Genomic DNA, 144,179 nt, shown 5'->3' with positions numbered 1-144,179 from the left:
AACAATTGTGCTTAAAACCTTTGTTTACAAGATAGATGTGTTTGCTGCACTTCTGAAACGATTTGGTAAAAATTTAATGCACCAATTTAAATTTTATTTCACTGCTTTTTATGGCCCTGGAAGTAGTAAAATGGGAAGTTCGAAAACAAGCGTCAATGGGATCCTTTCCAGACGGACCTTAAAATTCAAATTTGCTGACAGGTTCGTCTGGGTCCACCCAGGTTAAGTGAAGAGCTTTTGTATGCAGAATTGGGTACAAATCCCTAGTCTGTGTCCAGCTCTTCAAACAAATACTATTATTTATTATAGAAATGATGCATCTGCTCAAACAAATATCATTATTGATTACAGAAATTATGCATCTGCTCAAACAAATATGGACTATAGAAATAATAGTCCTTGTCCTGAAAGGAGAAGGAGGCTGATAAGTCATGCTGTGTTCCCTAATATTGGCACATCTGTGAGGTTTCCTCCACCTCAGCCAAAGCCGGATAAACAGAAATTCCATCAATTATCAATCATATTATTTTGTTTAGGGTAAAGCTACAACCATTCTCCCCAATTGTGCATGGTTTGTTGAAATAAAATTAGGTGAGTCCTTGATATGGTTAAAGAAAAATCATGTAAAATGTTAATACATGATGTGGTCTTCACATTTGCATTGTAAATGGTTAGCACAATTAGCCTAGCCTGGAACCCAACCCAAATTTAACCCCACCCATGAAATTTGAGATCAGGAAATTCGGTCTATGACTGTATGAAAACTGGGCGTACCAATAAAATCAGACAGGCTTTATAAGATGATGGGAAAGTTGACACTCATTTTCAGAGCGCTTCATTCAAGTGTTTATTGTTGCTGGGTTGCCAAAACAATCTGCCAGCACTTCCTTTTTGGAATATTGCTTGATGCTAACTAACTAGCTAGCTAACTGAAATGGCAGCAATCGTTCAGGTCTCAGCTCACCAAAATATGACTAGCCCTATTCGGACGGGATTAGTTTTACGTGGAGACGTGAGGTAAATTAATGATTACCGTTGGTTTTAGTCCCATCCGAATGCACCATGTCAGTAATTATTACGGACAATGTCAGTAGAAATGAAGGCGCAACTTTTACCTCCTGTAAAACGGTCCAGAAAAAAATACCTTGGGTAATATTAATCCTGTGCGAATACAACCCTTTGTAAAAATATATGTAGATATTCTGTCATATACTGTTTAAAAATATTTTACACACTTTTTTTTTAACATGGAGGCACTTGAAGAAGCCCTCAGTGTATTTTTTTTTTAGATAATCGATTCTGTCCTTTAGTTTCCCCCATCTTAACCAATGTCAGCTAGCATTGCTTGAACAGCTATTAATCCAAGGACCAGACTCTCCACTGCACCATTCAATCTTTCCAAATCTCATTTCAAAACTCATTTCAACTCCATTCCTGAACTTTGCGGCCCCCTGGGGCATCTACCCTTAAGTTTCTGTGCACCGCATGTTTCCTTCCTCGTCTGCTTGATTTGTCCATGCTGTTCACCAGCTGTGTGATGTCCACCATTCTTTGCAAGTGTGCTGGGTTCTCCTTTGGCTGTAGCTGGGGTATATCTAGTGGTCTCTTGTACTCAATGTGCCTTCAACTGACTTCATCTCAAACTTATTTCTTCTCTCAAGCCTTTCAGTGAAATTTCCTATTTCCCTCTACATACACAAACCTGAAGAGCTTTCCCCTCACCTCTGTCCTGTCCATATTCATGTTTGTTCCCTGTCTCGTCACCCAAGCAAAGTCAAAGTCCAAAGCCATGTGGTCTGCCACCCTTGTTATTGCTGTGTAGCTAGTTGGATGTGGGGATAGTGTAGTGGTTAAGGAGCTGGGCTAGCATGCAGTAGCCTGAAAAGATGTGGGTTTAATTCCCGGATTCCACCGTTGTGTAATTGAGCAAGTTGACACTTAGCCCCAAGTTGCTCCAGGGACAATATATTTGGCATATATCACTTTGGCTTAAAAATGTCTAATAAATGTAACTCAATAACTCAGTAGAATGCAACTACCTGGCTGTACGTGTCACTGATGCTGCTGCTATGGGTTGCCAGCCCTACACAGCCACTGTATGTCTATTTCTTCCTGCCATCACATGTTTTTTGCCTTGTTTCCCTGCTCTATTGCAACCACTAGGTGCTGTGGAGAGGTAAGTCTTTCTACTCAGGCTCAGGCTCTAAAAACATCCTCTATTGTGGATATTTAGTATAAGTATAAGTAGTGTATATATACTCTTTTGATCCTGTGAGGGAAATTTGGTCTCCCAACAGATTATCCCAATCCATGAATTAGTGAAACACACTCAGCACACAGTGAAGTGAAACACACACTAATCCCGACGCAGTGAGCTGCCTGCAACAACAGCGGCACTCGCAGTGAGCATGCCTACTGGTCGGGGTTCGAACCGGCAACCCTCTGGTTACAAGTCAGAAGCACTAACCGGTAGGCCACGGCTGCCGTGCCAATTGTAATTATTTAATAGATATTTAATTGTAGACCAGAACCATTTTAAGAATATATGTAGCCATACATCTGTAACATTAACTTGATATTGGTGATACCACCTTACCAATTGTATTCTTGTATTCTGTATTGTAATTCTTTAAACAAGAACGGAAGTGGAGCGCATACACACGGCTCGCACGCATAGACAGTAAAAGAAAAAAAAGCTTGCTCGTCTGGTGTAGCCAATGGAAGCATATCTTTGCGAAGGTTCTGTGGCCATTCCGTGTTTGTCCGTGTTTTACGGTTAGTGCATAATTGTTCAAGGACTGAAAAACAATTGCTTCAGGTCACGGGTCAATTCTAGTCAGAATATGAGTCTGATACTGCTCCATTGGGACTTAATTATGGGGCGTGTTTCAACCGATACAGGGCCTATGCACTCAATTGGATAGACCTAACCAATCAGAGCAACGAAATAGCTTACCGTGAGATGTAGGAAGAACACACAAACCATCCTTCTTCTCCACAAATGCCTTAACATTGTTTTCTGGTCTTTTGTAAAAGTTATTGTGCCGTCAATGTCAGCTACAACATTCGTTAGCGAAATCTAAGAGATACGTAGTAGGGTAGGCTATTAGAAAAAAACTCATAGACTATCCCCTCCGTTTTTAAAAATAATTCTGTTGAACACTGATATGCTACAAACATGTTATAAACAGCTGGGAAAGGCTGTCGCAAATCCCTCGAACAGGTGGTCAATCAGAGATTTCGAATGAACGAGTTAACAACATGTCACAATCGAACATGCTGATTTCCCTTGATGAAAGTGAAACCATGAGTTTTTCCACATCTCAACTTTGGCCAAAGTTTTCAGAAATAATTGTTTTCAGTGATAAAACCTCATTGAAATAATATGCATTTTTCATATGGGGTCTTAGAAGCCATCTCTCTCCTTCTAGCCACAGCGTTTTTGTTGCAAACATAATCAACCTAAGCATGCTCAGATGACGTGATAGACGAGGAGCTGTTGCTCACCTGTCCATCATCGTAAAGCCCGATTTGATTGGTCCGCCAGATTTGGGGCGAGCATAGTTGCTCCACAACGGAGCAATGCCAGACCGAACTTCCCGAAATGTTGTGGGCGGGACTAAGTTCGGCTGGCACCCAGGCTAGGTCACGCAGGCTAGGCTTTTTCTCCTCCGTACTGCCTGGTGTAGCAATAGCGCTGAAAATCTTGTGGCATGCATGCAATGAGCTGTACATTACGTGGCAAAAAAAACCCTTTTTGTCAGATCATGGAGAGATTTCAGATGCAATAACTGAAAAAGGCGTCTTCATAAGTTAGGGTGGTGTTGGTGACTGCTGCTCAAATGTTAAAACCAAATTGTCAACTGAAATCAGAACTTAAACAGCTTTTGAATTCTTAATGGTGGATAATGCTAAAAATTGTAACCTAAATTATTCATTGCACAAAAATATTGTGATTAGATTAGATTCTCCATGCAAACTTTGAAATGAACAAACTGAACAAAAAAGTATTAAAGAATCAGATGAAAATAGCTTAGCCTAATATATTAGGGCGTATACTGTAGGCCTACATAGCCTACTATTGATCATTTAAATGTAAAAATCACATATTATTTTGGAGGATTGACCTCGCAAAACGGGGTGAGTCTGTTTGTTTCAAATGAGTGGCCCTCCATATGATTTCGGGTCCTCGTTCCCAAAAAGGTTGGATACCCCTGTTCTAGATACTTGTTAGGCTTGGCAGATGGATATGTATTAATGAGATTATACAGGAGTCATAAGGAGAATAGTGTGTCACTCTTGATTGTTTTCATGGCGTTTGAAGCCTGGGGTTAGAAGCAGGTGTGCGACCAAAAACGATGAGTTAATGGAGAGTAGACTAGACACACTAGACATCCCTGGGTTGGAGAAAGAATCTGGGTGATTTGATCGATTAGATGATAACTCATATAACTCTACTGTTACGACATCAACATTCCATTCATTCAAAACAGAAGAGAACAGAATGACAGTCGGCAATTTTTCGACAATGACATTTTGCAATCAAGGGGTGAACGTGCACTTTTCTAAGGGGCTGGCTGATTGATCAAAGACTTCAGTGGTGCTCTCTATGTCTTCATCAGGATACTTGCGTAACATTGTAAAATTTTTGAACATTTGAATGGAGCACATGGGGTATCGGGAATGCACATATTAACAACAAGCAGAGACTCTGACTCAACTTGGCTGCAGAGTGATGATATTCATTTCTTGGCAACGCTGAATTCCGTTTTTTACAGGAATGGAGAATTAATCAAACAGAAAGGAAATAAACAACAGAAATCACAATCTGGTATTTTTAACACAATTAATTGGTAGTAGAACTGTTTTGAAAAAAAAAAAATTTACCAACCCCACTCTAACTCATGACATATTGCTAAAATATATGACTTCTGCATTATAGGATATTAATATAAAGGGCTCTAATTTCTTTGGCATGGTATGCACAACGCAATGAGTTAATTCCATGCTAATTTAATCAACTGGCTAAAACATTTTGCTCCTACGCAACACCATGTTACACACGAGCACCAGAGGGTCTGTGCACAGATGTGGAGGTTCTCAGTGCATTAATTAATTTAAAGTGACATCCTTTCCATGAAACTTCTACGAATCATTCTCAAGATGTTCACTAAAACGCTCCAAATTACTCAACTGATTTCTGCTTCATTGTGCCGTGCAATGTGTCAATAAATGAGCAAATATTGCTATCAAGGCCTGTTCTCACCATGTTATTTCCGCAGTCCGGTAGCTGCAGGCACCTTCCTTCATGGGTGTTTCATTGAATTAGGCCCACAACACCTCCAGAAGGCTCAACAGTGGTATCTGGCATCCCAAATATGCTATCTGATCCTGCCTTCACAAAAATGCCTTAATAATAACCTGTACTGAACACCTGTATTGGATATAGACATATAAATACACAAAGTTAAAATCACAATGACTCACCAGCCACCATTTAGACAGTAATTCTGTTGTGATCATTGTGCCTTACAAACAGTGTTGGGCAAGTTACTTCAAAAGCGTAATGCATTATTTATTACTTGTTACTGTCATCTCAAAGTAATTTGTTACATTACAATATTACTGTCTTTGAATTGTAAGGCATTACACTACGTTTACATTACTTTCACCAAAATAACAGGAAATATGGATTTGGTGTTCTCAATAGATCTTCATGTGTTCAATGCAGCTCATTACATGGCAGGAGGTGATGTGGTATGGCAGTGCAGTTATGGCTCATGGGACAATGTAGGCCCCAAAGGCCAAAGGTCACTCACAACTTAATATAGTAAAATATAGCCATAGTGAAATTGTATGTTGACTTTAAATGGTTCTCATCATTGCTGGTTGCCTTTCCTTCCACTTACAGCGGTGTAGACTAAATGCAAATAGTTTGAGAATAATGGCTACGCTCTTTATCTGTAAAAGCAACATTTTAGTTATTCTCACTCCTTGAAATAAGAAGTATAGCCTAACCATGCTAGATCTGTTGCATGAATGGCAGAGATAACTCAAATTCCCTTTCTACAGTCATCTAAACAAGGCAATCAAATTCCAGGACCAGCATAGATTACTTTTTTTAATTCTTGGATAATCTTCTCTGGTGCCAATTGAGCATTTCTCAATTTTGGATTAAAAAGCAAAGTAACTTCAGTTACTGAGAATTGTACCGAGTAAAATATTACTGAAATTGTATTGGTAATGCCTTACATTACTAACCTGGCAATAGCCAAATGAATTTCGCTCCGCCTAGCTCCACTCATCCATCTGGAACCGATCCATTGAAGTGTTGCTTCAGAAGGCTGGGCCTAATCAAAAAATGCTTGCATATGATTGAATAAGCCACTTGTCCGTCATCTATTGACGTGCTACTTCAACCACTCACATCGAAGCCAACCCGTGACGCTAATAACAGACTCACAGTCGCTTCTACGCTATGTCACATCTATGAAACTCCCGCCCTGCGTCCTGATTGGCTAAACCATAAAGTTGGTTGGAGAAATCACTCTCAACAGAAGAGGTCCCAGATGGATGTGAGTGAAGCTAGGCGGAGCTAAGCAGAACGAAATTCATCTGGCTAGGGTCAGGTTATTACATTACTGCATTACAGCAAAAAGCAATGCATTACTGTAATTACATTACTTTTTTAATGCATTACTCCCAACACTGCTTACAAAGTTCAATAATGAGTGAGCAAATATAACATTTGAGTAAAAGCACATTGCCATTTCGAAAAACATGTTAAAAGATAGTTCATTTGCAGCTGAAGTTCACAGATTTTTATTTTATTGGGTATTTGAGGCTGTGGCCCACGTGATAATCACACAGACTACGGTCTACATTAAGGTCCCCTCGACACCACAGATTAATCAGACCCAGTGCGCTCCAAACTGATTCATTACATAAATGTGTGTCCATACGTCCCACTGTGGATCACATCACGGTTGCCCACACCCTTCAAGCGTGACGCGTCAGACCAGCATTCAACCCGGTCTCTGTAAACTAACCACAGAACATGCTTTCAAGATTTTATTCCCTCCCCACTTCAATAAAAGCCTCCAGTTTAACTATGAGCCATCGATATGGTGCCGGCTCAGGGCAGAAAGACTTCTGATCCCATTGTGCCCGTCTGTGTTGCGATGAGTGGTGGTGCGATGGTGAGGTTTAGACCTAACTGGATGATGGAATTTGTGGCTGCTGGGTTGGCACAGGGTGACAGGGCCTGTGGGACCGACAAACCGCCATCCAACTCAACAGCTCCTGTGAGGCGTGCAAAAGGCAGGACCAGGGGGACTCAGACCAAATGCACGCACTGAGTCAGGCAGCTTTGTCACTTCGCTCTGCTTTTCTTTTTTTTTTTGCCAAGCAGAGAAGTAGCATTTAGCATCACCAACCGCCCCCCCCCCCCCCGCCACCTCAAAACACCCACCATCCCTGTTCCCTTCCTCTGTAAAACACACACACACACACACACACACACACACACAAACAGCTTAGAGCCACGAGCTCTTCAGAGACATTTAAAGTAGTGTAATTGAAAACACTAGTCTGTGTGAACGGATGTGGGCATGGCTCCAAAACGTATTCCTGAAATTCCTGGGCTGGAGACGGATCCAGATGGATCTGAAGTGAAACCAGATGGCTGCAGAGAGAGAGGGAGAGAGGGGACACTTATGCGGGACCTGACAGGCTAGGTACAGCTTGTTCACATACTCAGTCACAGGTCAAAGGTGTACATGTGTCTATATGAGTGTGTGTGTCAGAGAGGGGGGGGGGGGGGGGGGGCGGGCAGTAGACTGACCTTGCCTCTTGAGAAATGATCCTCATTATTTTCACTCTGTGACTGCATGATGACTAAGGTTGTGGTTTGTCAGCACTCAGTAGATGGGACAATTTTTCTCTCTGATTACACTGCCTGATAGCAGAGTCTTGTTCACCATGAAATCCTCCTGGAAATTTATCTAAAACGTTGAACTTCTTTGTTTCCAAATGCAGGACTCTTAATAAAATTCAATAGCTCATCGTTAATTATGATCGAGTTAAGATGAACTGGGAAACTCAATACTCTAGAGCTTGTTGAAGAGTTTTTCAGTTTAAAATATAGTACATTTCTGTGAAATCCCATTTGAGTTTGATAAACACAAATGTCGAGGTCTTAGAGTATTTATTTCACTTTGCTCATCTTAACTTATTTATGATATTTTTTTTTTGAAGCTCTGTTGCTTCTGTGCACTCTGTGAAGTTCCACAGACATCAGAGCCACAGCCTCGTCTCTTCCCGTGATGTCTAACTACATTAAATGCTTCCCCAAGAGACAGGTTTCCTGGGGGGATTTGTTTGCACGTAATAGTTTAATACACTTCAAACACAACGCAATCTGTTTCCCAAGGCCAAGCGGCTCACGCGACACAGCAAAGCTCATTTTTACCATTCGGCTCCTAATGCAGTTCAACATAAAATCCAAGATGTTTCCAATAAGGTCGAGCTGTTGGGATAAACGTGTATAGCACGCAGCAGTGGGAGGCATGCCGAAAAACACTCCTCACATTGCTAAGGGACCCTGGAGTCATTAAGACCTACAGTGACCCAAGTGCAAAGGGATTGAGGACAGGGCTTAGAAAGCAACAAGGAGACAACCACAGTCAGTCTGGGAAACTGAATAGGCAGCAAACCGTGGTCAAATCCATTCCTGAAGACGCGCTATTCTTAGCCCACACCCCTCATTTATGCACGCAAATGTTTACTCATGTGTTTGGCCTTCAGATTGGGATAATCAATTCCGCTTTAACTCTATAATGGGATAATTGAAATTCCGAGTTAAGTGGGATTCAAATAAACTAGCAAACCAACTGTCCAGTGAAGTTTTTTTTTTATCATGCCACCAAGTCTCTTGTAAGAGTTTTTAGTTTTTTTTCCCTTTTGCTATGCTCTGTTTAACAGGTGCATGATTACAAAATAGGATTCTGAGTAAGAGCCCTGCTGAACCTGCTGAAATTTGTCAAGGGAGATTGTGACTCTGCTCAGTGTATAGTCTAAAAACTCTGAACATTTCCTCAAGTGCTCCAAGCAACATTTCAATCAGAAATGCCGCACCACGCGGGACGACACTCATCTGGTTCTCAGATGTGCCTCGCCTCACGCCTGTCCAAAACTCAGCCGGTGACAACCAGCACGCATGCAAATCTGCCTTTGTCAGGATTTTTCTTGAACTCTCTACAGCAGTTCACCAAGCCAAGAAGATGGGGGGAGGAGGCTACACAGGGCATTTGCTTTATTATTATTACTTTTATATATTTGTGTGTATGTATTTATTTATTTATTTATTCTGGCATTTCAACTTAATTATAAAATTCCAAAGTGTGCATACATTTCTCAGTGGAAAATAAACACATCATAAACAGTGCATGACATAAGAAACAGCTGCTTAATGTCTGGTAGATTCATATGCGGAGCCACAACTTATCCCTAACCCTACAGTATATCTCACTTAGAAACTCCACGCAGATTTTATTTTCCATCTTAGTTTCCATTAGTTGCTAAAGTCGTAAGAAAGAAGTTATTTAATCGGTTGCCATTGACAGTTCACTTCTATTTAGCATTATGTCTATCTTCAGTGTATTTTTAATCACTAAAACATATCATTTGAGTTTTTTTAATTCACTGCAGAAAATATCGGTTCACTCAGGAATACAACGGCCTAATCAGCTGGTGGAGCTGTCATCACATGCATAAAGGCATGGAAGCAAACAAAGGCGTTTGTCTCCATGTACTGCTCAAAGAGACAGTCTGTGCGCACACAACAGAATTATTTTGGCACAAATGCTAAACAGACAGCTAGGGGACCGGGAACAGAAACCCACTCAATTTGATGCAAAGTGCAGCCTATTGGATCATAATAATATACTGTATCTATGAGCCTTTACATCAGCAGAATTTTAGTGTGTTTTTTGTTTTAAGAAATGTTAACATTGACATACATGTTCATTGAATGCCAGTGCTTTTACTGTGGGAACCATGCACACATTCAGATTTGTTTTGTGTTGTCTGTAGCATGGTAGTGTGCAATGGTATAAAATAGTTATATTTGTCATGGAGTGTGATAGACTATGTGGGTTAATATGGTCATAAACAAAACCATGAATCTTAAGTGCATGTAAAAGCCTGCATAACATGTGTGGCATTGCTGAATCATTCACTTTGAGCCCGCAGTTCTTAATTTAAGAGGAATGAATGTCGTGTCGCTCTGAGATTTCTAATAATATCATCTATGGGATATAGAAAACAACTTCCATTGCTTTTAACACATCTCTGTGTCCAGATAAGGACAACACATTCATTTTAAGAGTGTGGAATGTTATGGCGTGCTTAAGAATTCTCACATGTAGTCACATACAAATACAAACACACACACACACACACACACGCTCATCGGTTTGCTCTGATTTTGGCCCCCTTGTTTGTATTGCATGATTGATGACTGAATTATCCATGGCAAATCTCATTCTTAGGTTGCTTTGTCATGGAGCAAGAGGTTAACCAGTCTACAGAGGCTGGAATGCTTAAGTGACGCATATGCAAGTCCTACGTTTATGTGAAAGCATCTGGTCATCATGATGTCTGTTACACAGACAATCCAGCATGTTTTCATTGTATCCCCTGGGTGCGTGACAATCAGATGTATAAACTTGTGGAGTTGGGCTGTCCAGCGTAGAGCCTTGTTGCAGAATGCACAGCCCTTCCAACCTTTTTTTTATATGCGTAATGTCACATCTAAGGTACACGGCAATCTGTTCCCAAACAGCCTCATTGTGGGCAGCCGTGGCCTACTGGTTAGCGCTTCAGACTTGTAACCGGAGGGTTGCCGGTTTGAACTCCGACCAGTAGGCACGGCTGAAGTGCCCTTGAGCAAGGCACCTAACCCCTCACTGCTCCCCGAGCGCCGCTGTTGTTGCAGGCAGCTCACTGCGGCGGGATTAGTGTGTGCTTCACCTCACTGTGTGTTCACTGTGTGCTGAGTGTGTTTCACTAATTCACGGATTGGGATAAATGCAGAGACCAAATTTCCCTCACGGGATCAAAAGAGTATATATACTTATATACTTATACTCATGCATCAGGATGTTGCCGTGGTAACACAGAGTATGTTGCAGATGGACACTGAAAAGGTTGCACGTTTCTGTTAAAGCATGGTCACCAGACAGGAAACAACAGCATGTAATAACATATACACAGTGGTTAAAGCATGGTCACCAGACAGCAAACAACAGCATGTAATAACATATACACAGTGGTTAAAGCATGGTCACCAGACAGCAAACAACAGTATGTAATAACATATACACAGTGGTTAAAGTGGGATTTGGCAGGTGGGGGAACCCTAAAATTCAGTGGCGGTGCAACGGGGAAAAATGACTCACCATTGGAAAACATATTGAGTATCGTGGTGTAGCAATACTTTTTGGACAAGAATTGCTAACTTCTTGGTCACCTCTGTACATGCGGAAAATTAACTCACCATTTATTTTAACAATATCATCGCGCTATATTGTTGGTATGAAAGAATATATTAAGAATATATTCTTTTATTTATCTGAGCTGCCCCCCACTTTAACCCCTGCATACAGCAGTATGTATACAGTGTATATAAAGCAAAGTTAAAATGGTGTTCAATCAAGGTTTATTTCGGTCTGCTTATTCTGCAACACCAGTCCCATCAAACACTCCTACATGTTAAAGGTAGCCAGAAGTAGGTACCATCTACTGTCTGGATTAACAGGACAAACTTGCACCATCTTCCAGATTATATCAGAAATTAGTTTCCAATTCAAGTCCAGTAAATCAGGGCAGATCCCTGCTGATCTAAGTATAAACCAGTAGTGGTTTCTCGAAGCCTCAATCCCCAAACTGTTTTGAATTATGACCAACTTGTTGTCATACATATCAATTGAACATCTACAATTCCATAGTTTATACAATACATTGCATGACAGTATTTGTGGTATGTGGCACCTTATGTCCTTCTTTAGCATTAAACCAAATCTTGAGCATTTCCAGCTGTACATGGTATCAAGCTATGCATGAAATACATCACTATTTTTTTCTGTATTTCCCGAAACTGTAACATATTAACTGTAGTGTGGTATGACTGTCTGTACGTTTCCTAACTGTAGATTGGGAGTGGTCCCTCTTTCTGGAATTTGTGTCATAGTTTTACATCAAACATATGGCTATTCAATGACTTCCTGACGCTGAATCACTTCAGTGACTCTTCTCGCTGGGGGCTGTAATTTGCATCATATTCTAAAGTCGCATGAACCAGCCTGACCATGAGTCAGACGGCCACCAATGGCAGTTCACAACAGTTCAATGTCTTCTTGGGCAGGTGATAAATGAAAATATTTGATTTCTAATATTTATACACAAGTAATACATTTCCATTTAAAAATATGTATAAATAAATATTTTGTTGATATTAATTGTGTTAAGTCATGTATGATTCTGTAGTATTCAAATTGACTTGAAAGCAACACTACTGTACATCCACGACTGCACTCGGATGGTGGTCGCTTGATGGTCTTTTGGGCTCCACCCTCGACTTCAAGGCAGTGCTGCCACCATCGGTTTCAAGGCACCTAATCCTAATCTTAACCCTAACCCTAACCCTTCCCTAACCATAGCGCCGGTGGGGGCCCAAAAGACCATATAACCACTCTTTCATTGACTTGCATCATATTTGATATAGTGCCTCTTGAGGTTCAAAGTGGTATTACGCTACAGGAGAGTATGAAGTTGACTGGTTAGCATGCTAACTTTAGTTGCTATCTGGGCAACACAGTGCATGTGATTTGCCTGCATTTCTGACATCATGCCAAAACAGTATTTCTTCATATACTGCTGCTATTTATAGGTAATTTTTGAATGTTGTAAACTAAAAATCCCACACATAGCGTAGTAGTAGATAGGAGAAGGACACCTTATTCTGAGACAGTGATATGACAAGTCAGAAAATATGAATAAAAAAGTAGAGGAGCTGAGTTGTTATACCCGCTCATTCAAAAGTGTAGGGGCACTCAGAAATGTCATTGTTTTCAACGGAAACATACTTGAAATGAGTTTGAACAGGAAATATAGCCAAAGGAATAGGTTGTGTAGTCAATGACAAGGTAAGAAATACTAACATTTCATTGATATAATAATGGTGTTCTTTTTCTTTTGTTAAAGAGTCCTCAATTGCTTTTCTTTGGAAAATAAGAACATTTCCGAGTGAGTCAAGTTACAGTATGAGCAGTAATTAAGTGGAAGTGTGGCCCCACTTGTTCTCCTTAAAAGGGCCTTTATGAAGACCTTTGTAATTTTAGTAAATTTAATCAGCATCGTAATCATAATCAAATTCAATCAATGTAGAATAAAAACAACATGACACATTGCTATCTAGAGTTAAAGCGCTTTTGAGAGACTTCATAGAGACATAGACTTCACAGAATAAAAGTTAAATTGTATTTCTCTTTAAGATGGTATAAGAGGTTAGACTTAATCCTTTCAATGCTGTGAAGTTTTTTCAGACCACAATTCTAATTTCCGCATTTTCCTATTCAAAGCTGTATTTGTGAAAGATTGTGCTTCTACAACCATTATCTCAGGTACACCTTGAGTAGAAACACACAGCAACGTCAGTACCTATCGGATAAAAGATCAAAAGATCAAGGGTTGCGGTTACTTAGATGTAACACCAGGAAAAAAAAACTCATGTGGTTTTTCATAACGAAACAATGAGCTGGCAATATTTATGGGGGCAATTTTAAAAAGTTATAAAAGGCTTTTATTTGTTCAACTGATTACTCAGTGTAAGAAAAGGCTGCCCTTTGGCTCTCAGTTACGATCCCTGCGTGGCTGCAGTGTGGGATTTGATCCATCTCATGGCTGTCTCAGAATTTCCTTTGAGTTTGAGATACAGAGAATACAGAGCTCATACAAACTGGTTGGGATGGGTTTCATGAATAGCAGGCATGGAGGCATCAAGGGAAAGATATCACTAACGTGACTCATGTCTACCTCCCGCAGTAAAGCAGGGCTCTGCTCTGTCTCTCGACACTCTTCAAGTCAGCATTTTCTATTGTTTCTGAATTATTTGAGACAATTTGTTGAGATATAATGAATGCCAGTGCCATTGGAATAGTGTGTGTGTGTGTGTGTGTGTGTTTGTGTGTGTGTGTGTGTGTGTGTGTGTGTGTGTGTGTGTGTGTGTGTGTGTGTGTGTGTGTGTGTGTGTGTGTGTGTGTGTGTTTGACACACAAACACAGACGTGGGGATTTCCTCCGGTACTGCCTACCTTTCCATTTGCTTGCTGTGTTATCTTAAGGGAGAGAACCCTCAGGTAGCCAACACTATGACATGACACCAGTAGCAGCACAGGAAGCAGGCAACTCAGGAAGTTTTCATGTCTCCAATCACATAACTCTGCTCCGAAGTGTGTGTGTGTGTGTCTGTGTGTGTGTGTGTGTATGTGTGTGTGTGTGTGTGTGTGTGTGTGTGTGTGTCTGTGTGTGTGTGTGTATGTGTGTGTGTGTGTGTGTGTGTGTGTGTGTGTGTGTGTGTGTGTGTGTGTGTGTGTGTGTACAGAAGTGGGAGTTTCCTCTGCTTCTGCCTACAATTTGTATTTTTCTCCTATCTTTGTGGAAGAAATTCCACAGGTAAGCCAGTAATATGATGGCAGTAGGAACACAGAAAAGCTATCATACCTCCTCAGTTGGTACCATGCTATTCATTGCTGCTCCCTGGTCTTGGGGAGCCAGCCATATTCTGCATAAAAGCTTTAAAATAACTTTGTAAGGTTTTTGGCCTAAATTTGAGACTATCCATTAGGGTAGTCATTCAAATTAATTCAAATGTAAATTATGAAGATGCCTTTCACATGTTTTACACTATCATAGATCGATTCCATCATCCACAATTACAGTGTCAAGAAGTTTTCTTCAGCCTTGTGTTCTGACCTCCATGTGACTTATGTAAGAATTTGTTAGACTGATACCAGAGGAGGGGTAGGATTTCAGGGTTGTAACACTTGTTGTAACAGCAGAGCCATACAGTCCATCATACATACACTTGTAGATGCTGAGCAGTTGACTGTTTAGATTCACATTTATTAAAACTTAATCCAGTTAATATAGAATGTATGTTCCCTCGGGGAACTAACTCATCATATTGCTAGTAGCACCATGTCATCATATTATATTATCACAATATTTTTGTTCCAGAAGCATTACTGAGCGCCTGTATTACGTTACGTGATCCTCACAAGTGCCTGTCTTCCTGGCCTCTGCCTCGCCTTTGGATTATTTTGGAATGATGATACTGAAAGCTACTTGGCAGAGATTGGGGTGCCCTTTTGTCACTGCGTGTCTGTCGCTGTGGGAGCTCACCTCGGTTGACCCGGAATGCGGAGAGTTTTCAGCAGGAGCCGGGTGTGAAGCCTCGCTGCTTGTCGCACCACAGCTGGGTCAGGGTGTGGGCATCGCCTTGGCATCGGTCAGCGCTGGCGTGTCCACATCACGGCCTATAGGCGGAAGTGTCATCCCAGGTTAGTGCCACCACTGTGAGGATAGAATGGAAAATCAGGCCGGCTCAGAGCTTAAGTGACACCCTAAGTGTTAACAAGCGGTAATGTGATAGAGCGCCTCACCATCAAAAATACGCACCCGGAATCAAATGGCTTTTCACTGCTATGACCAATATTTATTTTATATTGAGTCTACAACAAATGAAACACTGTTTTATAAATCCAAATGAACGGTCTTCACATTAGAGCTTCAAAACATCACAAATAAAAATTACTCAAATTTGCCAGGAGTCAAGTAAACTAGTAAACCTAAAAAGGTCAATAAGGCTTACTGTCTAAGTCTGTCGTGCAGTGCACCCTTGATCTGATTCATGTTTGTTCATTTGGCTTTTTCACCAAGCTTCTGGCCAAAAATACAGTTATATGCTTGAGTGGACCATAACATGGCTCGACTACATCAATCCTATGCTTTGGAGGGAAATATATAAAATACACGGCTGCAAAAACTACATTCCAGATTCATGTCTTGCTATATTAACCCTACCAAGTCAACATTAAGGATTTAAAGCTGTTGGCATACCCTTGGTTTTGGGACTTGTTCTTGGCCAGGGTTCCAAAGATGGCTGCAAAGGTTCAACTCAAGCATTAGAAATAAGGGTATCATTTTTAATGGTTGTATTTCTAAAGGTTTGGACGGTAATTTAATCTTCCAGAGCAGGTAACCTGAATTTTCAACCTTTTCTGAAAAAATGAAAGTATGCAAATGAGAACTAGAGCCCATGCTATGAATGTATATGGTTCTTTATAATTGCTGCCTTACCAGTTCAGGTGTTTTCCCACGCGGTTTATAGATTCTTTCACTGGGCGATCCTTAGAGCATCATTTACCTGTGGTTGGACATTCCTCAAAGTCCCTCTTGTGGACAGCATAATAACTACAAGTACCTCATGTATTCTTACCTGCTTTTGCACACTGGCAATAGCAAAAAAATAATAATTATCACCTGCTCGTCCCTCAAAGGGATCTGATATGTTGATTCACACATTTCACAAATTCTCCAGCTTAATGCCATTTGTGACAAGAATTTGCGGTGAACAGGGGTCACATGTTGTCCTTGCCCACTGATAACAGCTCTAGTGACCACCTATAACCTCTGCTCACATCCACAGTTATGGAGAGCTACATATATTTACTGCATAGAAGGGCCCTGCCTCCATCCCTGCCATACTCTATGCTCTGACCCTTTCTTCCTCTGCTCGGAGTCTCTCTGCTGAGTAACTCTGCAAGCGCTTACGCCACAGGCAATGACTGCTGTGTTCTGCATGTAAAGCAAAGCGTCCATGTCAGTTTGTGATGAGCTGCGTTTTTAATTATTTTCAAATGGCCCAGGAAGATAGTTCGCTTCATGCAGAGCTCCATCTCTCTGTCTGATAGGCACACTGATTTCTATACAGCTATATTGCACTGCCACGTTTCCCTTGAGTTAAACAGGGGCGAGTGTGATTATTAATTTGGCATAGATGGTTGCTGGTAAACCAGAGTGGATGATTTAACCACATGTATCATATACGTCCACTAAATCTGAGCATTACAACTAATGAATTTGAAGCATTTAAGTTCTATGCCATTACTACTACAGTGGCCTGTATTAGTCATGACTAATGTAATAACCCTAAAACAATAAACAATCTCGAGTTATTCTTTTGAGAACAAAAAACTGCTTTTGACATTGAGTGATTAACCACAGAGGACATGATTGAGACTCTCCCCATGCGATAGGCCCCTGACAGCTATGCAAAGGACTGCATGCAAAGTATCTGGGTAATCTGAGAATCAGTTAAACTGACTCAATGCAAACGATGCCAAGCTGCCACGTGTGTGGCTGTGCCAGTGTGTGAGTGAGCACTCATCTTCTGTAGTGGGGTTTGCCCGCTCTTTGAACCCAGCCCCATCTCCCATTGCCTTACTCTTGCACCACACACACACACACACACACACACACACTCAACTGGCCGTTTTTTTGTTGTTGCTTGTTGGCAGAAAATGGGCTCAATTACCCCCTTCACACTGACAAAAGGATAAAAGGATGCATAATCCCTCATCTGCAGAAACAGATGTATTCTCCCTAGATGTAACGTTCCCTCATCATGTGTGTGTGTGTGTGTGTGTGTGTGTGTGTGTGTGTGTGTGTGTGTGTGTGTGTGTGTGTGTGTGTGTGTGTGTCGGGTGATGGAGTAGCTCAAAGGAGAGCACTGTTTTTTGGCTGATATGCTGTAGCACTAAGGAGTCAAATACAATTAAACTTATGGGCCATCTGCAACCACAGAAACCACTGCTGGGGTTATGCAACACTTTTCCTTTAATCCATCGCATCTCCAGTTACAGATCTCTGCATTCAAAAGAACAACAACAACAAAAAAACAGTCACACTTCTGTTCTGTGCATCTTATCAACCTGATATACAGTACTGCTGTAATGATACTATTTCCCACATCCTCTGTGTGCCTTAATTCAGTGTTTATTGTAGGGTCAACTATCGTATCAAAATCTGATATAGCAAGCAAATCTGACATAAAAGAACAGTATAAGACATAAATGCAATACAGAGGTGATGACAAGATGCTACTGTGTTATAACAGCCATAACACAGGATTACACTCGGGCGGTGGTAGTGTAGTGGGTAAGGGGCTGGGCTAGTGAGCAGTAGCCTGAAAGTTGTGGGTCCAATTCCCAGCTTCTACCGTTGTGCCCTTGAGCAAAGCACTTCACCCCAAGTTGCTCTGTGGACATTGTAATCCCTTGTAATATATGTGTCACTTTGGACAACAGCTAAGCTTTGGATAGTATCTGCTAAATTAATAAATGTAAATGACTAAGAAGTGGGTCTCTCCATGGTCATCACCTGCTCATCGAGTCCAATGCCACCTATTTGGATGTTACTCCACACAGCCAAAAAACTGACTGTGTGAACAAAAGTCGTTTCTGTAACCCACACTTGAGGGTGTAGCAGAACAACCCTATCCATTGTCTCTTAATGTAGAACCCTTTGTCAGATAAGCACAGAGAAAGAAAAAAAAATGCATTTACGGCTTTACCAGCATGGTGACTTGGCCACCCAAACTTCCACAAACTCTAAAGCTTTTCTGTGATAGGAAGGTGACTCAGCTTTCTTTTTCAAAGAGGGGCAGCCTGGGAAAGGCTTGAGTGAGTGCACACTGAGCTGACATGTTTAAACTACCCTGGTGAGAACCGAGCTGCCAAGGGGGAAGGGGGGGGGGGGGATTTGATTGTCTGCCTGGCTCGTAAGAGCAACTTGGGGTGAAACCAATCAGAGTTATAGCACCATCATTGCTAAAGCAATCATGACAAAATCGAGCTTTAAAAGCTTTTTGAAACATTTCACTTTTAACTCACTGAGGGTGGGAGGTTGTTGATGGAAGCACACAGATCTCTGCAAGAGATTTTTTTCTGTTTTGTTCTCAAAGAGGGGTGCTAAATTTATTGCCTCACAGACAGAAAAAAACATGCATTTGCCAGTTTCATTTTTATAAAGTGGGGGTAATGCAATTAACACATTGAGGACTAGACTTAGAGGAGCCATTCAAGCGTCTCTACATTTACTTCCTATAGCTATGTTTGAAAGGTACCAGGGGAACAACATAGACCATTACTGTGAATGTACACAAATGGGAAAAAATACTGATGATTTGTATCCAAAGGAGGTCTCAACATGATGACATGCATGGATCAGCGCATACAGTCAGGGTTGGGGTCTTGCTCGTGTCAAGATTTATTTGCCTACACTGACAGGCAGACTAATCATTATCCCTTACTGATCTTAGTGTTCTACATCCAGACACTGCCTGTCTCTATCTTGTGGAACAATGATAAAATGAATGGAATGGCAATGCCAGACTTTTGGCCTTATATACCAACTGAAAAATTAACAACTCAGCAACAACAGTGGTGTATAAAACAGGTTCAAATTGATCCCAGCAAACATTACACTTGTGGTTTCCTAGCTTTTAAGTCAAATTATACCCCATGGAAACCATCTTACCTTATTGAACCATGAATGCTGTTAGCAAAATTTTAGTACCATGGTTATTGAGTGTTTCTCTTAATTTTCAATCATTAATGACGGCACAAAACAAATAGTCATTAGACAGTAATGGTGTATTCTATCCTTTACTACCTGAACTGTGAACAGTAGCCTACAAAAAATTGATAACTGCAGAAGTTGAATGATGGTCTATGGACTCAAGACGCAGTGAACTGAGAACATACACAAGAAGGAACTTATATAGGAGTTTGGGGAAAAGATGGGAATTAGGGCCGCTTGAAGTAGCCCCAAAAACACAAAAAGGTGTTCAGAGGAACCGTTAGCTTTCCCTACAATGATCTTGGCAGAACATTTTTCACTGAAGAAAAATCTTAGAAGAAAAAAAATAGAAAAAATAATCCCCTTTCAGAGACGGTCTCCATTAGTCAGATGGTTTGCAACTTCATTCGCTAAGTTTTAATATTTATGATTTATGATAATATCATTATCAATAATAGTAGGCCTATTATTTTACTTTACATGTAGTATTTATGGCGAGTCATCCGTCAGTAAAATGTTGAATACGCTCCCACGTGATGTACACATCTCAAAAGTCAGGTAGGCTATATGAGCGTGACGTATTACGTGCTTGGAAGTTGATAAAGGCGAGGTTTTGAATGGATGAACAGAACACGTTACAGATGTCTAAACGTGACTACTCCAGTACTGCTCGCTCCTCGCGCAGTAGCCACTCTAGCAGGCGCGCGTACGTGCATCTCTTGGGGAACAGAGCGGAGACGCACAGAATAAAGTCAACAGTGTTTGGCGTTACACAACATGATTTATGTCAAAGGCACTGAAGTTTATCTCCATGTTATAGACTTGATGCATGTAACACCAACAATGCTTTTGTTATGAAGCATGGTTCAGCAAAATGCCATTGCGATAAAACCCAAGAGATTTGAATACCTTCAGATGTTATTTGGAAGACATTTGAGACAATCCACAAAGCGCACAGTACATTTGACTAACAACGCTAGTTTGCGCATGACGAGGCTACCTGATGTGTAGTAAGAAGCCCCGAAATACAAAACGCGGATTACTAGTTTAAACAAAAGGGTTAAGAAAATCCTTTCACGCATTTGCCAACGTCAACAAAGACCAGATGTAGTCTGTTCATCTCAACATGCAGGTATGTTGTTTCAAGCGCAGACTGCAGTTCTCTTTAATGTGGTGACCCACACAAAAAAGAAAATAACTCATTGAAGGCTCATTAGCAAGAATGACACGTTTATATTCACAGATAAAAAAATGTCACCATGTCTTTCAATAAACGTCATATCAAAACATATACTCATAGACATTCCAGATGATGTTTTAGGAGATGACGAGCACACATCAGGTCACTGTTACAACTATTAATCTTACGTGTTCTGCTGAACGAGAAAACCCCACCAGGATGTGTATGGGACACTATCCACTTAATACTATTTTAATTACCAAAGAGTACAAGACAATCATTTCCACCGATGGATCAAGTCACAATAAGTTGGTAAAAAATGAATAGCCTACATCTAACCTGGTTAATCGTTATAACGGTATACCACGTTATAAGTGGTTCAGATTTGTTGTAGTGACTAAAATGCATGAACTGTTGCAGAGTGAATTGTATGTTCAACCCCCGAATGCAATAAAATCACATGGATCAAAGGTGATCGAGAGTGCGTATGAAAAACAAAGTTTTTAAAAAGGTTTTTTATGGAGTGGAAAATGGTCAATTAAAGGCTGCCGGTCACACTGTCATGCTGTGTTGTGATTGGGCTGGGAGGCGGCTCGGATAGTGATGATCATCCCTATATAAACTGCGACCTGCGCTCCTGTCATGCACGCCAGAAGAAATCAGTGGGCTGATCGCCCGGCGGGGACCGAACTACATCCCTTGATGATACTTGTAAAACGACGTTTCATCAATATTGTAAGCTCTCGTCAACAGCACGCTTCGACCAAACTCCAGCCCGAATCCATCACATTTTCTCAGAGTCTAAACCACCGAAAGATTCCTTTTTTATTTACAGAGCACCGGTAATTTTTGTGAGCAATGCCTCTGAGGTCCGGACTTTTTCTGCTTGTAGTGCTGATTGCATCTGCATATGAACTGGATCAGAATGAATCCTATTCGCCCAGGAGAACGCGTTTCTCCTCCAACAGCCCTTGTAAGTAGCCTACATATTTATCAAGACTATGCTTTTCTGTGATAAAGCTTATTACTGTATTAATTTTATCAGAAGAGATGTAAACGTAAGCCATGCAAATAATTTCAGACCAAACATAGAGACCGAATAGACGTGCAATTTAGCCGGCGTTTTTTGGACAGTTACTGGCGCACACTGCCTGCGTTCCCTTACACCACGTAGCCTATTTAACTTACCGCTTTCTGGCTAGTTTGTTAGTAATATTATTAGCTTTTTATTATTGCCCATTGACATACACCTCGCCTACACGATACCCTCAAAGACATACGTTGTTACAGTCTTGATTGCATACAGTCATGTACAGAACGTGTACTCACTCAGTTGGTGACTGCGCGACTGCAAATTAGTCAAGATGTTTAACACAAAGCCTACCCTTTTTGCAGCTAAGAATGCCATCATATGCATTATGCATTAAATCATATTACAACATATTTAAACCTGCTGTTATGCTTATTCTTAATCCTTACCATTCTGATTTAGTGTAAGGTGACAGAGTCAAAGCAACCACGAGTATCCGCACTCATTGCCGCAGAAAAAGTGTTCAAGCGCGAGTTTCTAATGGATGGCTGGCTGGTTGGTTGGCAGTGCCGGAAAGGCGAAATCGACTTCGAGCTGGTGTGCTGAACCGCTATTGCCAAATATTATACTTCTGTCTCGTTCGATCTCGTTGATCCATAGTGGTAATGGTTAGCCTATGACAAGGGAGAGATGATTTCTAGGCTAGGCTATGCAAAAGTACCGGTAATGTCACCAGTTCCTTTCAGTTGTCCTATGCCTGGGAGACATGCAGCCTAACTCAAACTTGCATTTACAGTAAGGAAAAGTGAATTTACTAATTGCCTGATGTGATGAGAAATATGACATTGAGTATATATCTCTCATAACATCTTATAGGCCTACAAGATTGTTGATCGTGGGTGAGAGGATGTCATTCACACATCTTAAGGTTCATTCATCCATTCGTGGGGGAGGGGGCACTGAAGAACTGGGTGGTGTATGAACATAGGCGACTGAACAGTTTAAAGACATCTATATATGACACCAGACAATACGTCACAGTATGTCAAGAAATTAGTTTGCTGTAACAGAAATCTGTGGAGAATATTATGCTTTCACCAGTGGGTGCGCTTGAGTGTGAGAATGACACTATCAATTCCATTCCAACAGTCAAATATCAGCGCACACATGCAGGACAAAAAAAATAGTTGGAAAAAAATATTCCCCAATGCAGAAGAATGCACTGCGTGCCTGCAATTACACATCCCTCACAAGACAAGTGAAATACGCCTCTCTCTCTCTCGCTCTCTCTCTCTCTTTAATAGCCTTCTGCACGCCCAATTCTGCCCTGTGTGGACAGTAGACGTTAAACCTTTGTCAAGCGCCACACGGTATTTGCATAACTTCCTGTTGTGCTTAGTTGCCGGGGAAACATGTACTGACTCAGTGCTTTAGTAACAAAGCGGTAGAAGCCAGCACTACACTGGATCCAGGAGACTATAAAACTGAAAAATCGGTGAATAGCCATTCTCCAACTCCTCATCCAATCTGATTGTAGACACTGTAGGTGTATTGGCATTTTGCCAAAGCTGCCTGGAGCAATACGATTTTGCATGGATTTGTGTCTGCAGGAAAGACAGGAGCAACTTTAATGGATTGAGAAATGAGAATCAAAAAGTTTTACAACATACCATCCATTACCTATCAATTCAAATTAACTTAACCATTCCTTTGATATTAAATGCCTTGACCTTTAATAGTAGCCTATACAAGCACAAACTTTTCTCATCCAAGGACTCTAATCAGTGTTGCCATGATAGCCATTGCTAATGGGAAGGGCTGAGGGCATTAAGTCTCATTTAATCTGTGCAGTAAGATATTGGCTGGCAACACAAGGCTGTGGAGTCGAGTGGAGCTGGCTACTAAGTCAGACTTTCCCTAAATCCACCAGTGTGAGGAAAGAAGAGATATACTAACGTAAATGTACTGTCCATCAAGAACACTGCGGCCGCATTGTGATGATTTCAAATCATTCCCAATCCAAAAACATCAGACGTCAAGGGCGCAAAGAAAACACAGAGCTGCGCCTGGGCCGAAGGAAATTACACTAAAGCAAATTACATTAAAAAAATAACCTTCTTGGCAGAAGTAATACAACAAAGGCTTACTGTTGGTACAAAACGGCTGTCTCTTAGCCAGATGTGACTTTGGCCATATAGGGACAACTTTGAAATGAGAGCACCAGATTGGGGGGCAGCATTGATTGTGCTGAAGGGCCTCTCAGTGGTAGCCTACTTAGAACCAGTGAAGGACAGCCCTTCTGTGGTGCTCAGATGGGTGCAGATGAAGGGCCTTCATTCAGAAGGTTTCACTAAGCAACCTGGAAAAACTAGATTCTCAGAGAGATACAAGGTTGTCATGTAAAAGTCTTGGCTAGTTTGCAGAATAAAACCACATGCTCATTGTCAAAGACTATCAAAAGAGCATATGTGACTATACCTAAACCTGACTGTCAAGCAGAGCTTTTTTTTTTTTCTTTCTTTGATGGTTTGAATGCCTTCTCCGTATACTCAGTGAGCTCAATAGTCATGATCACTGGCCATTAAATGCAGATAATATGACTTTGTACTTTATGTACTTAACTTATTAATATGTACTTTAACCATAGCTAATGGCTCACCTGTAGTGTTGTGACCATTGGGCTCACTGTTTACCATTGCACAAATTCCAGTTAATCTAAACATGCAATCATGATGAAACCTCCCGGTCAGCAGTGAATGTCTCTCCATGTTTAGTGAGTTGGCAGCTAAATAACCATCATTATGATACCACATTGTGATGTAATCCTATTTTATGTACAATTTACCCACCTTGTACTTGGACCCGTCAGTCAATTAGCACAGCTGAGGGATAGCTATGTTTGTGAGGCTTTATATCAGGGGTGTCAAACATAAGGCCCGGGGGCCAGATCAGGCCCGCCAGCAGGTTTCATACCCAGATGTTTTGGGTAGGAAGGGAAAATTAGAAAAAAAGATATTCACATCCAGTTGTCTTCAACAATGTGTTACAAGCAATAACTCTATGATATGATCAATTGATTAAACCTAGCAATCTACAAACCATCCTCAGGAAGGAAGAAGCAGAAAAACTAACATGGGTAAGGGTATTTCAAGAGAGAAAGAGCAGTATATGACAGCAGTACATTATTGTGTACTTGTTTCCTCATAAGTGATATAATTAAACAACACTCTGATACCCATGTAGAAAAGTGATAATGACCATGACAATGACGGCCCCCTACAAGATCTCATTCCAACAAATCCGGCCCACTACCTAATATGAATTTGACACCCCGGCCTTATATACTTGTACGGCACCTATATAATATTTTCTAATAACAACTTTGTGCCAAAACCATCTATGGCATGCCAAGCTGAGGCTCGTAAGCACATGTCCACATAGCACCGTAACACCCATTTATACAAAAGTATAGGCCAAGTTTTTGGTTTCATTACACATAACAGCTTGAGTGGCTTACCCAGGTCAAATGAAGCCTATTCCAGTTTCACGGTGTTAAACAAAGATATGCTTGTCAGGTGGTGATGAAGCCTTAGACACTAAGACATTCATTTGTCGCTTTACCACTCTCCAAAAACTTTTTTTGGATGTCTGAGAAAGGACAAGTCCGTATCTGTGTGGTCTAAATCAGCTACGACATTTCTCTCTGTGGGAGATTGCTGGTGCTGATAGCCAATTCATGCAGATGACTTACTGATCGTATCAGGTGTGGCATGGGATCACAGGGTAATGAGGGACTCGGCCCCGGCCTGACACACTTTCATAATGAATGTCAGCCTGACTGTACAGGTTTCTGTTTAAGAGAGACAGACAGGCATTGATAATTAGATACGGTGCGTGACCCTGGCAGCCATGTCTGACACCCCACTACACCTGAGTGCAAACTATTTGAACAGAGAGAGAAAGCCATGAGTGGAAGCTGTGGCTTATATTTAAAATCTATAATAGACATATTTTACAGGGTCGTATCCACTTCGCATTACCTCTAGTTTGCTCAAAATGAACACTTTTACTACTTTGTCCTGGATCGTTTCTTCTGAATGTCATGGCTTACAGTATTTTACATGACCATGGCACTTGACTCGTGACAATGGCCACCATTGGAGGACCGATCAATAGTAAATTGGATTTCAGTTTGCTCATTCGGTGGTCTTTCCCCATCCCTGGTATTGTGATGAGCCCCAGCTTTCCTCATCACGCAGTATAGGTCACATATATCAGTCCTCCTCTATGCTGACTGTCGGGAAAATGCAAGTATTAAATTTGCTTGACAAATTACGAATTACGTCAGCTGCGCACTTGTTTTGAACTCGTCTCCGTTTGTAAAGTCTCGTCTCATTGCACAATGGAGGTATTCACAGGGTATCACTGAAGGGGTTTTCTGGTTATTTCAGATCGCTGGATCTTGCCAGATCTGTTGGCGCTGGAGCTTGACAAATTTTTGAAGAAGAAAAAAAAATAGACCCAGTCAGAACAATAGTTCTGTGGTTATGTCTCTCACACTACTCCCATATAAACTCTCGCTCTCTCTTCCTCCCTCCCTCCCTCCCTCCCTCTCTCTCTCTCTCTCTCTCTCTCTCTCTCTCTCTCTGAGGAGTAAGGCTCAGACCAGACCTGACGCTGGGAACGAGCATGTACTGCTAAGTGTTTATAGTCTCTGGTGGTGTGGGGCGCTGCTGGTGGTTTTGGCGTGCTCACTCGTCTCGTTGAGCGGGGCGTTATTGTCTTGTCACATGTGAGAATAATGGAAACAGTGAATCTTGTGCCAAACACAGCAGTCAGCAGAACCCAGTCCTGTGTGGCACACATCATCCACCTACACACACACACCCACACACACACACACACATCATCCACCCACACACACCCACCACACACACACATCATCCACCTACACACACACACACACACACACATCATCCACAGCCACACACACACACACACTCACACACACATCATCCACACCCACACCCACACACACACACACATCATCCACACCCACACACACACACACACACTACCCCCATCGTTCTCTCTCACTGTATGCTCCTAACACACACACACACACACACACACCCTACCCCGCCATCGTTCTCTCTCACTGTATGCTCCTAACACACACACACACACACACACACCCCCACTGCCCCACTCTGCAGGGCATCTACAGGGCAGACATCTCCTAGCCTGCCACTGGAGGCCCAGGAGACCTGCCGCTATTTTTGGTTCAATGGGTCACAAACTCAGTTCCAAGAACCAGAAACACTGGAATACCCATAAAACCAGTGGCCAATGAGGAAAATGTACAGCAATTATCTAAAACTGTGCCCAAGTCTTTAAATGTTGAAGGTGTTCAGTGGCCAGTCAAGGTAGCTGTTATTTGTTTTTTGTTTTTTTTAAATCTTGTCTTGGAATGAAGTGACTTGGAATTTCCTATTAGGTCATTTAGCTTTACGTATTATTTGATTTAATTACTTGACACATACTTTTTCCCAACCCTTGCCACAGAACAAACGTGTACATGTATTTAGGTGTAACCTTGTGCTATATGCATAAATGAATGCATATATTTGTGTACATTAAGTTTGTGTCCTTATTTTATTTTTATTTTTTTCTGGCATGTTGGATGGGAGTGGTTTGTGTGGCATTAATGTTCCCCCCCCCTCCCCCTGCAGCAGACGTAGCTCGCTGTCTGAACAGCGCCCTTCAGGTGGGCTGTGGCGCCTTCGCCTGTCTGGAGAACTCCACGTGTGACACAGATGGCATGCATGACATCTGCAAGTCCTTCCTCTACAGCGCGGCCAAATTTGACACTCAGGTAGGTGTGTGGACATAGGAAGGCAACATGGCCATTTAAATATTGGCCTGGCTCCAACTCAGTGGTGCTACCAGTGGGGGTAAAACGAGTGAAAAGGCATGCTATATTTGGATCGCCTTTACTTTGCCCTTTATTATTGCTAAACCATATGGCTAGAGGCACCATTAGTTGGACATTATCTACTCCAATGGTTCAATGATATGGGCTGTCAACAGCTAGCCAAGTTTAAGGACATGCATTTGTCAGATTTCATATAGTTCGTATAGCTATGATTGCAGGCTTATGACAGATTTCTTTCAGAGTGATAACATGACTTTTATCAACTTCCGTGCAGGGCAAGGCCTTTGTGAAAGAGAGCCTAAAGTGTATCGCAAATGGAATTACGTCGAAGGTCTTCCTGACAGTGCGGCGGTGCTCAACGTTTCAGCGCATGATCTCGGAGGTGCAGGAGGAGTGCTACAGTAAGCTGGATATCTGCACTGTGGCGCGCTCCAACCCTGACGCCATCGCTGAGGTGGCCCAGCTCCCCAGCCACTTCCCCAACAGGTAAAGAGCTGACCATGATGATGATGATGATGATGATGGTGATGATGATGATGGTAACTGGATGATGAAATTTTGAAGACAGTGTTGTCTGTGCTTCAACGTGGAGTCAGTAATTCAGATCCACTATTTTTTTTAATTCATTGAATTGCTCCTCATGGCTCTCTAGTTGTCAGTTTAGTGCATGGGCTCAAAAAAAACCACAAAAAAAACCCTCTGGATCAGAGTAATAATTTGGTCCTTGTCCCTGTTCCGTCAGGTTCTATGGAAAACTTCTGCAAAGCCTGATGGAGTGCGATGAGGAGACGGTGGACCTGTTGCGGGCCAGCCTGGTGACCCGCTTGGGCCCGGAGATCGCCATGCTCTTCCAGCTGCTCCAGAGCAAACCGTGCCCGTCCGTCTCGTCAGACCCAGCTGTGCCTACGGGCATGGAGGCTCGGGGCGGCTGGAGGTGGGCAGTGGGCCCCCCCATTTACAAGAGCCAGCCCAGCCTGCGCAACAGGGACTCTGCTAGCCTGTTTGGGAAGAAACACAGCAACGGTGACAGTTCTTAATCTCTCTCTCTGCTACATGACAAAAATAAATAAATCAACCATCAAAATTTAACACAAAACACACAGCCATGTAGATACACACACACACACACACACACACACACACACACACACACACACACACACAAACACACACACACGAGCACACACACACGAGCACATACTTAATGCAGATAACACATCACAGTAAAACACAAACAAACAGTGGTCTCCTTCCCTAGGTGTCCAGTCCAATTGCTCCCTTCCATGTTGGGGGAAAAAACTACACCTTTGGGGGGGAGGGGGGGCAGATTCTGGGTCAGGTATATTTAGGTATAAATCATTACTTGATTGATTGATTGATTGATTGATAATTAAGATGATGGTGAAAGAAGAACGTTTGAATTCCTGTCTGTTTAGGAGAGTGGGCACCCAAATGGCAGCAATTCTTTGGGATTCCATAGGTATGCAAAGTTTCTGTTTTCATAAGCTGGTAGAGAAAAAAATGTCTGTCTTGCAGTCTTAAAGAGACAGTGAATAAATAACTAGGTAACTATCAAAGTCTCTCAACATGTCCGTGCCAATTAGTGCACTGCAGTGACATGTCTAGACTGGGGCAGGTGCTTTGGACCCTGTTGGGTGCTGTTTAACACTCTGATTTTACATCCTTTTAGAATCACAGAGATTAGTTTACTGTTATTCTTTAGTGTTAGTTCAAACTTTGTAACATATTATCATCATGTCTTTGAAACTTTGAGTCCTTCCACCTCTCAATCACCAAGCACAAAAAGAAATATCTTAAGCGTCAGACCAGGATTCATATCTTTAGGTCATGGTCACCATACAGTGCACAAATCTACAGATGTGAGCAATCAAATGTGTAATTATGTTACTTGCAATGAGACACATATAAAATTAACTTAAAATATAAAGTAATCCTATAGCATACAACTGGCATATAATATTTTTTTGTTTTTGTTTTGAAATTACAGCTAAAATACGTATGTAATGGATCTACTGGTGATGTGAAATTGTTGGCATGTGCTGTAATAATACAGAGTGTAATATTTATTTATGAGCTAATATCTTTAATACATGAGCTAATATCTTTAATACTTCAGGCTATTCAATTAGGGATCACCTTTTTGTGTGAAAGCTCTCTTTAAAAAAAAAAAAACTTGATCAGTTAAGTATCCTAACAACTTGTATGCAGGAATCTGTTAGAAAAACCAAAACAGGAAAGACTAAAAAGAAGGAAAGAGCAGAAGAGAAACCTGATGACGACTCCAATGCCATAACCATGTTTGAAACGTTTTTTATGCCGCATTTCATCAAACACCAGTGTGTGATGAGGAACTCATGGGTGCCTAGCTCTAGTCATATAGCATAGCATCTAGTAAGGCTAGGAAAGCTACATGTCCCCTCATTGGACTGATGAACAACATGCTCCCTGGTGAATATGACAGAGTGGGTTCAAGCAGTATATAGTTTATCAATATAAATATAAATATACACACACATACATATAAATATATATATATTACTATTTAAAAAGAAAAGCCTTGTTAATTTGTTATTAATATTTATTTTCCTACTATATTATTTAAAAATTTATTTTATTATGTCGCTGGGTTTTTATTGGGTTCGTCTGCTAGAGTTAGTTTACAGATATACATTATTAAGTGCAGTTTAGTTGTTGGATTCCCATGTGTTTTTGTTTTGTTTTTTGGTTGTTTTTTGTTTTGTTTTTTAAGATGGTGGCCATCATAGTCAAATGACACAAGCTACCATTCGTTCTACCCTCCACTGAGCTAGGCTAGGAGCATTGGAGCAACTCATGTCATGACTCTGTGCTGGTCATAGGGAACACGTTGGTCATTCTGGTCAAATGAACTTTGTAAGTGGAACATGGGGGGGGGGGGGGGGGGGGTTTGTTAGCATTGCCAATTGTGTATCTGTGCAGGGTCAAAAGGCTGTTGTTTAGATTATTTTATCAGCTATTATAATCTGCCTGCATTTGAGGGAAAGTGTGTCCATTTTCCAAACACAGCTGGACATGTTATTTTGGACATACATAGGACATGCGTATGATTTCAGCCATGATTCTGTACATGAACAGAAACTTAAACAGTTAAACTGGAAAAGTGAACTGCAAAGTGTTTGCTGGATCCACTCTTGACACTATGCAATATACAATGTTTGTGAAAAGCCTATTTTTTCTCTGAAAGTTTATCCTTAGTGAAATAGAGTGATTACTCCTTCAAGTGCTTCATGGGAAGTGTCGGAATAAACAGAGGCTTGAGGGCAATGCATTTTTACAGTGCTTGTGCTTGGCTGAGGTTGACCTTCATAAAGCGAGAATTACTCAAGGCTGAGAGCTGGAGGGTGGATGACTGTTTTACCATACCAAATGATGTGTAAAGCTGAAATAACTCTCACAACTATGCAATAATCTCTCTATAGGGAGGCTTAACACTAAAATCCACAGAACCACAGTGCAGAACTGGGTAACATGAGGCTGTAGGACCGTAGCTGAGGTCTCCTTTGCAGTCTTGCACACTTTTGTATGCAGGTACTGTGAAGCTGTACCATGTTGAAGTGATATTTTAGTTACTGGATTAACTGTGGCTGATATCTTTCTCCCCCCCAGATTTATTTTCTTGTTCATTTCAAATGCTTTAGTTAGCCGTGCATATTCGTATTTCTTCTATAAGAAGGTGAGTGTGCTACTAACCAGTGCCAATGCAGAGGACTGTGACTGCATGTTGCATGCATCCAGATTCTTGTCTTTATATGCACTTTGCATCACTTAGAACCACTAATGAAGGGCATTCTGCATTCATGCATCTAAAACCTGTGCTGGTATTTCAGTTTCTCAGCTTGTCTAACATCAAACAGAGGTACAGAGGGGGGGGAAAGAGTACAAGAGAACATTGACATTTTTACCAATATACTATGTGCACAGTAAGACCTGATGTGATTCTGGCATTCTGAAAGGTCTGGCTTTGTCTTAGGTATACTCCTATTGTTTGGGTTTAAATGTGTCGTGTGTCTGTCTCCTAGATACCAGGGAACTTCCTGTATCAAATGGTTTGCTGCTAATTCACTTGTGCGTGTCTCAGTTCGTCAGTCCATCAGCCATTCAGGTCCACTGCAAAACGAAGCAAATGTCACTAAAAAGATACTTAAATGCTTCTTATCTGTCTTAAGAGGTCACTGTCAATGCTACCATATTCATCTCAAAATACTGGATATCCTAGTCTAGTCAGTCCCATGGAGAGAATCAAGCACAAATGACAACAACACAGTGTATGAATTTTGTGAGTTGATCCCCACCCCTTCTTGCATCGCATAAATTCCTTAGCTACTTAGGTGTGTGTGTGTGTGTGTGTGAGTGTGTGTGTCAATAGCCTCCTATGATTATCAAGTCTCTCATTTGCTTACACATCAAAGATCTAATAGATTTAGTGAACTTAAAAGAGAATGTATCTTAAATCAAATGTCTGTATAAGTGGGAAAGAGTGCCCTTGCCAATATGGTGTAACACTATATGACAGGACAGGACCCTGGTCATTATAGCACTGATGCGATTGTGTCAATAAACAGAACTAATATATGTGAGTCACAAAGGCTGTATGAATGAAATTAGATGCTAAAATATTATTGAAGAAAAACAGACCCCAAAACAAAACTCAGTCCCATTGAAGACAAGCATTCTTTTTGTATGTATTCCCAGAATGTTAAATATTTCTTGAAGAACACAGCTGCCAATATAGGCTGTAGTTTTGTTTCTATTTTCTTCTGTAGAAGCCCTAGCTTGGTGTTCTTGATACTTTGAACTTTGAACTCTGGGGTTTGGGCTCCTGGAGCCACTGAGCTGAATGGTACTCTACTCTTGCATCTTAAGACTTGAACTCAAAATCTCTTCCCCCCATATGTTATAGTCTTTTATGTTATTTGTTTTTGTTTCGTTGTTTTGTTTGTTTTCTGTATATGTCAGTCAAACAATGTTTTGTTTGACTCCAGGTTCCCTGTCAGGTTTATTTTCCTATTTGATCAGTCACTTCAAAATTGAAATCAGTGGTGAATACATTCGCAAGGCATTCGTAGAGATTATTTGTCCTAAAGTTCCTAATGTTACGCATGATTGAATCTTGTGATTTATTTGCACTTTATTGTATACCCATATACATATATACCCATATATATGTATGGGTCTTTTTTCTCCGTGCTGAAAAGTTAATGAAAGATACAAATGCATCAACTGTGTCTTTTTGCTGTTAAAAAATAAACTATGAACATATCTGGCATATGGTATCAAACCTGCGTTGTCTGCTCTGTTACTAAAATGTAGCACAATACACCCTATATAGCGTCTATGGCAACAGGTGTGAATTTGTGTTGGCCCTTGAAAAAATTAGTCTATGGATTATTTCACACAACACAAACAATCTACAGCAGCAGGGGCTATTATGACAGAATTAGCAGAAGAAAAACTCTTAATGGAGAACTCTAAGGGGCTGTTCACATGGACACACTTTTTTCACCTGCAGGCGCTCAAATTCAATTGTTTCCCTATGGAAGGATGCCACTGACCGTTGCAACATGCCTCACGTTTAGATGAGCAAGGTGCAAGCAGAGAAAAGTGAAGCTTCTAAAAAAAATGCAAGGTGCTCAAAGTTAACAAGTCAACAATGGATCGTTGCTTAGCTGCCTGCCTTAGCTAAGTCAGGGAGCTAGGTTTTTAGCTACATATATGTATCAACAACATGTACGATAGGAACTGAGTTCAAGCACCAGGTTTGGTTTCCAGTATAAAGGGGGCTAGTGTGAATGCCGCCTAAGTCTGTCTCATTACCTGCCTGCCAATTAAAGCCCGGTTCTACATCGTATGTTGGGTACGACCAATCAGCAGAGGTCCCATGAAGTGAGCGGGTAGGACTGGGGCACTCATTCCTTAAGATATGAACTTTCTTAAACTCACGCCGCAGTTGAGCTGAAACTGCAAAGTGACTGAGCTTTCAGAGCGTTCTTGTTCCGTTCCAAGGCCCCAGGAAAAAGAAGGGGGGAGGGGGAGTGGGTGGGTTGGTGTGGGTGTTGTGTGCGAAGCAGAGCGGCGAAACGGCTGCGCTATCTCTGTCAGTAGGGAGAGAGATAATTTCATGGCAATTTGGAAGTCCTGAAGGGCTTTTCTCATTGGTTGCACACTCACGCACTCACAGGAATAGGTGATGCAGCAACGACTCAGACGCGATTCCGGCATGTTCCACTTCTTTACAGAGAAGCGTCCTCCTCTCACTGAAGTTCCCCCAGCGTGGCCCAGAGGACTCAGATGACAGCAAGCCCATGGATTACATCCCTTGGAGCTCTCGCTCGATGCTCGCTAAAAGACCCATCTGTTTTATATATAGTTACTGAAAGAAAATCACTCTGTTCTGTTTACAAAACCTTCAGTCGATCATAAATGTACTGTAGTGTAATAGTGTAGTGAAAGGCCCCTTTTAATGCCAACACATATTCAAAGTGTAAAAGGCCATTTCATCACTAGAAACCCTTTTGCAATTACATTTATGTATCTCAAAACTGTTTTGGAAAGCAATAAAACTGTCTTTCTTTGGGCTTTAAGTATAGGAGGACTTGTGGATATCATAGCCTAAAAAATAGTAAAAAAACAAAAAGCTCACACGTATCACTCTATTACTGTCCTTGAATTTAAAGGCTAATCCATGCAAGAAACTGAACATATTAATTTGAACTTAAGTTAGACTTGGGCTGAGACTATAGGAGGGCTATTTCTCAGAAACTGAAATAAAAAACAAATGATCATATTGATGGCAAAAAAGTGAGAAAAAGGAGAGATCTCATTTTGAATTTCGGAAGGAGTGAATCAGATCTTAAACAGGACAGTGCAAACTGAGTCTAACTGAACGTAACCAGCATAGAGCGAGAGAAGCAGGAGGCCCTGAAGCATAATTGTGCGCCTTCCTAGTATCTCCTTTATTTTCATTTCACTGAGACACTGGTCTGGCACCTGTTGTGCCTGGCCTGTTGTTTCCTGACTGCCAATGCAGTTCATAATCAGTTTGTAAAGGTAAGGCAAAGTAGGAAGTGGGTAGGAGTTAGGTTGGACCAATAATATCAAAATGAATGCAAAGTCTACACCAATTAAGATGCTAGAGTTGGAAACATTTCCAACAGTAACTGTGAGAGGCCAGGCTGTCTTGGAATTGGTGAGTCTGGAAACCAGGCTAAAATTGTACATGGGTGGATAAAAAAAAAATCAGCATCCTTAGTTTCAGAATCAGATGCCTCACAGGTACTCACTCAACTGGCAGCTTTCCTTTTTACATACCAGTGTTTGGATGATAGAGGAGAACCTTTAAGAGGTGCAGAACAAATAAAAAGATGCTTAAGGAGGGCTTGGCACCATCTCTCAAGCATAGCAGAGGAACTGTGATGGTCTGGGGGTGCTGCTAAAACATGTACGTGATGCAGAGAGTGAGGATATATCAGCATGCCATACCCTGTAGACAGGGTTTGACTGGAGCCAATTTCATCCTACAACAAGACAGCAACCCAAAGCACTGCTCCAAATTATGCAAGAACTATTTAGGGAACAAGCAGTCAAGCTGTACTGCTGCAGAATCTGCCAGTGTGATGGAGCATTCCTTGATTAAAGCATATTGTCAAGCACAAAATTGCTATTTCAAGCAAAAGAAAACATTATTTCTAAGTTTGTTTGACGTCTTGGCCTTTTTTCCTATTAATTTCACACACACTTATGCACGCTGTACATAAAAAATGTGCTATAAAAGACTTACTAAAGACTTACTTATGATAAAAATGTGATGTTTCTGGAAAACGTTTCATTTTCTGAGCGATTCCAAACTTTTACACAGTGATGTGCTGCCAGTGTTTACTACATTGTTAATCTTCGAATGTCCTCCTAACTAAACCAAAACATCAATACAATAACAACAACAGTAAGAAAACCTAGTCTCTTTATACTCCCAGAGACATCTTAAGTATGGCTTCTGTACAGACAGCTCAAACAAGCTGCAGTTATTCCTCCTATGGCTCTTGTCTGTGTCAAATCAGGACATGACTGATAACAAACTGGAACAGACCAGATTACTGCTAATATTAATTTACTGGGAAGAATATCTTAAGGACATACAGCGAAAATGTGCTAGATTTCATCATGACCAGTGACTCGCTGAAAGCACAGAATATATTGTAATCACATTCCCAAAGCAGTGTAGATACTTTCTTACAGGGGCGGAGTGGCAATCGGGACGATCGGGAGTTTTCCCGGTGGGCCGGCCAATGAGTCTGCGCGGTGCGGGCCGGCCCATAGAGCTTTAATCGCGGCCGTGAGTCGTACGCGGCCATCGACCTGATAGATGCATTAAGAATTTTCCGCGAAAATCTCCGAGATCTACACTTGAACGTTTGGGAAGTCCAACCAATATTTATACCACTCGCTCACTGTCTATATGTCATTCATGGTTACCCTGCACACTCATCTCTCCCATGCTGATTTTTGTGTAGGCTAGCCTTATTTTTTTTATCTTAATTAATTTTTGTCTTATTCAGGCTTTACAAAACTTTCATCACAAACAAAAAAATGACAATTTAATTTGTTTGTTTGTACTTAAATTAAAGTAAGCCTAGGCTAGAATGGAGCAAAGCCTCCTGGGAATGGGGAATGTGTTTCTGGTTTATCCAGAGCCCGTCTACAGAGAGCCTGGCCACTCCGTATTAAGTCCCATTGTACCGAATTTTGGTTGCAGTTCCACCAGATTTCCACTGGGGGCGATCGCCATGAGTGCAGAATGAATGGGAGTCAATGGAGCTAGACGGCTAAATTTGTCTCTTTAACCTGATTGTCGTTGACAAATCTCAGATTTGATTGTAGTTTGTATAACTTCAACATGGGTTATAGGTCAAAAGTTGAATGAACGAGTACTTATGTACTTTTGTTTTCTTACAGGTTGGGTCGTTGTTGCCCATAACACGCTAGCATTGTGCTAATGAGTGACATCATTGACACGTTTGAAAGGCTTTTTAGAACAATTAAGTGACTTTTAAAAATATAATACTCAACCAAGTGTATTTTCCATGCCTCCCCTTTCGAATACAATATTCAAATGACTTGAAAAAAAATTATATCCCGAGAAAAGTGGATTTTGAGGGGTACAGCTCCATAGACCTCCATGCATTCTGCACTCGTGGACGAGCGCCCTCATGTGGAACCACAGAAGGAACTGCAACCAGTTCAGAAACCGGAAGTTTTCCGAGAGTGGCAGTTCTCCCCTTATTAGACATTCTCTGGTTTATCCATAGACAGTAAAAGAAATGGACGAACAGACTCCGTCGTTTTCAATGGGAGGGCACTGAGTCAAATAGAACGATTTTTCAGTTGGTCCCCCCAGTACTGCGCAGACTCACACTTAACTTCATGACGTTATCCATCGAACTGAATCTTGTAACTCATATGATAGATACACAGAAATTCTTCTCACACTTCCTTCGCCTTCAAAGTCATCAAAGTTAAACATTTATTTATGTATTATTATTAATATCATCCTCACCAAGTCGTGTTAATGTTGAAGCTACCATACATGATCATCTTCAAAAACAGTCAACAAAACAAAAAAGTTATAGCCTTGAAGCTAATCTTCTTTCCACTTTTCCGACATACGGTCAATCCATCGAACACCTCTGAAATGATTAGTGCCGTTTTTAAAAAATTAGGTTTACTTTTTTATTATTATTAGGTTGCCTCTGTGTAATGCTTTACCTTAACATACGGTCGTGTATGCTAGGTTTTGCTTATGAGTTACCGTCATAGACAGTAAGGTGGACTGAGCTTCTTATCCAAACAATACGGTTATCTCCCTACGGCGCGAAAGAGAGATTAGCCTACGTCAAAGCTAGCTTCCCTCCAACCGAACAAGCTAACCATTCTTCTTACGGGTAACCAACGTTACGGACGAGGTAGTGGAGTCTGTTTTGCCTTTGTAGTGTTTATGTGGATTACACAGAAGCTACAATATCGGCACAGGATATATGTTATATGAAGTTATGGTACTTCAAAAAAATCCTAGAATGAATGGGTTTCTATGGGAGTTAGCAGAGAGGTGGTCCCTCCAGCTTACGTCGATTATTCTACTTCCGGGAATTCGCCTGCCCCCTTGGGTTTATCCAATGAACCGATTGCAGGTCAAGTCTATTTACAGAAATGTAGGGGGATAAATGAGCGGCCCCTCGTCTAATGGCATGACCCTAAACGATCAAGTTCGAGGAAAACTACAGAAGTTTTGACAGTCGACGGATTTGCGTGGTTGCTTGCTGTTTTACATATGGATGGAAGGCAGAGAGAAAGGTTAGCGGAGCTAAAGCATTGACGTTATTGAAACTAGCACAAGCTAGTCTTATGTTGATATGTAGCCTAGGCCTAGCCTAATGACTAATTAGTGGGCCACTCAGTAGTGATGGCGAACTGAAGCTTTCTGAACCAGTGAAGCTTTTAATCCAATTGTATCGAAAAAAGGTTCAGTACTCGAAGCTTCAGAACTCTATGAGGACCTCTGCTGGTGAAAGTTAAGGATAGCATTGTGTCACGAAGTGTTTCAGACATTAGCCATGAATGTCTTTGAGTCGAAGATGAATAAATGTTGAGCATGAATTAATGGATAAATAAATAATGTCATAAATAGGCCTAACTAAGCCTATTTTGTACCCTGTATAAATACAAATGTAATTGCCTTCTCTACAAAAACAATAAAGATAGTATTTTGGCTGTGAACATTTCTTGTATTTGTAAACAAATACATCAATTTAGAAGGGAGATGAATAAAGAATGGGCATGCACATTGCACACACATTTCTGTGATTATATTGAGTACGTAGCCTAGACCAATTGTAATCTGGGTTGTGTTAAAACTGCGATTCAGGACTGCACACGCCTGGACTCGAACCCGCGAAACAGACGCACCTTAGAACGGGAGTCGAGCGTGCTAACAATGGAGCTAAAAGCCCACGCTATAAGCTTTCGTGTCAGCAGCACTATTGACTCTGTTGGCTCTCCTTTTTCAACAACCCACAACGGCGCGCCCCGTGTCGCGCAACTTTAATGCTTTGAATTAAATTTCGAAGCAGTCACGTGGGTGTGTGGGAAACGAAGCTTCGGACGTCACTGATCACGTGATTATCACAAACCGAATCAAGCTCCGATACAAAGCTCCACTCCAAATTGGTTCATGTCTTTGATACACGCTTCGAAGCAGGGGGTTCACAGGTAACATCACTACCACTCAGGCTGATAAATGGTTTGTGGAACTCGTTGGAACTGTCTATATGTAAGCCTATATAGGCCTACTTTAATCATTCTTGTACAAACCTATTCAAAGTGCCTGTTTTTTTCAATTATTTAATTACCTGTGTTATTAGGTTGACATTGTCTGTAGGCTAGGCCTTTTTTAAATTTATTCAGGCAACTATTGGAGTGCTATTATACCCCGATATGTCCTTGCATGATGCTTAAAATGTCCATCCACCCACAAAGCTGTTTTTATACTGCACTGTTGCATAGTTCCTTACACATTTATTGAAAGTGCCTGGTTTGTGGTTGATTGGCTTGTTGTATTGCATTAGCACTATATATTTTGTTTGTGCTATTGATGTGTGTGCATGTTTGGGGGGGGGGGTGGTGGCGTCAGAATTTTCCCGGTGGATTTTAGTGCCCCACTCCGCCCCTGCTTTCTCAAATCAGTGTTTTGACGAAGTGACAAAACGTATTAGGCTGAATATGAATCACATTGGATCACTGTGCTAATATTTGTATGTGATCTGCATAAATCATGAAAAAAAATATTGGTTTTTACATTCATTTATGAATTTAATTATGAATAGAATATACATGTTGGGCCTTCCATATTAGTAGTGGTTGTAGTAGTAGCAGTAGTAGTAGCCTAGTGATTGTTGTAGTAGTAGTAGTAGTAGTAGTAGTGGTTGTAGTAGTAGTTGTAGTGGTTGTAGTTAAGAAGTGGTGCAAATTGAGCTGTCTATTCAGACAATATCTGTAAGTTTTCTGGACTAATTATGAAGACACACAATGACAAGAGAGAAGGGGACAAACATCGGGGGACATGGAACATTATTTGCATTACATTTTCTTCAGACGTTAGTATTAACTTAGGTTATCCACACATTCAAACATTAATGTCCATAAGTAGAGTTATGAGTAAAAGAGTGGAATGGCACAGGAAAAAAGTATTGAACACGCTAAGAAAAAGCAGTACACAAAGGCAAGGAATGGCAAGGAACTGGAATTTATAAGTAGTTAGAAAGTAATTATCCCTCCTATCTATGCAAATGAATATAAGCTGGGTTAGTACATACTGGTGGGCTATAAAAAGGTTTTTTGTTACCAAGGTGTCACACAAGAGACATTTCATGATGGGTAAAAGCAAAAAGCTTTCCCAAGACCTTTGCAACCTTATTGTTGCAAAACATATCAATGGAACTGGTTACGGATACATTTCAAAACTTCAAAAATTTCTCCACTGTAAGTATAAATGTAGCTATATAAGACAGAAGAAATATAAGACAGAAGTATATCAGTGACACCTACTTCTCATGTTTCTTCAGGACTGCTCCACATCAACATCCTTGTGGTTAAGTATATTACAAGGATACAAGGATACCAGGAAGTTTATTGTCACATGCATGTAGTTACTGGATGTAAGAAATGCAGTGAAATTATGTCTGGTGTCAGCCTATTTGTGCATGGGGGGGGGGGTAAAAAGTGCAGTAGAAGAGGGGTTTAGTAAATTAAGTGGCAAGGGCTGCATAAGAAAGGTGGGGTAGGATTGGGATTGGGGGGGCACCAACAAGGAGCACCCAAGAGCAACAGGGGCAAGGAAAAACTCCCTTACTAAGGAAGAAACCTTGGGCAGATCCACGGCTCAAGGGGCTAACCCAACTGCCAGGGGTCTTGGTGTGTGTATTGGGGGGATGACAAGCATACCTGTCAACACTCCCGTTTTTCCCGGGTTTCTCCCGTATTTCAAGGTCATCTTCCAGCACCCTCCCGTTTTGTTATTTCTCCCGGAAAACTCCCGTAATTTGCATGGCCATCAAACTTCATTTTAAAATCATTGATCCATTCAGGTTGCCAAATTGTGTATGAAATACACCCTACACATACACGATCACTTTCAGGTTCAATTTCAACCGTTTTGTCATAGGCTAAAACCTGGCAACCCAAAACCCAAATAAGGAAGCGGGGTGCCGACTGCGCAGCCTGAGTCTCGTCGTAAGCAAGCGGGCTAGTTGAATGGCCTCCAGACAGGGGCGTCATGCAAGCCAAAATTCAGAGGGGGCACATTCAAGCATTTTTTTTTCGGGGGGGGGGGGGTCATGTTAGAGGGGGGCCGGAGATGTCTCCCCCTGGAAATTTTTAAATTCTGGCTGCTAAACATACCATTTCAATGCAGTTTGGAAGGGACAGAAATACCTTAACAGAGCAAGCAGCAACCCTCATCTATCTGAGGACTAAGCTAAAGTATCTATTTTGTAAGTTAAAGCAACACCAAAGAGTTTTTTGTACCTTAAAATAATGTTTCCAAAATCGTTTCAGTGGTTCATCAACTTGTAACAGGGTGAACGGCACTTCTGCATTCGCTTCACAGCCCTCTATCGGCTATAACCGCACTATGTAACTTTGCCAGATCGGGTAGCGGATCTGTAGTTCGATGGAATGAGACATAAGAAACTACAAATTTGACTTGCATCTGATGTCGCAATACATCATACTTTCATAAATCGTGCAACATATTCTACCTTGTCTATGGACATCGTTATTTGCGACAGAGGGAAAGTTCTTTGGTGTTGCTTTAATGTAAAACAGATAGGTTGGTGAAAGAACTGTAAGCTCAAATTCAGCTCATTAAAGTGTAAGCTCATTAAAGCATGTTTAGACAAACAAATTTACACTTAGGCGTAGGCTACTACACATGATTTTAAAAACAGTACCATTGCAGTTGTTATGATTTGATTGATATGTGACCTAAGAACAATCTTACATTAAAAAAGTTGCTGAGGTCTGACTTTGTGGTGCTCAGAAATTGAATTAGTTTAATCTTAATTCATGTGATGAAGGACTTTGAACGAAGTTTGACAGGTTTCAGTGCTGTTCATTTAAACACTAAATATTTGAATATTTTACTACTAGTAATATATTTTTCATTACCATTATGGCAAGCAATAGGCTAGGCCTACCTCATTTGTAAGTTGCTACCTGCAAATCATGAGCAAGTGACCTGATAACCTAAGTTATGAGCACGAGAGAGACTATTATACTTTCTTGCCCTCTACATCACGGTCATAGCGATCCTATTTATATAAAACAACTTTAGGCCTCCTTTTAAAAGGGTAGGCCTATCCCTTTTCACTACATGGATTAGCTGCCACATACCTGAAGAGAACAAGTGGAGATTGAGAAACATCCAACGCAATGACTTGGTAGGCCTAATGTTATTAGGTTGGATTTTGTAGCCTAGTCACTGCAAATGTAACACCCTCGTTTCTATTAAACTGGAAACAATTGAACCAGGAGACTTTGCCAAATATTTGTAATATGTGTAAGAGTAGCCTAGGCTACGTTACACTGACATGTAGGCTAACGTTAACGTAATGCTCTGAATTCGCGGCCAACATCAAATCCATAGTTCTAACTATTTGATCGCCAAGTCAAAATGTCCTGATCAACCACAAATAATTTCACTACTTTTTATTGCTTAGCTAGACTACTTACCACTTCAACACCATTGACTGTATCTGTTTAAACTGTAACCGTAACAGTTCAACTGTTCAAACTGTAGCGTTAACTTTAACAGTTCAACACAAGCAAAACATTGCGAGCTCAATGCGCGTGTGAGTTGTTACGGGAACATACATAGACACCAATTTTAGGAAAAGGGCTAATGTTGACCGGTCTTCAGCTATTTTGGTACGGTTTATTACACATCCAGAATAATGCAGTTGAGTCGTTATAGGCTCTGGCTTATTATGGAGCATAATAGGAACAAAGTTATGATCAAAAAAATTATCAGGGAGGAAAAATCCGAGGGGGCACGTGCCCAGAACTAGCTGTTGTGAAATTGTTGAGAATTTAATTGATTAACACATCACATGAACTGTTATTGAGTGTTGTTGATACACTGAATTTGTGCCCTTGGAACTTAATCTGACAGCAAACAGCTTTGGAGTTTTGGAAGTAGGCTGCAGTCAGGCAGCTAACTGACATGCGTAAGGTAATGGTAAGGTAAAAGCAACGAGCAAAATGCAATGTTGAAACACGTGTATGAAACGTATTAAATATGCAAACACAGATCCGGTATAAACACTGACACCCCTCCCCCCCCCCCCCCCGGAAAAATCTCCCGTTTTTGGAAAGCTAAATGTTGACAGGTATAATGACAAGGGAGATGGGATAGTGTGCTGTGTATGTGGGGAGAGGGCAATGTGCAATGTGTGTTGGAGAAGCTTCTTCATGAGACAATGTACTGTGTATTGGGGGGGGTGCAGTGTGCTGTAAGTATGTTGGGGATGTGTGTTGGAGAAGTTTCCTGATGAAATAATGTGCTGTGTATGTAGGGGGGGTGGGGGGGGGGGGGGGGGGGGCAGTGTACTGCAAGTATGGTGAAGGGACTTACTATTGCAAGCAGAGTACTGTATGTATGATGTATGTGAGTGATGACAGTGAAGATGTGTGTGTGGGCGGGAGGGGAGTGGATCAGTGACTGTGTGTGTGTGTGTAGTGTGTTTGGGTAGGTGGGGGCAGTGTGCTGTAAGTATGTAGAGGATGTGTGTTGGAGAAGATCCTGAAGACAATGTGCTGTGTATGTGGGGGGGGGGGGGGGGGGGGGGCAGTGTGCAGCAAGTATGTAGAGGAGGCTTACTGTAGCAAGCAGTGTGCTGTATGTGAGGTGATGACAGTGATGATGTAAGTGTGTGTGTTTTGTGTGTGTGTGTGTTGGGGATGGGGGTGGAGGGTGGGGGGGCAGAAAGGCTAGGCAATCAAGGACATGGGTAGATAGATGGAGGAGAAATCAAAAATAATAAATAAAAAGTTCTATGGAGATGTGCAAAAGTTGGAGAAAGTCAGATGTGTGTGTGTGTGTGTTTTGACGTGTGATGAAATAAGAGAATAAATAAAAGGTCTGTAGCATAGGAGAGGGATGTAAGAGGGATGTAATGGGGGGGGGGTCATAAGTGCTGAGGAGTGAATGAGTGCAAAGTCAGTATAGTGTGAGTTCAGGGTTGGGAAATGTTTGAGAGTGCTGAGGAGTGAATGTGTGCAAAGTCAGTATAGTGTGAGTTCAGAGTTCAGATGGCCTGGGGATAAAAACTTCTCCTGAGTCTCTCAGTTCTGGCTTTGTGACTAGGCGTCTTCTTGATTTCAGCGGTAGGAATAATCCATTGTTAGGATGAGAAGAGTCCTTCAGAGTCTTTTGGGCTCTTAGGAGTACTCTTCTGGAATAGATATCTTGTAAAGCAGGGAGTTGAGTTCTTATAGTACGTTCAGCTGAGCGCACTACTCTCTGCAGAGTACTACAATCTCTAACTGTGGAGTTCCCATACCAGGTGATGATGCTACCAGTTAGAACACTCTCAACCGCTGTAGTGTAGAAGGCCTTCATGATGGATGTAGAAACTTTAAATTTCCTTAGCTGACGAAGGAAGTAGAGTCGTTGTCTGGACTTCTTCAGAACATATTGAGTGTTAACAGTCCATGTTAAGTCTTCAGTAATGTGGACAACAAGGTATTTAAAACTTGTGACTCTCTCTACAGGTTGCCCGCTGATCATTAGTGGGGTGTAACTGTAGTTCTGCTGCTGCCTTCTGTAATCCACTACCATTTCCTTGGTTTCATTGACATTAAGTGTCAAGCTGTTAGATTGACACCATTGTGCCACCTCATCAACCTGATCCAAGTAGAGCTGTTCATTGTTGTTACTAATCAGGCCCAAGATCACTGTGTCATCTGCAAACTTGATAATGGAGGTATGACTACTGTTGGCTTTGCAGTCATGTGTGTACAGCAGTGGACTCAAAACACGATATTAGGAGTTGAGTTTTCTTAACAATGCAGCAAATAAATGAAATGCTGCATTACATTTTGTATTTAGTTATACCAGAGGCTTTCAACTATAGCAGCTTACAGCTCAGGTAAGCATTATTTCAGTATACAAGCTCACTTAAAATCTTACCCATGACCTTGGTGCCAAGGTGAAGGGACATTATCAACGCTGTTGAAAAGTTGAGTCGTGAGACACCTAGAATTTGTATCCTCCTATGGTCATGTTCATCCAGTGGGCACCTCCACAAACCAAATATCCATCTCTCACATCGAGATATTGCATTTTTATGCTTGTAGTACATTCAGCAGGTTGAGGGTAGAAAAGTACCTCAGTAAGCTGCACTTTCAACCAGTGAGGATCCTGGATGCCCTGGCTGATGCGTTAGGTTTGTCCTCCACGTTAAACCAGTGATAGTCCGCCGTTGGCAGGGGGACAGGGCCAGGGTGTTTCCAAGCAATTACTTACGTTAACTGTATTCACTGCCAACGTTACCATTTGGCCGTGGGTTGACCAATGTTTGTACAAACTTTGAATTTAAACGATTTCTTCACAATAATGAGTTGAAAATGCATCGTTTTGTCATGTAAGGACCCTATTCATATTGCACAGACATTTTAATGACATTTTGAGTCTGTTAAGAGGCAAAAAGGCATGTTTAGATGATTCCCCCAGTTCAGTAGCACTAATAGTCTTCATTTCATTGCTTGAGTCATTACATACAAAATTGGTGAACTATATCAAATTCTGTCACAATGCTGTAGAATTGCAAAGAGCATATACAGTAAAACTGTGAAACGTACATATTCAGTGTCTTGTACTTACTTACTCTCCTAACTACAGCAATTTCTAACTTTACTGTAGTTTTCAAATGGCTGTACAAGTGCTGTATAGTGCTGTCTTGAGCATGTTCAGGTAGTGTCACCGAGTTCTGACCTTTTTTTGCATGGAAAAACACTGAGAGAATAAACTGCCATAATGAAAACATGACAAAGCCATTTGACTATCTTGTTCATAAACGATGGTGTCAAGACTTCTCATTTTGATGACACTGGCCATTTCATTGACATAAATACTTGCTTTTGAGGAATGGACTATCCATTTTGAGCAAGTGACCTGCTTTTGCAGGTTATCCACTAGGTTTTGCAGTTTGCACTAATTGTTTTGAGAAATGCACTAACTGCTGTGCAAATGTTAATAGTGATGTGAGAAAAAGACAATTTGATTGCCGTAAATGACACATGCTTTGAAGTGAAAGACCTGTTGCAGGAATTGAACAGTAAATTAGTTATTATATTTAGTAGTATAAAAAGTGAAGAAATGTTATTTATTTTAAAATACAATAATGCTTTGTAAAATAGTGGAATTTATTTTATTTTTAAAATATATATATATAATATTTGTATTCAAAAATATTAATTATAAAATATATACTTGTCATTTAAATGATATATTTGACACCTGCAGAAATTATGAAAATGCAATAACCATTTATTTTGCACAAACAAATCAGTTCTCAAATGTGTGTATAGTGCTCTTGAGTGTTCGTAGATTCTGTTCTTACCTAAGAACAAGAACACATTGGTGAATGCCAGAACCTTCGCAAAAACTGCGTAGGTGCATAAGTGGATTTTAAGAGCAAATTTCTTTGTAATAACAGTTGGTGAATGAGGCCCATTGTTCTCCTATTTGATGCCCGTTATAAGGAAAAGACTTGCGTTTTAATGTTCCAAAATGGCATCAAATTTGGCTGACCATGGATCTCAAATAAAGCATGTTAAGGACAAGCCCATATATTGTTTCCATTAATATAATTAATTTAAGATAATTAATAAATAAGAGTATAAAAAAGATAATTAATTAAAAATATAATTAATAAATAAGAGCATGAGTGAGGTATGTTATAATATTAGACTTTTTCAAGGATGCAAAATATTGTCCAGTTATCGTTATCAACAAAATTCAACAATCACAAATCAAAAAATGTTTTTTTGGTCTATATCGCTACATCCCTACCTCATAGTCTATCATCATAACTAACATGGCCACTAAAATGACCTCCCTTTGACCCCAACAGACTTGCTGACCCTGCCAGACACCAGTTGTGTGGAATTCGAGTTCACAGAGCCGTGTAATAGACCTCGTTTCAAGTTGGAGTGTAAACCAACTTTTGAGGCCTAGAGTTACAGTGAAGAGTTCACCAACACAACACATTTCATGGAGAAGGATCTTGGATGAGTGGGTCATACGACCTCACTTCAGTGGTTAGTCACTCTGAAAGACAGCATTAGCATTGTCAGGAAACCCATAATAACATTAGATGATTCATTCCAGATTGTAGCTGGTTAATAGTCTCCAGAGCAACAGCAAAATCAGGCAGAACACAGGGCTAGTTGTAGATTTTAAAGAGTTAAATTACAAAAAAAAAACTTTAAACGTTCATTTTAATACTGTAAGTTAAAGACCCCCTTTTGATCTGAAGAGAGTAACAATTATTTCAGGGTTAATTGATGACTGCTGATTTTACTGTGCAGAAACTGATTCATAAATATTGAATAGAAAATATAATTCACTTACAGAGTAATACTGTACATCCATTTCAGTACAGTTATCTGTTTGTTTTATACAGTTAATAAAGCGTTGATGTTTTAAGGAAAGGCAAAGCAACACAGAGATATCCCACATCCGGATAATCCATAAGTGTTGACAAGCCAGTGACCGTGTTTTTCCATGATAAGATTTTCTTCTCATTTATGACACTGCCTCACATCTTAGATAAACATGTGGGTTTCCTTGAAAGGCCATACGGCGATAGGCAATGAACTGCACAGTGACAAGTTAAAAGTAAAGCTGAGGCAAGCATGACCAAAGCAAACACAGAAGGGATAGTGTGACCAGCGCTTCATGAGCCAGACACATTTCACAACAATCTACTCATTATCATGAGGCTATTTGTGGCTAAGATGTCCAAACAAAAAAAAAACACTTCAGCTGAGGCCTCCCAAATCCTTCCCGACAGCTACCTTACCATTACTGAATTACTGAGAGGCTACCTCATCTAAATTACAGGGTGAAAGCGCACACACACACACACACACACACACACACACACACACACACACACACACAAAGCCTTTGCTCTGTCTATACTGGCGCTGTTCCACAAACGATCCCATCTAACACCGGAAGGACAGCGTGTACATTATTTCAGCTTCTCTCTATGTTGTGAAATGATGTAACTGACCAGGCCCAGATGCACACGACAAAAAGCCAAGAATGCTGACAAAAGTTCACAGCCTCTTGACTCAGGAAAGATGACTTTATGGACATGTTGTCTTTTTGCTTTCTCCTCAGAGTGCAGAAGTGACTTTCCCAAGGCTTCGCTGAGGCTCTCCCCACTACAGCATGGAAACAGGCAGTGGTGATACCGACACTCTGCTAGAGATGGCTCTGCTCGATGCTGTTTTAAGCCCCCACCGTCGACTTCAAGGCAGCGCTGCACCTAACCCTAACATTAACCCTAACCCTTGCCTAACCCTAGTGCCTCCCATGCAGCGCTGCCTGGAAGACGACGTTGGGGGCTTAAAACACCATACAGGAATGTGCCTCTGTTGCCACAGAGCAAGTACAGGGTCTTTTACATACACTCACATATTTTAATTTATTAAATAAACCAATGTAAGCACATTTTAGTCTGACTCCATCCCTACAATAACTCCATCTTCAAATGGCTTGGGGTTTGTTCCGCTTAATGCCCTTTAGTGTATACAACATGAACAACTATACACTGTGAATATCAACAAAGTGTCTCTTAGCTGCGTAAACATAACTCTTGATAGGGACTAGGGAGCCTGTAGAAAAGTATAATCTTTCTGTCGTTTGGAAGGCACGTCAAGAGATACTACATTACAGTAGAACACATTAGTTTTTACTCACTATATGGAAACAGTTTCTTTCCAATTTTCCTGAAAGCCCTTCGATTTATAGAGACAGTTGTCTTGAGACTTTTATGGACATCTTTGCATGTAACTATGACCACTGTTGTATGCATGTATTCCACAGAAAGACTCTTGCAATAAATGCTCATGCACTCAGAAATGGAGACGGCACAGCTGTGTTTGGGTACACTTTGAAACGTATGCCAAAGCCTACGTACAACCACTAGGTGGCGATATTTAATTGCTTTTGCAGTCAGTCTCTGATTCTAATGATGTCTGAGTAAAAGCTATTAAAGTTAGAGCATGACCCAACATTTGGCCTGAGATGTGGCTACTATTAGAATAATTATTTTCAGTGGAAGACACTAAATCATCTAAAAGCTCGCCTCAGCACTGAAGCATGTCCATCTCTGGAACCCAAAGCACTGGCCTGCCTAAAGCCAGAAGGTCCTGTTGGATCGGAGTCATGTTGTAGAGAGCTGGGTTCTCTCTGGTAACCCGGGACCATTTTCCTTCTACTTTTGTTCCTCTTTAAACAATTTGCCACTTTTTGAGATATGCTTGCTTTTTGTCAAGCAACAAGCTTTGGTATCATCTTTAAATTTACTTTGATGGTATATGGTCATAGTATGGAGGACCGGAGGGAAAGATAAAAACATGTGCTGTTCCAACCGGCCATTCACTACGCAGTTCTGCGCTCCAGGCTGGACCACTGCAAAAATGAAAGGAAACCTTTCACAGCACAACACAACATCACCAAAAGACACCAACATGTTAATAGGGTTCTGTCAGTGCCAATTAGGCATTTGTAAGGCTTTGCATGCCTTGAAGGTAGCTCACTAGTTTTAGACCAAAACCCTGGCAAGCGGATTTTGCCCATTCTAGGGTGTAGGATAGGACTGTCACTCTAAACATTTAACAGAAAATGTGACTTAATGGAACACTCCATAACAATCCCAAACATTGTTGATATTTGACCTTAATACAGAAGCCAATGAACCCTTCATGTACCCCATGAAGCCAAAATGAGATATCAAAGCCATATGAGGAGCTTCTAATGAATAAGAATACATCCAGCAAAGGAAAAAAAATGTTTTTAAAGAGGACTTGCAGTGACATCTAGTGGCAAAAAGTGGTACTTGATGGAGATGTCAGGAGATGATGGATAGCCGAGGTCTATCCTGACACTACAGTTTTTCTCAGTCGCTTTGGTACTTTTCTCAGATCAGAATGAAAATTCTCATAACTATAAGTTCAACCTCCACAACATTTAGTCATTTGTGCACATCATAGTAGCAATATCTCCTTCCTCTGAACAAATTGCACATGCTTTTGGACATGTATCAATTGCTTTGTCATGTCAGTCAAAATTAACTATACTTATGGATGCTGAATAGTCGTTCCCAATAAAACTAATAGTCTTCATTTCATTGCTTGAGTCATTACATACAAAATTGGTGAACTATATCAAATTCTGTCACAATGCTGTAGAATTGCAAAGAGCATATAGTAAAAATGTGAAATGTACGTCAGTGTCTTGTACTTACTCTCCTAACTACAGCAATTTCTAACTTTACTGTAGTTTTCAAATGGCTGTACAAGTACTGTATAGTGCTGTCTTGAGCATGTTCAGGTAGTGTCACCGAGTTCTGACCTTTTTTTGCATGAAAAAAAAAACTGAGAAAATAAACTGCCATAATGAAAACATGACAAAGCCATTTGACTATCTTGTTCATAAACAATGGTGTCAAGACTTCTTATTTTGATGACACTGGCCATTTCATTGACATAAATACTTGCTTTTGAGGAATGGACTATCCATTTTGAGCAAGTGACCTGCTTTTGCAGGTTATCCACTAGGTTTTGCAGTTTGCACTAATTGTTTTGAGAAGTGCACTAACTGCTGTGCAAATGTTAATAGTGATGTGAGAAAAGCACCAAAGCGACTGAGAAAAACTGTAAGCAAAGATGCATCCGTTTTACTGTAAAGTATGTATTCAGCAGCTAACTTAATTGACAAAACCTGATTGATGGAGAGCAAGGCTAGACATGAAACATTACTGTACCTCATGAATGACTCATTTTTGTTGTGTCCAATGTTTCCACTCTCAAACACTAATAGTAGCTGTCCTAAAGGTTGAGATTGAAAACACTCAGCATGCATATTGATAGATAGATAGATAGATAGATAGATAGATAGATACTTGATTGATTCCTAAGGGGAAATTCAAGGTCTCAGTAGCATACATCACACACAACATGCACTTACAGCAGAAAAAGTAATATAAGTATATAAATATAGAAAAGCACCATAAAGACAGAAGAAGATGAAAAAAAATACTAAGATAGTAAAATACTAAATATACTAAATAAAACTAATATATCCACATAGTGTGCTTAAGGATGATCAAGCATGAGGCGCTTGCAGTGATAGGGCAGGGACTGAGCCTGTAGTTCTGTATGCATGGTAAGGTGCTCTATGAGAGTGAGTGTCATGGTAATAGTGTAAAAAAGTAAGTCCAACAGTGCAACAGTGCAAGAATAAAGTCTAAAGACCAGCATGAAATAAATATGGAGAATAATGTAGACAAAGTAATATAAACAACTATATCAGTGCAAGAATAGGTTGAAGTAATAGGGTTACAGCCATTGGTCAAGTATTAAGTATTAAGTACATATGTAGATAATGAAGAAATATTGACAGAATGGGATAAATAACATACAAAGATTACTGTTTCACAATGCACCAATTCTAGAACAGTACTGTGTTACCATGAAATTAAACCAAAATGCCTTGGCATTTGTATGATGTGAATGATAACATTCATTGTTTGTGCATTTTTTCCTCATTTACATTCTTCAGCCAAAATTAGCAAATGCTCAAATGTCATGTAATCATTCACATCATACCATACCATCACATTTTATTGGCGTTATGGATGTTACAAAAAACATAATTTTCCATGGAATTGCCCATAATATGTATACATCTTATGATGCATAAATATTGTACATCTTTATAATATAATATTTTAAAAGAAATGTAAGTTCTAAGTTCTATCATTTAGGCCTATTCTATTACTTCTATTACTGATGTCTAAGTATTTTGCTGTGGTGTTGTTTCAGTATTGGTATCGGAATACTTAGGTATGGTATCATATCAAAGTCATAATTTTGGTATTGTGACAACACTGCATTAGATAATAAACAATGACACATGACTATGCTTAAGGCCAGACCATGACTTCCTACTTCACCTGAGAGAGACCACCATGGATCTCAAACTGCAAAGCTTCATCCTAGAGTGTACTGTCAGAGCCTGACAGCTCCATAGAGCAATTCAACTACTGAGTATGTCGGCAGTAATTCCTCCACAATACAATACACAGAAGTTATTGCACCAGCAGTTTGTTTTTGTAGAGTTTCCATAGTTACAAGATGACTGTGGTTTGACTCTGCACAGTAATTGGCATCACATTCTTTTACAGAATATAGGACACCCTGAACATTGTTATTACATGAATTGGAGGCAATTAGTAATTCTTGCCTCCATACTAGTTATGTCATGCTACAAGATTTTACCACCACTGGTTCAGGTTGACTGTGGAGTGACATAACCTCCATATGTATACATCTCAACCCCATGTTATCCTGTTGTTGTCATGCCTGAAAATGCTCGTAAAACAGTAGAACAAATATATATACAGCCATTACTTTACACCCACAATGCTTTATGAAGATTAATGTGCATATACAGACAGCAATTGGATATTGGAAGTGTGTGGTAGCACACAGAGTTCAATTCATGTTTATAAGAGAGAAGGGACCATACATGGAGGCTAAGTGGGTTGGGTGAAAGAGGGCCTAAAGCTTTCTTGGTTGCAGCCGTTACACTCTTGACAACACAACCTCTGAGGGGAGTGGTGGGGGGGTGTTTTTCCATGACATGGAACAGATGCTCCCCCACTCAGAGACGTCTTCTTTCTTTCACACACACACACACACACACACAATTTCAAGTACGAAGACAGGCAACATGCTCATACATGAAGGTGCTATGAAGAGGATCCTCTTCAGGCAATTCCACAGTGGAACACAGTGAAGAGACCGGGAAACAATCCCCTGACACTGGGCGCTACCACTCTCTTTTTTAATTGTGCCCCCCTCTTTAATATCCACACAACTCTTATACAATAACACAGAGCATACTGTTCACAGAGCATTACTAAACATGACTGCTATCCCTTCCGATATAGTTTGATTCCAAAATGCTGTGTCCTCCATTTTAATGGAGGTTTTCAAAATTATTTTGTTTTCATGCAATATATGTGGAACTGCAACTGGGTTGTTGTTACCTGATTTATCTTTACCCAATTAAAACAACTTATTGATATTCTTAAAAATAAAGTTATTGAGTTTTGGAACCAAACTCTTCCATTTTCATTGTGTCATGTGAAAGGCATTTTTAGATGCACTCACTAAAGTGAAAGAATGCCAAGTAAGCATTGTGTGAGTGCTGCTGTGTGATTTCACTCTTGAGCAGTTTGACTTGGGTGGAGCTGTATTGTGAGGATGACTGCTTGTACTGTACTCCTCTGCCAGACAGCAGCAGCACTCTCAGACAGATAATCCACCTGGACTGGTCGGTTTTGTGTCAAGACAATGCATCGGGAGAAACTTATAGGGGCAACACTGACAAGAGATATCCGTCAGACCCTGGGGGACACCCACAAATGGAGTTGTTGTCTGCATCTGCATATTGTGTGTGCGCATGCACATGTGTGTTTGTGTGTGTGCATGCACGTGTGTGTGTGTGTGTGGTTGTGTCTGTGTGTGTGCGCGCATGCACATGTGTGTTTGTGTGTGTGCATGCATGTGGGTGCGTGCGTGCACGTGTCTGTGTGTGTGTGTGTGTAAAGAGAGAGAGAAAGTGAGTGTGAAAGGGTGTGGATGTCTGAAAGTCTGTTGTTAGAATTTCAAACTTTATTGAGTATACAGGTTAATCCAGGACAATTACATGTGAAAGGACAAGTAAACTCTGAAGCGCACTGCACTTCATATCAACAATGCACCATTCAGTACGAGTTGATGCCATCACCTACTTATATACCCTCTTATGAAAAGAAACAATGTGGATGATGATGGCTTGTAAACATAACCCCTGGTAAAGCATGCACTCCAGCCTCCTCTCTCTCAAACACAGTGATGGAGCTTGGCATCAAGAAAGCATTGCCACCACAAGATCAAACCCTTGACAACCACAGAGGCTGTCTTAGAAAATAGAAAAACACTTCAGGTCCAGCCCTCTGCAAAATCACTGGTGTATGGGATTACAGTAGCCAGAAAAGTCACTTGGATGGAGAGCTCCTCAAAGGAATCTCAAGTAACATTTTGATGAAGATCTCTGGTGACAAATTGGCCAGTGGAGAGGGACAGGAAGAGCGCCTCAATGGGACGCCAAGCCTTCTCTTCTTACACAGGCCATCAGGTCGCTATTTTACTTTATGATTAATTAGGGCATTTTGTGGTAAGCGTTACTTAACTGGCTTCTTACGTTACAGCAACGGGACAAATGGCGGGATTAAGGGAGACCGACGCGCTGAAGGCCCGGAGGAGGGAGCACGGGAACACGAGCAGGCTACGTGGGTGTGGGAGTCCCTGTCTTTAAACTTCACAGGTGTAGCGTAATTAAGTAATTTACTCATCAAGGTAGACGTGGCAGACTCCCTCTGGAAGAACCCTCTCTGTACTGGATTCATTTAAAACTATATTCTTCCCTCTTCTGAAATGTATGCCTTTAAACGTATTACATGTATCGTATAATAACAAAAGGCATCAGATGGTTAAGGTAAAATTGTGTTTTGCAGATACAGCGGTGCAATTATCATATTCAGTACATAACTAAATGAGATAGTGAGGTAATTCATTGATTTTAAACCTGGTGTTCATCGTTTTCTATATCTAAATTACAAATGCGTTGGCCTTCAAGCGCTAAGGACTCAAATTAAGTTATACCGACTCATGGGAATAACAGACCATTAACTTATCCATAGGCTCACAAACAGCATACCTTAGGCCTACTCCTTTTTCACGGCTCAGCTGTAACATTTCTTACCAAATAGCGTAAAAACGTCATCTCCGCCGTTTAACACCAACAATGTTATGTTGTTTTTAATCTTCTTGGTGTCCTGTTTTGGTGTTCAAGATATACTCCATAAAATGTTCCATTTTAAAGGTAGACAGATTTTTACAAATCACAAGAAAGCAGCAACTTGTAGACTCTCTACATGAACAGATCGTAGCAGACAGTATTTCAGCAATTAAAAGTGGCGCTGAGGTTAAAATGTTTTACATGACATCTTTTCAAGTTGTATGGTTGCATTAAATAATATGTTGGGCCAAGTAAACACAATGATGCTAATGAAAAATGTTCGAAAATGAATTATTTATTAACATTAGTAGGCCTATATAAATTAAAAGTGAATTATTCATAGTCATACTTGGGACAAGAGGTCACGCATAAGAAGGCTAAACACATTTATGAAATAACAGGTTTACAAAATGTTTTACCCAAATTGTTTATGAAAGGGAATTGTTTTACATCAAGTGAAATTCAATTAAGTAAACATTTCAGCTCCCAAATCGTTTAAGAAAGGATGTTTATTAGTCAAACAATGTGGAGTACATACCCAAACATTTTTGCGTTGGTTTAGCCAAAGCCTAGCAAACAAGTGGTTAGACAATAAATCCAAGCGTACTTCTCTTGTTCCCTTAAATGGAGAGGGAATTGTCACAGACAGCAGGGCAGTTGATTTTTCTCAATTGTAAACCATTACGCATGTACTAATTATTACACACACACACACACACACACAGAAAGAGGGGGGGGGGGGGGGGGGGGGGTCATTATATAGCCTAAATAAATAAGTTACTTCAAGCAGAACTTCGAATATTCATAGTTTAGGCTACTCCGAAAATAAATATAAAATATGGTTCAATAATACATATGGTTCATGGAGCATGTATCAGTAGGCTATACAAAGATGTTATACAAACCAAGACTGACATGCGTGGGCAGGTTTTCTGTCTTAAATGTGAAGGCCTACCTTTGATGAGCTGAAATAACAGCCAACGCAAAGGCAAATATCATAAATACATTTGGGCCTGAAAATAGAAATGCTGACATCACATCAAAAAATAAAAAATAAACCGCGCAAAACAAGGTAACAACTTGACTTATACAGATAGGCGAACACGTTCACGTAGTTGGCCTATTCTAGCTAAAGATTGACTCACAGATAAAATATAAAATAACCTGGAATCATTGGAATTCCGTGCGCATTTCACTGAAATATATCCGGATTAAATTAAAATCCACCGGTGAACCTGTTGGTCTATAGCCTATACAGAGCAGCACAAGAAGCCTATCATGGGACCACTGATGAGCACTTTAGTCTCCCTGTCAAACTATTGCAGAGGTCAGCCGGCAGCAGTCTGCGGGGTCATTACGGAGGGATAAAGACGTTCCCGCTCGCCCCCGTTCTCCTGATCTTCTCAGCCTCAGCCAAGCATTGCAGTCTGGCGCCGCGGCCTCTTCTCCTCCACAACATTAGGTGTAGTATTACTGTTTGTTGTGGCCTGTGTACACTAATAGGCCGTTGGAAGTCCGAGCTTGTGTAAACCTCGGCCAACATCCACCTTGTCCTGCTGGTGCACTCAAGCGTGGGGATGTGGACACTAATTCGACGTCCTGCAGACAGGACAGGGCCATGGATGTTTGGGGTGTGTGGCACAAGAATGTGTGCATTATCGATAGAAATGAGTAAGTCAATGAGGATGGCACATCAGATCTAAGACTTTCAACAGCAAGCCTAAAAGTATGCTACATCAAGGGCTAAGTAAGCCTCATTAACTGTCATTAATAATTTCGATTGGATTATTTTTGGGAGGCTAACAAATCTTCATAAGCGTCATTTCCCTTTCCCCCTGCCATTTTCCATGTTTAATTTGAAATAGTTTGTGCTATTATCATTAAGCTGGATAATAGGCTAGGCTTATTCTAATGCAGATGTAGGCCAACAATCTTACAAGAATGATTTTAAAGTAGTTTGTTACAGAAATAAAACTAACAAACATGAAGTTCACGGTTTGTGAAACCTTCCCATTCCTGTCTCATTCTCAAAGAGGCATTTCTTTTTGAGTTGGTCATTCTTCAAATCCAGTTACTGGACTATTAATATTAGACATTCGCACACTTTCAAACAACCTGTTTACCCAACTGGATTTAATTTCAAATATTCCGATATATATATATATATATCGTATAAATATTTGTGCATGCATTCAGAGACAATTCAGAAGCTAGCCTCACCAATAGAAACGGTTTCTAGATTAAAATGTCCTTTACGTCAAGATGTGCATAGATTAAAGCAATTAAAGAAATTCTTAATGTTAGTTTTCCTAATGACAGTGTCTAAGGTATCCTATATTTAAATATCTATTTCAAATATAAGGTATATTAAGGTATCCCATATTTCAAGTTTATTCCATAGGCTACTCATATTCCAACAGATTGCAAAAACTTCGTTGGCTAAATGATGACCACTATAATATTACTGTTGTTGAGTCTTTGAAGCACAGAAAAGGGAGTGGTCTCGGGCGTGATAAGAGCTTGCTTCACGCCATGCGTTTGACTAGGGGTGGTGAAGGTTCGAGGAAGCACATAGGGAGACGCGCCTGGCAGAGAGCCGCTGGCACGCAACTGAAATTTATCCCACTACATGAGGAAAGACATCAACAAGACATCTCGGTTACGGGGCTGGAATAAATACGATTGGATTTTTTTATTTACTGAAGTGTCTTGAGTTTGCGTAAATCTGATTTGGAGACGTCGCTGGCAGTCCTCAACAAGTGATGCTTCCCTGCCCGGTGACTTCAACGCCGTTCTCGGTGAAGGATATATTAAAGCTGGAGCAACAGCAGAACTATGTTTTTAATCAGCAAGCGACCTTGCCGGAACTAGATGTCCCTCCGATGCAGTCTCTCCAGTGTATGCACAACGCGCTCAGCCGAAGTCTGGATTTACTGTACAGCCCGGACAAGCCAAACTTCACCGCCGGTGAACAGCCGAGATGCGGAATGAACTCAGATGATGACATGCTCCGAGGCTGTGGTTCCCCGACGGAGGATGAGGCTGATCTAACTGAAGACTCAGGTGAGCTTTCTAACCTTCCAAACAGGTATTGGGTCTTACAAGAAGGCTAGTATGTTATGCATTCAATGTGCCTGGAGAGCATATATTTATCTGCCTGATATTACCCCAGTCCTAACCTATTCCATTAATTAAAACTGACAATCCATACCAGACATCACAACACTAAAGGCATAAAGCTTCCTCAAGTTGCGTCGTTGAAGCTTGTTTATTTTAGAGGACTATCAACGTGGCGTTATTCAAATGACCCCTCTACAACACCCCCCTTACAGTAAAACTATTAATAATTTACAGATATCATGGCAACACCACGTCAAGTCAAGCCAGGAAATTAAACATGTGTCGTAGCCTACAATTTTGGCGGTTAACCAGGACAGCAAGAATATGCTTTCGGAGTAAATTGTTGCTTATTGTTGCCTCAGTTTGCTTGGTCGGTTTCAAGAAAACAGATATACACACATGAAATGCACTTAATAGGCCTAATTCTCTGTATTTTTCTAAAACGTTTGGACTTTCTTTTTCACAGGCGGAAACGACATTTTGAATGGCAAAATCAGGAGCGATGACGGCAGGCCGAAACAGAGGCTGCGTCGGAAGCCGCGCGTGCTGTTCTCCCAGGCGCAGGTGTTGGAGCTCGAACGGCGCTTCAACCAGCAGCGCTACCTCTCTGCGCCAGAAAGAGATCACCTGGCTACCCTGTTGAAGCTCACTTCTACCCAAGTAAAAATCTGGTTCCAGAACAGACGGTACAAGTGCAAAAGACAAAGGCAAGACAAAACACTGGAGTTGGCCGGCCACCCGTTACCTCCTAGAAGAGTTGCAGTGCCAGTATTAGTGCGAGATGGAAAGCCCTGTCTTGGCGCTACGCATGCGACACCATACAATGTTACAATGGGCTCATATACGTACAACACTTACTACAGTGGTTACGGCAACAATCCGTACAGTTGCAATTACGCAGGTGTGTCGCCTTTGGTGAATACTGCGCAAAATCCTATTGCTGATCTGAGCCTGGCAATGAGTAATACAGAAGGGCCCATCAGCCAGCAAGGACCCTTTCAAAGCTCTCTCCCGGGTATCAGGGCATGGTGAGAGCTGCGCAACATAAACACCATATCAATATCATGAAGAACAAATTATTGCAAAGCTCCGCAATGGACATAAATGTTAGGTTTGCAGTGAAACACTGTACCATCCTGACCCGAACCCCGACCTTATGAATAGACTATGCCTATCAATTTTGATTCATAACGTATTATTGTTTTGTTAATTATTACATTTGTATTTCCAGCCATTTAGACTGACACGTACGGGCCTGGCCTTCCTTCACCTGCCCCGATCGATCAGATATGATTTATTTGTAGGCAATTTGTTATTTTAAATACATTCCGAACAAACAAAATGTCAACTGATATTGTCAACTGAAATATAAATATTTCTTTTTTCATTTTTCTTTTGATAAACATTTAAAAAAATGTCCGTCTTAATAAACGGTATACTACAAAGCATTATTTTCGTAATAAAATGTGAAAAATGTGGGAAAGGATGTGCGTAATATGTTTTATCAATGTTCTACATTTTGCTAAGAACACATTCATTTTATGGTTATGTTCGTACAGATATTCTGCAGAGAGTCTAAATATGGTCATTCTATAACAAAACACAGACGATACAGCCTAGCCTATACATACCTTCCCCGCTTTTTAAATCTTAATGGAAATCAAATGGGGTGTTAATGATTGTTCCATGGACCAAACAAGCTAAACAATGGCTGTGACTGACTCAATCAGATTTAGATAAGATGCCAGATCCTGTCTCATCCTGGACCGCTGAGTAGGGTAAATAAAGCAGCAGACAGCGCGTCTCTACTCTGCAGCGTGTCTTTCAGTCGAACAAGAGCCCTCAGCTCATCTCCCCCAGTTTAGGGGTAGGCCAGATAGACAACCTACTTCTACAACACAGAAGTACAACTGGCTGACTAAGTAAACTAAGTATTATCATTATTATAAACGATAATACCATTAGGATTTAACAGCGTCTGTATGATTATTATTATTGTGATTATTATTAATGTATAACTTGTTTTTATTAATACAGTATTATAGTCTATAAAATAGTCTTTGTTTTGCTTACTTTATTGATCCTATATTTACAGAGTTTTCATTTAAGAAAGGCCTCCAAATATCTGAAATACATCACATATAACAGAATGCATTATGATCCATCACACAAGTTAGTCAGGAAGAAATACTAGGTCCTACTACATTATATTTTATTTTTTACGCACTACATCTCTGAGTGACATTACACACTTTACATACAACAAAACACCAGAGTGACACAATGTTAAATAAACCCTCCCTGCATGTGAAATCAACAGCATCTCACTTGACCACTGCAGTAGACGGCAGAAACTATTGAATATTCATTGAATGTGTTTAATGACCATTATAGTCCATTAAGCTACTGACCACAAGAGATGATTATCAAGCATTCCTGTCATTTGATGGAGGTGATATGTCTGCAAACTCTACTCTTGACATAGCGAAAGCCCTATAAGATAAGGGACAAGAAAGATGGGAGGGTTGCAAAGATAACTGAAGGAATATTAGGCTCATAGCAATGTTTTAGGAGGGAGATAAAGCAAGGCTCTCTAACTGGGAGCTGCACTTAGCTGCAGACAGTGTGGAGTCCTGGGCCACTTGAGCAGATCAGATAAGCTGAGTGAGTGTCGGAAGCTAGACTTCTTGCGGCAACACTCGACGTGTGCCACAAGGCGACACCGGAGGAAGAGATGATATCAGCCAGGCACTTACCTATCAGAGATGAGCCAAGCTTAAGGAAGCTGCTTAATCAGTCAGTGTGTGTGTGTGTGTGTGTGTGTGTGGCTGTGAATGGTGAGGTGTGTTGTTAAAAAGTTATTTCCAATCTTGGTGTGTGTGTGTGTGTGTGTGTTCATGAAAGTGTATGCATATTTGTAAATGTGCATGGTGTATTCTTTATAGTTACATTGTTCATGCCAAATAGTGAATTAAAATGTTGAATATAAAACACTGTTCAGAATTTAAAAACGTTGGTTTATGCTAAATATACCAGTCCAAGACATAAGAATCTGTTTATGCTAAATATACTAGTCCAAGACATAAGTATCTGTTTATGCTAAATATCCCAGTCCAAGACATAAGTATCTTTCGAGATGATCTATTTATCAAATCTGCAATTTGATTAACAACAAACAACACAGAGTGAACACAAGAATTGTACACCGCAGATAGATAGATAGATAGATAGATAGATAGATAGATAGATAGGTAAGATAAGTATAGACATAAAACATATATATACATATATATATATATATATATATATATATAAGTATAAACATATAACAAAACTCCACTGTACAATAGAGACAGTAGAAGATAAGAAAAACTAACAAAACTAAATACTAAATATACTATATAAATTAAATAAAAAAATCCACAGTGTGCTTGAGGGTGATCAAGCATGAGACGCTTGCAGTGACAGGGCCGGGACTGGCCTGTAGTTCTGTGTGCATGGTGAGGTGCTCAAGAGAGTGAGTGTCATGGTGAAGGTGCAAAAAGTAGTCCAACATTAGTCCAACAGTGCAACAGTGCAAGAATAAGGTCTAGAGACCAGCATAAATAATATGGACAAATAGGAGAGTAAAGTATAATGTAGACAAGGAATAGAAAAAAAAAACTATGCCAGTGCAAGAACAAATATACTTTTCTTTTCAATTGTATGAAATATGAGTTACAAAGTCCTCTTTTGAACGGACAGAAAAAACACCTACAGCAATTTAGCCATGATTACAGCTTCTTCCGTGCTACCTACTCACATGCACTCCTCAAAGAGGTCCCTGTCACAGCTGAAATGTGTGAGTCAATAGCCTCAGGTATGCAAAGCAAAAACCTTGATCACCCCCCTCAATTGCAATATAGTTATCCCTGCAGATTCCAAAATGTTTGATGATGTGTCTCTGCAGTTAGTTGAAGTTTCACTAAACATACAAGTAAAAAAATGTAAAGTAGGAAGATTAAGAATGATGAGGAAGGATACTTCTGTTAGGACACAATATTTTTTGTGATATTCACTCATCCTTATTGTTTGTCAATGTTAAAAATGTTGTCTAGATAGTGATTTGATGAATGAAAGTTATCTCAACAAGAGTCCAAACCTGTCTGCCAAGACTTGTGAGGGTTGAGATTTTAAAAGAGCTGAACTACTGGCATGATGTCAACAGCAGTGTCTTATGCAAAGATAATAAGTTTTTCAACGCTGTGGCAAAAACTGCAACTGCCTTGCTTGCTATGTCTGTTTAAAGCAGGCTGTTAAGCACTGTTGTCTGTACTTGCATTAGCTGGAGATTGGTTTAGGACATCTCTATGTGAAATAAAGCAAAACCTTCCCCCAACAAAGCTTACATCTACACATCCGTCCACACTTATAGCACATCACTCAACTGTCGGCCATCTTATAAACAACCTCTTGTCTCCTGGCAACAACAATCTTAAACTCGGTTGAGTAAAAGGAAAACTTGTAGCCTTTTTTAACGACTTCAATTACAATGATGTATTGTCTGCACTATTTTATTTACCCAGCATTCTTGTGTTTATGGTATTTTACGAGTTGTGTAAGATTGCGGTCTTACAAACTGTTAGCAGGAAAGGGGCTTTGCCAGAGTTTTAAATCATACGCCACCAGTTTAAACCAGTCTACTGACTGTGTATTTAAAAATGGACATAGGTTAGAGGGTAGAGTGGGTACTCTAGTAAGTACTCTCACAGTAAGTTGTTCTTTTCTAAGCAGGAAGGAAAAACATTTATCAGCTGGATTAGGAGTGATGTAGATCAACTCTGATTATGAATATGACATTTGGTTACAACAACAAAAAAATCATACAAATCCTAATTTTTGATGTAAAGTTGGTAGCAGCTGAGAATGCAATTAAACTCAGAGGATAAGGTTTTAAAAAGTCCAAACAAAGCAGCAGTTAGGTGTATTTCAGTGATGTATGATATTTAGAAGTTGCTTTCAGACTCTCCGCCTTCTGTGTTTGATCGCAATCACGCATCAGGAAAAAATGTTGCGTTTTGTATCCACTAAGACTACTAAGAATAAAGAAATGCACGAAACACACCATGGGCTATTTATCCAAGGTTTAAGCCAGTTTGAAAGGCGATGTTTGTACTGTCAGTCACCCTGTCAACCTCCAGTCTGAGAGCGCAGCAACATTTCTGCCCTAACCAGTTTGATTGAACACCAAACTGTCAAACACTCACTTACCTGCACAGGGCAGCTTGCCTGAAGCCTGCTGCGTGCTATCAGATCGGACCCGAAGGCCTAGAAAAGAGGAGAGGATTTTAACAAAGGGAGACCAAAACAAATGATCAATGTCAATTGAGACCAAAAACAGGCAGAGGCCTGACAGATACAATACTCATATTCCAAGCAGGACTGTACTCAAAAGTGCATACAGCATACTGTATAACATGCTGTTTTAGCTATGTGAGTATCACATGAATGGATAGGACAAAATGAAAAAAGCTGCCCATCCAGCCAGTGAGGTCCAGTCACTAATATGCAAATGAAATTATTGTCCACTGGCCCCCTCTGCTGGTTAACAACATTAACTTCAACCCAGTTCTGTGGAGATTAAAACATACCAAACAACCAATCAAATAGAATTGTCAAATGAGGGCATACAGTCAGACGTAGGTTAAACACATTGAAATAATTAAAAACATGACAAAACTATAAGTATTTTACAGCAACCTAACTGGTGGTTACGGTTATGCTCATATTGACAAATATCTCTGCTGCTGAGTGGATCAGTACAGAGCCCATCAAACCTCTTCAGAAATCACACTGTCCATGTGAGCAGCTCTCAAGGAGAGAAAGAAAACTGGAGAGTGGCTCTCCATATCACTGAAGAGCTCACCTGTTCAAACCTCACCTGGCAGGTGTGTGTGAGGCATCTTGAGCCAACATAAACTATGCCCCATCACAACCGAAGACGTCTCTCTCTGAGCTCACAAAGGTCGGGCAGGCGTCAGCAGAAGCTTGTTTGATCTCTCATCAATTCAAACCCCAATCTGAAATAATATTTTCACTCCTGCCTAACAACTGCAGTTACCACAATACTGCTGATGTGTAAAAGCAACTTCCTTCGACACCACAACTCACATTGTTGTGACTGTTTGCAGAGCTTACTTTACAGTTGCTAAGTGGAATGGGTGTCTTTGTAAATGAAAGGACGAATCATCTGTGTGATGGCGCACAGTCCTTGTACAATAGGATCTTTCCCTTTTTTTCTGGACTACTTCACTAGGACACATTAATACAGCAGCAACACACAAAAATAGAGACTTGTTTAAGTAATTACATGAGTTTTCTGTTAAATAAACATAATTCACTACAGAGCACATCAAGCCAAGGTGACAAGGGGCTCTATTTTGATGATCAAAAACACGGCGCAAAGCTTATTCTTGTCCCGAGGTAAAGCTTATTTCAATCTTACACTCAAATTTTTCGCCATGCGCTTCACTTTTATTAACCCCTTGTGCCCAGGGGTTTGGCAGAAGGTGTGGTCTGGTGCATGATCCAAAAATCGGTATCTTACACCCTCTAAAAATCATTACGCCACTGACCAAGAAAAACCTGGTCTATAGCGAAAGGCTCATCTAAAGCACAGCTGAAGAAGCACTGTCACGAGATGTAAGCAGCCCTTAGCAAGCAGTCCTAAACAACTTCGGGCTATGTTTCCGATGGTAACCACTTGTCAGTCAATAGTTAAAGTAATTAACTGTGTGGAACTGTTTTGTCGTTGACTATGAGACCACAGTCAAGTTAGACCACAGTCACTTTGCCCTTGAGTTCAAATAATAGTGCCGATGTGTGTAGGCTAGACTCTGCTAGGTTTTGGTAAAGCAAGGTTTATTGGATAGCAGATTCCTTCAAATGCGCCGCTGACTATTAAAATACTGATTTGTTTGCTGTCAAAGGGAATGACAGATGTCATTTTCATTGGTTTAAACTTAAAGGCCAAACATAAAAACATTAAGGCCAAACATAAAAACATAAAAACCACCCTTTTGCGCCAAGCGCCACCCCGAATTTGGACTGGACACACCCCTAAATGTATTTAAGCTATTCGCCACTGACCATGCATTTTAGATCGCCAAGATAGAGCCCAATGTGTGCAAGAACATTGTGCAAGAACAACAGACAGTGATAATGGTAATAGTGACCATGTTCACCACTAGAGGGAGCCTCAATACTGGTACTCTGCCATCATCCAGCCCAGTCGGAAAGGGGGAAGGGGTACAACTTTTGGAGTACGGATTTACAACTGTAGCTTAAACATGTAAAAATGGACATTTCCTGCCACAGTTCAATATAAAAAAAAAGTAAAACAACACTCATTTAAAAAAAATGTAAAGTCTACGTACGTCCTCTCAGTTCATTTGTATTTCTCAACCTGAAGGAGTGTTGAAGACCATGTAGGAAGGAGAATGCAGGGAGAACACAAAAGACAAACAAGTCAACCAGATAAACCCATCCTAGAAAAACAAATGACACTGGCGTGGGCCATGTACAGGGCGAGACATATGACTTCCTGGGTCACGGGGTCATACCCTAACTAGCCCACATCTGGTGGTGGCACCTCCAAAGTCTGGGGTGTCAGAGTTACTGCGTTAGGTTAGGGCGCAGGGCATGAGGTAACCAGAGACAGAAGAGCTCGGTCAACTATGAGTGAATGATGTTATTCCATTTGGAGTACTTGTCTCACAGTCCACAACATGGCAAAGGGCAGTTTCAATGAATGGAGTTACTATGCTCTTCTAAAATTAAGATAGGAATCAGAAAGAGACGCAAAACAGGAAAAAGACTTGATCAAAGACCTTATGAATGAAGGCACTTTTATGCAGGTACACACACACACCCACGTGCATGCACATATGCACACACACACACAGGAAGAGAATTCAATGTGAATATCTTTGGAAGAATCTTCAATACAATGTTTACATGACAACAATATAAGTCTTAGAATGAAGTAAACCCTCACAAAAATGTTGATGCATACTCACTTCTCAGTTCAATGGCTGTACTTAGGATTACACAAAAATACTGCACTGTATACCTGTTTCACCTGCATGGAGCATCAGGTCCATGAGTCATGCTTTTGAAGATTTCCTGAAGATGAAACCCTCAATCCCATGCTGGGTTTATGCCATCCTATTCTGTTCTATTGTAATACTGGAGATCCTGTATGTCAGTGGTTCTCAAACTTTTTCTGTCATTCCCCACTTTGGAAGCCCCACATGACCCCATCAACTCGGCAAAATGGCAATATAAAAAAAAAAAATGGTTTCATGTTGCATTTCCTGTCTTGGTCTTGCTATTTTAATTCATATGTCGGTCTGTTTATGACTATGTTTGTGTGTGGCTATTTTGTTTTGAATCTATGATCTATGAAACGTGTTATTAAAGATTAAAATAAAATAAAAAATCCTCCTGTTCATCGCGCCCTACCTGACATGTCTCTATTCCCCGCCCCCCACACTGAGAACCACTGCTGTATGCAGTGCCACACGACCAATGAACCCCCACAATGTATTACAAATCATTTATAAGGGAAATATATTTTCTGGTTTGTTCAAGCATCAATATGTCTTACCAAAACTTCTTTTCCCAAGAGCACACACTCAGAGAGACAAGCTGGAGAGGCTCTTCTAGCATTTGAAAAAAGCCACGCAATCACACTAAGACAGGCAGACAAACCCGGCAGAAGTCTGTGTGTGTGTGTGTGTGTGTGTGTGTGTGTGTGTGTGTGTGTGTGTGTGTGTGTGTGTGTGTGTGGGTCAGGGACGCACACAATACCCCCGTTTGTCTTCCTCGCCTCCTTGTTATTCCAAACCGGAATCTCAGCTCTCCTGAGAGACGGTGCTACTCCTCCCCCTCCCAACACTTTCCCCCCGTCCTGTCCTGTCCCGAGTTCTACGAGGTCAACCAGAGACACGGGGGAGCACAGCAAACAAACAGCCGCGGCGGCAACGTGGGTGTCAGCCAAGGAGCCTGCCCCAATGTGCAGAACACATTAGCCCCATGGTGAGGGGCCACCCACCCGCCCTGCCTGCCTGACCCGACCTGAGAGGGCTACAAGCCTGCAGCAGGCAGACACATGGCCCCTCTGCCTAGCCCTGACACCCAGGCTCTTGTCAGTGCATAATACAGATATCCAGTTGCATAATAAATCTCCCCGTTTCACGAGCTGAGGATAAGGGCCAATGCAGGGAGGGGAAGAAGAGCAAAGCTGCTCACTTGCGGTGTCATTTACAACACATTGTGCCAAAGGCACTAATACAATCTGTGTCAATGGCATTTACACTGAAAACTGCAAATAAAAATAAGCTACAAATTTAAATAATTTAAAGCAGTAGAATAAACACTTGCATCTATAGGAAAATACATACTAACTTGTAAATCTGGGGTCTAATGAAGTTTTTTTTTGTCCCTTTTGTCCCTTGTCCCCACACTGGAAAGGTTTACTGAAATATTTACCACACTGGAAAGGTTTACTGAAGTATTTACACAGTCCATTAGTAGGGATGCATTCTTTAAGGGAGAATTATGAATCAATCATTTTTTTCTTTATTATTTGCCCCATATTATTTCCATTCATCTATTTTTTTAGAATGATTTCTAAATAGTGGCCTATAGGTAACGAGACTACAGGTAATTGCAGATCAGGAGACATGATCTATGAACAACCTCTGTTTTTATCATTATGAGGGCTTGGTAGTGCTTCTACAGCGCGAAACTGACGTAATCAGTTCAACTCACTTAACTCTCAGCCAATAAGAGTTGGGCAGGGTAGGCGGCAACACCACCTGTATAAATTGTGTGAAGAAAGTCAAGAGGAAGACAGACTTACCAGTAACTTTCGTTTGGGATGTTCTGAGTTATTTCCTTTGAATTGGCGTTTAGAGCGCATCTCCTTTAGCCCTGATTTGGAATCTATCCGAGGGAAATGGCGGGGTCGGAGAAGCAGCTTACATCGTTTTTCATTGAAGATATCCTCTCAATTAAAGAAGAGAAACGACGAACCTCAAGTTGCGGTGACATACGGGATGACAGTTCTGAATGGAGAACAGAGCAAACTACTGAAAAACCTCTATCACTGGAAATGAGAACAGAGGAATCACCACATGACACAACAGGTAATATGCCAAGACCATATACTGAATAGGTTATGCGCTATTGTATATTGGAACTGTAGACACAGTATGTGTAACCTGTTAAATTAACTCCATTTCCATCAAAACAATTTTTGTCCTAGTGGAGTAGGCTACTTCATAATTTTAACATTCGGCACCTTTGTATTCTTGTAGAATCTATCGAGTCATCTGACTCGAGCACTGCACCATCATCAGACAGTACCAAACACAAGCGTTCGCGGGCTGCGTTCACACACCTGCAAGTCTTGGAGTTGGAGAAGAAGTTCAATCACCAGAAATACTTATCTGCGCCAGAGAGAGCTCACCTTGCCAGCAGTCTGAGACTAACGGAGACGCAAGTCAAAATATGGTTCCAAAACCGTAGATACAAAACCAAACGAAGGCAACTAGCTTCGGAATATGGGAAAGACTGTTACCAAAAGCCGGAGGGACTTCCCTTTTCTGTCACGGAAGAGGATTTGCGTCGAGCGTCACTTTTGGCAACTATCTACAAATCCTATCCACACCAACCGTACAGGCCGTATGGCTATGATTTGAATGGATTTGTTATAAACGGTGTGTGGAGGGGAGCCGTATGGTAATCAAGACTTAATACGGACAATTTGAGTGTTTTCAGGGTATTTCTTGCCTGTATGTTATAAACAATAAAACCATATTTTTCAGTATCTTGAATTGGAACCTCTAGTCATTCAAAGCTAGAGAATTAAGGTAAACTGCCTTAAACATAAACCCTGTTTTTTATTTACTTTTCATCCAGAGGGAGCGATTAGTCACAGCTGTAGATCAGTCAAAATATGTTGTAGCAGGTGTAAAGAGACCCTGAGCATTATGGGCACAGTCGTGTTTTAGATTAAAACTAGATGATATGTTTCAGGGGACCACAATTTATTGTAATGACAATTTACATTAATTCATTTTTGTTGCAGACAAAAATGTGCTGCTTGCATGGAGCATTAATTTTTTTTTCTCACAAATGTATCCCATTGTGTAAAACCCAGTGATGTTTTCAGCTATATAGAACTTTTCAAAACATCCCACACAAGCATGATAGATATGCACCCTTAAAATCTGATAATGATGAAGACGCACTAGCAGACAGAGTGCTACCAGTGAAATGTGTGGGTTGTTAAAAGACAAGTTGCACACCTTGATGAACAGATTAGAGACAAAAGTGCCCTCATGCTCCATTGCAAGATGATTCAGTGTTAAGATGTCTGTAAGCTGACTTCACTGGGCGGACATGGTTCTTAGTCTTCAAACAACATTAAGTCTGAGAAACATAACCAGTGTTCCCTCGTGTTGTAGGACAGAGAAGAAATTTTATTGCGATATGTTTGGACACTGCCTGGCCCTGGAGGAAGTACCTTTAAAGGAGGAGTACTCTGCCACATCAGGAGGCTGTTCACAACAACAGGTTATGCTAGTTGCTAGTCTCTAATACATTATTAGTATATTCTATTTACAATGACAGCATCAGTTAAAGCTCTTAATAGGCCTCCCTCTAAAGACAACCGTACGTACCATTTAATCCTACAAACAACATGTTTTATCCCACATTTGTTTCCCTCAGAATTGCCATGAGATATCACATGGCAATTCTTCACCCACCACATATTTTAAATATCTTTACACTCACTGTCATAAATCCTGATCAATCAATAAAAAGGAAACACCTGAGATTTCTCAGATTTCCCTGAAACAGATCGGCTACTGCTTAAAAGTATCTGAATAAATAAACATATCTTTCAAACACATCTTGTTCACACCCTTCTGGCATTTGCACAACGCAAGGCCTAAACGAGGAGATTTTTTTGAACAGACAATAATTCAGGAGAATTGCTTGAGCAACGGAAGTGGTATTTTGACAGATGGTCTATTGATTTTCACAGGACAGTTGTCAACTTCTCATTTATCATGCTGAAGTCACAGTGTGTGTAAGATTGATTTCATTTTGGCCTGCAGCTATTAAGACAGTCAACATCAAGGTGAGGTGCCCTCAAGTTACTGTAACTGTCACTTCATTTATGTAAGAATGTGTATTTAACATCTGACCTGAACAGTATGAATGCACACGTTAAAGTAATTTATCTGATCTTTTCATTAGGAATTCAAATTCCACTTCAAACCTTTAGACAAGGATACTTAAATTGATTCATATTGACACATTTTCATCACAGCTGCCCCCTACTCAAATGTTTCAAATGTGACACAAAGACAGGTATTACCAGTTGTAACTCAGCGAGGCTACTTTCTGGAGTGTATACTATGCTGATATCTACTACAGACATAATAGTTGATGTAAGAGATTACATGATTTTCATTCACTTGCCATTCAAGCGAGAAAGCCAACACGCCCTGTCTCTAAAGAAAACTATTTTTCCAAAGGCACTACCATGCCACTTAATAATAGCAATCTCTTCACTGACAGTGTTTTGTTTTGCCAGATAAGGTCCGATATAAGACAGTGAAAAGAGGTCAGACGATCTGGAATTCCACCCATGGTCCACCCTGGCTGCTCTGGAATGCACTCCAGTTGGTTGTCAGAGCTCTCCAGAAGCCACCCAATGCATTAGTATTGCTAATGGCATGTATGCTAGCAGCTAGCCAAGATTGGAGGTAGATTTATGCTTTGTTCACAATCCATCAAACAGTCTGTTTCCAGAGATTCTCCCACTCTTATCTGTTGGGGAAAGACTCCAGTATGTCTGGCCCTAGATTCTTGGCAAAGAGTAGCTGTAGCTGTTGCACTGCCTATTTGTGCAAGTGTAGCTTTTCATGGTGGTCAGTAGGCTTACCTACAATGTAGTGCAGTTAGTGAGCATTGCTTGAAAGTCCACTTAGTTAACAGAAATGAAATGGAGCAGCTAGCATTAGTAAAAGGCAGTGAAAGAAGCTATGATGTTTGTTGATCCTGAAGTTCAAGCGCTGTTCATGACAAACAACACAGATCTTCAAAGTAAATTTCTTAGATAACATAATTGAAGAGCTGTAGTACTTATCACTTCCTGTTTATAGGCTAATTGATCAAATATCAGATAAGGCCTGATGATAAGGCCTTTTGATGTTAATTCATTTATCATAATTAATGTATGGAAGCATAATGTAGCCAATATCCAATAATGTTAACATTAAATAGAACCTACATTTTGTATCAATGTTTTGTTGGATTCAAATCAAAAGGACCACCATCTGCTCTTTCATAAAATCTGTGAAATGTGTCCATGATTCTTGTCTTCTGGAGTCAGTGTCTGCCTGTGTTTCTCTTAGTGAAGACATCTCGGGTGTGTGGGTGACAGTAGTCATGCTGGTATGGGCTGAGAGTGTGAGGGTGGTTTCAGGCTGTTTTGAATTGGTGGGTTGCTTTACTGAGAGCCCTCTCTACAAATCCTGCCAATGTGAGATGATGCTCCTTGACTCTTAATCGTGTGAGGGCGAGTCATCGTGCTCTTCAGAATTGCACACAAAGCCTCATCTCACACAAATGCTGAACAATAAATGAGATCACTTTGATTCTAAGAACAGATAACATTTTCAGGTTTAATGTTTGAATAATTATATTGGGGGTTTTTGTATTGCCATTTCCCTATTTAAACTGCCTCACTTATCTCACTCACTTTTACTCTGCTGATCTAATCAGATATTGTGATATTTCACTTTTATTTATTTATACACTCTACGACATTTAAGTGTAGGTTATGTAGAAGCATAATTAGTTTACCTGTTCTGGTGCATGTACAGTTCTTTTATGTTTTGAATATGATCATGTTTGATGAATCAGACATGATCATATTCAAAACATAAAACGCCCGAAACGTCACATGAAATTAATTATTTATTGTGAGATATGGTGTAGCGGATTTTCTTCATTTATTGAATATGATCAACCTCTAAGAAATGTACAAGAAAATCACACAAATCAGAGAACTACTTTCTAGTGTAAGGCAGTGAAGACACCTAATCAGAATCAGCGTCATTGGCGAGGTTTCCGTAAACAAAAAGGACACTAATTACAAACAACATCAAGGAACAACAAACGACAAACTAATTTAAACTTTCTGAAGAATCTTGTGATCAATATTAGAGATTAGACTGGGGATATGCATATTAGGATATTCACACCCGTGTGTCCACCCACCCAAACATCACTATTGCTGCAGAGGCTTCTCATTAAACATATATTTTCAAGTTCACAAATCACAGGCCTCTGCGCTGAGTAGTGAGCCGCTGAAGACAGCGGGATGAGACAGGTAGCAAAGCTTTTGGATAAACAGGATTACCAGTATCCTCTCCAGACGCAGGTGGTTCATGAACCTCTCGCTGACTCCCTCAGCCCCAGACCTCAGGGGATTAGGACACTGCTAACGTCTGAAGGGCTTGGCCCACTCCCCTAACAACAGCTCTTGAAGACTAACGGTCACAATTATCATAGGAGGGATTTGGAGGGAGGTCATTTTATCTGATAATCATGTCCGTTGCTGTGAGTGGTCTTCAGTGATGCAGGGTAGGAATTTCACGGCGGCCGTCGTAGCCCCTTGCATTGGCCGTGATGCCCCTTTGAAAATCAGAGGTTTACAGGCCACGGTGGCCTTGGTGCCCCCTTCTTTCAATATTCTGCTTTGCGTCCTACTAATAGCGATTTTTATTTAGCCTGTGGCCTGTCAAAATAATTTTAGCATTCACAGCGCAAATTAATTTAGTCTTTTACGCAGTGGAAAGTGACAGCGCAAGAAAGAAAGTGCGTCCAAATTCACCCATTCTTCTCAGTTGAACTACTCGCGAAGTAGCCTACTCCTCACACAGACATCACAAGTATCACATGAAAGCTTTTTCTCAGCTTTTAAACGATGTTAGCCGATTATTGCTCTGTTGAACGGTTCGCGAGAAAAGTAAATAATATAATTCAATTTAAGCATACATTCTACTGAAGGTTTTGCGTCCATGATCTCCCTACCCATTCATCTCACTGGAATACTTCACGAACCCTTCTTTTAACACATGACAACCCATATATAAGAATAAACAGCAGACCTTACCGAACACAAAGGTGTAAAGCAGTCCCTTGTACAGTTAGCCGTTCCAGAGTAATCCAGTTTTGAATTTGCAGTAAATTTCGACATGCATGGATGTCTCCAGATTTGGGCTTTAAGTTTTACAATGTGTTTAAATTGTTCCACATGATTTCATAACGGGCCAAATACAAAATAGATGTTACAAATATCGCCTAGATATTGGTAAATCAGAGGACAGCTGCTAAGAGTTTGTGAAAGTAGCCTTAATGATCACATGCTAATGTAGCACTGTTAGATTCAGTGCCACTAAGGCACCGCGCATGCGCGATTATTTCTCTCTTGCTTTTGCAGTCCGAGCACGGAACGTCACCTTCTTGAACTAAAGAAAATATTCGATATAACTACACATTTATAACTTCTAGAATCTATATCTATCTATATCTATCGTGATATATTTTCTACTTCTTAACTTTACGTCTCTTATATTGCGCATCAAGAAGATATTTTATTTTGTTTCAACATGAGAAGAGCTTCGGTGAGTTTATCTTATCACGGTTGTGAATGATATGTGAATAGTCAATCGCATGGTGAATTGGAGACCATGAAAGCTCACAAAAAACCAGTCGAAGCATTTACACATACACAGACACTTTTATTTGCTAAATTTGAGTGGTAGGAGATCCACATTTTCTTTGGTTGTTTTGATTTAAAGTTGAATGTAACTAGACGCGAATCTGCACAGCTAATCTGTTCATTGAACCCACATGGTGATATTAGCTTGCTAATATATTAGAAATGAATGTTAGGTTGACAGTTAGTCAACACTTTTGGGTGAAATATGTAATTGTTGTACATTTTCCTTGATAATTACGGGTGTATAACCGAACCCTTCCATGTACAATACTGTCTGCTCAAGGTTGGTTAGCCATGCTGGCTTACCAGTAAATTGTGCTAGCGATCTGCTTGTTGCAGCTGAGATGTAGCCTCCGTTTATGGCAGTATTACGGCGATATGCCTATTGATTTTTGATGCTATAGCAAAAGTTTAAATGAGATCTCATAGAACAGAAATGTTTGATGGTAACTGTTACACTGTTTCGTGTAGATTGGTTTTTTATACGGATAGAAGATTTCAGTGGATTCCAGACGAGCTAAGATGGCGAGCCTGTCCAAGATATTCAACGTGTCGACCGCCCAGCCTGCTGCAGTCTGATCAACTGCAGCAAGGTTTCTTCACCATCTGCGTGAACTTCGAGCAGCGCACACGGATTACAGATAAGCGTTCCTTTCCACACAAGGAGCCGAAAGGAAACTACTTTTGAATTTTCTGTTTATACCATAAGGGACGTTTGCATTTATTTATAGTTAAACATTTTCTTTAATACCTAAAAGGACTTTTTCTTACTTTAACAAACTCACTGAACTGCACTGATTGAATTGCACTTGCTCTTGAAGGGTGATTGATTGATACTGGGAAAGTGTGTATTTGTCATTGTTACAATTATACTGCCTTACATACACCACATCCATACATCATACATTGCCACACTTTACTAATAACTACACACATTTATTTTCTTTCATTTACTAAACTAAGGGAAACTGTACAAAATAAAGTGCTTATAGTTGCCATATCTCAGGTTCAGCTTTTACTTATTACACGGCTCAAGAATCTAGTAATCTCAGATATGTAGCTTTTAACTGGTCCACAACACAAGTGCTACACTAAGCATGCATCTAGGCTATTTGAGTTTATTAAAGCTGAGCTGTGCTTAAATTGTTTAATACATGATTTCATAGCAGGCCAAATATAAAATAAATGTTATATATAGCCTAGATATCTGTAATTGTTAGATGATCAGATGATTTACAGTTCTATGTAATATGTCATGTTTAATGTTTTTGTAATGTTTCATACAGTGATGCAGGTCTACTGCAGTGAATAGGCTAAATACAACTTTGATCATTTTTATATGCTATACTGTATAGTTAACTTTGGCCTTGGTGCCCTGATATGTGGCCTTTGTGCCCCCCACCAAATATGCCCAACTGAAGGCCAAGTGGCCTTGCCCCTAAAATGGTGAAATTCCAAGCCTGGTGATGTGTATTGAATGTAAGGAGAGAACACATACAGGAGGAGATATGATTAATGAAAGTTCATTTAGAACACTTCCACATTTTTGCACCTTTGAAAAATGTAACAAATTGATTTGCTAATATGTATTTTTTAACCACTGAACTATTCTGTTGTATTTTTGAAAAATATATATCTCTTTGAAACAATGACACTCATTGCTAATAGGCATACATCACTATACTAAAGTAGAAAAATGGATATCCAGTCCACGTGTAATCATACCTTTCTGACACAGGCTGACCATGAACGCCCACTAAACTGGGATTTGGGCAGTGTCTGCTGCATCAGTGTTGGCATGGCGTGAGACTTTCCCCTCAGAAGGTCAGAAGAGGAATGAGGACAGAGGGCTCCAGGCATGGCTGATAACACAGCGGCCTGGAGAGAACTCCGTGCCATCAACAGAGATCCTGTTTACAGTAGCAGGCCTGCGCTGAGAAGAGGAGTGTGATGTGGCCGTGATAGCATCGGCTCTTTATCTGGGAGACAGACAGAGGCCCTGTAAATGCTCCTGACACATCTGAGACCCACGACCCGATGACCCCGGGGGAATCTCCACACATGGGCCAATCACAAGGCTGTCATCGGTTATGTCTTGTTTTTTTTGTCATATTTTTGCTACCAAGTTGCATGTCTTTCATGTAGGGAGCTAAAGAACTATGGACCTCTTTTTTTAGTAACTGGAGGAGTAACTGGAGCTAACTTACTTTTAGCCATGGGGTTGTCTCTCTTGGAAAAGAATAGAGGGGGAGATCACCATATTTTATTGTTGCTGGTAGTTTTTTTCTGTGTAGAATACTTACACTTTCTTGTTAAGAGACAACAGGCTTTTCTGGCTTTGCTCAGAAAGCCTTTCAAGATGAAAACAAAGGAATGTTGGTTTTGCTTGAACAGTATACTGCTGATAGCTCCAAACTGATTCACCTGATTGACTTTGAATGAAGAGCTTCCATCCATCCAAACCGGATCTGCTCAAAGCAGTTTGCAGTGGGTGGAATGACAGCCTGATGTCAGTGCCTGTTAACTGAAGCCTTCCATGTAATAATGCACACAGGAAACGACCGACAGAAGAAACAATGACCTACATGTAAAAAAAAAGAAGAGGAAGAGGAGCACACGCCACAAGGAAAAACTTTTCTTTGTGACCCTTCAGATGAATCATATTCTGATAACAGACTTACACACACAACTCAGTAAAAAGCTTTTGGGGATTTCAGGGCTTAAGGTTTAACCAAACAACACTTTGTTGGAATAAATGTCTGGTGCTACAAAAACACATTGCCATATTGCCATACTGTTCTACTGTTGAAATGTCCATGTTAAAGTCAACACAAAGCATGTAAGGGTTACCCTCACAATGTGATGCAAGTATAACCACTAAGCAATGCAGATACGACCTGTGACCTAGCTGTCAGTGACCAATTACACAAGGGCAAAGAGGCAGGTTTGGACCATGTCTGAACGTGGTCCCCAAGAACCTCCTTAGTGAGAGAGAGAGAGTGAGAGAGAGAGAGAGAGAGAGAGAGAGAGCAAGAGAGATTAAAGTCTCCTTATCATGCCTGCAAAGGCCTTTAAATAGTTCCCGAGAGAAACCATCTCTAAGATATCATGCCCCCAGTATGAGGTCACTTTCAATTTTAAAACATCCTTAGCTAACACAAGTCATGACATCACTTTACTTCACTTTCAAGTCATGACTTTGACACTTTAAAAAAAAATAATTTAGGCCAAGTTGAAGCACATTCAATGGGTCAGCGATGAACTCAGAGTGTTAATGGCGAATTCAAACGTAGCAAAGTGGTCGATGTGAAAGCAGCGTCTGATAGCATCTGTTTTGACGGGATTATAACTTTGACATTATCTGGGCTAGCGTCTCAGCCAACATGGCGCACAGGAACATGGCCATCAGATAAGGGCCCCAGTTGACGGGCTATTATTGCCCATCTTGCCTTTGTGATGCCTATATAGTCAGGAGTAGGACACGGAACATTGCCTCTGAAACACAAGAGGCTCTGCAACGCCCCTTTTGCCTGTTCCCCTTCCTCTTCGTCATCTTGTCGAACTGACAGAGGGAATGCCTTTGTGATCCTCCCCAAAACCACCTGGACGAACTGGATCTATGACAGACACTGTTATGAGCATGATATATGTATTGTGTGTGTGTGTGTGTGTGTGTGTGTGTTGGAGGCTATTTGATGAACAGTCCCTAAGCACTTTCAAATCCACCAGCCCATGCTTGGCTTGGCCAAGAATGAGGAGGCCAGCCTGGTCACAGCCTGGTTAATATGTACAAGCCCAAATCAAAAAAAGTTGGGACGTTGTGTAAAAAGCAAATAAAAACAGAATGTAATAATAATATACAAGTCTCGTAAACCCATATTTAGCAGCAAAAAGGACATAGACAACATATCAAATGTTGTAAATGAAAATTTGGACTATTTCATGGAAAATATGTTTGTTTTGAATTTGATGCCAGCCAGGGATGGATTACTGCACGGGCCTACCGGGCCCAGGCCCAGGGGCCCAAGAGGTCAGGGGGCCCTGAAGCCCAAGCCTTTGCATGGAATCATTGCCTCAATATCAACAAATCAGGATGTAGGCTATGAATCTGATTGAATTTAGTATTGGCCATCGCCAAAATGCACCAGAGTACAGGAAATCACATCAAACAAATTAAACATTTTCTGGGGGAGGACCCCCAAACCCCCCCCTCCCACATATAAGACAATTAGTAGGGGGCCCTTAATACATCTGGGCCCAGGGGCCCGAAAGTTCATAATCCGCCCATGATGCCAGCAACATCTTTCAAAAAAAGTTGGGACAGGGAATGTTTACCACTGTGCTGCTTCAACAGCTTCAACTAGAGTTTTGAGAATGAAATGTTGTCCAATATAAGATTTCTGTTGCTCAACAGTATGGTGTATTCTTAATTATATTTTTCATTCCATGATGCACCTTATTTGATAGGTCTGGACTGCAGACAGGCCATTTTAGCACCTGGACTCTATTTCTGTGAAGATATACTGTTTAAATATGTGCAGAATTCATTTTGCCATTGTTTTCCTGAAATATTCAAGGTCTTCCCTGGAAAAGACATTGCCTGGATGTCAGTATATATTGCTCAAAACCTGTATATATCATTCAAAATTGATTGTGCTTTGCCAGACGTGCAAGATGCCCAGGCTGTAGGCACTAATGCACCTCCACACTGTCATAGATGTTGGGTTCCAAACGGAGCACTAAAACCAGAGACTTTCTAATAACGAGACACAGCATTCAAAAAATCCTCCACAGAAATGCATGGGGTTAGTTTGTAATGCCATTATGGCAGTTGTCTACACATATCCCACCCCTTCCTTGGCAAAACGTTGACATGTGAATACATTTAGCCAGTCATGTGGTGTGATGTGAATACATTGAGCCAATAATATAATGTGTTGTGAAGACATCGTGCCAATCATGTGTTGTGAACTCGCCGCTAGAGCAAGATTGTGTCGTGAAGCCTTGCGCACGTGCATTTCTGCCGAATAGGATGCCCGATGAGTGCCCACAAAGCGTTGCAATATGGCCGCCTAGTGGAGGGACTTGCCTAAAAGGACTTTGCTAAAACAAGTTAGATAGGTTGGATATTTGGTTAGGCCCTTTCCTCTTTAGCCCAGATGAGTCCATCTTTTCCAAAAAGAATGGCAAATTTTTATTGGTCTAATCACAGGACCTTTTTCCACATCATGTTAGTCCATTGTAAACAAGCTCAGGCCCAGATGAGACGGGGATATTTTCTGTATCGTGTCTCAATAAAATTTTGGCTGTTGCATGGTGTAAAGTTTTTGAATTGAGTATCAAACTGTGCACATAGACAATGGTTTTCAGAGGTTTTCCTGAGCCCATACAATGATTTTCAGTTACACTTTACTTGAAGGTATCTACATAAGAGTGACATGACACTATCATGAACGTGTCATAAACATTATAAACAGGTCGTAAACGTTTATGACATAACGCTTCTGTCATTAAGTGTCATTCGGTTTTTGTCATGACAAGTTAGTGTTAGGGTTAGGGTTCATGTGTCATAACAGCATCATGTGTTCATGATAGTGTCATGTCACTCTTATGTAGATACCTTCAAGTAAAGTGTTACCCGATTTTCTGTATAAAAATAGGTCTGGTTTTGATGCAGTGCCATGTGAAGTCCAAAAGACCATGGCCACCCAATATGTTTTCAGCTCTAGCCCTTGTTTAAAAAGATTTCTCTGGATTCTCTGAATGTTTTCATTTTATTATGTTCTGTAGATGATGAACTCCCCAAATACTTCACAATTTCATGTTGAGAAGCATTAAAATTACATTGTTTCATCATTTGTGCACACAGGTTTACACAGAGTGATGAATACCCCTACAGTACATCTTCACTTCTAAGAGACCTTGCCTCTCTGGGATGCTCTTTTTCATACCTAATTGTGTTGCCAGTTACCCTAATTAGTTGTGAAACATTCCTCCTTTTGTTTTCTTGTTTTCTATCATTACACAACTTGTCCAGCATTTTGTTACCCCGTCCCAACTTTTTTTGAAACATTTCAAAATTAACATATATTTTCCATGAAATAGTAAAAATTGTCATTTTCAACATTTGATATGTTGTCTGTGTCCTTTTTGCAACTAAATATGAGTTTTAGGGATTTGCAGATTATTACATTCTGTTTTTATTCACATTTTACACAACGTCCCAACTTTTTCTGATTTGGGGTTGTACAATGGTGATGGGCCAAAGTTGACTTGGTAATACCACAGAGAATTAATTTTGTGATGTAAAGTCAAAACACTACAGCCCTCGCCAGACGCACACAAACAAGAGAGGAGGAGATATGCCGTGAGATTGTTGGAGAGCAGTCGATTCTTTGTTGCTGTAAACAAAAGTACATTTTTGACTGCAGTGTGTTCCACAACATTCATTTAACCACCTCCGAGAACCTCCATAAATACATCCACAGCTGGATTACTGACAATACTTTCACAAACTTTTGTGAGGCAATAGATCAGGTAGACAAGAAGAGATACATCACACATTAAGAACTAATGAAGCATGCTGACATACTTACACAGTTTGTACAATGTACATATATCAACAACAGAGTCTGAAATTGATAAAATCATTCCTCATCACTCATTGAGTGAGATTCTATGATGATGCCACAAAGAATTAAACATCAAGTTCAATATTAGTCATATGAGAACATCTAAACTATTTAAAGTTTAAGAAGGCTAAAACTGCAGTCTGACAACCAACTGGGTAATGAGAGTTTCAATCAATAAGCATCTTCCCTCTAGCAGCAGTTCAGTTACATTAAGTAATTTCCCATTCTCTCTCTCTCTCGCTCACTCTTTCCCTGTTGCCTCCCCTATCTTTTCATATTGCTGATTGGCCCTTAAGATTGTACACACTGTGTGGTCATGGAGCCATCATGTTGTTGTTTCAGGAGGCCATCTAGATTTGAGCAAACACCGGGGTATCTCCTCTTTAAGGATGGGGGGGAAGGCCGGGGCCCTCTACAAAGAGCAGCATTGTCACTACTGTAATATGCCGTGACTGTCTGACAAATTTGTCAACCTTCTGATAAGGTAATGATCCCAGGCCTCGGGCTCCAGGTTCCCTCAGCAGGGGAGGGCCTCCATAAACTAACATCTCCCAGGGCCTGTGCCATGAAACTGGATGCCTGATGTAGCCGCAACCAGCATGGGCTCCCATTCTTCTCCAGTGGCAGATAAAACCCCCTCGCATCCGCACCATCTGATGAGAGCCGTTGATTGCAGCAACTACTCAAACCATCAGGGCGCTTGTGTGAGTGTGTGTGGGCATGTGCCGGTCTACGTTCAGCTGAAGACCTCATGGCTGTGTGTGTGTGTGTGTGTGTTATCTCCTGGCAGAAGCTCCAGGCAGAAGGGACAGTTTAGTTTAGACCAGATCAAGTGATAAAAGAATAGGGACAATATGACAAGGGCCTCATCATGATCAAGAGGGATCTTCTCTTTATGTTGTGCAGATAAACAGCCATCTCAAAAGAGGGGACAGAAAACAACAAACACAACACACTGCATTCTCCCAAACTGTGTACGTGTCCTAGGACATGTAGGTTCAGTTGTGCAAGGATATCCCCATTCACCCTAAAGACCGGAGCAACTTATACTGTTTTTTCACATCCAGGATGTAAATGCTAACGCATATCAAGGCCTAGGGTACATCTTCCGTCATTCAAACTGTCTCAATGTAAGTGGCAAACACACTGACACAGGATGTGTTTTCTGTATGTAAATTCTGTACGATTAAAAAAGCACATTGTTTCTGAGTACACTCCATATGGAGTTGGAACTCCATAGAGCATGACAGATAAGTCAAGTACAAGGGGTGTTTTCCCCCCACTGACTCCAGGATTTGCGGACATTTGGTTGTATTCTGCACCCAGTTGCGTGATTACTTTAAGTGTGTGTGCTGTACTGTGAAGCAGTGCCTTTACAGATCTCAGGTACAGCCTAAGGCATGTGTTGCGGCTGTCTGGAGCCAATTGTTCACAATGAGTACCACCACAGAAATCAGTTGGCTCTCTAAGTACCACCATGATGACGGCATTAATACAGTTAGGCCAGTTTAACTATATTTTACATCGTACATACTGTTCTGCGTCAGGTTTTTGTTCAAGAAAGAAGACAAAAACTAGTTGAAATTTAACTTCAGCGATTGCGTGGTTAAGGAATTTTTTTAATTAGATATATTTTGATATAATTTTAAGTGATTATTTTGTCTTTATGAAAAAACATCTTGGAGACTCCCAAAGTACCACTAGAGAGAGTCTGCGTACCACGGTTTGGGAATAACTGTTGTAGAGTATTAATTTGACCTGGTTGTTGGTCGGCCACTGTGGAAGTCCCCAACCAATAGCACATTAAATACATTTTTGTTCAATACACTGCTACTCTGCTCATTCACTAAGGCCTCTTTTTTGCTAATACAAACAAGATTATTTGACTCTTTGTTGTCTTTTGGATGTTTCTGTCTTGTCAAAATAACTGTTTGGCATCTTCTATTTCCTTTCTTACTAAAGATTCATCTGTGCCTTATATGAAACAGGTTCATAACTGTGTCAATAACTTACTCAGTTGTTGCATTTGCATGTCTTTGTGTTACATCATTTTGGAAACAAGGATAAATGGTTCAGCTGGTGTGCCCTCTAGTGGTGAGAGTGTGAACACAACCTTCCCTTGAGGCGAGACATCCACATCAGGTCTCAGAAAAGCAGAGACGACTGTACAATACAGTCTCAAGTGCCATTCACATTTTGACATAGATCCATAAAAAAAATAAAAGCAGAAGAGAACACAAGGAGTCAGGTTGCATTATTTGAGTAATTGCATTTTATTTCAGCTCCAGTGTTACAAACTGTAGCAGCAGCTCCTCCATCCAGAAACATTTGCATCATTCATAATCCAGCAAAAATAGTTCAGAACTCTAGATGGCACTCTGTGTTTAAAAATATCCCTCTTTCCCCAAACTCCCATATCATTGTGCGTACAAGCAGCAAATAATGTACACTAGCAAACACGCCCCTAGACACGTTACATTTCTTCATTAAAACTATTTAGCATATATATTATGGGGCAACATGTCATACATGTTATACAAAAATAAAAAGAGACTGAATTTCTGCAGCGAAATTATTTGAAGGATAACCTTGTCCTTTTGCTGTTATGAAAGGCATTAGAATACGTGTTGTTTTGTGATACATCTAAAGGGTAGCTTAGTGACATACCACAGGTGCATTTGCATAAAACGCTTGCATAAATATTAATTACATTGTCCACCCCTGGTCAAGTCCAGTAAGTCATGTGTCGCTATTCCAGCCCACAACTCTAGCACAAGCAATTTTCATGACCTTTGAGAAACATATGCACAAGCTATTTAATAGTTTTGCCTCAACTCTAAAAGGTCTAAAACTCTTGTTCCGTTTGCCGTCTCTTTCTCAGCATATCAAATCAGAGACGAGGAATATTCCTGTCAAACTGGTGGTCAGGATGTGCTAAAGGCTTCAGTATCTTTAAGACAGTGATATCGCTGGGAGGATGTGTAGAAAGCCACAAATAACAGCAAAGAGAAGGGTATGCATAGAGAAAGAAATACTGGTCATTTAGTAATTTACTTTTTTCACTTTGTACCAAAAATTAAGATTGTTTTCAGTGTTTAATTCATTTTTTTTAAAGTACAAGTACTTTGTCAAACCATGTCCTTTTTACAAGTGTACAGGAACAAACAATTATTACTAAGCAGGTCATAATTATGGTGTTCTTATGGGGTACTTAAACTAGGCTATTATGCTGGTAAATATTTATAGTATTATTCATCACTCAGGTTTAGCTCGGTATGTAAAAGTCAACTTTATACAAGACCTAAATCCCTCGAAGATAAGATCACATAATTTAGGGGACAGTTTTCAATGACATGGTTGAAAGAGTAGATTCCCAGTCAATAAAACTACCCCTCAGACCAGCTTGACTTTTGTCCAAAGACCCACTAGTGGTTGCAGACAGATGAGCAAGCAGTTAGTATGCATTTTGAAAACAATTCCAAAAAACACCACATGCGATTTCACTACATCCCCTTTTGCTACAGGTGAACAACGGCATTAAGCAATAATCAAATCAAGGGCAATCAAAAAACTGTGTATAACCTATTCAACATTATTTCTAAAGCTATACGTTTTAAAGCTATGTCTGAAGTCTAAATAGGGCCTGACATGGTGTCTAGTAGTCGACTTCTTTGGGATCTCCACGGGGTGGAAGAGGACATTTAGTCTCAGACAGTCATGGTTCCACATAACATTGTCCTAGAACCAACTCTGCTGCATAGTTAATGAATAAATACAGCTTTATAGAAGCAGGCTTTTTCAACAACAACAAACGAAAACCCTCTGCGTTTTTCTGTGAGAGAAAAATTAAACCAATAAGCACTTAATGAAAAGCAAACAAACAACTCCTAGCTGCTTTAGTAATGTGGTCTTTTTTGGAAATGTCTGTATTACTAGTTTTGGGGGTGGGGTGCGATCGTGATGGATAAAATGACCAGGCAGAGCAGACACAGGAAGTGAGTGACGCAGGACAGTCAGGACACAGGAAGCACCCTCGGCCCTGCAAAGCTCTGCCAGTGAAACCCGTCTGACACCCCCCTCACCCCCACCCCCACCCCACCCTATCCAACCCCCAGTACGCATCACTGTTGGCCTGCATTCTCTTCGCCAGCACAAACCCACATGTTGAAACCCTGTCTAGTGCACTACGGCATCCCCAACTTGATACACTTGACCGCTGTGAGGAGCAGATCTTGGAACATATACGGAGTGAGGCACTTGACCTCCGAGTGTTCTTTTGTTTTTCAATCAGCCCATGCTGTGTAACTTCCATAAATGCATTGTTACATAAAAATGGCTAATACTTACAAGCATTACATTATATTACATTTAAATTAAGAATCTACAGGAGATTGTAAGAAGAAAAATAAAAATAAAAAAAATAATCACAGATATTTAGGAGTGTTGAGACATGTGGTCATCCACACTTTCCACACCCCAGGCTTTTGGTATGTGCGTCTCATTTTACTGTTGACCAGAGTGAGTCAAGCCACACCTGTACAACAAGAACTCAGAAAAAAAAACTCCACACCCAAATGCGCACGCGCGCGCACACACACACACACACACACACAGCAAAAAAAAAAAAAAAAAAAAAAGAAAAGTACGCATACACGCACACAAAAAAAAAGGAGGAAAAGTTGCCAAAGCTGTCATTATTATACACATTTTACGTCACTATTACAATTCCATAGAGTTGTGCGTGATTTCAGAGCAAGCCAAGTGCTCTACATTAAACAAGGCAAACTTTCTGGGCCACACAGGCACCTGTAGGGGGGCGCCCGTAGATTTGTATGGAAGATTTCAGTTGTGCCTGAATGCTCCATTACATACACATCTACAGACTTGACCCAGGCAGAGATACAGACTTGTGAGTGAATGTTTTTAACATACATATAGATAGATAAGATTTATATTTACATACTCATACTTTTTCTGTTTGTTTACTGTGAGAAGGCTACAGTGTCTCCATGGAATGAGCACATCAAGCGGATTCACTCGTGACGTGCTGACCGAACACTGTGCGCTTGTTTTCAATTTGGGATTTGTAACAATATAATTAATAACTCAATTTCATAAGTTCAACAATGAACTTATGAGTAACAACTGGAAAGAGCCACCGACTCGTAAATATGTTTTATGGAGTGATAAAGGCTGGGACAATATGTGCGGTACAACATCAAAACTCTTTAGTACATTACATAAGAGACCGACATGGCGAAGATGCAATGTCACACTACTAAAAATCCATATGACACATGAACAAAGGATACTTCTCTTGAATCTCTTCATGGAAGAGCCATTCTCCTTTAACTATAGTAGCCATCTCACATATGAGATTAATTTCTGCATAATGTCGCAAAAGATAGCACTGGGCTGCATATATATATATATATATATAGGCTCTCACTGGACTCTACGTTCGCGGTCACTTGACATCCAGAACAGCCCTTCTAACCCTCAAGCAATTAAAAAAAAAAAAAAAAAAAAAGAAAAGATTAGGTCCTATTTAACTTGGTTGCGTTAACTTGGTGAATGCGGGGGGGGGGGGGGGGGGGGGCTAAGGAATGCGCGCAATTAAACAGTCCTTTAAAAAATACACAAGGAAATCAAACAAGACCACAAACCCTGCGGCGCTTCCGAAATCCTCGAAACGCGACCTCCGCTTAGCCAATAAAATAAATAAGAAAACTTTCCTACATGAAATCCATAAACAAACGGATGAAGCCAAGCCCAGTGTGAGGAGGGGAGACTCAGTCATCACACAGACAGCGACCAGGGGGAGGGGGGGGGGGGGGTTGTTGAGCGAGCCAGAGACTGGTATGGAGAAAGACGAGGGGTGGTGGAGAAGGAGTGGTAACCACCGCTTACATTCTATTACCCCTTCGTGGCAAGCCACACTGCATTGCCGCTAAGAGTCATTTCATCGGACCGCACCAGTGTCTCCGGCAACGCGGGGAGAGACTGATGGAACGGTGGATGAGAAAAGTTGGATGAAACCCTTTTAAATTCTAAAATGAATGTTGATGAGAATGACAACAACGACGACAAATGAACACAAGGTTCTACCTAAATGACAGCAAACGTCCAAAGTGCCCTCTTTTAGTGTCAGTCAGGTCATGACTCCACGGTAAACATACTGAAATGACGGGGTGGGGGGTGGGGGGGGTGTGGCTCTGAGGAGGACTCTGCCTCCTCCCCCATTAATTCAGGGGCCTGTAGCTCCCTGTCTTTGCTCAAACCCAGAGAGCCATGGTGGGTCTCATGTGGGACTGGAGCCCGCGTCTGGCTTGGGCTCCTGGAGCTGATGCGCATGGTCCCTGTGGGCGAGGTCATGCTGGCGCTGATGCACATGGTCCCTGTGGGCGAGGTCATGCTGGTGCTGATGCTGGGTGAGGAAGTACTTGAAGAACTCGTAGACCGACCAGGCGATGGCCGTGGAGGGCATCTGGTAGATGACGCGCGCCTGCACGCCCTTGAAAAAGGCGGCAGGGCCGCCCAGCCGATGGACCGTCCTAATGGCGTTGGCCATGCCCGACAGGCGCACCGCGCCGTTCTCCTGCGTGTTCAGCAGCGTCTTGCAGACGTCCAGCGGCGTGGTGACCGCTGCCGAGACCGCGCCGGCCGCCGCGCCCGACACGATGTGGCTGGTCGGCCGATAGCGCCGCTGCGGGTTGAGCCGCTCCTGCGTCAGCTCGTAGGTGATGAAGTGCACGGCCTGGAAGGGGATGTTCATGGTCAGCTGCGTGCTGTAGCTGCGGTAGAAGGCCGCCACGCCCTCGCGCTGCGTCACCGTCACCACGCAGTCCCACAGGCCCCGGTACGGCGAGTTGAACATCTGCATGCGCTGCTTGATGACTGGAGATGATGACGGAGGGAGCAGGGGGAAGAACAAGGATTTACAGAGAGAGAGAGAGAGAGAGACAGAGAGAGAGAGAGAAAGAGAGAGAGAGAGAGAGAGAGAGAGAGAGAGAGAGAGACAGAGAGAGAGAGACAGAGAGAGAGAGAGAGAGAGAGGAATGTGAAAAAAATAATTATGGCAAAGCTAAAAATCAGACAGTGGTGACAATCAAGCCTGATCTTGAGGCACATAATCAGCTCATAAAAATATGCAATACAACAATGTTGTAAATAATCTCTACATTTCTAAAACAATGAATGTGATTGTTTTTTCCAAATACATCATTAGATCATTCTTAGACTGATGTCAAAAGGGGACGCAGGAATTAACAATGGCTCCTTTTCAATCTGTAACCATTTGTAAGGCACCTTTGTAATGGGAAACATGATTACATTCCTTTCAGCTTCTGATTCTGTCTATGGCCATTTAGTATTCTAAGTCGAGCATTTTGTTTTCTACTTCTGAACTTTTGGAATGATGCTGAAAAACATTTTCCTTAATAGTTACCTGCAGAGCAACTGCTAAAAATACCATTATGTTTTCTATTCAAGCTAGAATACTCTGAATAATGAAATACAGGAAACACAGGGCAAATAATGCTGGCACTGTCAATCTATTCTCCTACACTGTTATTTGGAAATAAAACCTGTCAAACACTGTTTAGCTATATGCTCTAATTATATGAGCATTAGGGCTACATACAGTGCCACCGCTACCACCATGCGCATCACACACTGTGCGTAGGGCACCAAGAGACAGAGGGGGTACCACAATGTAGCCAATAAATAGGAGTAGCTTTACTGCAAAGCAATTCAGCTTAGGGCACCCACATGGCCAGCAGCGGCCATGGCTACACAGAAGGAAAAGCTCTCTGAACTGCATGAACTGAAGCGGCTCAATGCTCCCAAAAACAATGCTGTATGTGGTTGCTGTTGGTATTATTTTTTGTTGTTTAGATGTGAGTGTGTGTATATGAATGTGAGCATCGTTTAAGAGGCTGCACAAGGACATTTCGTTGGTATGGTACTACTGCACAATGACATTTAAAGTCTATTCTATTCTCTCTCTTTTTTGACGATCTGAACCATGAGTTTTGTGGCCCGTTGCAACTCTACTGGGTGTATCTGAAATAAATACATAAATAAACTAACAAACAAATAAATAGAAAGGTGTCTGTATTGCTGGTACCTTCAGCTGGGTTCATCACAGCATCATGGAGAACAGTGGCTAGACTACCCGCCACACCTGATAGGGACACAAGAAGCAGAAGCAGAATTAGTCAGCATATTCAGATGGAATCAGAGGTGGCAGAACGTTGTGTCTTGTTTACAGAAGGATTTGAGCTATTGAGTCGCAGGATACCTCGTACCACTGGTTACAGCATTACCGTTGAATTGGCCGTAGCTTTAACAGGCAAGCTAAACCAGGCACGCAACTGAAGCGTTCTGTTCCCAGAGGGTAAAACTAGTTTTAGATGACTGGTCTCATTTCTTCGAATGTACCGTACGTGCCACTATCACTTCTGGTGCAGTTCCATTGTATTCTAGTGGAAGCTAATTGTTGCAGCATACACTCTGCAGTGCAGTTCTGTGTCTGGAGTAGCCTGCCCGTAGTGCATGTATGTCTGGAGTAGCCTGCCCGTAAGAGTGCATGTATGTCTGGAGTAGCCTGCCTGTAGTGCATGTATGACTGGAGTAGCCTGCCTGTAGTGCATGTATGTCTGGAGTAGCCTGCCCGTAGTGCATGCATGTCTGGAGTAGCCTGCCCGTAGTGCATGCATGTCTGGAGTAGCCTGCCCGTAGGAGTGCATGTATGTCTGGAGTAGCCTGCCTGTAGTGCATGTATGCATTTCACAGTCATAATACGACCAACGTTTACTGACTGATTCCGGACTTCGACGCAATTGGATATCACTATGACTCATCAGTTTAGCTCGCCTCTGGCCCGCCTATTTCAGATACACCGATGTTAGTGCTGGGCGGTATACCGGTTCACACCGTATACCGGTGTATATTTTCGTTATGATATGAATTTTTAATATACCGCCATACCGGTGTATTTGATTACACAACGTTTGGAACGCTGCGCCGCGCGACAGTGTTTCAGACGGGACTTTTTTCACACGCACGCATGGTGCCACTGCGAGGCATAGTGAGGGTAAACACAAAACACCTTAAGTTTTTCCCCTGAAGTATGACCCTTAAGGCTTAATTTCTCCTTAGGTAAGGGGTTTATTTAAGGGTGTTGCACAGAAATAATACCTTAAATTGTTTCTTTAGTTAAGGAAAAATGTTAAGGGATACTGCATTGAAAAGGATTTACCGTCACGAAAATTCTATTGAGATTGTTCAACAGCTAGCTGCCTAGTAGGTGATGTCGTTAGTTAGCAACCCACCGAACACAGTGAAGTTGAATGATCTTATCATTCATCTCATCTTAAGAATATTCGCTGAAATTATCCAGGTATCAAGTAAAGCGTGTTATAGACATGCACTGAGCAATACTAGCTGGCTAGTTAGAAATTATCCTGACTGTCATCAGTGCACCAAAACAAACTTTTTTGTTAATGTTTTGCCTAGCGAACCGAACCGAAGCTCATGGCAGGCTAACAAGACATCCACATGAAGTTAACGTTAGCCTACCACCAATGTCATGTAAACCACACAATAACAATACATTTCTGATAGGCCTATTTGACAGAGTAAGCATATTAACAGAGGTTTTATTTTAAATTGTATCATTTTCAAAAAAGTATAATTATTGCAAGTTGCACTACTTCTTGTATTGGTTTTATACAAGATGTTTGTGAAATGTGCACAGTAAAACGTCTATTTTGACTGCAATTGTCTTTGCATTCTGCTTAGATTCTTCATTAGAATCATGAGTGGCTCTTTGTAAACGGCATCATTTTCTGGGGCCATGCAAAACTGCATTTCCACTAGTGTGGAGTTATTCTACATCATGACAGTAAAATAGACCATCCTTAGGCAATGTACTGCAGCAATTCCGCTCTCAACCTGTAGAAAATGCTGTGAACATCTGATTATGCATGGTAAAAAAATACCATCATATACCGTGAAACTGTAAGAATTTTGAAAAATACCGTGATATACATTTTTGGTCATACCGCCCAGCACTAACCGATGTGATTGGCTCCCCGCGATACAAGTGGCAAAAGTAACATGCATCATTACTCATTGCCAGAGTGTCTCGCAGAGACAATTGAAATTGTGCTCTTGCGAGAACTCTGGAGTTTCCAGGGTAGTTTTCTCATGACTCATTTTCATGACTTTTCCAAAACTTTCAATGAATTTATTGAATTTCATGATTTCTACAGGCCTGGAAAATGTGATTTTACAATTCCATGACTTTTCCAGGTTTTCCATGACTATGGGAATCCTGCATATTTGTACCAGGGGGCATTTGAGCTGTAGGCCATCAAAATGCACTTTCATGTCTTTACAAACCAAATTCATGCTTGAAATGGCTGGACACGGCTTGTTAATGAACTATATGCATTATAAAATGGATTAATCTTTAGACTAAAAGCTAATATGGTAATAACAATGCAAGACGCATGAAACAAGAACATTGTAAGATAAGGTTGACATAGTTGAAAGCTGAATTGGTTCATTACAAGAAAAAAAAAGTGTCTCGGTGCAAAACCTCATGACAACACATGACTACAAGGCATGTGAATCTGTAACACGCTTCTGGCTGATTTGAAAGATGGCTCAGAATGATTTAAGGGTTCATGGGTTCCAAGATGAAGACTCGCTCAAAGACACTGCAACAGAGATGAGACTCTGGGAAACGCATGCTAGAGCCTTAAGTAAGGCAAGTCAATTGAAGAGTGCCATCGCAATTAAAGAACTCAAATCCAACCAAAATCTACACAACAGTCCATTTCAGTAATGTCAGCCAAGGCTGAAGCAGATGGCCTTTACCGTTGGCTATGTGGCTGTTCCCCCCATTCTGGATGACGTCGCTGAGGGTGCGCTTGACTCTCTCGTAGCAGGCGAAGTAGAGGGCGTGGGCCGGGCCAGCCCCCAGCACTGTGATGTTGAGGCCCCTCAGGGGCCGCATGATGCCCTCGGTGCGGACGATCCTTTGCAGGGCCTCGTACACGCCCCGGTACTGGGCCTTCGGGTCAGGCTGCAGACTCTGCATCCTTGTCTGATTAAAGAAAGAAAGACAAAAAAGCAGAAAGAATTGAGGCAGAAGGTCGAAGGAAAACAAGAGGAAGTAAACTCTAGTCATGGAGGAGAGAGGGGTATGATGAGGGAGTCAAAATCGGACAAACATGTAGGCCTCGAGTCTTACTGAAAAGAGTGTCAGTGTTTCTGGATTGCAATGTAGATGAGATGACAACTCATTGTTTTCAACTTGGAAAATATATAAATAAATAAATAAATAAATAAATAAATAAATAAAAATATAAAAATAGGAAATATAATTCAAGAGCACACGAAGCCTTCCTTGTCCCTGAGAAAAATCTAACGTTATTCCCAATCATTCGAATTTGACTTTCAGACAAATTTCCTGTCTCAGTAAGAACAGGAACAGACAATTGTTAGATTGTTTTATTTAAAAAAGAAAACGTTTCTTCAAGGAGACTTTTGAAATTTGCGAACATATCTGACGGAAATGAAATGATATTTTATTGTTAAAAAAGGGGAAGGAAACACAAAGCAATATGCAGGGGAAGATAGAGGCAGGCAGTCTTTGGGAGCTTCCCTACATTTTTAGGCTAAATAAAAACATGCTTTGTGCTGTGTGAATGGGTTGGCATGCAAGACTATAACAAAACACTTGTGCAACAAACCCAGAGACTGACACATCTCTCCAAAAGGACAGCTACCCAAAAAACACAAAAAAGAGAGCGAGAGAGAGAGAAAGCAGAACTTCTTGCAGAAAGCAGATCATGTTGAAATTAAATTAGGCTATATCCTTTTCCTTGTTACTGTGACTATTAATAAGGCACAACACACAATATTTATGAGATGACTGACTGGCTCAGTAGTAAACCTGCTTGATCTACAATTTCCTATCAGTCTTAAGCCACCATAACCTATTAATAATATTATAGCCAATTCAACAAGCATGGAAAGTTATATACTAATGTTTGACTGTCAAACAACGCACCTCTAATGAAAATGGTAGGATTTGACAAATCCCAGTATGGTGTTTACAGGATCCCGTTAGGCACAGTTTCAGCATTCTCTCTGGTCCCCTTATCCTGCTAAATCTCCTTACTTAACAGCTTTACCCTGCATAAGCTTCAAGACAGCAGAATGAATGCTGGCTTCTTTTATTCAAACGGCACTAAGACCCATCAACATAGCACAAGAGGCCTCATCCCAAACTAATACCCCAAAACATGGCAGCTAATTAAGCTGGCAGAGTGGTACCTGTTAAACACATGTTGACCAAACGTATAATCATGTAAGCACTATACTCACACAGCAGGACAGGTAACAAGCCTTACAGCTGCTGGAATTATACACAGGCAAACTCTGGGCCTGTAGGCATCTGTTCACTTCTTGGCATCTCTTAACATTTTATACTGTACGACCAGATCACATTGGCTGCTCATAAATAGTTTAAAGACTAGTACTACTTATATTAATATTTCTCCTTTTTTAAGTCATATTTCGGTACATATATATTTTTCTTTGTGTACTTTTTGTATATTTCTATTTTAAAATGTGTACAGAATATACACAACAAGGCTTAGTCTCCAAACAGAGACAATGTACATTACACCACTACACTAAAACAACTGGGAGCTCAGCCAAAAGCTGTCAGAAGCCAGACGGGCACACGCTAGTGTATCCTGACACCCTGTAGCATTCCACAAGGCTCTCCCCAGGTGGATCCCAGCATCTTCCACACAGTGGATCCATTACAGTAACTAATAAGGTGTAGTTTATCTCGCTGATGGTTGCCATGGACTCAAGTCCTTAAAACACACCGGTTACCGTCTTGGGGCATAGTCCTTATCTGTAGTGCATCTTGAGAAGCATGGGGGCAGCAACTGACGCCAAGGTCCTGGGTTCAAAATGTGGGTTGTTGAAATGTATGGTTAATTGGTTTGGACAACACCAAGTAGGACAGTACGACTCCTCGCTATAGCCAGGGTTTTTGCATGGCGGCGTAGCCCTGCTTTGAAGCGGTTGGCTCCAAAGTGAGCGTTGGCAGGCAGAGACAGAGGTCCTGAGAGCAGATTATCCAGCAGCACTGCCAAGTGTGGCCTCTGCTCACCTCTGCCCTGACCTAACCAGTGTCCAGGGTGCCTCGGTTTATGTACGCCTAACTTACTTGACTCAACAGCAATCTTGATTGCCTGAGTCAGCAAGGGGACCTGACTTCCTGGAATGCAAGCTCATCCGTGAGCTTCCAAATATGACGGAGGAGTATCATCATGGAATTAAGGGAGGGATGATAAGGATTGTCTTCAGCTAAGACAATAGGCCACGTCACACTCACACGCCAACTTGCATTTGTTGGTGTTGTATGCCTGTCATTGTCTCTAGTCTCCAGTCCAGGAAATGCATTCTTGTTAACAGGCTTTAGACCTACCTCAGTGGAGTAATGCATTCTTGACAGACAGATTTTAGACCTAACTTGGCGGAGGCAATGAACTTTTTGGGAGCTGGTTTTGACTTATGGCCGATTGTTAGCAAGCAATCATGCAGTACACCTTGACTTGGCCATCATGGCTTTATATCATACCTTTGCACACAAATCAGCACTTTACAAACTAGTTCTACAGGAATGATTGGGACGCCCTGTTGGATTGGGACTGCCAGAAAAGGGTGCTGAAACCAGGAAGTCCCCCAAAAAGAAAGTCATAGACAACTTCACACTACATCATCATCATTCAAACCATTTCCTTTGTGCGGACATGCAGCATAGGCTAACTGACACATGAAATGTGCAAATGTACAACATGACTGAAACATGAGACACAACCATCTAGGCAAATGAACGCAGGATGATCCCTTCTGCCATTTTTTTCTTTAATTGGGGTGGATGGTGTGTGTGTGTGTGCGGGGGGGGTTATTGTCTGGCATGAGGAGGCGGCTGGAAGCCCCTTTAGCACTGAAGTGGAAAGAAATCTCCAGTGCTCGCACCAGCGCCTGGGCTGCCTGGAAAAGCTGGGCTGGAGGAGCTCTGTCATCTAACGGCAGACAGGCGAGGTGAGACAAGCCCTTGAGCCCTAGCAGCACACTGGCCCCGGCACTGACTGCTGCATCCACATGCCACTGGGACACAGATGCCAAATACAGGCATAGGTATTCCCTGTATTTATTAATCAGAGTGCTTGCCCTTTTCCGAGGAAGGAAAAATTCCAAACCTTTTCCTGACTGCTTCAGAACTGATTTTTCCCCTTCAAGGATGGTAGTATTTAGTGGTTTTGCACTGAATGCCTCTATGTGAGAGATGCCAAACACAGGCACACATTCCCTACTGCCCAGCATTTCGGTGAATTCTGAGAGCTACTTTGGAATACCCAGAGGTAGCCACTGGCTCTGTTGTGCCGGCTCACCAGGAGAGGCAGAAAGGGTTAAAGGACTCACCCAATCGTGATCACGTTAGGGCCAAAACATACAAATTCCTGAGTACACAGGAACGTGGCAAACGGGTGTTTGTATTTTGGGACTGACAGCCCATACATAATTGTGGACTTCAAATTAAAATTTATACAATATGTATATGGTGTCCAAACAAAAGGGGAAGTTTGGTTCTAAACTATGTCAACACAAAATGTGAAGTGGACATAGAACATTTGTACACATAGTGGACAATCCTATGTGTGGCGTAATTTGAGTTTTGTTTTTTGTAAAAGAGCTAGTTGCCAGTGGCTATGTGGCGGTTGGATAATCAGCTCCATAGGGGTGGGACACCAAGTCCACCCTTCATCTGCATGGTGCAGATTTAACACACACACACACACACACACACAAACACACCCCCCCTGGGTCAGTCTGATAAATCCCACACCCTTTCTGCAGGCCCTTACAAGGACACCACCACCACCACCACCTCCTCAACCTCTCGTTGTCCCCGTCTGTGCTAAAGGTTACAGCTCTGTTTAACAGAGCACACACGCCAGAGAGTTTCCCTAGAGCGAGTCATTCTCTAAACGCACTCAGGGACCCTGGTGAGCAGAGGTGAACCCGTCTGCTCTCTAACTCTCAGCGGTGTGTTGTGTCCCAGTTCCCTACCCAGTGCTCCCTGCTGCCTGGTGCACCATGCCTTCCACACTCTGGGCTTTCGGAAGTTGCTTAACGGCTCTGAATCATCCTCCGACTGGCTAATAAATCACCCACCAGCCGTTAACGAAGGCAAGGCGGATGCTTTTCATTAGGCTTGCCTAAACCTACACAAATAAAATAACGAAAACAAAAAAAATGTCATTCTATTTGTGATGTCAACATCTTTGACAACTTCCTTAAAACTATTTTACTACTTAATAGGCACTTGTTTTATAACAACTTACAGCCACACTTAGGAGACTTACTTAACTTACACGATTATGCAAGCTCATGCTGGCTACTCATTCAGTGTCACCTTAATGTCTTCACGGCAACCTAAAACGTGTTTGTCTAACAAAGTGTAAACCAATGAAACACACCGACACACACCGACACATGCCATGCCCCCTTTTCTCCCTGTGCTCTTGAATGAATGAATGTCTACCTAGGTAGAGGTTAATCCTTGAAAGAGGATGAATGAGGAAAGGCGTCTCAAGAATATGTGGCTAACATTTCTCACACAAGCTTTTAAAAGAAAGGCAAACACAGACACCATACCAGTAAAAGAAACCACAGTGAACTTACAAACTCGACCACAGACTTTCATTATTTAAGCACTCACTGAGACATTTTAGATCAACCGAACACTGTACCTACATGAATAAAACTACTTTGTTGTTACTATAACTGTGCACCATTGCCAGGTTTAACTGGAAAATATATCCTGTTAAAAGATATGCCAAGACTCCTTAGACTGCCACAGTTGAAATATAACTAACTTTACAGCACCTGGACATCCTCTGTTAGTGTGAAAGAGGATGTTGCAAACAGAGCCAAGAACAAAACCTGACCAAACCCCTTTCAATTGACTGGAATATACTGTAACAACTTCCTTCAAGTAATTATTGCAATTACTTTTTTCCTTCAGTGAAGCTCCTTCAGAAGTTTCCATCTAGTCAATAAAATGAACCAGCACAGCTTCTGTTATGGATCCGGAAAGCCACCGTGTAAAAATGTATGTCAGCCTCATGACTTTGAGGCAGCTAGTCTTATGATGTTCATGGGGCTTATGATCATCAATTTTTTTAAATACATTTTTCAAGTATCACCACTAAAAAAACTATTGCCCAAACCTGGACAAAGTAAATTTATAGAGCCTCCATCTCAAGTGTTAATAATTTCTGACCACAGCACGACTGACAAAAACATAGGAATGCCGCATCTCAAAAGAGCTTATCGTGATATGGTGAAAGTTTTTGTAATTAATTGAATAAACAACTTCAGCTTCCTAGGGAGTAAGCATCAGTGTTTAATCATGTAGCTCCTACATTCTGAGACAATCTCCCCTCATCAGCGATCACTGGAATAATTACCAAATGCATGGGTAAATACGTGTTCCTAGTAAATCCAACCTTCCCCTTTTCTGGAGCGGTTCACGGCCTTAGTTAGTGAGGCATTATCTGTGTCTATGGGATGTGTGCTGTCCAGACACGTAGCACTGTCCCCTCCAGAGCATAGCTTTCGGACGGATGGTACGAACAAGGCTGAAAGAGTGAGCTCTGGCAGGCCAGGAGGAAATAGTGACAATGGCCTTGGAGAGCTGACTGGCTGGCTGGAAGCTAGACTGGCACAGAGTCAAGTCATTTCATTCTGGTACTTCACAGCAACTTAACTGTCAGAGAAAACTGACCAACCTTTTGGCTTTCTTTACTACAGTGACATGTCAGTCTACTTGCTCTGAAACGACTAGGCAGATGCTATTGAGAGAGGTAAGGTGTCGGTCACTGAAGCAGTACTAGACTGCAAGGAGGATTAGGACTGGACTCAGTGTCCGGATGTGACACTTATTATGATAAGACCGGCATTTCGTTTTCAACTTTTAAACAGGCAGTGAACGAGAATTAGACGAAATTCAAAATGAATTTGAACAAATAATACCGATTCGATTCAACCAGGGATATTCAAGGAAACACCGACATTAAGACAACCCGTTGATATCCTATCGGTACCAGACTGTTCTTAGTGGCTGGGTTAGCGGCTGAACACAGGAATATAAGAGTAAACCTCAAGATACGTTAATAGTCACTATCGATATCAACTGGTGCGACAACTGCGAATGTTGTGGTATGACCCTCTCTAGTCGGCCCTATCTGGAGTGATTGTTGAAAAGCGAAATGTTATGAATGAACTCCTAATGCTGTTCCAACAGCTCTCGATACTGAGAGAGAATGTATGTATTGGCAATACTAACTAGACAGCTTTCTTCGTTTAGACATCAGCAGGGACAACCCTGCTTGATGACCTTCACCAGAACCTGATAGAATCGAAGTAGTCTAGGTCATGACCTGGCGCAAGACATATAAACGAGAAGTTGTAGTAACATTAAGTGAGAAATGTAAGGGTAACTGATAAACAGCCACATCGGTTACTTAACTCTTGTTTTTGGCTCAGATCGCATCAACTAATACATCGCTGTTCAGACATGCAAGAATTGTAAAACTAACGTTACTGCTGCCATTCATAAGTTTACTTTGAGGTGCAACGTTATAGTGATCAACCAGATTTGTGGAGGGCTCAATATGTCTTACAGTAATCAAGTTAACTAATTCATACTTGAAACTGCCTGGGTTAGAACTTCAGTTTTCAGCCAACTTGGATTAATGTGTACACGAAGTCAGCACTGGGCTGGTTTAGATAACGTTAGCTAACGTTGTTGGCCAGCGCCTCATGCTAACACGCTTGCTAATGTTACTTAAACTAGCTAGCTAGCTGGCACGTTTGGCTAAACTTGAAGGCATTTCATGATTTCAGAAGGCAGTGTTGATAAGCGTACCGTCGTGTTGCTTGTTATGAACCTAATGTGACAGTGTCAGTTGGTAGCAAACATACTTCCATGTCTTACCTTGACAGAGTCTATGGGGTACATCACCGTGTGCTCCAGTATTCCAGCCACTGCTCCCGCTGTCATGTGGGTCGTCAAGGAGGCATGGGGTGGCAAACTCTCGTACTCTTTGCTATCTGAAGGGTCATCTTCTCGGCTCTTTAGCTCCGACATCTCCACTGTGGCCACTACTGCCTCAGTCCGTAACTCCATACGGGAGAAACTAGACTAAAAATGCCTTTTAACACTCTACCATCAACCTATCTGAATCGGCGGCAAGGAGAGCCACACCATCATCACTGCGTACCTCCGTTGTCGTGACGTACTGACGGTACGCAGCGGGTTGTCTTGAGCGTCCAATCAGACATTGCGAAACATTAATAAGGCGGGATTAAACCAACGAAAGGGCGGAGTGTCAAGAAAATGTATCCAATCAAAAGTAGTTTTGATAGGATACTCTACTCGGTAAACTTGTATCTAACCAAGGATAATCGGAAACTTTTAATTATATTCATGTCATAGCAGACATAGTGTCCACAATCTAGTTATTGTTGGGGGAATTTAAGATTCTGCGAGATCACTTGAAATATCCTTCATATCCTGCTCAATAGAAAGGCTAAAGTCTTGTCAATGTCAAATATGGCTATTTACAAAATACAATATCCTATACATTGCCTAAATCTCAGCATCGTTTTGGATTTTTTTGTTTTGTTCAGATGTTGACTAATGGACCCCAGCTTTGATAACAGTTAGCATTGAAAAGATAGCTTTTCGCAATTCTAAACAGTCAGAGATTAAAATTCAGTATTGGGCCGTTGAATCCGACTAATTAGTCCACTAGCCTATACAAAAGGCAAGAAGGCTACATGGGTGTGTATGTGAGCAGTCAGACTGGTAGGGTGGGTCGGTAGATAAAGGGGTTGTGGTCCCTCTATCAGTTCAAAGCTATGTATTGGACTTGGGCGTGAGCTCGTCCTCTAAAGTTGGGACCATAGCGCAAGCGCTTTTTACGTCCGCTGAACAATGTTTAACAAGTAAAACGCTGGGAGATTATCAGAACGTGTCAGTAGCTTCATGTGGATATTGCTGGTTAAAACGTAAGGCTTATAGGCTATGATATAGCATAGCATCTGATGCCTACCGTCAACATAACCTACTCATTCATTCAGTCACCAGGGCACCCTAGCCTACTCGACCATTGTCGCGCTTTGCTGAGTCATGGGAGTTGATCATATGATTTAGCCTACGGTGCGAAGCAGGCAGAATGTAAAGACACCTTTTGATACAACCTACATTCCATTTGTCAAAATATTGGGGGAGAATTGTGAATGCAAATGTTAAACCATGTCTTCCTTTTTTTATTCTGCTTATTTTCCTAATAAAAATTTGATTATCTTTGTCTAGTGAGCCTCTTCAAAATGTAAAAACAGAATGCTGCGGACAGGGGTGTGCATATAGGCTACATGTGATAATATATGCCTAAATGGATTTGCACACTTTTTCCAAAGGGACTTTTCAATAATTCATGGGATGGCATCAATACATTTCCTGGATCTTATTGCAGGCCACATTCACAAGGTGCAATCTTCGGTTACTTCAATAGCTCCGGTGAAATTAGTGATATAATTATATAAATCAGTTGATTATTAAACTGTTTCAGTTGCCAGTTTTGGAACAATATTACATTTGTTGTGTCATTTGAAACTTCATATCAATACTTGACATACAAAACGGCCTAAATGTTGTCCCTGTGTGCAGCCTAGGGATCAATAAAGGCTTGTTCTCATCGCAAGTCAATTCAAGGTTAATTTTGATGAGAAATCAGAAGCAGATTGGCTGTTCACTGTTCACATCTCCCAACCTATAACCAGCTGGGTTATGAAACTATGAAAACCCCATCTGACTTGCTGATGTAACTCTGAGGGCATGACACATAAAGTTGTTGCTCAGTATTACTTCAGATTGTTTGCCTCTGTTTTTTACATGTGTTTATATCCTAAATTGTCTAGAAATGTATACACATGCACCTGAAACAATCAACAGAACAATGTATATACACAGGAACATTTGTCAGGTGTTATCTTTCAGATATGTCTACCACCAGTGCAACTCCAATGCATTAGTTGAAAAAAAGGAAAAGAAGAAAAACATTCAATGCACCTTAAAAAAAACTGTGCCTTGTCCCAGATAAATGTCCTCTCAAATAAGACAATGTATTACATTGTCCCTATATGACTAATGCCCTGTCTAATCACCTTCACAGATATAACTAATATGAGATGAGTGCAGTGGTGCATGATGGCTACCATTAAATCCTCAACTGTGGATGGTATGGCGCGGCGTGTCCTGTTACTGTAAAGTGTGTTGGGTTTTGAGACGAGGCCTCTATCAGTGTGCACACTTTGTTATGTCAGCTGAGGGACATACAGTATGTGTGTTTACACCTTGGATCTACAGCTGTACTAACAGACTGACTTCCCTCCGCACCAGAGCAGCAGAGAAAGTGATAATTACACTTGAAAACCACTTGGCCTTCCACAACAGTCACATCCTTAACATAAAACATTAGACATCAACTCACAGGGGTCAAAATACCTGGCAGTAAATAGAACACATAAAAAGCTATATCACAATTCATACGTAATCAAATTACAACACAGTCAGGTGAAAGTATAGCCCAAACACGTTTTCTTGACAAATGACCAATCTTTTCTCAGTGTAATAGCATTTCTTTACGTTTAGAGGAGTTACACACACTTGTGTGCTATGTTAAACTCTATAGTGAAGTTATACAGTAGTTGAAAGGTCCAATATTGGTATGATTCATATTCTGGCCACTTGAACCTTTACATGCTCTCTGTCTCTTGGTTACAACTGATATTTGATCCCTGTGAGCAGTATATCCATTTAGGACTGAGGAAAAAAGTTAAAAGTCATATGAATTAAATCATAATAAACAAGTAGATGTACACAAGTAGACAACATGTTTTAAACTTACAATTTGAACTGCTGTACAACTGCTGTCCCTCTATTTGTAGACACAGGGATAATGATGTGTAGCAGTGAAACATTCCTATTTCAGGGATAATTATGTGTAGCCGTGAAACATTTCTTATTCATTTAAGTCTATTGAAACACTTTGATCAACAGGATTTGTAATACTAAACTAACTCACTGTTTAGTGCCACCTTCTGAGACATGTCCCCTGGTAGAGAAGGAAGTGCTTCCACAGCAACAATACCTTATTGGGTTCACAATGACACAGCTGAAAAATGAGAGGCATAATGACCCAAGACACTCCATTAGGAGAGACAATCACGGTGCCTCACAGTGCTGAGAGGGCACCATCCTTAAGAGCGGTGTGTAAAGAAGAAAACCCAATGAATGATACTGGAAACCAGTGACTGATAGTAACATAGCCTACACTGTGCTGCTTGAATTAAGGGATGGCATGCTGCATCTAACACCACAGAACGCTGAATGCTCACTTGCTGTGTCTAATTCTGTTTAGATTGTTTATATTGAGGGAATGGTGCAGCTGTACAGATTGCTTGAGGCTGATTTCTGTATTGTGTCTATGCACTTGTGTATCTGTACTTCCTGAATGAAATCCTGGAATTTATTTCACAATGTAGATATTTTGTCTGCATTGAGTAATACAGGAGTTTCAAGACAAAGCTACACGACTACAGTCCCTTTAAAACTTTCAAATGTCCTGAGACATGAAGACAAGAGATGTTAAAGTGATTGAGTAAAACCATGAAATATCCAGTCCTGGATTCTGGGAAAAGGTTGATATTTGAGCACAACAGCCAATCAAATGACACCCCTCCCTGTCCTGACACAATGTGTTGATAGGCTGAAACAGTGCACGGCTTGGTCCAAGCCACTTCGTTTCCCATCTTACAAAAGCAGGACTGTGTATGAACCAGTGTTTTTTCTGCACACTCACAGAATGGACCGATGGTGGACCACAGGGAGCAAGACACTTAAAAGGTGTATTGGAAAGAAACACAGACTAGCTTTAATAAGATGAATAGGCTGTTACTTGATATAAAATCCCTGTTGAGAGTTACACTTGAATAAATGGACTGGGCATGACAGACGGCAGTGAAACAGAATGTTCTCATGTCAGACAGCTTACACATCAACACCAATTATGTGCTTCGCTTTTATTGTTGTATGTACAGTTAAAGGACAATATGAGCTTGACAGAAAACAAGGTTCTTGTTCTTAAGGTTTTGTAACTTCCAAAACAACCTCCCCTAACCTCACCTGACTGACAGAAAACCTGCCAATATCTGGCTTTAAAAAGCTTAGAGGGTTTTACTGAAAATAAACAAACACCTAACACATTGGGCAAGAGAATGGGGCAGCCAATCTCTCCCCTGTGCTGGAGTTGCATGCAGGGGGCATTGTCAGTAGTGATTCTTTAGCACCTCTGCCTGGGTGAGCGGTGAAACCTGACCCCACTGTGGCCGGGGCAGTAGCCTGAAAACAAAACCCTCCAGCGGGGCACTGTGACAGCGAGCCACCCAGACTCTAGTGAGACACGCCGGCTAGGAAAACGCAATCTGTGTGATAGGCCGGGAGTCGAGCTTGGAGACACTTACTAGGTTGTTGACCTGACCAGGTGACCTGAGCGTTAGCGCCTGTCTGCGGCTTGCCATGCCTGATTGATGCTCCCGCCCATGTCCTCTGCCCTTCTTCCCAAGGCCACAGGGGATCTGTAAGACCCGGTTACCACTGCCATAAAGATGCATTAGCTTGTTTACTCAACCCTCACGTCACCACAGGATGGCCACCTCGTCATCTAGTCAGCCACTTCTCACTCCAGGAGAGGGGAGAGGCCAGCTGATCTGCCCATTCATCAGACAGATCACTGGGAAAACCATTCAGCCCACTCCTGCAGTACTCCCATAGTCCAGAACACACACAATGGTTCATTCTCCACGTAGATTTGTTACAACATGCTGTAATAGTACTGATCCTTACATCCCAGGAACTGACTGTAACAATAAGAAAATCTCATGGACTCATGGCCCTAATTGTTTTTTGGAGGTTTTTTTTGCTAGGGGAAAGATCAAATTCATGGCCCTAATTTAAATGGCAAGCACATGTAATGTCTGTTGAAAGCAAAGTTATCCCACTTACACTAGAGCAGTCATGTGGCATATGGGAGCATTGAGCAGTGTCATCAATGTTTGCGCTTCAGGTCTTGCTGATTGTGTTAAATTAGCTAATTGATTATAGTAAGTTATTACATTAGCATTAGTTACACTTTGCACAGGTTTCAAATTAGGGCCCTCAATCTATTCATTCACCATCAGTAAGCCTGAGGAAATGCCATTTAGACTCATTGAGGACTTCAATATGTTTTTAATATCAGACAAGATTGTTGAACTTTTCCGTGCAAACAGATTCCTTTCCTGAACATCATTTATAAATATGCCGTCTGTGCTTTCACAAACATTTTTTCATACAGCAGTGACAATGGCTTCAGAAAAAGAAGCCTCAAATGAATAAAAACACACACATTCACTCGCTCGCACACACACATACACAGGATTCAGTGACAGATTCACATAGACTAAAAGACCTGTGGATCATTTTCAGCAGACTGGACTTTCACTCCTCAAAAATACAGGACCAGCGCTGGGATTACAGCTGGGTCAGACCTCAACATGTGATAAGACATTGCGGAAAAAAATATTGCACGATATTGTTATTCAAATATGGTCTTCCTATTGAGCTGCTGCAGACACCTTTAAACCATTTTATGAAAACCCAAGAAAAAAGTACCAGGGGTATTATGAAGCATGGATGCACAACATATTGAAATCTATACAACTCTATGACACTGCATGCCATAGCAGTGTCAGGAAACACACTATAGTACGCGGTGCTAATATCGGCATTATTATTATGGGTTTTGACACAAGCAGTTTTTCAAGATGTAAAACCGAGATGCAATGTGGTCCCTAAAAGTGTGCTCTATTGAAATCAGAAGCCTGGAAAGAGTCTCTGCACTAATCATAACATTTTTGAAAGACTAGAAACCAACTAGAAATCAAAACAAAAAGGTCTGATAAACCATTCTTCCCTTACATGCACGCACGCGGACACACACACACACACGCACGCACGCACGCACGCACAAGCATTGGTCTATGCCTTGGGATCTCTACTATTCTGCACTGGATTTTTACCCTCTACCGTATACAGAAACACTGTTTTGACAGTGCAGATATCCCATAACCCTAGTCAGAAATATTTACCAACGGTAAAATCAGAGGCATTTTTCAAGGAAATACCATCTATTGAGGTGTACCACAAAACTATTAAACATTCTGTTAAGTGGAGTAACACCGGTATCTAAAAGGACTGCCAAGTAGCGAAATCAATGTCCATGTGATCTCTCTATGGTAGAAGCCACGGGCATTTCCATGTGGTCTCCCTATGGTAGAAGCCATAGATAAATAAAGCTTTTTAATATCTATGGTAGAAGGCATGGGCATTTCTGCTTACAAGGGCTTCGGAGCCAGGTCTCACCTGACATGAGGAGGGCAACTCGGGACATGATAAAGTTGCCTATCTAACTAAGGAATGTGCCACTGGAAACAATATCATCTAGTCGTGTGTGTGATTTAAACAACTTGGATGAGAGGGTGTCCATGAGGAGTGGGGAGAAGAAAGGTGCCCTTCTTTTTTTGGCACAAAGGAGGCGGATGGCACGAAGGTCCAACTCCATCTAAATCATGAAGGGACTTCACGGAGTGCGGGAACAAATCTCTCCGGGCCACAGAGTGTGCACGTTCAGGACTGTTGCTAACATTGCTAATGGTCATTTTAAAAAAAAGGAAAACAAAACAAAACGAAAAATAAAGAAACAAGAAAACCAAAGACATCAAAAATAAATTAACACAGAAACACATGATCATTTCAAAGCTAGACTGAAACGGAAACGGTTCATAGCACTCAAAATGTCCTCTGAAATCGCAGGTCAGTGAAGTTAACAGTCTTTTTTTGTGATGGGCCACAGCAGCACAGAAACTTCACCTGAGGCGTGAGCTCTCAGTCCAAACAGTCTTGTCAAGTCAGCGTGATTATTGCCATCTTTTCAGCAGTCTAAAAAGGGGACCTTCATGTGTACTGGCCAATAAGGGCCCTGGCAGGGTGATGTCAGGAGTGGGGTGGGGGCAGGGGCAAAACCTAACGAAGGGCAAGCCTCCAGCCTATAGCGTGACGAGGACGTCAGGGGAGTCCAAGCCTTCTTCCAACCACTGCAAAGAGGAGGCGGCTCCACGGTTGAGCGCGACCGCCCGGCGGTGGATGCGCCTCAGCCGGAGCAGGTAGAGCAGGATGGAGAGCAGCACCACGAAGAAGCACGCCAGGAACAGGTAGTGCGTGTTGATGTAGGGGAAGCTGGGGCGCCAGTGAGAGTGCGTCCCCTTCAGGCTCTCCTGCTGGATGTCCCTACAGGCACAAGACCGGGCAAAAAAGGAAACCCAATTTAAGAACGGCATCTCATAGGTAATAGACAATGCTGTCTGACTTGACAGAAATAACAAATGCACCAAATATAAGCTTTACTGTTACTGTTTACATTACTGTTCTGAAGATGGCATCACACTGTAATTTACTACAGAAAAAAAAGACTGGACTAGAAAATATAGTGCATATGGAGAAAGGCATCTGCTAACTATTGGTCTTTACTTTTATGCCTTCACATGACCCTATATATTAAAAATACATTTGATGGTGACACAAAAACTATTTGCTTATTTTAAATTCATATGACAGAAATTGGTAAGTTACTGCCTACAGTGTTGCTATATGTTCTGTCACCTTAGAGGCAGGAAACGTGTCCTGTAGAGAATGGCTCCCAGTGTCCACTGCACCTCTTTGTCGTAGACCAGCAGCGCTGTCTTCAGGTTGTCGTAATTAGAGGGGAAGGCAAAGCCAGTGTGGAAAACTTCATGCATCCATGCTGATTTGAAACACTGGTACCTGCAAAGGGAGATATGACCTTACAGAAAACACTGAACCAAATAGAAGAGCTGCTGTTGTTATTAGCAACAGAGGCTACCTCTGAGACTTACTTAAGTCTGTGCAAGTCAGCATGAGAGGCATAAAGACCACGGTCAAAGCGCTCCTTCAAGGTCCTCCACTGGGTGGCACAGTAGTTCTACAGGGGGAATAAAAACAAAGCAAAAAAACCATGGCATGAGGTGTTGATTGTTATATGGGGTTTAGATACTTACAAAAAAAATACACTTACAGTTTCAGAATACATAGTGGCAAACTTTCCAGAAGACAAGATTGCCATCTTTAATTTAAGTATTTGACTGTTGCACCCACAACAGCACTGTGTTATTACACACACACACATATACATACATACATACATATATATACACACATATATATATATATATAATATTTTCATAGTAAATAGATATTATTGCCTGCAGACAAATGCTGTGCCTACACTTACTACAGATTCCTACCTTTGCAGCGTTGGTGTACTTTGTGGAGTTGTAGTCACCGCCCATGCGCAGCACATCCTCGGTACAGTAGTAGAACTCGGAGAAACCGTAGAACTGGCTGTTCCGAAAGTCGATGGCTGGCTGGTAGATGCCATTGAGGGAGGTGTGCGTCTCGTTGGTGCGGTTGAGGAACGGCTGCAGGAGCAGGCGGCACGAGTCGAAGTCACCGGTGCCGCGGATGTGGATCCTCTGCCCCGTGGGTCCCACTTCGTCCTGCAGGTCGTTGGGAAGACACGGGTCTAGGACTGGAGTGTCTGCAGACTCGCCCACATGCTGGTCCAGAAGCCTGCAGAGAGACACACAGAAACACACCGCTGAGCAAGTATACTCTCCAACATAGCGTCTCAGTTCATAGGTTTTCAACTGATTGTGACCCAAGGACCACCATTCTGACAAGGGAAGCAGCATGGGGACTACCACTGACTACAAAGTAGTGATTACTACATTGAAACTACATTACAAATGCATGGTAATGGACCAGCAACAATGCCTTCACTGACAACCAGTGAGCCGCAGACACTAGTGGTTGGAAACCGCTGATCTGTAACCCACACTGACCCACAGTTTTTATTGAGATCGGATGAATAGGTGATTATCAATACTAACAAATGTTGTAATAATAATAATAATAATAATAATAATAATAATCTCATCTGAACCCACTGAGCAACAAAAAGCAGCAAAATCCTGTGGGTTGATCAGACTACACCTCGTTTTCGTTACAACTCTTCTGCTAAACGTAGGGGGTCTTACTTGTTCTGGGCGACGATCTTGCTGACCATGCTCTCCTCATATCTCTGGCGGGCTGCGTTGCCGCCGTAGCCCAGGAAAGTGGACACATAAACACGGTAGACGTGCTCTGTGCGGTGGGCATCGCAGCCCAGGTTAAACTCTGCCAGCAGGTTCTTTGCCATCTCCTCCTGCGGAAGCACAGTCAGCGATAAGCCAGGCCGTCCATATATATATATATATATATATATATATATATATATATATATATATATATATATATATATATATATATATATATATATATATATATATATATAAAAATCACTCTAAGGACAGAGACGTTAGTGACTATTGTGTTTTTCTATTCTAAAGGTTAAAACCAGCAAGCAGTACTTCAGAGCCACACCAACACCCAATCGAGGTTTCAGCTTATTTGTTAAACCCAAGAAGCTGCACTGCATTATACACCATCACTCAAAAGCCTTCAAACACAGAAATCACTCAATGAGAAGGAATCAGTATTTTGAGATTGATTGTAATCATTTCTGCTTAAATTCACCTAAAAAATACTGTGTGCATATTTGTGAAGAAACCCTGATCTACAAATGTTATGCTTGTCAGCAGAGGGACACCCAAACCTGAAGATCTGCCATCCTACATTATAGCCCATTATATTTAGCTACGCAAATCTATCCCCAGAGCCTATTCACACACCAAAACTGCCGAATAACAGATCTCCAAAGTCTGAATTAACCCATCCTTGCTTTTTAGTTAGTGCTCTAAAAGTGTATGCCCCATCCTATTCTGAATCCATGCATCTTATCTCTGCAGAAGGAAGAACTTCAACTCCATTAAACAGACAGGGATGTTCACAGCACAGACCGTGGGCCAGTGGTGATTCAAATGTGGGGAAGAAATCGGATGAGCAACAAATGTCAACAAACTTGTAAAAAAGGGAAACTGTTTAGGGATAATAACCTGCTGTGGAGAAGCAAAGCTTACACTTTTGGGCACTTCGAATGCGATCTGCGTGGAGACGCCGCCCATGTCCAGCACGCCGGCTGTCCGCTTGCGTACCATCGCCTCCTGCTGGTCACCCCCTGGGACCTGCACCTCCACCACTGCCTCACCATCTGGTGAAGGAGCAAACGGATTTAATACAAAATAAATGCCATTGTCGGCAACAAACCATCATAAGCTAAGGAAACCAGGCACTCACCATGATCTCCATGATTGAATCTTCCAAGAACAAAGTTTATCCCAATCCATGCATACACACCTGGACAAATCCAAAAATAAAGGTGAATTTAAATGTGCGTTTAAAGATGTCTTCACACTTGGTCTGTGTCACGGTCTGATATAAAGTGCTGGTAGAGAGCAGACTTACCCTCCTGTTTCCCAGAGATGACCTCGACATGAGAGTCTGAGAACAGGAAATTAAAATGCACAGGGATGTCTGTCCGCAGATCCTCCAAGATCGCCTCCTGCTGACTGAACATGGAAACTCCATTCACAACTCCAGGCAAAGACCAACACCACTGTTCATCACAAATGTCCAAACACTGAAACCACTCCATATTTGCCTCGCCAAAAGCTTAGAACCTCTTTTTAAAATACCACATTTCACAGCCCTACTGAAAGCAACCTGCCTATCAAGTCAGAAGATTAGGTGAGAGGGTTCTATTGATATTCAGGTATGTGGCATCTGTATGCTTCCATGCAGAGTGGACAACATTACTGGCAAGGCTCCAATTCACAAAATACAGCAAGCCCAACAAAAAGGAAGTAATGGTAGCAGTAGAGTTTAGTGCGAGAACATCTATTCATTTCTGGATAATCTGATGCCATATGAACATTGTTTAGCTCAACTCCAGGTCACAAATCATGTGACGAGATAAGTATTCTCTAGCTTGTCTTTGACTGAGCCTTCTCTGTGGACTTCATTGTGAACCCAAGTGCATTTTGTGGTCTTGCGAATGCATTTGCTTTCTATTGCAACACATGATGAAAACATTTTGGATTTATTGTCTGTCATATATTGCGTACCTCTCAGGCAGCAATCTCATTCCCGCGGTGCAGAGGATGTAAAGAGGTGTTTCCTGGTGCTTAAACTTTGGGATGTGTTGTGCCGCAAAGCTTAGTAAAGGGTAAATGTAGTCACTGGCCTTCTCTGGCGTGGTAGCAAACTCAGAGATACCTGTCAGTCCACAAGCACCAGAGGGTTACAACAGACAACAGCAGGTTACAGATTAAAAAAACAAAGATATGACTACATGTTAAAAAACAGTCAATAAAACCCCAAGTGTTTTCCTTAAACGTGCACAGAGAATAGCTCACCTGGTTTAATCTTCATGACTACGGGCTTCCTATGCTGGTCTCTCATCTGACGGATGTCTAGCAGGTCGTGTGGGTTGCCGTTGTGCCGCGGCCAGCAGTAGACAAACACCCGTGAACCGCTGCTTCCACAGTCAATCACCAGCCCATAGTTAAGGTTTGGGTTGCTGGTGTCTGTGACCTCTAAATCCGTCACCCTGGCCAAATGTCTACAGGGTTACAAGGGTGCCACACAAACAGGTGAATAAGCAGGACATCACCATACACCACATAAATCTGTCAAGGTTACGGGGAATCAAGTGACATGGCAACCAATATAACACCTTCACCTGTGAATGTGGGAATCCTCCCTCACCCAGCTGTACTGGCCCTTTCCTGTGACCAGCAGCAGGTAAAGGAGACCCAGAAGCCCCGCCAACAAACTCAGGAAAATTAGCTGTCTGAATGAAGGAAGCAGGAGCCGGGGGAGAACGACTGGTGATATGCTGAAGTGCCAGGAAGCAGGGAAAAGGCAGGATATGCTGATCCTGTGGAGATCAGAGCAGGGGAGAAGAGAGGAGAGGAGGATACAAGATTAGATCGGCAGTTCATCATTATTACTGGTCCTACGTTTCACTTTATACAACGGATGCATTTGAGAAGATGTCGTGGGACGAAATGCCTTCATTTGCAAACAACATTTGCTTTCACTGAAATGGAAACTTACTTTCCCATCCTGTCGAGAGCTGTTCAAATCAATTCAATGTAACCGAGGTGTTGACATTTGACTCCTGTAACATTACCGGTAACCCTGCTGATGCACATGGAGGCTTCTGGAGCACGTCATTACCAACCTGTAATGAGCCAGAAGAATAACAAACTCATACTAAAAAAAAATACATTTGTCCTGATGTAAAGGTTATAGGCAACTAGCTTGAGAATATACCGAATTAGAATAATATTTTTCAAAGCAATAACAAAGACATCCAACTTCACTGACTAGGTGTAACATTTCTCGAAATGTTTGAAAAGCAGATAAAAAAATCTTGCCAAATCATTTTGATGCATGCTTTTATCAGGCAACTAACTTTGGGTATCATCTACAAATTCATCTATTATGGACAGGTAACGAAACATCGATCGTGGACTAATGACGTGGCAACGTTGCCACTGCTTGTAAAATATAAATTGCGTAGGTGGTTAGCATTACCTGTTGTAACCACAGACGGTTATAGCCTAACATATGGTAAGAAGCTAACTGTCAAACATAATGACCCAAACTCACGCTCATACACGTCACTGCAGAACCTGAGGTGAAAGATGACCACCTGAAATGTGTTATCCAACTGATCTTGCACTTGTATACCTATAACCTAAGTTACCTATCGTTACAACGTTTCATCTAACCAGCCAGTGTAACTTACAAACTAGCCAATATTAAAAGTTAGGTCACTTTACTAAGAAAGCAGGGGAACACTGCTTCAACGCATAACGTTAACGTAAGTAACTTATCAGAGAAATCTACCTGGTCCAGTAGCTGCTAATGCATCCCCTTCAGTATCTTATTTCAATAACTGTCCAACGCGACACGAAGGCCCCGGTCTTTTAACGTTACTGTCAACGTCAGAACAGCATCCTATCTGGCTTTATACCTGAAGTTACATAACCTGTAGTCGTGCGTCTGGCTAACGTTAGCCAAATTCCATACATTCTAACCAGCCGGTTAGCTGCCAGCAAGGTTAAAAGTTAGCTCGTTTGCTAATAATACTGGAGCAGAGCTCCACCAGCGTAACGTAATTAGCATAGCAACCTGTTCAAGATGTTATCCATTGACATATTGTATCGCTTACGCTGATACATTGAATGCTTAAAACTAAATACGATAACCATGCAGAGTATGTGTACGTCACCACTTGAGACATTCAGAAAGCTACCTAAACCAAAACTAGCAGCTAGCTACCGTTATAACCCAATTTGTAGGTTCACGAGAAAGTTTAACCGGGCGGCATGCTAGCGTTTAAATGTAAAGTAGCTAACGGTTAGCTATCTATGCTAACACCTTAGCTCGTGTTAGCGTAATAGCTATAATTCCGTATTTATCGTGTTGTCATATATCCACCCTGGCCAAATAAATGTTCTACATACCCACACATGTCATTATTTGTGCATCCAGGCCTTGTTTCGACATTAGATCGAAACCAGAATCATCTCAAAGCTGAGAGACGTGTCGCCATGGGCCAAGAAAATCTCATTCCGTTGAGATTGCCAGGTTGCGCATGCGCGACAGTTCTAAGTTTCTTGTCGAAAGATTTGTAACAAGCCTTGTTTTTTTTGCCGTATCCAAATTACAGCATGTTCTAATAAGTATGAGGACAAAACTATGTAATACATGTGTAGAAAAACATGATGCTAAAGTCGAGACAATCACATTTTACATTTACATACAATTTATTCTGTAATAACTAATATGATTCTGTCACACAGAATCAGCTGTTTTGGCATCATAATTGTAATCATTTATTAGAGTAACACTTCACAAACTTTAAAAGGCCACTTTTAAAACTTTTAGTTTAAAATAAAAAGGATCACAAACATGCCATAACAAACATGAATAAAGGCATATTGCAAAACATACAATATACTGTAGTTTGATTGCTTATTACTTAAAACTAATACATTTCATTGTGCTTCACTGGGCCGGCTCTAGTTTCTTTAGTGGTGAGAGCGGTCCCCTCTGCTGCCCACCTGTTAGGAAAAATACATAATCAGTCAACAATTCACAGCAAGATAACAGCCTTTTATCACTAAACAGACGACACTGATGACTTTAAACATTACTAAATGGCAGACTATTCTGTAACAGAATGAAACAAAGGGGGTGAGCTTTTATCCCTTTTCACTCCGAGACATTTGTAATATAAGTCGGCCAATGCCACTGTTCAGAAAAACTCCATGAGACTGTACCTACAGGCCATATTAACCTCCTTCAATTTCCCTCTAGACTCTTCAATACAAAGAAAATGTAAAATGTAAGTCATAACAACCTTGGACAAAAAAAACTCTACCTAGAGCTCAGATCAAGACGAGGAAAAACAAACCTGCTCCAGAGATATTGAGGCGACTCAGCTCCCTGTCCAACTCCTCGTCTGTGATATTTAACCGTGAGTCAGGTACACTGGGTAAAGAGTTGAAGAAATCATCATCGAGGGCACCCTTTTCCCTGCTGGATGACAAGGGTCCTGAAGGAACTTCTGGAAGGTCCAGCTGTCCATCTGGAGCAGAGTTCTCCAAAAGAGACATGAGCTCTTCCTCCAGCTCGACCGTGTCCCCACCAGCTACAAGAACAAACACAACATCACTGAGTACAGCAAATACAGCATGACGAATGACTCTGTGGTGCTTCTGTGTGTACTGTGTACAATCTATTTTTTATTTGGGACATATACAACATAGAAACCATTACGCCAACATTGTGAGTACCCTAACAAAATCATACATGCATTTTTCAAGTACATTTATTTTGCCATGCAATTTTTCATATTCTTTTATAGATGACATGTACAGATCATTAGGTGGTAGTCAAGCCTCAATGTAGCACACATACTTGTGTCCAGTGCTCCTCCGGCAAGCGTCTGGTTGACTTCATCCTGAGTATCACACAGCTAAGCACACAGAGGACAGAGGATCAGAGGGAAAATAATCAGGGGTGACAAAATTATATTCATACCAAAAGAGAACAAGGTGGTCTTACCTCCTGGATCTGATCCACCAAACTTTCAGCTTTCTCCACAGTCACGTCTTTTAATGAGAGACGCAGAGCAGCCACACCTGTCTGGTACGCTTGCATCACCTGTGACAAACACAGGCATTGTGTTTGATAGGGCTCAACATGAACGTAAAACTGTACGTCAATCAATGCTCTTTCCGTTCAACATCAGCATTCTCAATTAATAAACTGTGCATGGGGAAGATCAAGGGAACTTATTAAGCATACTAGGTTTAAGGGCAGATTTTAAGAAGCAGCATAAAGGCAAAAGACAACGGTGACAATAACAATATCAATATCAACATCCGCACTGACCAACAGTAAGGAAAAGTCTCATGTTCATTAATGTGATTTCTAAACTTCGATTGATTCAGATTGGCTGTCACGTAATCAAAATTGCTCTATTTCCAAGAATATCATTCTTCATTTTGTTTTTGTTATAGTATGCAGTGTGGACGTTGTCATTCATATTAGCTAGAGATACATAAAACTATTGTTATTACAGTAATCGTTATAGTTAACGTTACTGGTGTGAACAGCCCTTGAGTGATGATTAAAAAAAAGCTTCACAGGAGAATACTCGGCATGTATACAAAACAGACTCAATTTCTATTTGTTTTGAGTACAGAAGGATGTACAGTATGGTTTAACATGGCTGTAGCATGTGTCCATTTTCTCACCAGGCGGTCTGTTTGTGAGTGGGCTATTCTGTCCAGAATGCCCTTTACAGTTTCCATCTGGGCATAAAGCCGGTCGGCCCGTTTCTCCACACGTTTCCTCCCCCTAAGGCACCTCAGAGCCTACACAGGGAGCAAGACATTTAGCAGATGCTTTTTAAACAAAGCGACTTACATTTGTCAATTATATAACAAGGGTCACTGTGCCCGGACTAGACTAATATGCTACTGTTAAATTTTAGGGGTTTTATTTATGTCATACTTTCTCTTGTCTTTAACTAATTGCTCGCCAACTCAGTGTCTCCCACTTGGAATCAAGGAGACGGTTTTTCAATACTAACAGACTGCCCCTGCCCACTTTATCTTTTTAACATCCACATTAACATAGTTCTAGCTGAGCAACTCTTTACACCAATTGATTCCACGTGATGTACTTTTATTAATTTTCAAATGTTTAACAGCCCGGTCTACAGTTAGACAGTGCCTGTAATCTTTAAGCCTTGAATATGTACAACAATTCTGCGGTACTTTTAAACATTGTATTACTTGCATTAAGAGGCAGACTAACAGTTCAAAACCACCCTGCTGCACCATCTCAGATTTTGCTCAAATTTTCTCAGATTTTGCTCAAACCTCTACATCATAAATGGGTCCCAAAACCAAGGCCTGCCAGATGACTTACCTGAGATTTCTTCCCCTCACTGAGTAGAGCCCTGGCCTCCTCTTTGCATCTGTAAAAATGAAACAGTATTTGTTTGGTTCATCATCTGCCTCATGTTTTCATCAAAACTAATCCAAAGGAGTTTGAAAAACAAGCGGCCATCAGTTTAAAAGGGATGGTGCGCATGACCTCTCCTTTAGTAATAAACATGCCCAGATTTGTGTTTTAAAGCAGACCGTCCAGACCGGCAAAGCATAATGTGAGACCAATTTGGACAGTCTTAAGTCTGTATTGCATGCAGTGCGAGTTGTCTTCAAGACGTACTTGTCTGCCTCCTTGCCCAGGGCCTCCACTCTTTCCCCCAGCAGCTTCTCACTGCGCTGCAGCTGGTAGATACCAAGGTCCACATCACTGACAGGGCTCACACGACCTTGCCCAGGCTGGGAGAACTTCACCAGCTGGACACAACAGAGAGAGAGAGAGAGAGAGAGAGAGAGAGAGAGAGAGAGAGAGAGAGAGAGAGAGAGAGAGAGAGAGAGAGAGAAAAATCACAGCTGACAAATTTACTCTACTTTGGCACACTTTACTAGCAATGATACCTGAGCTGTATTTACTAATCCACCTTATGCATGGAAGGCTCTTTATCCAGATAATTTATTTCCAGTGGAGCGTCAGCTATGTTGTGACGGCATCTTCTGTTACATTCTGCTCCTTACCTGTTTACTCTTTCTACAACTTTGCATTCCTTCTACATTGTAACATGCTGATTCACTAGGTGCAACACCCAATCGGGTCTGTGTAGTGAGGTAGGCTACACTAATTACATTAACAATAGTGGCAGCTACAAAACACCTGGCTCCTCTGGAAATAAATGACCTGGCTATAGAGCCCTGCATGCATAAGATCCATTGGGGTCATAGAAATCCCCTGAGCGATCACTATATCAGTGATCCAACCAGAATTAAATCACATTCATCAACCCACCTTTTCGCCTTCGTGAAGCGACACGGTCACCTGCTTGTCTCTCTGCAGCTGAAGCAGAGCCAAGCACAGGTTGGTCTCATCAGAACAAACATGGGAGGCCAGTGTTCTCAGCTCCTGAAAGGACAACAGACACCTGTCTGCCAGAGGAGAGGACCGATATGTCTCCAGGAGCTTCACCGCTTTCTCCTATGGACGATAAACACAAGACACAATCTTATATTACTGAATGTACATATTGTAAAATGTTTTGATATAATCAGTATATGTTGCCAATGTTTGATATGATTAATGAAACTCACCTTGACCAACTCAATCACGACAAAAGACTCTTCCAGAGGTACACGACCACTGCCCAAAAGAGTGGACAATGTCCACTTCAGCGGCTTAACAAGCAAAAGGCCAACTCCCCACGATAGCCAGCCAGAATCCACATTTGCGGCAAACTCTGATTCTTTCTGCACTTTTCCATTCCTTTACATCAAAATACCAAACATAATTTACTAGGTGATATATACCAATTGACAAAGGATGCAGAGCTTGGCTTCCCTTTATACTCGTTTTGTAATAACTAAAGGAGGACTTAGCTAAGCACTGCAGCGGCAGGGTTTGACAAATAATATGCAGTACCTGTACATGGACTGAAGAACAGTTCCCAGACCCAGGGGCGAACTGCCCTTTCTTCGAAAACTTTCGTTCAGTTCGTGCAAATTTACGCAGACAGAGCCACGACGTCTGCAGTGGTTTATGATTAGTGGCGTCCAGAAGTCCATTTTACCATCCCAATCTGTAGAATCGACATCTCTGTTCTCTTTGAATGCCGAAAATAGGAACGCCATGCGTGCATCGTCTCCCCAGTCTGAGGGAAACTCGAAAGAGCAATCCTCCTTTGACTGAGGTAAACTCGACATTGTTCTGTAATTAAAGCTAAGATTAGTTTAAGGCAGCAAGTGGAATACAAAAAACTGACATCCAACTTTTCCATCTGCCCCGCAGTTTGATATAGGTGGGTATCAATAATATACATTAACATATATCACAAACACACCTGTAAGTTAAGTTAACGTTAATGTTATTCTATCAAAGCATACTAAAATGAAGCAATAACTGGATTGATCCCATCATTAATAGCATAGCCTATAGTGTAGGTAAAAACTGTTTGCAAAACACACACCTTCTTCACCTTCGTAGCTCGCTAGCTACACCACTAAGGCCAGGGTAACGTTAGTGGTAGGCCAAGGTTTCAATCACCAGCCAAATAGCCCTATAACCATTTTAGATCAAATATGTTTACGAGTTCACAAAGCAAACCCTTTAAATCTGTAATTAGTGTTAAGATTGAAAGTGAAATGTTATGACCAATCCTGTGCCATGGCGGATGTGATGTGACAGCGCTATCAACCCGGAACATAACAACACCATGTGATTGGTTTAACCAATTATGACACAGACGTTTTTCAGTTATCTAGATGTTTTTTGAAAGTGTCCACTCCACTCTACTTTTGTCCACTTTACATTTTCAAAGATTGAAAAAGGATCACGTGCACTCAGTCAGAGCCCGTCTACGGCATTAGACATTCTCTGACTCAGTTCTGTTTTTAAAATCGAGACGATACCGACCCGGAAGTTATTTTTACTCGCGGAAGACAACAACAAAAGTCAAGTTGTCCGTTCACAACTTCACACTATCAAAGCTCGTTAGCGGATTCTCTGATAGCTACTGTCTTTCACTTCACACGTATTTCTGAAAGTTATCGCTGAAGATTTTATAGATAGAGCATGACTTTCAAGTTTGTTGTATAACTACAATGATGATTGTAACGTAGTTCAATTTCGCTTGACTGGTCTTCATCAATGTGTGTTTTTCTTTAACTTAGCAGTTTAATCTTAACAACTCATTTTGCCGCTCACGTTAACATGCCTTCCTGTGTGGCAGTCAAATGTTCAAATAGACGGGGCGCCTCATCTAAAATAAGCTTTTTCAAGTAAGTTAACTTCAATGTTGAATGTATTACCATTACAGATTATGGCTACTAGAAGATGTGGTTGTTTCTATGAAAGAGCACCGCTCTAGAATCTTTGGTTTCTATATCGATGATTTGAGATCTACGTCACAGACCACTTTGAGGTGCAAACAATTTGGGAGTTTTGGTTGATTTAAGAGAAACAATATGAGCATTACAAACAACAATGTTGTTCTTCAGTTATTTGATGGTGTCATTTTTTGCCTCTTAGATTCCCTCTCCGTGACACAGACCGGCTGAAGCAATGGGTACGCAAAGTTAACAGAGTGGGCTGGACTCCAACCAAGCATTCTTCCCTCTGTTCTGATCACTTTACGCCAGACTGTTTCAGACCACGTGTAGGCCATAGCCGCCTTAACCTTATATGCAATGCAGTTCCGACTATTTTTCCCCCTCGCATTATTTCGATACCCAAAAAGCGGACTACCAGAACAAGTCAGAACATAAAAATAAGTAAGCCCAGTGCTGGAATACCAGCTGAAATCCCTGTCGTCAACCATGATCACGACTATGTGTATGCTCACAGTGTAGATCCAGTTACAGCTGAGGAACAACTAGCCAATAACGGCCATCCTGTACCCCAAAGCTCCCCTCGCCTACATAAGCAACTCTTGAATGCTCAAACTAAATTAGTTTCTTTCAGAAAGACAGTGAGGGTTGAACAGCAGAGAGTAAGAAGACTGAGAAGAAAAGTGAAATCTCTCTCCTCACTTGTAGCTGATTTAAAAAAGAAGTTGTTGTTTTCTAATAGTTGTAATGGTATAATGGAGGCTTCTTTTGGAGGAGTTGCCAAAGAAATCCTTACCAGATCCAAGTGTAAGAGTAAATCTGCCAGTATGTCCAATGATTTGAAGTCTTTTTCCACGACTCTCTATGCCCTTTCTCCAAAAGCCTACCGGTTTGTCCGTGAGAGCTTTGATAGCTTTCTGCCTCATCCTACAACAGTCAAGGCATGGTGTAGGCCTAACAGCAAAAATGGATCCAGTCAGAATCCTGATACCCAAGTCAGCGAGGACCCCAAATCGAACTCGAACATGCTTGTTACCTCAGTACCACCCGACAGCAGCTCTGTGGAAATCTTTGCTGGACAGCCAACAGATCCAAGTTGGGTTCTTCTCCCGGTGTCTCAAATGGCAAATGGATAATGGATCTTATATGTTTTTGACATAATTTGATCAGTTGTTGTAATAAGCTTTATACATGGACATTTTAGGACTGCACAGCTCTGACAAGTCCAGTTTGGTGACTCAGTTATTAACCTCTGTTGAAGTGCATTCCTCACAAAGATTCTGTTTGAACACTAGAAAAGAGGATTTACCAGTTTACAGACACGTCACAAAAGACTAGTTGGTTTTATCTGAGATGCCTTCAGACAAACATTAAATGCATCACACTTGAAATTCTTGCATATAAGTTACAGAAATTGTAGCATAGTGTTGCCTGCTGATGCTATATGTCTGTGTTAAGACGGCTTTTCTTGCATGTACAGTTGGTCCCACATGCAGCCGTTGTTCCCGAATGAAACTGGTTAGATTGTTATTCGTATTATATGGCCGGATAGATATGATCAGTTAATTTCAGATGCTTGCAGTAATAAAGAGTTGGTTACATATATAAACAATTTTCATATTTATTATTATATTTTTAAATTGTTTACTGTTAAATTTAACTATTGTGTTATTTGTATGTCGCTTTGGACAAAAGTGTCTGCCAAATCCCATAGCCATATTTACATTTATTTATTAATGTAGCAGATGCTTTTATTGAAAGCAATTTGACAAAATGAGGTATAACATCCAAGCTATAATGCAGAGGAGAGCTTGGGTAACAATAAATACTACACTGTTATGCAGGGAAAACCTTAGGTAACAGTTACTACAATACCACAATAACCCCTCAAAACTACAATAAGCAACAAAATAAGATATCAAGCTGAACTTTTTGTATGATAGTCATAAGATTTGGGGGACTGAACAAAAAGTTATCAATCAGTTTTTGGTATTAGAAATGACTCAGTGGCACGGCATGGTGCAGCACAAATTTATTAGTTGACAAATTATATCAGATATTATGTAGCACATCTGTTGCATTTCAGAGGCACAATCTATGGAACAATCTGTAGTAGAACAAAAATTGCACACATATTTTTTTCGAAGTAGCAGGTGGGCAACAAATCCTAAGGTGCATAATATAGCCTATGAGCATGTGAACAAATTAAGCAAAGGGTCTGTTTGGAAATGAGAACAATCGGCATATCATACCCTTGGAATAATAAGGTTCTAACTGACATTTCTGTGAACAGATTTTTTGTATGCATTTTTTGGGCATTATATGTGTAAGGAGACTTGTTTCACATATCAGTTTTGCTCTATTTAATGCAAAAAAATAACTGACAGTGACATGAAGCTCGTTATCTGAGGACTATTATTCAGAACAGAAGAACCATATAATTCCAAGGGGAAGCTATTTATTTTCTTACACAGTTGCATACTCCACAAAGAATTCCCAAGAATTGGTGCAGTTTCCCTGCATGACGTCAAACCTGTGACTGCAGCCAACTGGATTTTGCTCCACAACCCCACTCTCCCCTGACTTTGGCCAGCCTGTGTATCCCTAGAAGGTTTGGTACCAAAACTGGAAAACACTTAAATATAAGAAAAGGAAACACAATTAAAGAGAGAACTGGCATCACAATAATGGGGATTCAGCCCCCATCCTCGTTAAATGAGATTTTTGAGGACAGTTAGGAAACAAGGGTTGAAGATAGCCACAGACCCAACCCATGTCCTAAACACAGAGTATGTGCTGATGCCTCTGGGAAGAAGATACCGACTACCATCATGTAGGCTAAATAGATTCAAGTTCCTCCTATCAATTAAGCTACTTAATGGTGAATAGTGCAATAGGGCAATAACTAGTGGGTCAACGTGGTTTTATACTATTTATTGGATGAGCTGCGTGTGTCTGTGTGTGGGTGGAGGGGGGGGGGGGGGGGGTAGTTGTGGGGGTAGGTGTGTGTGTGTGTACGCGCTAATGTGTTTCATGTTCTATGTATAGTGAGTCTATGTACAATGGTCTAGGTCTTGTGGTTGTAGCTTGTATGACCTCTTTTTTATGTATGTGTCACCGATGCTCTCTGGTTGCCCAAAGCACATTTCTCTCCTGGGAGAGACAATAAAAACTGACTTACTTACAATTAAAAAGGTGCATAAAGACTGGAATAATGTTTCAATGTATGATTACATTTTCATCAGTCTGATGAAGACAACTCTGATGAGGAAGGTCTTACATCAAAACGTATGCAACTTTTGGTTACACTTTACTTGAAGGTATCTACATAAGAGTGACATGACACTGTCATGAATGTGTCATAAACGTTAATGACATAACGCTTCTGTTATTAAGTATCATTCGGTTTTTGTCATGACAAATTAGGGTTAGAATTAAGGTTAGGGTTAAAGGTTAGGGGTCATGTGTCATGACAGTGTCATGTCACTCTCATGTAGATACCTTCAAGTAAAGTGTTACCCAACTTTTTTATTTAACGAGCATTTTGAACGTCTGTGCTCCAGTATTTCCTTTTCTTGCACATGAGAAGCACTGGACTGTTCTCAGTAGTGCGGTGGAACTACTGGATATGCTCATTGGTAGCCTAATGTGTTTTTCAAGCAAATATATTTGGCAACTGTCACAACAAATCTATACTAAGATTCTGGTTTACCCAAGACTTTCATGAAGCACAGTGCTTTTTAAGGCAAAAACATGCCTCATGATGAGGAGATGCACAATGAAGGCAAATGTGTTTGTTCAAAGTGGAATTAAGATTAATGTGTTATTCTATGCAAAGAAACCACATTAAGCCACAAATAGTTTCACTACATTAACTGGCATCAAAAATAGTCTGAAAATACTCTTCACCAAAAATATTCTAAAAACAGTCTTCATCCCAGACAGAAAAAACTGCAAACATTTCCATACTAAACATTCACTCACATACACTAAAATGCTTAGTGAGAGTGCTCTATCATAGCAACATACAGCCAATAAACTGTACTAATGCCAAACTACTAACCACCTCAAAGAACAAAGAGCAAAACAAATAATACACATTTGTCTTTAGACTTTTAAAGACATATTGCTTGTTACTTATTTTGTGTAAGTGTGGAAACCAAAGAAATGTGTAATGGTACAATAAAGTAATTTCCTTCAGATCAAATGGGTCTTTCAAAATTGTATTCTGACAGCATATATCATTTAAGCCATGCATGCAGATCACAGTATATTGATGAAATATTTTCATTACATGTTAGGCATAATCCAAACTAGACCCTTATATATTTGGTCATTTGAGCACTTGGTAAATGAATGTTAGTAAAAATGACCTCACTGTCTCTCCTGTAACAGTCATGTCACCATGATAGCACTGCATCTAGCTACATGCTTTTAAAATAAGTATAAATAGTTGGCAAGAGCCACAACAGAAAACAATGAGCATTCCAATGTGTCCTTTATCCCCCAAGTAGAGGAATTCCTGACACTGACGTTGCTTTCAGACTTTCAAACGTATGTTAAGTAATTATACAGCATTGTGTGAAGGTAACCATATTACCATGTTACATGTTTGTGTATTCAAGTTTGAAAGTTTGTGAGCTTGGGCAGTCTGAAGGACTACAAATCTGTAAGGTACACCTCTAACTTTGTTCCTACACACCTGAGCAGGACATTCAGGTGCATTTTTAATTAGTCACTGTTAAAATGTCATCTATATCTATTAAAATGTTAGTTTTCAAAGTTCGGTTGAAAATCATGACAGATGTACTTCCAAACATACAGAAGCCTATACTTGGGTGAAATGTATTAAATGGTATCTTTCAAAAATGCAAAGCAAAATGCCCAAATTGGACCATTTCATTTAGATGAAAAACCATAGATCTAAGCTACATTTATAATCTTTGCTCACCACAACATTATACAGCTGATCAAAGTGTAGAGGAACAAGAGAATATCCTCTATACGTATATTTTCCTACCACTCATAGAAACATGAACTTTAGAGGTTTCAATTTCAGGTTTAGATTGTTACATTTTGGAGGACAGATTATTTTTAAGTTGTCAATGTTTGTGGCCTTCATTCATTGCTATCATTTACCTACAACTAAAAATTCCACATTATGAAATAAAGACCCATGTTTCTTTGGGAATCCACATTTAAAAAAAAAAAACTCTGCCATTCATGAAGTTTTGCTTATACACAAGCAGCAGCTAATTTAAAGCAACACATTATTTTGCACTCAGGTCCACCACTAGGTGTTGGTAAGCCAGGGTCTTTCCCTTGAAGCTAGCGGCAAGTAGGATGTCCTTGTTGTCCACATTGATGAGGCTGAAGGCCCGAGGGGCGAGCAAGTTGAGCTCCTGGAAGGGTTGGTAACGCTGAGTGAGGTCGTCCCACAGGTACACCCGAGAGAAGGAGTAGTCGCTGCCCAGCAGGAGGTACTGCCTCAAACCCACGCTGAACGGGTAGACTGCCATGGAGCCACGCGACGGCAGTGTCTGGATCTCCACGAAGCGCTGGCCCTCCCAGCGCAGGATCTTGGAGTCTCCGATGAAGCGCGTGAGGCACAGGTAGAGCACCTTGCGTATCCAGAAGTGCTTGACCATCTGCACGTCGGCCGTGTCGGCGATCTGCGAGTAGAAGGCGAACTGACGCTGGCTGCGATTCCACTGATAGACCACTGGGGGCTGCGAGGCGCTAGAGAGGATGAGCCGCGGCTTGCCCTCCACCTCCAGGAACTCCACGTGGGTGTCACGGTGCCACGGGTGCAAGGACTGATGGGAGTAAAAGCCGTTGCTGTTCCAGCGGTAGATGCTGGTCGAGCCTGCCTTGGAGCTGTCCACCACAGCGAAGTACCAATCCCCCTCTATCTGGAAGGTCTCCACAAAGTTAGGCTTACGCACACGGGTTGTGTCAATATCTTGGATCTTCACAAATCTTAGAGGGCCTTCCTCCCATCTGCAAACAAAATGGTGCAAAAAGAAAAAAACATAATCTACAACTAGATGTACCGCAGAGCGGTACAAAATATATATACATTTTTTCCACAAAAATAAATTACGCTGAAAGGCCTATATGATTCTAACTGTCTCACTAAATTGCATTATCCACACTCAATTCTCGCTGGTATCTGCTAGACAACAAGTACCAAATCATGATTAGTTCATAGATTTCACATGTAAAATTAATTTTATACAACCCCACCTCCATCTTGCCTGTTCATAATTCTGAGAAATTCTTGAATTGTGTGGATGTGTGCATGTACATGTTTATGTTATGTGTGTGGGTGTGTGTGTGTGTGTGTGTGTGTGTGTGTGCGCGTGCTTGTGTGTGTGCCTGCGTATGTGCCTGTGCATGCATGCGTACATATGTGTACTGTGTGAGTATGTGTCATACGTATGATTACTGTGAATGTATGTGTGTGTGTGTGTATCTGTTTGTGCACATGTGTGCACATGAAATGGGTTAACATGACCCCAGGAGGCAAACATACGGAAAAAAATGGTCATCCTAGGCCCTACAGTTCTCAAGATATTCACAGAGAACTGTGTCTGCCCTACCCTCCTTTAGGGGGGTCCAGTCCAGTGGGGGGCTACAGTTCAAAATGAAAAACGACGGTTCCATGCTATCCATGTGGGGTTACATGCCCACCAAGTTTTGTGTACCCCGGTCTTTCAGTGTCCCTGGAATCCTTGTTGGTGTACGTCACTAAATGTCCACATAAATTATTTTATTGTAAGGCCCCCCATGAACGAAAGTACACAAAACTTGGCATGCATTTGTAGGGTGTCATAATGATCCTACACTTTTAATTTTGTGCAGTTTTGACCTTGTCAGCCAGAGATATTGTGATGAAAACACCTAATTTTTTGCTTTTTAATTTTTAACTAGGTGGCGCTATACATGAAATAAGTGGTAATGGGATGGGTTGACATGCCCCCTTAAGACCAACATACATAAAAAAGATGGACCTCCTAGGCCCTACGGTTCTCGAGATATTCACAGAAAACTCTCTCCGGCCACCTACAGGCCAGTTGGTGTATAGTAACATAAATTCATTTATTGTGTGGCCCCCCATGAACGGAATTCCACAAAACTTGGCGTGCATACAGAGGGTGTCATAATGATCCTACACTTCCAATGTTGTGCAGTTTTGACTATGTTAGGTCACAGATACCTGCGATTACAACACCTCATTTTTACTTTTTTGTGTTTAACTAGGTGGCGCTATATATGAAATGAGTGGTTATGGAATGGGTTGACATGGCCCCTTGAGATCAACATACAAAAAAAATGGTCCTCCTAAACCCTACGGTTCTCGAGATATTCACAGAAAACTGTGTCTGCCCTACCCTCCTTTCGGGGGTCCAGTCCAGCGGGGGGGCTACAGATCAAAACGAAAAACGATGGTTCCATGCTATCCATGTGGGGTTACATGCCCACCAAGTTTCGTGTACCCCGGTCTTTCAGTGTCCCGGGAATCCTTGACGGAAATTTGGGCATGCGAAAAAAAAAAAAAAAAAAGCTTCGCTGCGCGGCGCGGCGGTCATAATAATATATTAAAGTTCTGTTAATTAATTTATCAAAAACTTTTTGTAGACCTACAGTGAATATGTTGTTGTCATGTTAATGTTTAATTATGGCATATTTTTGTAAAGTAGATGTCCATAATATCTTGCTCCTGCATAATGGAATTATTGTTCCACTTTCTTTCATTTGTTTAACATTGTAAGATGGGAGTGAGGATCTGCAGTTGCATGACAGCTCGTTTCACTGTAGAACTGTGACAGAGTAGGAGAATGGTGTTCTCAAAGACAAGTAGGCCAATAAAAAAACACCTCACTTGTATATGTGGGATCCTCCAAAAAGCTGGGCTACCACCATGTAGAGTGTGTTGTTGATAACCACAGGCTTGCAGTAGACCGCTGACCGAGCTGGGAGACATAAAAGCAACATGCTGCAATATTCACATGGCAAATCTACCCAGAGTAATCAGGAAAGAAAACACATACTGAGAAACTGCAGTGCTCTGTGATGATAATATCAATTATTGATTAAACTGAGAGGTAAATCCTACCAAAATAATCTGTACCGCTATCTGTAGCCCTCCTAAAATAGCCCCCTCACTAAGAGGAGGTAGTCGTGCAACGATCTCTTTTCAGAGAGATACATTATGCTACTCAGTCTCTCCTGTGATATAAGGGAAGTGATGTAGCAGCTCTGTATGGTTGAGTAAGATGTCTCCTCTCTCCTCTCTGTGCTCTTCGTTTAGCCCTCCCACAGAGACCAGCCACTGCTTTCAGTCACTTACTCAGTCTCAGGCTACATCCATTAGTTTAAGAGCAACTACATCAATAAAAGACAGGGCAGAGCTGATGCCGTCTGTTGCACACACTGTCACTTTCAGTGGGTGCCCTGAGGAGGTGGGAGCAAGGACCTGGGAGCCACAGACTCCTGGTGTTTACAAACAAAATCACAAAACACAGTACAGGCTGCATTTCAAAAACAAAAAGAAAACTCCTATTGAAAGTCGTGTTGGGCAGTCATGTGTTGAATGCTCTGGAATGGAAAGTCTTACATACTTTGTCTTCAAGTGTAAACTAACTGCATCTAAGTGTGTATGATAATTGCACTCCTAAATTTCCCTCTGAATAAATAAAGCCTATATCTGTCTATCTACGTGTGGCAGGCTGTTGCTTGCCCCAGTGGGACCAATCAAGGGTCGGGCGTAACACCCTCTGAATAAATAAAGTATCTATCTATCTAATATCTACTTACATGTAATGTTGTGTGTCTTCCTGAAAACCATCTCCACATGGTCCCACATGAATACTGTGCAAATTCCAGTGTTGGGCTGAGCAAACACCACATACTGGTCTCCACCAAACTCATATGACTCTACAGACAGGGACTGGAAGGGGAAAGTCTCGTACACAGCAAAGTCTGTCATATGGAAAAAAGGAACACAGTATGAAGTGTGTGTTACCAGCAATTATACTTTAGTAGCCTACTATATATTACTAAACAATAATGTATTATAATAATTGGTATGACTTAGTCTGATCTGATCTCTAAATCTGATTCACTCAGTCATACAATGCAGGTATTGCATTGGGTGGTACAGCTTTTCTAACAGCATGTAGCTACACTAAGTTTGACCTGCGCTGATGCAGTTGAAGTCCCGTGGGGTGAGGTCATGGATGCGACGGCCCTGAAACTCAAAGGGGCTGGCGCAGTAGATGGCTGGCACAGATGTGTTGGTTTTCTCCATCCAGTCCACCAGCCATTTGATCTTACAGTCGCAGCGGAACGCGTTACCACGCAGGTCTCTGTAAGGGAAGGGCAGTGAAAGGAAGGCTGGGGCTTCATGAATCATTCAGTTGTCAGTTAATCATTCTGTCATTTTACTCAACTGTTTTATAAGGAGTGATTTTAACTGTAACCAAAATCTTTTTTTTAATCTGTTGTGTAAAATGTATGCCATATGAGTGGAAGGATTTCATGGCAGCCATGATGTGCAATGTTTTTTTTCCATAATTTGTTTTAATGGAAAAAAAAAAGATCTGTGGAAGACTCAGTGACTCACTTTGACAAAGATGCTATTGTTGTACGATTACAAAGACTACTTACAAGTCTGTGAGGATATCAAGATACTTGAAGAGTTCCCGAGGAAGACCCTGTAGATTATTATTGGACAGAGATCTGACAAAGACATTGTTATCATTGTGTGAACTGAATTGCTATTACCACAATTATTTTTATAACATGGACATACAATCCAAGGGAATATATAAATATATATACGCACAAATGCGTTAGGGATTTTAGTCCTCTGAATGTATGCTTTGAAAGCGACTGGATGTCATTATTTTCAATGAACCTGTGGGGAAAAGAAAGAAGAAAATATGTCGAAGCAGTCAGGCAGAGATGAATGTAAATTTACCCTAGAAGGACATGGTTTTATCGATAAGAACATTCATTCTCCTCTGAATCTCTCTGCCTTGGGTCTCTCTTTAATTTTACTGTCTGAAAAGACGACCAAATTCCCCAGCTCATCTCCAACAGATATAGGGGTCACTGGCCTGTTAGATCCAATTAAGATCGGGAAGATGGATTGCAGGCAGAGGCAGGCGGGCCCACACACGTGCACTCTCAATCCGCCGTACATTTTTCTTGTTAAACCTTTCAGCTTAATAACATGGTGGGGGGGGGGGGGGGGGTGCTCTAATGCCCGTCCATTCATTTCCGCTAAAAGCTCTTTCCTGTCTCCCCTCGTTGCCACTGGAACACAAGCAGTCACAGCCACCCTACAGCCACCCTGCGATGCCACTTGCATCTTAAACAGCTTTAATGGCGACAGACCCATGGGTTACACCAGCTATGACCTTGATGGTGATAGAGGTCAGATGAGGAGGAAAGCACTGAACGCACGTGAATATCCGCAAGTCCTACACAACGCAGCCAAACTAATTTCCAGCATTTAGTATTATATGTGTAATTACTATTAAAAATGTGCAGTCAGGACATGTTAATTACTGAAACATATCCCCCAAACATTTCCAACCACTGAAGGTGAAGTGACCCCTACACAATCTGCCGATACCCAATAGCAGGGTGTAGCCTACGATTGTCAGCCAGAGGGCTGTCATCGGTGCCACAGCAGATGAAAAATGCCAAGCACGCACAAAATGCCGGGCAGATTAGATTCTATGCATCTCCTTAGACAGTGCAGGCGTAAGCAAACAGGCGGAAACATCCCACAATCCCACAAACACCCGCAGCACTTACATAACAACAATGCTCTCCTGTGCCATCTATTGATTATCTTTCTGCTTGGAACTATTGAATTATCTGTAATGAGGTGAGAGAGTAGAAGAGAAGGTAATTGTGCGCACAGGGATAATGAGAGTGCTGCAACGGTTGCAGTTTTATAAACATGGGGGTACACATGCCCATGTTTACAGAGAGGAATGGTGAGATTGAAAGAGTTGCTGACTGTTTGTGACAAACATTTTACAAGTTGTAATGTCTCTCATTACAATCTCTGCATAGCTATTAGAACCATAATGACCAATGGGCCATCAAACCAAATCTCCTATTCCCCATTCCATTTCTTGCCACTGTGAGGAGGGCTTGTCTGTATGAGGTGATGGAGGTGGCTGGAGGGAGTTGTTAATGCCGGGTCGCCGCTGATGTGAGGGAGCGGAGCTCATCAGCATGCTCAGAGGGGAGTCGCCAGACAGAACTGGCAGCACCGCCGCATCCCAGAGCAGGGCAACAACAAGCCAAGCCACCCGCACTAAGCTGAGCTAAGATGCCACCCCAAGCACCAAAACACCACCAGCCAAGCCTCAAACAGGTCTCAAACAGGTCTGATATGCCACTGAAGGTCTAATGCAGTCATTTAGCACATCACTGCTGATCTGTGATCCTCAACTCAGGTCATCAGCTGTACTTCATACTTTAGCCGGTGGACAAAATGGCCACCTTGGGATTGCTTAGCTCACCAAAGTGGAGAGGGGGGAGTACTGTTATGTAACAGCAAGCTGGACACGCCCTTGATCAGCATTCTATATAACCATCTTGTTTATGAATGCAAGCAGAAATGCATATAACATCATGGATGGAGACATTACTTTCTCTCAGATATTGAATGAGCAGTCAATTTGAAACAATTCCTTGTACATATGCCAACACAAAACAAAATTGGCTATGCTAATATGCATTTAGTAAGTGAAGATATTTAGAAAAGGAACTAAAGGGGAAATATGTATTACTTACAGATATTGCAAATGTGATAGACCAGCAAAGGCATCATCAGCAATCAAAGAAAATGTGTTTGAGTTCAATAATCTGCAGACATGAGGGAAATAGAGAGAGACAGAGAGAGAGAGAGAGGGAAAGAGAGAGTCAATCTTGTTCTTGAGAGGTAACAGTGTGTACAGAGTGTAAACAGGTGTCACATTCATATTTCCAGCAACAGTATATGTGGTGCAGAAAATCACCCATCCAATAACTGGTCCATGAGCTTTCATGTACAATCCCGATTATTGCCTTGTCTGGTTACAAAGGGGACTCATTTTCTAATTTAAAGGGAGTGGTGAAGTCAGCTTCTGTTTCCCTCTTTCCTTGTGAAAAAAATCGCAATGCAGTCCCTCGGGAGTGAGCACTGTGCTGCACTCGCATGGTCTAACACACTTTAAGAGATTTATGCAAATCACATCTGCAAAGAATGCAGTGCAGTGTGAGTTCAATGAGTTCTAACTATTCAAACAATGTCTCACAGGGTTATAAATATATATATATATATATATATATATATATATATATATATATATATATATATATATATATATATATATATATATATATATATATATATATAACCTTTTACAAGAATTTTGAGGTAAATGGTGCAGTTGTATGCATGGTATGACACAGGAGCATGGGGATATATCTGGCTATATGAGTCTATTACTATCTACAGCAAAGTGGATATGAGTATGGCTGACCAGCGTCAAGCAAGTACTGTACTATAAAAAAACACAATGGCACACACACACACACACACACACACACATACACACACAGTAAACAGACAGCCCATTGTTTGGCCAAGAGGGAGCAATGGGAGTTCGTAATGGCGGATGACGTTGACTCTGGCTGGGACATGACACTGACACTGTCAGTGATACAGAGCCAGAGTACACAGAGCACCAGAGGTTAAAGGTTAAAGGTTAAAGGTGCTATGTGGAGTCCTGTAGGCTTCAAGTTGTCTTGAATGCAGCCACACGACACTCCTCCATTGACTTACATTGTATTTAATACAGCCTCATGTGGTACACAGAGATATTATGAGACAGTCAGGCTGACGCTAGCTGGTTTGCATGCTAACCTTAGTAGGTATAGGCAACACAGAGAATTCTCACAACCTGCGCGACGTCATAGCATGCATTTGAACAGATTCACGCCCCTTTTTAGGGGAAGACACGTTAGCATTATATCATTGATTCCAATGGGAAAGACAGCTAGTAGTCACACATTACTTCTAGTTATTAATTCACAGGACATTCAATTGTTTTACTAACACAACGGTTATGAAGAAATATGTATTTTTTAATTGTTTGGGAAAAAAATCCACATAGTACAGTGGCCCTGAAGTGCTAAACACAATGACAAATAGGAAATCACAATGGCAAATCACAAAACACGCAGCAAATAAAAAAAATCATGACTGAAAATAAATCACAAAACACTAGCCTGCCGCTAGGGTGCGTCTAGATTTCTAGGCTAACAAAACACAACAGTAAATCAAAAATCACAAGTGTAATCTCAAATCACAACGGCAAATAGGGAATTCCAATGGCAAATCACAAAACACATCAGCAATTTGAAAATCTTTTTTTTTTTTTTGCTGTTGTGTTTTGCGATTTGCTGTTGTGATTGTCTATTTACCTTTGTGTTTTGTGCCATCATTTGCTGATTTAATTTACTGTTGTGCTTTGAAATTTGCTGTTGTGTTTTGTGATTTGACGTTGTGATTTTTGATTTGTTGTTGTGTTGTCCTATTTGTCGTTGAGTTGTTGTCGTCACATAGCACCATACCACCAACTACGGCACTCCAGAGCTCCCTGACAGGAAGTGGGCACAGAGGTGTCTATTTATTTATCATTTATTGAACCCATTGAGATTGAACATCCTGTTCAAGGAATCCCTGGAGCAAAATAACTTTTGAAAGAACATTTAACCCTGCATTAACATTTGGAGGAAGACAGGGGATTTAGGAAGAGAGACACACAGAAGTCAAGAAAGGAGAGATGTCAGGAAGACTTACAGGAACTGGAGCAGGTGCAAGTGAGAGAATGCTCCCTCTGGAATCGTACTGAAGGCAGCATTTACCATCGTCCTGAGAAACAGAGGGTCCACCATCATCATCACCATCACCACCACCACCACTATCTTCACCATCCTTGTCACCACCATAATCATCCTCATCTTCATCATCATTGTTAACTTCATTACCAGCACAAACATCTCACTTAAATGTGTCTATTCAAATATTTTCCCTACATAATATATATATATATATTATATATATATAATAATAATCCTACCAAACATTGACAATGATTAACCAACATAGCTGTAGTTAAAACATAGAATACAATTACAGAGTATTTAAAAATGTTATTCAGTACTTATTTTTGCTGCAGACCAGGACAGAAATGTCTGTGTGCACACAGTTTGTCCACAATATCTATATATTGACCCATCTATAGGGGGTCATTCAGCTTGTGACCTCATAAGTGATTACCTGCCTAGCTTGCACTGATTCCCGCTGGCTATTTCAGTTTTGTGGATCATTTAATCTGCAGAAACTGGGACACACACACACTCTTTGTCTTGCCTATCACAAGAATTCTTACAGCAAAAAAAGAGGCCATCCACATTACGATGCTTTAGTTAAACTAATTGATCCTGCAGCTCTGGAATCCATACATACACAGACACTTGTGCATTCTACTCTGCATCAGTGCTTTTCATTTGTTCCTAGAAATACACTATTCAAATTCATTCTGATTTTAGGGTTTAAATCTTCTTCATAGGTTGTTCATACAAAGTCTGATTTAACAGACTGTCCCTCGGTGCCAATTAGTAGGCTGGAGAGGACCTATGAAGTTGTGTGCTACAACTACATCTCCCCAGAGTCCCGACGCTCATCCCACATGTGAGGTCCAATCGATGCAGTCTTTTTAACCAGAGCCAAAGCAGCTTGCTGACTTCATTCCAAGAATACAGAGAGGTCTGCGGCAGAAGAATTCACAAAGCCCATCTCTCATCTTTTATGAGCGAGCCAGAGCTGAGCTCACTGGAGTGGTCCATCACAACACAAGGGAGAGCGCAGAAGTGATCGGGATTGTTGCTGTTGTGCAGGCTTCCCATATATAAAACATATCAGTCTGCTGTATATCTTAACTTAAGCTCTCTCATTCATTTCTCAGTCCCTGCCATACAAGCACTTCATTTGTTATGTGTCCGAGCTACTGCATTGTATGGTCTGGATTATATGTAACAAGCAGTGCACTGCTACATTGTGTTGGTGTTTAAAAGTTAACACATAATCATGTGAGCCAAGGTACCAAGTGTCGAACTGTTCTCTTGAGAACAGTGGCGCACTGGTGGTCTCTGAATGAAACTATTCAACTCAGGAAAATGTTCTGAGATCATGCTATTTGATGTGGTTTGGCCCAGTACATTAACAGAGTCCAGAGTCCTAAAAGGATTCTTGAAAGTACCACTTTTTCAGCTCCTGCAGAAAATCTGATCAATATTTTTCAGCAGACAACACACTAGACTGGACAATGGTTTACAGAGCAAATAGGACGTGACGTCAGTCCCAACCCTTCATCATTGCCTTATGTAACAAAGAAATCCAGGAGACATCTATTCCATCACAAAACATGTCATTGCCATTCTCTCTTTATATTGTCTCGTATGGACAGAAATTTTGGATTTACTGGGTCAGTGACTTTATCAAAAGCAAAAAATGAAGTAAGATATGTTATGGTTTCACTGGTTACATTAGGTACACTTCAGGTAGATTAACATGATTCACTCCCTGCATCACACATCTGATATATGTGAACTACAAGAGCAACATTTTAATGTGACCAAAGGGATGTACTTTCACATACAGCAAATACTTCAGTTGGCACAAGCTCACAGTGCAGTAAGTACAGCAGCACACATCTCATCTTGTCTTTTATCAGTAGCTGTGCTGTCCTCCCTAAGAATAAATACTCTTAAGTACTTTAAGAGCTCTCAGCACCCCAGTGTTCTGTGAACACAGCCTAAACCCTGTGCTCTCCCAGCAGCAGCAGCAGCACTCAGAGGACTAGCGCTGGTGCTAGCGCAGGTGCGGTTTATACTCACAGGGAGATGATCCCCGGGGGGAAACTCTTGGGGATGGCCTTGGTGTCCACGCAGAAAGCGCTGTCCTTGGTGCAGGAGCAGGTAGCGGGGCAGCGGGGGATCTTGGGCGGACGCTTGGCCTCACAGCCCGCCGGCCCAAGCAGCAGGAGCGGCAGCAGCAGCAGCAGCCACAGGGAGGCTGCGGGGAGCAGCTGCCTCCACTGCGGCCATCTCGGCACCTTCCTCGGCCCGGCCTCCAGCATGCTGACCCTACTTCTTCTTCTCTCTCTATCTCTCTCTCCTCTCCTAAAGCCTGCGTCCAGACAAGAAGTGGCTGGACAAAAAACAAAAAAATCGAAATGAGAAGATCAAGAGGAAGAAGATGAGGAAAAGGCTGGAGGTGTAGTCCTGGGCTTTAAAAATTAAAACTGATGGGAGAGAAAAATCCTGCAGTGGATAGGGAGACAGAGAGAGGTGGTAAGGGTGCTGCACTCCTGAGATATGAGGTTATGAGGTGAGAGGAGTGGGGATGAGAGAATGACTGGAAGAATTGGGGAGGGTGAGGGGGAGAGAGAGAGAGAGAGAGTGTGTGTGTGTGTGAGGGAGAGAGAGAGAGACACACATACAGAGAGAGAGAGAGAGAGTGTGTGTGTGTGTGTGTGTGGAGTAAAGAAAGAGAATGAGAGGGAGAGGCGATCTGAGAGATCTAGCTATACTATAAGGACAGCGAAATGGAGCAGGCAGTACCCACCTCTTTAGTAATCCTTTTTCTCTGTGAGCTTGTCTGTGAGAAAGTGTGTGCTCTGCAGTACTCTGAGCTAGCTCTGTCCCCCCCTCTCTCCCTCCCTCTATCTCCTCACGGTGCTGCTGTCAAAGAGCAGACTGCAGGAGCGAGGCTGCGATTTGCTGCATGCAGACCTGTGCACTGCACGGCTGACACTGAATTATTAACCATCGCGTGGACCAACACCATCCAGCCTGAGAGACAGGCAGGCGGAGAGGAGAGTGGAGGGATGATGAGTAGGAGGGTGGTGGTGGTGGTGTGGGGGGAGGTTGACCCTGCCCCCAGTCTTCCCATTTTACATATTTCTTGTGAGAGGCATAGGGGGAAGGGGTAGATCACAGCAGTTCTTTTTTTTAAATCTTCTGTTGATTCTGCTGACTTTTTTTTAATCTTCTGTCTATTGATTTTTCAAGTTAACAAACAAACAGTGGTCTGAATACATACTGTTACAAATGTCTACATACATAGATCACAGCAGTTCTAAAAAGCACAGAATGAACATCACTAGAGGGCAGAGTTCCTGAACAGGAAGTGGAGACAAGAGTAAAGATGTTGAGGACAGCATGTAGATGAGAACAGGTAAGCAAGGAGGCAACAGAAAACCCTCTCAATGAAAATGGAGGTTATTTATTTAGTTATTTAGTTTAACCCTTCAAAGCATTTGGGCTTATCACACCAAAATGAGTGGCCCAATGATAATATATTCAAGCACAATGTTTGTTTCAGCAGGACATGTTTTACAAACAGAAAAGTAAAGGAATGAAATAAAGAAAAGTAGACTGAATGGGCTAGAAATGAGCAGAGCAATATATGTTTGTGTTATTTTGTATGTGTTATGAAAAACCTAACAATATTTAGACTTTGTAATTTCCAGTATTTTCTTTCACATTTTACATTTTACAGAGGTCCAAAAAATCAGTTTTGTTGCAAATCGACATAACGTCGAAAGAAGGCGTTGTGAATGTGTCTTTTAGTTGTGTCAAAAATCATTGCTCAGTGCTACCAATAGGTGGCACTGTCTCCTCAGCAATGAGATAGATACAGATCGCATGAGCCCAGCAGGAGCATGCCAGCTGTACCAGGCACAGGCAGCTTTTACCGCATAGCACAACGGGACTACTGTCACAAGTAGGCTACACACTGGCACACTCCCCTCACACTTACTCACACAGCATGCCTGTGCAAATTCACAAGTGCTTACTGCATGGACTGTGGAAAATGGGAAGCTTTTCATTAGAAGAGACAAATAGCCATTGTTTTTAAGGTTACTCTCTCCCCCCTCCCTGTGTGTGTGTGTGTGTGTGTGTGTGTGTGGCACCTTGCTTGAAATAAGTATTTTGAGCAAAAATATATCTTCAGAGCTTTTCATCAAATAAACAAGTCAGAAATGAAAACAACTTTTTATCCTGGACTAGCCTACTAGCCTACATCACAGTTTGGATATTAGAAAAATGTAGGCCTGTGTGGTGGATTTCTATGACTTAAAGGATGCATGTATGGTTTTTTATAAACTTTGATATTACTGCAATTATTATGAGACTTCAAGGCCTGTACACATCTTAAGCAGACCAGACCAGGTGTCAAAGAGTGGGGTGAATGAGTGCACAGTGACACTGGGCCTAGACGGTCAAGAGCGAGAGGATGAGGTAATGGAAACTGAAAAAAAAAAAACAGAATCAGACAGTTTTGCATATCATTTTTATGCATGATATGACAAGGGGTCCCACCAATATCCATAACCTTGGTGGATGCTTATAGGCCAACAGGTGTCTTTCGAGGGAGGCGAGAGGGCCCAACTTCAAGGTTAAGGAGTATAAAAGATAGGCCGCAGCCATTTTGATTTCAGATCTCATCGGGGGCCGCCATCTGATGACATCTCACCTAACCCTATTGCTTGACACCTGGTCTGAACATTGTTTAGACTGGATTATCACTGCAATACGGTGAATTCAGCAGTCTTCAGAGATCTCCTGTCTGTTCTGTCTCCTTCGGACGCCTTGTCCCAGAGTGCTAATTAGTAATAGTCAAGTGATAAATTGCTAGTGGATTCGAAAGTGGACTAGTTTTTCCACGACACCTGCTACATTTTACAACTGATAGCCTATTAGCCTCTTTCAGTTAGGCTTTTGACAGAAACAAGAGCTATGAGAGCAAGTAAGTGAAAATCATAGAAGACATGTGTTCCAACAAGCACTGGCCCACTCTTCTGCATATTCAGCACTTATCCCACAGGCATAGCATTAACAGATGTGCTTTTGGACCTGGCTCATTTGCTTTCGAAATATCTGCTTTTCTGCCAGAGGGAAAATCTTTTCATACAGGGCATTTGTTCATAAGGAGAGAGATGTAGGCTTGCCTTACAGTTGGAATCCACATTATAACTACCCTACTTTCCTATTTGAGTCATTCGGAAAATATTTGTTAATTAATCTTTTCCAACATTCATGCTACTTCCTTTAGCCTAGGCCTACTAGTCACCTGTGGGGGTCGAAGATGTTGAACTAGGCCCACGTGCGTCACAGGCATGAGTCGTTAAGTATTTTTCAAAGATATTTTTTAAATATGAAAATCACTTGTAAATGACACTTTTTAAACCACATCCCGATTGATACAAGCCGAGGCCAGGCGGAGTGAAAGAGGCCCTGTCTCCTTCACTTGCACATCTGGTTGAGTTTAGTAAGCTACGTTCGCTGCGCGTTCTGGCGCTATGTGCTGGGAAGCAACAGGATGTGAAATGTTTCCCACTTCCCTTCAGGTGCCGCCATGTTCATGTTCTCAGGAAAATCCCCGCGGCTGCAGGTGATTGACCGACCACCTCAACCGCCAGCAGCACCAGAGTCCAGAAACATCCCCGCCTGTTTTGCTCGTCACATGGATGAGTGATGGCTAAGTGTCACTGTTATATTTCATTCTGAAACAACACTGTTCACGTTGGAAACCTTAGGCCTATTGATTCAAAAGTCCTATATTTTGTCAAAGAAATAGGCCTACACTAGACAGCATAGGGCCAGCAATATTACTCCCTTCTCCTGGCCACCTTAAGAGATAGCCTAAGTCATGGGGGAAGACATGAGACAATGGGAGAGGTTTTTAGATGGTCAGTAATCATGTGACTCCAGAAATATAACACAGTAGCCTACTCACTTTAATTGAATTGGGATTCAGAAGGGATTACTTCCATATCTTCAATTGGTTAACCTGATGGCATGACAATAATCCTTTCAATGTAAAAATATGGCCAAATGGTACAATGTCTTTCTTTCAAGAGTTTGAAATGAATGAAGTGGAATGCCAGTGTTTCTTTTGTCTAAGATTGCAAAATCAGATTCGATATCAGACCACCAGTGGCTTCACGGCTGTGGCGTGGTCCATTGTTGGACCACTATCACCTTTAAATTGTTGTAAATGGGAAAAACATAAACGTTTTTGGATCACAAATGACAAAACGGTGGGGTTTTTGGCAACCCACCAGTGGACCGCCTGAAAACCGATGAGCTAAACCCCAGCGGACCACTTGTCAAGTGGTACAGACTAAACACCGAACTTATTGAGAGCCATAGAATGTGGGCTTAAAGCAATCCAATACAGTTCTAAAATAACGGCTTCAAACTCATGGTACTGACATATAATATGGAAAAAGCTTTAGGTGATACATGGGGCAACATTTTGAGCAATGTGAATGATTGAAGTTCTCAAGAAAATCAAGTTGCCCAATATCAAGGAACATTGCTCAGAAAGGTGCCTTGTGTATTATCATCTTTGGAGGACACACACACATCACAGTCAAAGTTGTTCCAAAGTTCTACCAAAAAAAGGCAAACTTATGAGTGTGTTGTGAGAGGGAGTGTATTGTGTGTGTGAGCAACCTATACGTTACTCGTCTTGCACTGGATCATCTTCCTGAATCTCAATATTCTGATCACAAGTGTCGGCAAATTCAGCACCAACCAGAGGCTACATTTATTGTTTTGCACTTTTTATGATGTCATCATATCACCCAAAGTATCGGTTTTGCCAAAAATATTTGGCAGTATTTTTTACAAAAATATCCACCTATAAAGTACTTTGATACAAATTGTTCTTCAATCCAATAAAATACATTTTTTTTTGGTATTTGAAATACATAGCTTAATGTAATGTAAATACTGCCCTGCCTCTCGCTATCTGGATAATTGGCTTTGGACACATATGTGTACACATTTCTAAATTTTTCAGAAAATTTGAGTTTTTGAATACTGACTGGATGCAGACAAACTAACCTATTTTTGAGATTGAGGTCTTTCAGATTATGTCTTCTAAAGGATACTAGAATGATTTCTTCAGGTATGTCTTGACAAGAAATTTCCAGTGGCTTCATGATGACAGTAAATGTCAGCCATTTTTAAACTCACACACAAAAAAACGATGGTCTCCAGTCACCATAGGCTTTTAAATGAATACAGCTAGAGTAATGTTATGTTATTAAACAACAACAACTTCTCCATTTGCCACACTGTGTGCAACTCAATAACGTTTATATTCACTTCAACCATGCTTAAGCATATTTCATTGAATGCAACAGATGGCATTAAAATTAGGCTTACTGTTCTGAAGGACCGAACTGTAATGCAACTATAACTGTAATGTAATGTAACTGTAGGAAATGGAAAGCAGTCTGGGGCCACATACCATAGGCCTACAGGCTAGCCTACTTGGAAGTAGGTCTGCCTTGTTAAACTTGGATGTTGAGGAATGTCTTTCATTTATACACATGAAATTCTATGGATTCTATGGATTCCGCTTATCCTGATCTTCCTAATCTGATCTGAGGCGAGGTTCTTCCCGTTCTTCCCGTCAGTTTTTCTGACAGTCATTGCCTTTGGGTTTGGTCTAGTTGTTGAGGCTTTGGGCTTTGTAAAGCACCTTGAGACAATATCAGTTATTTTGGCACCATTGTAATATAATGGGGTGGTGGTAGTGTAGTTGGAGCTGGGCTAAGATGCAGTAGCCAAAAAAAATGTTGTGAATTCGATTCCTGGCTGCCACCGTTGTGCCCTTGAGAAAGACACTGTACCCTGAATTGCTCTGGGGAGACTTGTAATAATTGACATACGTAAAGTTGCTTTGAACAAAAGTGTCAGCCAAAAAAGTGTAATATAATTGAACTTAAGTTTAAGACAGACAAAGACATTGTTATTGTTATTTATTATTATTATTGATTGTTATTGTTAAAGACATTGTTGTTATTGATATCTATCTATCTATATCTATTGTTTGTTAAAACAACAGGCTATGCATTGGATGACAACCAGCAAAGCACATGGAACAAATTCAAGGTCAGAATAGATTTTGTTGGCTTTTCCTACTGGTGTCTATCTTTGAGAATGTGTCATTGTAGCAACTCTGCTATGGAGAGCTTATGGAGGCAATGGGGGAGCTGAAAGTATAGGATTAGCTCATTATTTGTATTTTGGAGGAGACTGTCACATGTAGTATACCCACAGTTTTTTTCTCAGTTGCTTTAGTGCATTTCTCAAAACAATTAGTGCAAACTGTATCGTATAGTGATTTACCTGCAAAAGTGTGTATCTTGTTCATAATGCTTAGTCTCAAAAGGAAGTATTTATTCCTTACGCCATTGTTTATGTCAAGATCAGGGTAGGATAGCCACGACGGCCATTGCGTAGCCCCTTGCGTTGGCCGTGAGGCCCCTTTGAAAATCAGAGGTTTACAGGCCACGGTGGTCTTGGTGCCCCCTTCTTTCAATATTCTGCTTTGCGTCCTACTAATAGCGATTTTTATTTAGCCTGTGCTAAATAAAAATAATTTAGTCTTTTACGCAGTGGAGAAAGTGACAGCGCAAGAAAGAAAGTGCGTCCAAATTCACTCATTCTTGAACTACTTGAACTACTTCTTGAGTTGAACTACTCGCGAAGTAGCCTATTCATCACACAGACATCACAAGTATCACATGAAAGAGCTTTTTCTTAGCTTTTAAACGATGTTAGCCGATAATTGCTGTGTTGAACGGTTCGCGAGAAAAGTAAATAATATAATTCAATTTAATCATACATTCTACACTGAAGGTTGCGTCCCATGATCTCCCTACCCATTCATCTCGGTGGAATACTTTACGAACCCTTCTTTTAACACATGACAAACCATATATCAGAATAAACAGGAGACCTTACCGAACACAAAGGTGTAAAGCAGTCCCCTGTACAGTTAGCTGTTCCAGAGTAATCCCGTTTTGAATTTGCAGTAAAGTTCGACATACATGGATGTCTCCAAATTTGGGCTTTAAGTTTTACAATGTGTTTAAATTGTTCCACATGATTTCATAACGGGCCAAATACAAAATAAATGTTACAAATATCGTCTAGATATTGGTAAATCAGAGGACAGCTGACTAAGAGTTTGTGAAAGTAGCCTTAATGATCACAAAATGCTAAGCATGCATCTAGGCTATTTGTGTTTCTTAAAGCTGAGCTGTGCTTAAATTGTTCAATACATGATTTCATAACAGGCCAAATATAAAATAAATGTTATATATAGCCTAGATATCTGTAAATATTAGATGATCAGGTGATTTACAGTTCTATGTTATGTCATGTTTCATGTTTTTGTAATGTTTCATACAGTGATGCAGGTCTACTGCAGTGAATAGGCTAAATACAACTTTGATCATTTTTATAGCCTACTACTGTATAGTTAACTTTGGCCTTGGTGCCCTGACATGTGGCCTTTGTGCCCCCCACCAAATATGCCCAACTGAAAGCCAAGTGGCCTTGTCCCCAGAATGGTGAAATTCCAAGCCTGGTCAAGATAGTCAAACTATTTTGTCTTGTCAATATGACAGTTTACTCTTAAATATTTTCTAATGAACAATGTGCAAGGCAGCACTATTTTCTGCAAAACAGTGGATATGTTTCAAAGTTTTTACTGTTGACAGACAGTGTGACAGTATGAAGAAAACAAAGGCTTTACAGCATTATGCAAATGAAAAATGACTAATATAGAGTAAAACACTGCTTGGTCAGAGCTGTGCACCACTGTACATCTTTCTATACATCCTGACGTTCACATATATGGGTCACATATATGTATATGTTAGACAGACTATGACAACTATTTATGACAGATAGTTCAACACTTTTGCATGTAATGACTCAAGCAAAGAAATAATGGCAGCTTATTTTATGGGGTAGGACTATTCAGCATGGAACCAGTATAGTGCATTTTGACCAACATGACATTTTACAATTGAAAATGTAAAAACCAGCACTCATTTGTACAAAATCAGTTGCTGGATGTACTAAAGCATTGCTGTTTGTTCAAGATGGAGAGAAACTGCTTTAATGATGTGCACAAGTGATACTCTAAGATGATACCGAGTTTGAACAGGTTTGAGAACTTAAATTCAGATCAGAGAAATGTGCCAAAGTGACTGAGAAAAACTAGACTGGACTTATTTTTAATGTCATTTCATTATCCATATTCATTTCATTTTGTGGACCAGTGATGGTGAGTCTCCTTCAAAGTTGTATAAGGCCAGTTGTATATATTATGTGCACAGCCATAACAATGCATATCAAATGTAAATCAGGGTAAACTTAGTTCTGTTGAACTATGTCCTAAGGACCTGGTTGTGTATGGAAGCCAGTTCTGTGTATTGAGTCAGTTTTCAGTATTCATTTGTGTTTTGTTTTTAGTTCTCCCTCCTGTGTCAGGTTATTTTGACTGTCAGACCTGCAATGGCTTGCCCTTTTCCTTTAGCCGTATGTATTCAGTTACTTTCAGGGGTGCCAGACAGCAGTCATCATAATCCTCTCAGTCTTCCTATAAGCCTTCCTTTTTTCTGTTTTGTAATTCAGAGTTTACCGGAAAAAAACCCATGGAGAAGGAACCGCAGCCTAAGTCTTCATTAAGCCTCATCGGCCACGCCTTATGCATCTCTCCATTAGGAGCACAGACTGAGTTGAGACCACTGCGAACTTTGGGATTTGGTTGAAGAAAAGACAACAGCAGCTCTAGGGAAGTGCCTTCTTTTAGTTTGCAAAAAAAAACCATATACAACAAAGCCATTGTTACTACAGAACATTATCCTTGTTTACCCCTTGCATTCTTTTGTACCACATTACATACCGCCTTTTACCAAATGGGGGCATATTTCCTGATATTCCCGAAAGGCACCATCTTTCAAAGATGAAGAGAGAGGAAGAAGTGAAGGACAATGCATCATCAGGGAGTGATTGACAGGCCACTGCCCCGTTTGCACTCCGATCCGTCAGTTCTGCCCCAGTGGATACGGGGTGCACCGGAACCTGTCAGGGCCACAGCCACTCCGCACACATGGGGGCCTCGTCCTCCTGAGAGACACTCTGGGTCAAAGGGCTGAGGCTTCTCCCTCAGACACATCACTCCGGCCCTCTTCTACAGATTCCGCTCAGCTGGTGATTCTATTCTTTAGATCTCTAAATGGGTTCACCAGAAAGTTCCTAAATGACATAATCGCTGTCATTGTACTCCTATATACATACTTTTGAAGTTTAGACAGATAGGACTGCAGAAAACGTTTTTGGATGTTATTACTTTTTTTGATAGCTTCACCTAGGACAGTTCTGATTGTGTGTGACCTTTTGAGACAATGTGGAGGGCGAAGGGCTTCCGCACATGGGCGCCGACATGAGCGCAGTGTACTTTGCTTTTGACATTTGATTACATTAGATTCCACTGTTTCCAATACACGACCACATACATGACCGTTGAACCCTTTTGCGACCGCCATGGAGATTATGATTTAGTTAAATTTTTGTCAGCACCAAAAAAAAAAAAAAACATTGTTTATCGAATGCTTGTCAGCTAAACATTTCGCTGCTGGTGTACGTGGGCAAGTGACAGAAAGTGTTGGCGCACTTATGTTGGAGGCTGTGTTGGCGGAAGCCTTAAAAGTCTCTGCATTCATCAG

At 41.2% G+C, this 144,179-nt stretch overlaps 8 protein-coding genes and 1 long non-coding RNA gene across 16 annotated transcripts in view; 5 read left to right on the top strand and 4 right to left on the bottom strand.

Annotated features, from left to right (window-relative positions):
• The window catches only part of stc1 (stanniocalcin 1), a 96,945-nt gene extending 48,446 nt beyond the window's left edge, over positions 1–48,499 (top strand). Inside the window, exons 3-6 of the mRNA XM_042100719.1 lie at positions 27,643–27,785; positions 28,120–28,331; positions 28,588–28,868; positions 48,364–48,499. Coding sequence (XP_041956653.1) covers positions 27,643–27,785; positions 28,120–28,331; positions 28,588–28,868; positions 48,364–48,434 — 707 coding nt within the window. The 3' untranslated portion in view covers positions 48,435–48,499. The remainder of the gene's footprint in view (positions 1–27,642; positions 27,786–28,119; positions 28,332–28,587; positions 28,869–48,363) is intronic.
• Positions 48,500–57,573: 9,074 nt separating this feature from the next.
• On the top strand, positions 57,574–59,573 carry nkx2.7 (NK2 transcription factor related 7). Its single transcript, XM_042100718.1, has 2 exons — positions 57,574–58,162; positions 58,680–59,573. The coding sequence occupies exons 1-2, from the start codon at positions 57,861–57,863 to the stop codon at positions 59,248–59,250; spliced, it is 873 nt and encodes a 290-aa protein (XP_041956652.1). The 5' UTR covers positions 57,574–57,860; the 3' UTR covers positions 59,251–59,573.
• Positions 59,574–68,109: 8,536 nt separating this feature from the next.
• nkx3-1 (NK3 homeobox 1) lies at positions 68,110–69,091 on the top strand. Its single transcript, XM_042100724.1, has 2 exons — positions 68,110–68,408; positions 68,580–69,091. Exons 1-2 carry the CDS (start codon positions 68,219–68,221, stop codon positions 69,005–69,007), a joined length of 618 nt encoding a protein of 205 aa, XP_041956658.1. The 5' UTR covers positions 68,110–68,218; the 3' UTR covers positions 69,008–69,091.
• A 4,638-nt stretch (positions 69,092–73,729) lies between these two features.
• Positions 73,730–75,068, top strand: LOC121715244. Its single transcript, XR_006033568.1, has 2 exons — positions 73,730–73,970; positions 74,540–75,068. It is a non-coding gene; the product is annotated as an uncharacterized LOC121715244 (long non-coding RNA).
• Positions 75,069–86,301: 11,233 nt separating this feature from the next.
• slc25a37 (solute carrier family 25 member 37) lies at positions 86,302–99,825 on the bottom strand. The gene is made up of 4 exons (XM_042100713.1): positions 98,804–99,825; positions 91,588–91,816; positions 88,829–88,885; positions 86,302–87,597 (listed from the first exon to the last, which is right to left on the bottom strand). Exons 1-4 carry the CDS (start codon positions 98,993–98,995, stop codon positions 87,002–87,004), a joined length of 1,074 nt encoding a protein of 357 aa, XP_041956647.1. The 5' UTR covers positions 98,996–99,825; the 3' UTR covers positions 86,302–87,001.
• Positions 99,826–104,141: 4,316 nt separating this feature from the next.
• entpd4 (ectonucleoside triphosphate diphosphohydrolase 4) lies at positions 104,142–112,669 on the bottom strand. 4 transcript variants are annotated; one of them, XM_042100690.1, is made up of 13 exons: positions 112,522–112,669; positions 111,104–111,230; positions 110,727–110,924; positions 110,401–110,606; positions 110,110–110,260; positions 109,451–109,554; positions 109,283–109,342; positions 109,042–109,196; positions 108,085–108,251; positions 107,293–107,617; positions 106,885–106,970; positions 106,631–106,792; positions 104,142–106,258 (listed from the first exon to the last, which is right to left on the bottom strand). In XM_042100690.1, the coding sequence occupies exons 2-13, from the start codon at positions 111,109–111,111 to the stop codon at positions 106,018–106,020; spliced, it is 1,863 nt and encodes a 620-aa protein (XP_041956624.1). In that variant the 5' UTR covers positions 111,112–111,230; positions 112,522–112,669; the 3' UTR covers positions 104,142–106,017. The 4 variants fall into 4 exon arrangements, with proteins under 4 accessions (XP_041956624.1, XP_041956627.1, XP_041956625.1 ...); XM_042100693.1 differs by having other exon boundaries at positions 109,066–109,196; XM_042100691.1 differs by having other exon boundaries at positions 112,526–112,662.
• Positions 112,670–112,805: 136 nt separating this feature from the next.
• Positions 112,806–117,884, bottom strand: chmp7 (charged multivesicular body protein 7). Its single transcript, XM_042100706.1, has 11 exons — positions 117,636–117,884; positions 117,092–117,376; positions 116,764–116,935; positions 116,465–116,650; positions 115,805–115,938; positions 115,502–115,550; positions 114,823–114,942; positions 114,128–114,226; positions 113,981–114,038; positions 113,475–113,711; positions 112,806–113,121 (listed from the first exon to the last, which is right to left on the bottom strand). Exons 2-11 carry the CDS (start codon positions 117,370–117,372, stop codon positions 113,066–113,068), a joined length of 1,392 nt encoding a protein of 463 aa, XP_041956640.1. The 5' UTR covers positions 117,373–117,376; positions 117,636–117,884; the 3' UTR covers positions 112,806–113,065.
• Positions 117,885–117,938: 54 nt separating this feature from the next.
• LOC121715231 (THAP domain-containing protein 1-like) lies at positions 117,939–120,103 on the top strand. Of its 3 annotated transcripts, XM_042100715.1 has the most exons (3): positions 117,939–118,119; positions 118,485–118,589; positions 118,697–120,103. In XM_042100715.1, the coding sequence occupies exons 2-3, from the start codon at positions 118,516–118,518 to the stop codon at positions 119,628–119,630; spliced, it is 1,008 nt and encodes a 335-aa protein (XP_041956649.1). In that variant the 5' UTR covers positions 117,939–118,119; positions 118,485–118,515; the 3' UTR covers positions 119,631–120,103. The 3 variants fall into 3 exon arrangements, with proteins under 3 accessions (XP_041956649.1, XP_041956650.1, XP_041956648.1); XM_042100716.1 differs by lacking the exon at positions 118,485–118,589 and having other exon boundaries at positions 117,941–118,446; XM_042100714.1 differs by lacking the exon at positions 117,939–118,119 and having other exon boundaries at positions 118,463–118,589.
• A 1,838-nt stretch (positions 120,104–121,941) lies between these two features.
• lgi3 (leucine-rich repeat LGI family, member 3) lies at positions 121,942–135,301 on the bottom strand. Of its 3 annotated transcripts, none has more exons than XM_042100698.1 (10): positions 135,200–135,301; positions 134,470–134,895; positions 132,371–132,442; positions 130,318–130,389; positions 128,345–128,416; positions 128,167–128,238; positions 127,696–127,865; positions 127,315–127,479; positions 126,380–126,470; positions 121,942–124,494 (listed from the first exon to the last, which is right to left on the bottom strand). In XM_042100698.1, the coding sequence occupies exons 2-10, from the start codon at positions 134,709–134,711 to the stop codon at positions 123,765–123,767; spliced, it is 1,686 nt and encodes a 561-aa protein (XP_041956632.1). In that variant the 5' UTR covers positions 134,712–134,895; positions 135,200–135,301; the 3' UTR covers positions 121,942–123,764. The 3 variants fall into 3 exon arrangements, with proteins under 3 accessions (XP_041956632.1, XP_041956633.1, XP_041956631.1); XM_042100699.1 differs by having other exon boundaries at positions 134,470–134,782; positions 135,200–135,300; XM_042100697.1 differs by lacking the exon at positions 135,200–135,301 and having other exon boundaries at positions 134,470–135,010.
• Positions 135,302–144,179: the final 8,878 nt, after the last annotated feature.

Source organism: Alosa sapidissima, chromosome 8, assembly GCF_018492685.1.
Source record: "Alosa sapidissima isolate fAloSap1 chromosome 8, fAloSap1.pri, whole genome shotgun sequence".
In the NCBI taxonomy this organism is placed as follows: Eukaryota; Metazoa; Chordata; class Actinopteri; order Clupeiformes; family Clupeidae; genus Alosa; species Alosa sapidissima.
The sequence above is the reverse complement of the archived record's forward strand: the minus strand, read 5'-3'. Positions and strand labels throughout refer to the sequence as shown.

Coding starts and splice junctions, on each gene's coding strand:
- nkx2.7 (XM_042100718.1), top strand. CDS start 57,861: ATGCTTCCCTGCCCGGTGACTTCAACGCCGTTCTCGGTGAAGGATATA. Junction 58,163..58,679: donor GATCTAACTGAAGACTCAGG/TGAGCTTTCTAA, acceptor GACTTTCTTTTT/CACAGGCGGAAACGACATTT.
- nkx3-1 (XM_042100724.1), top strand. CDS start 68,219: ATGGCGGGGTCGGAGAAGCAGCTTACATCGTTTTTCATTGAAGATATC. Junction 68,409..68,579: donor ATCACCACATGACACAACAG/GTAATATGCCAA, acceptor GTATTCTTGTAG/AATCTATCGAGTCATCTGAC.
- slc25a37 (XM_042100713.1), bottom strand. CDS start 98,995: ATGGAGTTACGGACTGAGGCAGTAGTGGCCACAGTGGAGATGTCGGAG. Junction 88,886..91,587: donor GAACAGCCACATAGCCAACG/GTAAAGGCCATC, acceptor TGTCCCTATCAG/GTGTGGCGGGTAGTCTAGCC. Junction 87,598..88,828: donor TGTGATGAACCCAGCTGAAG/GTACCAGCAATA, acceptor CATCATCTCCAG/TCATCAAGCAGCGCATGCAG.
- entpd4 (XM_042100690.1), bottom strand. Junction 107,618..108,084: donor AAGATCGTCGCCCAGAACAA/GTAAGACCCCCT, acceptor GTCTCTCTGCAG/GCTTCTGGACCAGCATGTGG. Junction 106,259..106,630: donor ACACGTTTCCTGCCTCTAAG/GTGACAGAACAT, acceptor TTGTGCCTGTAG/GGACATCCAGCAGGAGAGCC.
- chmp7 (XM_042100706.1), bottom strand. CDS start 117,372: ATGTCGAGTTTACCTCAGTCAAAGGAGGATTGCTCTTTCGAGTTTCCC. Junction 114,943..115,501: donor GTGAGGGGAAGAAATCTCAG/GTAAGTCATCTG, acceptor CTCCCTGTGTAG/GCTCTGAGGTGCCTTAGGGG. Junction 114,227..114,822: donor ACTCACAAACAGACCGCCTG/GTGAGAAAATGG, acceptor TGTTTGTCACAG/GTGATGCAAGCGTACCAGAC.
- LOC121715231 (XM_042100714.1), top strand. CDS start 118,468: ATGTATTACCATTACAGATTATGGCTACTAGAAGATGTGGTTGTTTCT. Junction 118,590..118,696: donor ACGTCACAGACCACTTTGAG/GTGCAAACAATT, acceptor TTTGCCTCTTAG/ATTCCCTCTCCGTGACACAG.
- lgi3 (XM_042100698.1), bottom strand. CDS start 134,711: ATGCTGGAGGCCGGGCCGAGGAAGGTGCCGAGATGGCCGCAGTGGAGG. Junction 128,239..128,344: donor CTAAAATCCCTAACGCATTT/GTGCGTATATAT, acceptor TGTCTTTGTCAG/ATCTCTGTCCAATAATAATC. Junction 124,495..126,379: donor GGAGGATCCCACATATACAA/GTGAGGTGTTTT, acceptor TTTTGTTTGCAG/ATGGGAGGAAGGCCCTCTAA.